Below are 124,763 nucleotides of genomic sequence, written 5' to 3'. Positions count from 1 at the left end.
TATCTATCTCAGTTTCCTCAGTCTTGCATCCTCTGTTAAGTGAGAGAGAGAGAGAGAGAGAGAGAGAGAGAGAGAGAGAGAGAGAGAGAGAGAGAGAGAGAGAAATCTGTTGATCGAGAGTATAGATAGACAGATAGGTAGGTTAAATAGATATATACGTAGATAGATAGGTGGGTAGGTAGGTAGGTTGAGAGAGAGAGAGAGAGAGAGAGAGAGAGAGAGAGACAGGTAGGTAGATGGGTAGTTAGGTAGGTATGTAGAGAGAGAGAGAGAGAGAGACAGGTAGGTAGATGGGTAGTTAGGTAGGTATGTAGAGAGAGAGAGAGAGACAGGTAGGTAGATGGGTAGTTAGGTAGGTAGGTAGGTATGTAAGTTGAGAGAGACAGGTAGGTAGATGGGTAGTTAGGTAGGTAGGTAGGTAGGTAAGTAGAGAGAGAGAGAGAGAGTAGGAAGCATGAGGCAACGTTTGGTGGTGTAAGCGACCTAAATTGAGAGTGAACGAAATTGCATATAATGATGTGTGGGGAAGGGATGTGTGTGGTGCTGCAGCCGACGTGTGTACGGTAGATAGATAGATAGATAGATAGTTAGATTGATGAGATAGATAGACATAAATAGATAGGACACGTAGACATAAGTAATTAGATAGAATTAGATAGACAGATAGACTCGACACAGTTAGATAGACACTAGATAGATAGATAGATAGATAGATAGATAGATGCATAGAAGGGACACTTAGGGACATAGGTAATTACCCTAAATCGATGGATAGATAGATAGATAGACAGATAGACAGGACACAGTTAGACAGAAAGGTAGGTAGACACTAGATAGATGGATGGATAGATAGACAGATAGATAGAATAGGTGATAGACAGATAGGTATATAGATAGATAGATGGATGGAGGCATGGATAGATGGATGGATGGATAGACAGATAAATAGAGAGAGAGAGAGAGATGAAGTAGATAGATGGATAGACAGATTGATAGATATATAGGCAGACACATATATGAGATAATGGAGGGAGAGAGAGAGAGAGAGAGAGAGAGAGAGAGAGAGCCATCCCCTCAGTGTGTTAGGGTAATACTCGTAATAGGCCATTATTATTGATTATAGCATCCACTAGGCCTCTCTCTCTCTCTCTCTCTCTCTCTCTCTCTCTCTCACACACACACACACACACACACACACACACACACACACACACACACACACACACACACACACACACACACACACACCGCTCGCTGGTGCAGTGGTAACGTTCTCGCTTGCCAACTGGTGGACGGGAGTTCGCGCCTCGCCCAGGTTGCGAAAAGTTTCACTGACGAAGTGGGTGGTTACTGTCCCCCTGGAGCAAGGGGACGGGTGTGTGGGTATGTGAAGGTCACAGCCTTGCCCTTAGATCGGACCATATGAGCTCTCAGCTCCCTTCCGGGAGGGTAAAAGCTGACGATCACGACCATCAAGTGATCCTGACCAACCCGGTGAATTACACACACATACACACACACACACACACACACACACACACACGAATGGAGAGAGGGAGGGAGGAAGTGAGTAATAAAAGAATGAAGGAAGGAAAGAATGGAGAGAGAGAGAGAGAGAGAGAGAGAGAGAGAAAGGAAGGAGGGAAGAATGGAGAGAAATAGGAAGGAAGGATGCATTGGAAAGTTTTGCTAGTCACGAAGAAGTGCCGTGGAAAGGATGTAGATTAATGTCATTGTCTTTCTCCCAGTGGTAATAATAATAATAATAATAATAATAATAATAATAATAGTCAGGTGTAGTCAGATTGGAGCGTTGATTCTGACTAGTAACCAAGGAGACTCATTCCTAAGGCTTGTCAAAATTCACACAAGAATGACGTAGTATTGAGAGAGAGAGAGAGAGAGAGAGAGAGAGAGAGAGAGAGACTTCAAATAAAAAGATCATCTGGTTGACTTGGTACACACGCACTGTCCCCATGTGTGTGTGTGTGTGTGTGTGTGTGTGTGTGTGTGTGTGTGTGTGTGTGTGTGTGTGAATATCAGTTTGTGTATGTTTTATGAGGGCAGTATGTGCATGTGCGTCCGCAGCTGTATGTGTGTGTGGGTATATGTGCGTAGAATGTGTGCGTGTGTTCGCTAACAAGAACCAATTAGTGGCGAACAAAGGGAGGGTGGGAGGCTAACACACACACACACACACACACACACACACACACACACAAGCGAGCGCGTTACTTAGTAGGGACATGCGTGCCTGGAAATATTTTAGTCAGCGTCTGTGGGAAGTGTGTGTGTGTGTGTGTGTGTGTGTGTGTGTGTGTGTGTGTGTGTGTGTGTGTGTGTGTGTGTGTGAGAGAGAGAGAGTAATTGAGGTGTGAAGATAAACGCTGGCACCAGTTAATTAGAGAGAGAGAGAGAGAGAGAGAGAGAGAGAGAGAGAGAGAGAGAGAGAGAGAGAGAGAGAGAGAGAGAGAGAGATTTATGCTGATGGTGATAATGGTGTTTTTTTATTTTTCTAGTTTAAATGCTTTCCTAGTCCTAGATCTGAACCCAGCTTATTTTACACATTTTTCTCACGCCCAGGTAAAGGTGAATGGAGATGTGAGTGATGAGTTTTGCGTGAATGTTAGTGTGCATCAGGGGTCAGTCTTGAGCCCCTCGTTGTTTATCGTGGTACTTGAAGCCCTCTCAGGTGACTTCAGAAATGGACTGCCGTGGGAGATGTTGTGTGCTGATGATGTGGTGTTGATTGCAGAGAATGAAAGGGAGGCGGAGGAAAGATTTAGGAAGTGGAGAGACAGATTGAGGCACAAGGGCTTGAGAGTAAATGCAGGTAAAACAAAAGTGATGGTATCTAGGGCTGGTGGTGGTACCGTCAAAGAGGGATTGTGGCCATGTACAGCCTGACACAAGGGAGTGGAAAGTAACTCCATCTTGTGCAGTGTTTGTGATAAGTGGGTGCACAAGAGATGTAGTGGTATTAGAGGTAGACTGCGAGATAATGCTGACTTTGTGTGTGCGGTGTGTCGGGGAGAGCAGGTGGAGATGGTCAGGCGTGAAAGGATTGATCTTGCTGGTTAGTCTCCTGAGTGTGTGGAAGAGTTTTGTTATTTAGGGACATGTTCTGTGCTGGAGGTGGGGCTGGAGTGAGGAGTGGTTGGAGGAAATTCAGGGAGCTGTTGCCTCTCCCTCCGTGCTAAGGGATCTTTGTATGTGGCATGTGTTAGGAGTGTAATGCTGTATGGTAGTGAGACCTGGGCAGTAAAGGAGGAGGATATTTGTAGGCTCAAACGTACAGAAATGGCAATGATTAGATGGATGTGCAGTGCGTCCTTGAATGTGAGGCCTGGGGTGGTTAGGTTTACGATGGAAGAGTTGGGAGGAAGGATGGGACTGGAGTGTATTGGTGTTGTGATGAGGAGGGGTAGATTGAGATGGTTTGGGAGGAAGGATGGGACTGGAGTGTATTGGTGTTGTGATGAGGAGGGGTAGATTGAGATGGTTTGGGAGGAAGGATGGGACTGGAGTTTATCGGTGTTGTGATGAGGAGGGGTAGATTGAGATGGTTTGGCTGGAAGGATGGGACTGGAGTGTATCGGTGTTGTGATGAGGAGGGGTAGATTGAGATGGTTTGGCAGGAAGGATGGGACTGGAGTGTATCGGTGTTGTGATGAGGAGGGGTAGATTGAGATGGTTTGGCAGGAAGGATGGGACTGGAGTGTATTGGTGTTATGATGAGGAGGGGTAGATTGAGATGGTCTGGGAGGAAGGATGGGACTGGAGTGCATCGGTGTTGTGATGAGGAAGGGTAGATTGAGATGGTTTGGGAGGAAGGATGGGACTGGAGTGTATTGGTGTTGTGATGAGGAGGGGTAGATTGAGATGGTTTGGGAGGAAGGATGGGACTGGAGTGTATTGGTGTTGTGATGAGGAGGGGTAGATTGAGATGGTTTGGGAGGAAGGATGGGACTGGAGTGTATTGGTGTTGTGATGAGGAGGGGTAGATTGAGATGGTTTGGCAGGAAGGCTGGGACTGGAGTGTATTGGTGTTGTGATGAGGAGGGGTAGATTGAGATGGTTTGGCAGGAAGGCTGGGACTGGAGTGTATTGGTGTTGTGATGAGGAGGGGTAGATTGAGATGGTTTGGAAGGATGGGACTGGAGTGTATTGGTGTTGTGATGAGGAGGGGTAGATTGAGATGGTTTGGGAGGAAGGATGGGACTGGAGTGTATTGGCGTTGTGATGAGGAGGGATAGACTGAGATGGTTTGGGCATGTAGAGAGGATGGAGGATGACAGGTGGGTGCAGAAGGTGAGAAGTGTGAACGTTGAGGGTAGGGTTGTGAGAGGCAGACCTGGGATGAGGTCTTAGAGTGTGACCTCAGGGATAAGGGACTGAATAGGGAGGCTGCCAGAGATCGAGCAGCATGGAGAGCCGCCATTAGGTGACCAAGGCCGACGCGTGCAAGCATGTTGGAGCCTTTAAAAACGATACGAAACGAACTAGGAAATAAGGTTGTGATGATGATGATGGTGATGATGATGATGATGATGATGATAGTGGTATTCGTGGTGGTGGTAGTAGTGGTATTGATAATAATAATAATAATAATAATAATAATAATAATAATAATGATGTACTTTCTCTTGCAGGTGTTGTGATGTGGTGAGGGCGGGCGTGGGTGTGGTGTGGCAGGATGAGGGGCGTGTGGTGGGCGGTGTGGTGGGCTGTGGTGGTGGTGGTGGTGCTGCTGCCGTCATCACATGCACTGGGCGGCCCGAACGTCTGTACCAAGCAAGAGACGTAAGTATTGCACCTCCCTAACACCATTTCTTAAGCGATTTATTTTGTTTATATTACATCTTACTGTTCTGTAATCTCGTCATTCCCTAATATCATTTCCAAAGCGATTTATTTTATTTGTTTTTACCTTACTGTCCTATATTCCCGTCAGAGAAGGAAGCTCCCTAACACCTTTTCGTAAGCGATTTATTTTCTCTAATACACCTTACCCTAACACTTTTTTTTTCCAAGCGAATTATTTTTTTTATTGCACTTTACTGTTCTATATTGTCGTCAGTTAAGGACGCTCTCCAACACCTCTTCCTAAGCGATTTGTTTTGCTTATTACATCTTACTAGCCTATTCTGTGTTACGTAAATCCTTCCAACATCACCATACTCTGCATAAATAACGTACAAAAGGATATTAACCAGCCATAGCCAAAAATAAATCGCTGAGGAAAAGGTGTTAGGGTGCTTCTCTATATGCACAAATATCCCTTAATCCAGGCACGTATGTGAATTATCCTGGATCATTCAACTTTACCCCCACCCCTCTCTCTCTCTCTGTCTATCTATCTCTCTCTCTCTCTCCCACCCCTCTCTCTCTCTCTCTATCTATCTATCTCTCTCTCTCTCAAAAAAGAAAAAAAGAAAAAAAAAAGTTCCCATTGCCATAATTTATCTATCTATCCATCTCATCCTTGGTCACCCCCTCCTCTCCCCTTCATTCTCCGTTTTCTCATATGTCTCTCCACTCCATCCCTCCACCTCATCCCTGGTCTTCCCCTCCTCTCCCCTCCTTTCTCCCTTTTCTCATATATCTCTCCACTCCATCCCTCCATCTCATCCTTGGTCTCCCCCTCCTCTCCACTCCAACTACCCCTACCACCCACTAATCTACCCTCCCTTCCAGATACACGAGCCTGGTGAACGTGTCGTATACAGAAGCATACAGAGTGAGGACATACACCTTCTGCTTCAGTATTCCCCCGAAGTGTTCAAGATACAAGATCAATTACAAGACATCTTATAAAAAACAGGTGAGAAGGGAGGTCTCTTGGCTGGCTGGAACTTCGGATTTGGTGTGTGGATTAATCTGTTTGTTTATGTTTGTCGTGGTTGTTGTGTGTGTAGTGTATTGGTGTTGTGATGAGGAGGGGTGGATTGAGATGGTTTGGGCATGTGCAGAGTGTGGAGGATGACAGTTGGGTGAGGAGGGTTAGATTGAGATGGTTTGGGAGGAAGGATGGGACTGGAGTGTATTGGTGTTGTGATGAGGAGGGGTAGATTGAGATGGTTTGGGAGGAAGGATGGGACTGGAGTGTATTGGTGTTGTGATGAGGAGGGGTAGATGGAGATGGTTTGGGAGGAAGGATGGGACTGGAGTGTATTGGTGTTGTGATGAGGAGGGGTAGATTGAGATGGTTTGGGAGGAAGGATGGGACTGGAGTGTATTGGTGTTGTGATGAGGAGGGGTAGATTGAGATGGTTTGGGAGGAAGGATGGGACTGGAGTGTATTGGTGTTGTGATGAGGAGGGGTAGATTGAGATGGTTTGGGCATGTAGAGAGGATGGAGGATGACAAGTGGATGCGGAAGGTGAAATGTGTGAGCGTCGGGGATAGGGTTGTGAGAGGCAGACCGAAAAAGACCTGGGATGAGGTCATAGAGTGTGACCTCAGGGATAAGGGCCTGGAATAGGGAGGCTGCCAGAGATCAAGCAGCATGGAGAGCCACCATTACGTAACCAAGACTGAGGGATGCAAGCACGTAGGAGCCTTTAAAAACAAACAGCCTATAAACAAGCCTCAGGTACCGTACGTATATATAACAGTGGAATTATGCGAACCAGTAGGCTATTCTGTATTTTGGTGATTACATGTGGGGGGATATTTGTATGGAAATGACTACAGATATAAATGGAAGAGGAAGTATTTAGTATGGCGTTATTCTGTGTGTGTGTGTGTGTGTGTGTGTGTGTGTGTGTGTGTGTGTGTGTGTGTGTGTGTGTGTGTGTGTTTGTCGGGAAATTATTGTTGTACAGTAGTGTGTGTTGTAGTTTGGTTAGTTGGAAGTCAGCTGTGTTTATTGGAGTGTGTGTGTGTGTGTTGTGGTTGTGTGTGTGTGTGTGTGTGTGTGTGTGTGTGTGTGTGTGTGTGTGTGTGTGTGTGTGTTTATATCCTAGGTTTTCTGTGGCCCTAAATGGATATGGATTGGTAGTTAGCTATTATTATTATCATTATTATTATGATGATGATGCCAGAGATCGAGCAGCATGGAGAGCCGCCAATGGATGGAAGCAGGTTTGTCTATACTGCCTCCAGATGACGTAGGAAAGGGTACTTAGGCTGAAGAGGTTGAGGAGGGCGAAATCAAAGCACTCCAGTTTGAAAAATGTCTCCAGAATTTATCACATCTCGTTAGTTTGAAAAAAGAAATACAAAAAAAAAGTGTCAGTTGGAGTGGAGGGATTGAATCATACGTACATAATATTCTTTCTGACGCACATGACTCCTCCCGTACACAGAGCCAGAGCAAAACGCGCACAGTGGACGTGTGTTGTTCCGGGTATACACGGGTGCCCGCGGGGGATCGGTGTAAACCCATCTGCTCCAGTGAATGTGTACACGGTATTTGTATCAAGCCAGACAAGTGTAGATGTGAGGCGGGCTACTCTGGACCCACGTGCAATATCAGTGAGTATTGTGATGATGATGATGATGATGAGGAGGAGGAGGAGGAGGATGTGGAGGAGGATGGTGATAATGATTAAGTTAGGGATGTTATTGGGAGTAAGGGTTTATGATGATGATGGTAATTCCAGGTGGTGATGTGCGTCATAAATAATTTGCCATATCCAGTTTCTAACCATCATTGTTGTGCAGGATAAAGACTATAATGTTACTCTGACCCTAACTACTGCAGCCTGGTACTGCGCACCTAATCCTTCGCTACACCTGATATGCCTGCAGTAGTTGTCATATTCACCATCTACTAAAGTGTTATTCAGTGCCATTAATGATGCCAGACAAAGAACTAAAAAGTATGGCTTTCTGCTTCAGCATTTTTTAACTCAGGCCGCCACAGTATGGTTCTCTCTGAAACAGTTGTTCCATGGCCACTCCCCCTGTATACTCTCGAGCAGCCCCAGTCTGTCTGGCTGAGCAGACATGTCAGCCACTGGCAAGCAGTGGTCCCTGCAGGGCCACACCATTCGGTAAACTGATGTTCCCTTGAGGTGGACAATGTCTCACCGCAGTGAGGCACAAGGAAGACTGTGGAGGTTTGGTTCCTGGGTGGACACCACATTTGTGTGTGTCGTCCCAGCTGACAGGGGCGCCATAGTATGCTCCACGTCACCCCATAATAGTTATATGGTTACCATTGTAAATGGTTTCTTGAGTTACAGGAAACCATTAGGCATGTCACTCAGTGTAGAGCCACCTGAATTGGAAAGATATGTAGTAAAAAGTGACAAGAAGGATTGGAGAAATCGAGAGAGAGGAAGACAGACACAGCAGTACAATGATAAAAGTGAAGGAAGTGGGTAGCATTACATCAGGTGAGTGGATGATGGTTAATGCTGTGAAAGTGAATCAAAGCTGTAGTGTTATATACAGCAGAAGTTGGCATAGCGTTGATGTAGTATATAACCTGTACTGTATAGGTATTGATGACTGCCTTGATGGATTTGAGGAACAGTACATGGTGTCTGGGTATTTATCTTCAAAATTAAAGTTATAATTCTAATATCTCTCATTAAAAAAATATATTATTCTGTGATATATAACACAATCTTTAAAAATAACATGTTTCCTCAGTTTATTCAGGATATATTACTGTTTTTAAACTATGATATGCAGCGTCCTCACTTAAAGTCCAGAGTGGGTGCTAAAAAAAAAAACTGTAATAATAATAATAATAATAATAATAATAACAACAACAGTAATAATAATAATAATAATGATGATGATAATTTTTGACATTTTAAATTTTTGAAATGAATTTTGAGCGACTGTAAGTGAAAAAGTGTTCCTTCAACAGCGTATCAGTGAATTGTCCAAAAAAAAAGGAAGAAACAAAGGACTGTAAGTGAGGACCATCAGAATATTGTGAGGCAGATGTGTGTGTGTGTGTTTTTTACCTGTTTTAATTTCAGCGTATTTGTATTAAACGTGTATTGGCTTGTACTGTAGGTGACACGTCCGGTTCTGACCTCATCACTGTTCAGAATGGTCTGGCTGCTTGTGTGGGGCCAGACTGTTACAATTGTGAGTACGGTAACGTGTGTGCGCGCGTGTGTGTGTGTGTGTGCGCCTCCACCACCACTCTGTGTTTGTGCGTAGTCAACTAACACGTCATGCTTTACTGGACTGTCTTTGGAGCCTAATGATTATCAGAGGATGGGAATGAAGAGTAATTACTGTACTGTATATACTAATCAGCTTCTAGATTTACAAAGGAGATGCCAGACTATAGATACGGTAGCAGTTACTACTAGAGGCGTTTACCATACCGTTACCCTACCCTACCATCGCGTCCAACAAACCTATAGTAACCTCTTGTATTCTTTATAAAGGCTTCACCGTGCTTACATAAACGATACAGACGATTCCTAGAGGCTTTGCAAGGGCTAGCTAAGGCAAAAACTCGGGTACATTCATTATACTGTTCGCGTTAGCCTGATTCTCTTGTGCCCCGCCCCCTTGGCCCCGCCCACTCACCCGTCGGCCCGAGTAGGAGTTCTGAGCCAGTCTTTTCAAACTGATTTTGATTCTGTTAGCAAATTTTAGTGCTTTCTTTGTCATCCAGAAACGAATTCAAAGTGAAAGTAAATAAAACAATACTATTTCGTGGTAAGGATCATTATTCTGTCAGTAAGAAGGATAATTATCTCAGCCAATCAGCAACGAGTAGAGTTGGAAGAGGGCGGGGCATCAGAAGGGGGCGGGGCACAAGAGAATCAGGCTAACGCGAACAGTATAGTAACAGACATTGCCGTGATATTGTAGGTACGAGGTGAGGGGTTAGTGTTGCAAGGTACGAGGCTGCCCGGGTCTAGATCTGGATGCGGAAAGTAAGAGGTGTGGACATCAGGGTTAGCGCTAGGAGGGGCAGGGGTGCGGAAAGTAAGAGGTGTGAACGTTGAGGGTAGCATTAAGTGGGGCAGACTGGGTGCGGAAAGTAAGAGGCGTGAACGTTGAGGGTAGCATTAAGTGGGGCAGACTGAAAAAGACCCGGGATGAGGTCTTAGAGTGTGACCTCAGGGGTAAGGGACTGAATAGGGAGGCTGCCAGAGATCGAGCACCGTGTAGAACCGCCATTAGTTGACCAGGGCTGATATACGCAAGCACTTAGAGCCTTTGTAGACGAAATGAAAGCGACCCATCCCCCTGCCATAGTCGCGGCGCACGACTCTGAGGATGTCAATATCGTACCCTGGCAACCTACTATTCAAAAGTGCGTCCGATTTCGTATCATACACGAATCATATTATTATGCACGAATATATTATACAAGAATATTATTATACACGAACATATCATACACGAATCACAAGCGTCTCATATAGGAAAGCAGACGCACGTTTGAATGGTACGTTGCCAGGGTACGATAAGGACAACCTCAGAGTAGTGCACCGCGACTTATAATATACCATAGTGTTTCCCAGCACAAGAAGTGAATATTTATGCGAATGTGATAGCGTTAGAAGCTCTGGCAAATTGACGTGGGGAGGTTTTATATTAGGCATCCACCATCCTTCTTATATCTGTATCAGGAGTCAGTTTTGTTGCTGTTTTTTATTCAGAGTGTATGAGAGTGAGGTGGAGAGGGAGGGGGAGGCCGAGGATGAGATGGAGGGATGGAGTGGAGAGGTATACGAGAGAGGGGGGGGTGAGTTGGGAGCAAGGCAGTGAAATTGGGGGGGACAGCGACGTGGAGGCGATTTGTTTGTGGCCACCCCGTACGGGATTAAGGCGTCTGGCAATAGATAAATAGATAGATAGTTATCAGTTTCTTATCCATAGTTCTTTATCTTTCTTATATCTGAAGTCTGTAATCTTTTTAAAATCCAGAGTCTGTTAATCTTTTTATATTCAAAGTCTGTTATCTTTTTAAAATCCAAATTCCGTTATCTTTCGTATATTCAAAGTCTGTTATCTTTTTAAATCCAAAGTCCGTTATCTTTCGTATATTCGAAGTCCGTTATCTTTTTAAAATCCAAAGTCTGTTCATATTTTTGGGTTATCTGAAGTGTGGTGTCTCCTTTATGAATCTAGGCACAGACGATGAAGCCCTTGAGTACGGAGGTGCCTGTTCTGCCTTACTCTTGCTACTTCTCTCCAGAGTTTCATTCAGCTTTGGAGAGACGTTGGAGGAATTGGAGGGGTTTGGGTGGAGGGACTGGAGGGCTTTGTATTCGTCTTCCAACCCCAGAAGCTGAATTTAAAAAAAAAACGTATGGAGTAGCAAGATTAAATTCAGAATGAGTCGCACGTAGGAAGGGGCTAAGTGTTGTGATGTCCGCCGTAGAATTTAACCCTCACTGCCACATTGGATCAGACACCGTAGAGTAGTTACAAATAATGCACTGAAAATTCGTCTTATTTTTAAAAGGAAATTGAAAGGTTACAGAGCATTGTGTTGTTGTGGTAAACGTTAACATATACTCAAGTTTTATTTATTGAGGTGAAGATGCTAATTGGCTGAATGCTGTCTATCTATCTATCTATCTGTAGCCCGACCCCCTAATCCTGCAAAGGGTGGCCACAGACAAAATGCCTCCAAGTCGCTCTGTCACCCACCATGCCCTCCCCCCAGCTCACTTCCCCCTCCCTCATATACCTCTCAACTCCATCCCTCCACTTCATCCTCGGTCTCCCCCTCCCTCTCCCTCCCTCCACTTCACCTACATACACCCTCTTAGTCAGTCTTTCATTCTCCCCCAATATCCCTGCTTGTCGTATGAGGTGACTAAAAGGGTTGGCGGAGGGTTAGTGCCCCTCCCCGTAAAAACAACTAACTATGCAAGCGAACAAAGCGCCTTGGCCGAATGCAGCGTGTCCGAATAACATCTTCTCTATCTATCTATCTATCTATTGCCAGACACCTTAATCCTGTAAGGGGTGGCCACAAACAAATTGCCTCCATGTCACCCTGTCCCTTGCCATTTCACCGCCCTGCTCCTAGCTCACTCCCCCCCCCCTCCCTCATATACCTCTCCAATCCATCCCTCCATATCATCTTTAGTCTCCCCTTCCCTCCACCTCACTTACATACACTCTCCTCGTCAGTCTCTCACTCTCCATCCTCTCCACGTGGCCAAACCACCCCAGTGTGTTTCTCCTAACGCTTCCTATCACATCCACATCCACACCACAACGCTCCTTCACATCCTCATTCGTCAGTTCATACCCCTCTCTCTTATACCTCTCCACTCCATCCCTCCATCTCATCTTTGGCCTCCCTCTCCCTCTCCCCCCCTCCACCTCACTCACATACACTCTCCTCGTCAGTCTCTCACTCTCCATCCTCTCCACATGGCCAAACCACCTCAGTGTGTTTCTCCTAACGCTTCCTATCACATCCACATCACAACCCTCCTTCACATCCTCATTTGTCAGTTCATACCCCTCTCTCATATACCTCTCCACTCCATCCCTCCAGCTCATCCTTGGCCTCCCCCTCCCTCTCCCCCCTTCCACCTCACTCACATACACCCTCCTCGTCAGTCTCTCACTCTCCACCCTCTCCACATGGCCAAACCACCAGTAATGTGAATCGCAACTTATTTACCAACCCAAATTCAAAGATGTTATTTGGACATGTTGCATTGAGCCAGCCACCGCCAGCCTCTCAAGTGCACCTTCGCCACAAAAATTAAAAAAACTAAATATAACTGACCATAGATAGTGATTATAAACGAGTGATTTTGTTATAATAGGGGATATGATACAGACAGTCCTATTGATGACTGTAAATGATGCGAATGATTGAGATAATGATTATGATTAAGTACAAATGATTCTGTTGATGATACGAAACGATATGATAGACAGAAGCGAATGATTGAGGTAATGATTAGGATTAGATATAAGTAATTCTGTTGATGATACGAAATTATATGATAGAGTTATATTAATGATTATAAACGAAATTAGAGATTATATTAGTGATTATAGATGATACGATTGATAGTTATAGTAATAATTATAAGCGAAATTGGCGATTATATTAGTGATTATAGATGATACGATTGATAATTATAGTAATGATTATAAACAATACAAACAATTCTTCCAATATTTATAAAGGATACGATATGAATTATTTTGGGCAGTTATAAAGTTATGATTTTTATCATTATATATACAGAGAATCAGTGTTACTTATTATTATTATTATTATTATTATTATTATTATTATTATTATGTGGATGTGGTTGAGAAGATTAGGAGAAATACACTGAGGTGGTTTGGACATGTGGAGAGAATGGAGAATGAAAGACTGACTGGTGAGGTGGAGGGAGGGAGACGGAGGGGTAGACCGAGGATGAGGTGGAGGGATGGAGTTGAGAGGTATATGAGGGAGGGGGGGAGTGAGTTGAGGGGAGGGCAGTCAAATAGAGGGTGACAGAGCGACTTGGAGGCGTTTTGTCTGCGGCCACCCTTTGCGGGATTAGGGCGTCGGGCTATAGATAGATAGATAGATAGATTGTTATTATTATTATTATTATTATTATTATTATTATCATATTTCATCTTCTGACAGCATTAGAGGTCCACTGATTTCTTTGTTTTTTCATCACACGCACGGGCTGTCATGTTGGTTTTGGCTGTGGTTGGTGGTGGTTGTGGTTGTGGTTGTGGTTGCTGCTGCTGGTGGTGGTAGGGATAAACAGGCACCATTGTTATGCGTTTTATTGTGCGTTTTGCTGCTTTACACTCGTTTGCTTACATGATTTGAGTTTTCCAGTGCCCCCCCCCTCTCTCTCTCTCTCTCTCTCTCTCTCTCTGTCACACACACACACACACACACACACACACACACACACACACACACACACAGTCTCTCTCTCTCTCTCTGTCACACACACACACACACACACACACACAGTCTCTCTCTCTCTCTCTCTCTCTGTCACACACACACACACACACACACACACAGTCTCTCTCTCTCTCTTTCTCACCATATTTGCCTATACGATTCCAAGCCTCAGGAAACACACAATAGCAATCAGATCAGACCAGACCACACAAAATTAGTTGAGTAGAGCAAGATATGTATTTTTTGTATTATGTATCTCTTCATTTTTCACATTTTAAAATATGTATGTGGCGAAGGACAGTCAGGTGCGGTGAGTGAGGTGTGAACATTGGGGGCTAGGGTTGCAAGAAACAGACCAAAAAAAGACCTCAGGGGTAAGGGACTGAATAAGGCTGCCAGAGATCGAGCAGCGTCAAGAGCCGCCATTAGGTGACCCAGACTGATGGATGCAAACGTGTTGGTCTTTTTAAACTATATGATATGAGGTGGGGAGAGGGAGAAGGAGGCCAAGGAAGAGATGGAGGGATGGAGTGGAGAGGTGTATGAGAGGGGGGGGGGTGAGCTGGGAGCAGGGCAACGAAATGGCAGGGGACAGGGTGACATGGAGGCGATTTGTTTGTGGCCACTCCTTATGGACTCATAACACTTACGGGATTAGGGCGTCTGGCGATGGATAGATAGATAGATATGACGTGTGTGATTTTTCCGCATCAAAGTGTCTGTACAAGGTTTGATTTTATACATAGGTCTTGGGGCTGGCAGAGTCCTGACTGCATCTCCACTGAACTTGTTAAAATATGTTCACTATCCATTCTCTTGTTATCAGTGTTCACTATTCATTCATGCATTATCCTTGTTCACTGTTTGTTCATTCGTTATTCAGTCGGTTTAGCAGCATAACCTGAACACATAACGATGGCTGCCTGTATCAAGAGAAGTTCATCTCCCCTAACTTGGCAGAGAAATTTGTTATGATTTTTCAGCTTATTTCCTTTAGCTCAGTGACAGAACGAGACATACTGTGCCTCTGGGAAGGATGTCAAGCCATAATATTGCCTCATTCTTCCCCTGAGCTATGGAAAAAAGACTGCAAAAGAATGAGAATCTTTGGCAATTTGAGGCAGTTGAGCTATAATCTTTCTGGCTTGGTGGCGGTGGTGGTGGTAAGGCTGTCTTTGTGGTGGTGGTGGTGGTAAGGCTGTCGATGTGGTGTGGTGGTGGTGGTAGGGCTGTCGATGTGGTGGTGGTGGTGGTAAGGCTGTCGATGTGGTGTGGTGGTGGTGGTAGGGCTGTCGATGTGGTGGTGGTGGTGGTATGGCTGTCTTTGTGGTGTGGTGGTGGTGGTAAGGCTGTCTTTGTGGTGTGGTGGTGGTGGTGGTAAAGCTGTCTTTGTGGTGTGGTGGTGGTGGTAAGGCTGTCTTTGTGGTGTGGTGGTGGTGGTAAGGCTGTCTTTGTGGTGTGGTGGTGGTGGTAAGGCTGTCTTTGTGGTGTGGTGGTGGTGGTAAGGCTGTCTTTGTGGTGTGGTGGTGGTGGCAGTGGTGGTGGTGGAAGTTAAGGGGTAGAATAGAACATGGTCTGGGAAGCACACTCAGCATACTCACATTTTCCGGAAGGTGATTGCGGGTAGAAGTCAGCTGAACAAATCATCCCAATCTTCCTCCTAATAAAGTCCCCATTTTGAGATCATCCACGGTACAGCGGGTGTTTTGAATGGACTAGAAGCAGAACCAAAAACCATTCTCACCTCACATTCCCAACAGAAAAAGAAATCCAATAGGCGTAGTAAGATTTGAAACTATTTGGGCGTGTCTGCGTGGATTTTTGTGTACTTGTGATTGACAGCTGGATTCTGTTGGGTATGGATTTCTGAAAATAGTTGAAGAATTTGCAGGCACAGTTTAGGATTATGGCAGTACCTCTCAGAATTGATGGTGGGGAAAATCTTATGGTAGTTGTTTAGTAGAAGTTAGGGTAGATGGGATGGACTTGAAGTAACATGTAACTGTGATGGCTGCTGTGCTATCATTTCTGTACTGTGATTGTGACCCAAAATGTACTGTACTCTAACTGGAACTCAAAATGTACTGTACTGTAATTACAACTCGAAAGAGTATCAGAGAGAGACTTAATGAGAGAGTTTTGAGCCAGTAAAAATATATAAGATGGCTTGTAAGATGCATATTGATGTTAGATTAAGGCAGCTGGCTCTAGATAGATAGATAGATAGATCAGGCCCATAGCAAGGGTGGGCGGTTGAGAGGGTCAGATGCCTCCCCTATCTGCCTAAAGGTTCACATTCTCACTGTCCGTTTCTTCATGTCAGTGCAGAAGGTCACTCTCCGTTGTTCAGAAGTTTTGTGCTGCTTCTCACTGCTCTTATGCATACACCCAGACCCCCATAGCAGGCATGCAGCACATCTTTGACCAGCCGAGTGCAATGCAAATCCAGTTTCTGCGGATAAGCCCCCCCCCCTCTTCAAAAAGCCTGGCAGTGGGTCTGTAGAAGGATAAATAGATTCAGTCGTAATCATTCTACAGTATGAGTTATTGAGATGTACGGAACGGTATTTGATTGATTTGCAGTGTGTATTTTGTGTGTCGTGTGTCTTTCATAAGTTACAGGGTACTTGTGAAATACACCTGTGTTCTCTGCCATGAAATACAGTGTTGTTCTTTGTTATGGAGTTAATTTTCACAGCATCACCATCTCAGCAGCAGAATAATCTCTCTCACCCAGACCCACATGCACCTCAGTACTCTCTCACTCACTTTGAATTTTCTCACACTTTGAATTCTCTCACGTTTTGAATTCTCTCTCTCACTTTGATTTTCCCGAATTGTTAAAACTGAGGTGGTGCAGGAGACAGCAAGCCCCAGTCATTACAGATACCACAACGATCGTCAAAATATCGGGTTCTTGCATGCACGTTCACTCTCTCGGTTTTAATGATCTCACTTGTCTTGTCCACCCACCTCATCTCACTAGTGTAGCTCAACTCACACTGTCTTGTCTGTTCCCTCTCCCTCCACACCTGCCACACAGAAATGAGGGGTAAGTCACCACCGCAGTTGTTAGCCTGTCCTTAATGCACCATTTTTGTTTTCGTTCTCCATTTTCATGTTGTTTTTAATTTGTGCCAAGTTTTCCCGCTTCCTCTGCAACCATATGTTAGAGACTGTTGGTTGTTGTTCGTAAATTGATCTATTAATGCTTTAAAATTGAAATAAATGGTCGTTTTCTGTTGTAAATTGATCTGTTAAAGGTACAAAATTTAATAAATGGTCGTTTTCTGTTGTAAATTGATCTGTTAATTCTTTAAAATTGAAATAACTGGTCATTTTCTTGTGTAAATTGATCTGTTAAAGCTTTAAATTGAAATACCTGGTCATTTTCTTGTGTAAATTGATCTGTTAAAGCTGCAAAATTTAAATTACTGGTCATCTGTTGTAAATTGATCTGTTAAAGCTGCAGAATTTAAATTACTGGTCATCATCTGTTGTGAATTGATCTGTTAAATCTATGCAGTTGAAACAAGTGGTCATTTTCAATTTTCAATTATTGAAAACTGTGCAGTTAAAATAAAAATTCTGTTGATTTAGTTTTTCAAATTAATCATGACTTGATGGATGTACATGATATCGGTGAGGTAAAAATTTAAAGCTATGGCTGTTATAAATCCCCATTGCTCTCACAGTCATAATTAAACACTATGCCAGTTTAATTTTCTCCAGTTTCTCTACCTATCATCCACCTTTTTGCCCCTTAGTGAGTGTAAGGGCTAGGTAACTTCATCCTTATTTAGCATGACAGTGACCAGTTATTCTTTACTGAGTAGCATAATATAAAAGATTACTCAGTCTTTGCTTCCTTCAATTTCTGTACCCATCACCCTCCTTTTTGCTCCTTAATAAGTGGTAGGGCAAGATAAATTCATCCTTATTTAGCCTGACAGTGACCAGTCGCTTTTTATTGAGTAGCATCAAAATATACCCAGTCTTTTAAGAATATGGTTGCATTTTTAGTTGATTATAAGGGGCTTTCTGTGTTGCTGTGGTTTAAAAAAACATGGAACAATGCTAACACAGCTCAAGAGGATAACATGGCTTCCTGTGATGCCCTCCATGCTTTTACGAGTGTAGTGTGTCCATAAGGAGGTGTAGATATAAGAGGTAGAAGAGTGTAGGGTGTAATATTTTTGACTTGCAGAGTAAATTTGCTATAAACGTAAAAGGTGAGCTGTTTTTATGCATGTCGATGTTTTAAAAAGATGATTTATAGTGTCTTTATTTGTGTTTGTTGTTTTTTTTTTATAAGAATATATAAACACAACACCATATACAAAAATACATTTAAGCAACAGCACATTACACAAACAACATCACACAAACAACAACAACACATATAAACAACACAACATCACACCAACAACATCACATAAACAACAACACATTACACAGACATCACACAAACAACAACACACACATAAACAACACATTTCACAGACATCACACAAACAACAACACACACATAAACAACACATTACACAGACATCACACAAACAACACATTACACAAACATCATCACATAGACAACAACAACACACATATAAAAAACACATTACACAGACAACATCACGCCAACAACATCACATAAACAACATATTACACAAACAACATCACACAAACAACATCACACAAACAACATCACAAACAACAACACACAAACAGTACACATAAACAAAGGCACTAAGTCCCCAGTATTTATATGTGTACTAAATACTAAATCTTGCTTGACAGCGAAATCAGTGTTGTATATAAATGCTAAATCACATAAAAAAATAACCAAGGAAATTATCAATAACTCACACACACAGAATATATGAATTTTTAGTTCCTATTCGTGGCATTTCAGCATGATAGAGTACAGTAATGCCATTTTCTATACCCTTTTCACTCTAACTTGGCCTAAAATTGACAACTCTGCATCTTGACTACTGAGTTTTAACAATATATTAATGCCAGATTATGATGCTAGTCACAAAGAAGTGCTATGGAAAGGTTGTAGTTTGTAGAATATGTTGCTAGTCATGAAGAAGTGCAATGGAAAGGCTGTAGTGCTTAGAATATGGTGCTAGTCATAAGAAGTGCCATGGAAAGGATGTAGTGCCCAGAATATGATGCTAGTCATGAAGAAGTGCCATGGAAAGGATGTAGTGCCTAGAATATGATGCTAGTCATGAAGAAGTGCCATGGAAAGGATGTAGTGCCTAGAATATGATGCTAGTCATGAAGAAGTGCCATGGAAAGGATGCAGTGCCTAGAATATGATGCTAGTCATGAAGAAGTGCCATGGAAAGGATGTAGTGCCTAGAATATGATGCCAGTCATGAAGAAGTGCTGTGGAAAGGATGTAGTGCCTAGAATATGATGCTAGTCATGAAGAAGTGCCATGGAAAGGTTGTAGTGTGTAGAATATGATGCCAGTCATGAAGAAGTGCTGTGGAAAGGATGTAGTGCCTAGAATATGTTGCTAGTCATGAAGAAGTGCCATGGAAAGGTTGTAGTGTGTAGAATATGATGCTAGTCATGAAGAAGTGATATGGAAAGGATGTAGTGCCTAGAATATGATGCCAGTCATGAAGAAGTGCCATGGAAAGGATGCAGTGCCTAGAATATGATGCCAGTCATGAAGAAGTGCCATGGAAAGGTTGTAGTGTGTAGAATATGATGCTAGTCATGAAGAAGTGATATGGAAAGGATGTAGTGCCTAGAATATGATGCTAGTCATGAAGAAGTGCCATGGAAAGGTTGTAGTGTGTAGAATATGATGCTAGTCATGAAGAAGTGATATGGAAAGGTTGTAGTGCCTAGAATATGATGCTAGTCATGAAGAAGTGCTGTGGAAAGGATGTAGTGCCTAGAATATGTTGCTAGTCATGAAGAAGTGCTGTGGAAAGTAGGTAGTGCCCTAGTAGCATCATTTTCTGAGTTACATGAAATAAGCTGCAAAGGGATGAAAATCTAGGCCAAGTTAGCATGAAAAGGGTATAGAATATCATTTAATATACTTTGATTTATTCCAGCTATGGCAGTTAATTTTTTGCTAGCTTTTTTTTTTTTTTTTTTTTAATCCCTCCATGAACAACTGCAGTAATGTTAATTCTTCTTTTTTATGTTTTTATTCGGCCATGAACGACTGTAGTATTGATGTCGCTCGTTTGTTTATTTTTCTCTATCCTGCCATGAACAACTACAATATTGATGTTGCTTGTTTATCTGTATTTTTATCCCACCATGAACAACTACAGTAATGGTGTTAATAGTAGTTAGAAAAAGTGATTAAAATAAAATTAGATTAGATAAAATAGACTTCATTTCTAGGGTATTTAAAATTTGAATTCCAATGTCTACATGCATGGTACAGCAGTTTTAAATTTTTGATTTTTTCACGGTTAAATATATCACTAAAAAACTGTTATAATTTTAAAGTTATTCATAAACTATCAGGCATAAAAACCAGTATTTCATTTTATAATTTTAAATGGATTTCTTTGTTCTTCATGGTCAGTTAAATTGGAGCAGAAATTCACCTAGTATTTCACTTCTTCTTCCCTCTTGGCTAATATTCCTAAGCTGAGAGAGGCTTGGTATGTTTCTCTGTCTATGTATTTCTCTTCTTTTATTAACCCAACCTCATCTAACCTATCCTAACCCAACTAAACCCAACCCAACCCATCCTATCCTATCCTAACCTAACCTAACCTAACCCAACCTAACCTAACCTAACTTAACCAAACCAAACCAAACAAAATCCATGTTTGATTATGTTGTCTGGTCTTTGTGTGTGTGTGTGTGTGTGTGTGTGTGTGTGTGTGTGTGTGTGTGTGTGTGTGTGTGTGTCTTACAGTATGTTCCTTCCCCATCCCATCTTTCCCTACCCAATCCTATCCCTACCCCTTCCAGTCCCTACCCAATCCTATCCCTACCCAATCCTATCCCTACCCAATCCAATCCCTACCCAGTCCAATCTCTACCCAATCCAGTCCCTACCCAATCCAGTCCCTACCCAATCCAGTCCCTACCCAATCCAATCCCTACCCCATCCTCTCCCTACCCCATCCTCTCCCTACCCAATCCTATCCCTACCCCATCCTATCCCTACCCAATCCTGTCCCTACCCAATCCTAGCCCAGTATATCCAATTTCTGCCCATATTATCCAGTATGTCAAATTCATCCTGGTTTAAGAATTATTTGTGTGTACATCCTAACTGGTTTCATTCCTGTGTAACCAAATTTCTCCTTTATTTACTAGGCCTAATTATTATTATTATTATTATTATTATTGTTATTATTATTATTATTATTATTATTATTATTATTATTATTATTATTATTATTTTTACTGTATTGCTAGTAGTAGTAGTAATAGTAGTAGTAGTAGTATTGTTATTATTACTAGTATTAGTATTAGTATTATTTATGTATTTATTTTTTTGTGTATGTATACGTTAAAGTTATGTGTATGTGCGTTACAGCGTGTCCCGAGGGTAAATGGGGCATGGGATGCGTACACGACTGCCCCTGCCTACACGAGGGCAAGTGTGACCCGCTGTACGGCAACTGCTCCTGTCACGCGGGCTGGATCGGACCATACTGTGAGGAGAAGTGCCAGGAAGGGTATTATGGCCTGGTAAGTGTGAATGGATGGATGGATGGATGAGTTAATAGGGCGTCGGGCTATAAATAAGATAGATAGATAGAAGTGCGAATGATGGATTTTTGCTACGTAGAGAGGGAGTGTGAGCTGGGGGGAGGCCAGCAAAATGGTAGGTGACAGGGCAACATGGGGGTGATTTGTTTGTGGCCACCCCTGATGGGATTAAGGTGTCTGACTATAGATAGATTGATTTTGGAGCATTTGGAGAGGTATATGAGAACTGAAATGAATAGGAGAGGGTGGAGAGTGAGAGACTAACTAGGAGAGTGAATGTGAGTGAGTTGGAGGGGGAAGAGGGAGGAGGAGACCAAGGATGGGATGGAGGAATGGATTGGAAAGCTATATATGAGATTTGGGGTAGAGGCAGCAAAGAGTGAGAGACTAACTAGGAGATTGTACAGTATATAGTGAGTTGGAGGGGGGAGAGGGAGGGGGAGAGAAGGATGAGATGGAGGGATGGAGTAGAGAGTTATATTAGAGAGGGAGGTGAAAGTTGGAGGAAGGGAAACAAGAGAGAGTGAGAGACTAAGTAGGAGAATGTATATGAGTAAGGTGGAGGGGGGAGAGTGAGGGGGAGACTGAGTATAAGGCAGAGGGATGGAGTGGAGAGGTATATGAAAGAGGAAGGTGTCAGTTGGAGGGAGGGCAAAGAAAAAAAGTGTAAGTGAGGTGGATAATGATGATAATGATGATGAAAGTGTTGATAGTGGTGATGGTGATGATGATAATAATTGATGATGATGGTTAATGATTGATAATTGATGACGACAGCAATTATTTACATCCCTCACCCCAGGACTGCAAGGTGCGTTGCCGATGTCAGAATGGGGGCACCTGCGACCACATCTCTGGAGCCTGCCAATGCCCCCCAGGCTGGACGGGGCCGCTGTGTGAAAAGTCCTGTCCTGAAGGCACCCACGGGACCGCCTGCAGCAACAAGTGTCAGTGCCAGAATGGTGGGATATGCGACCCCATCACCGGCAGGTGTAGGTGCCCCTCAGGATGGACGGTGAGTGGCGAGAAGTTTCGTAGTAAAAAAAATAAGGTTCCTGGGACAACATTGGTTTATTTCATTGTGTTCCGTTTTGTTTCATTTCATTTCATCTTGTTCTGTTTCTGTGACCCTCGTTTTGTTTTATTTCATTGTGTTCCATTCCGGTGACCTCATCATTTCATTTCATTTTGTTTTGTTCTGTTATGTTCCTGCAAGCCTGTCCACAAAGAATAAGGTTTCCATGACCCTATCCACGAAATTTCCCAAAATTAAGTTGTATTTAAGATTGCTTGTGTATACTTAAGATCACATGATGATGATGATGATGATGACGTTGATGATAATGATGATGACGATAATAATGATGGTGATGATGATGACGATGCTGAAACGTGTGCATTCATAGGGTGACGTGTGCGCCAACCCCTGCCCAGAGGGAACGTGGGGCCAGAACTGCTCATCGGTGTGTGACTGTTACAACTCAGGCCAGTGCGACCACATGACTGGACGATGCAAGTGTCCATCGGGATATATTGGCAACAAGGTACGCCATCCATCCATCTGTCCATCCATTCGTTCACTGATTCATTCATTCATCTGTCCATCCATTAATCCATCCATTCTTCCTTCCTTCCTTCCTTCCATCCTTCATTCATTCATTCATTCATTCATTCACTCACTCACTCACTCTCTCCATCCGTCCATCTATCCATCCATCCATCTGTCTATCCATCCATCCATCTATCCATACATCCATTACCAGGCCTCTTTTCAGCATATCAGCCAACCGACAAAAGCAAGGAGTGGAAGAGGTGAGGATTTAGTCAGTCTTTTTCTCCTGACTAACATACTTCAGGGGAGGTTAAGTGGAATCATCTGTCTGATTATCTGTCTATTTATTTAATTAATTAATTATTTATTTATTTATGTAGCTCTCTCCCTCTGTCCGTATTTCCTACTGCCTATGATCTCCACTGTTTCAAATGCAGTGTGTCCAGGCATCTCAAGATGAAATGAATGGGTCTTGAATTTGGCTCTCTGTTATCTGTGTTTTTTCTTGGAGGGAACAATCTTGCAGACTCGTGGCCTTTGTTTCCTTCTTCCTTACATTTAAAAAAAGCAAAAATCTGTCTTTCTTCCCCAGTGCCAGGAGGAGTGCCCCCTGGGAACATTTGGCGTCAACTGCACCGAGAAATGCACCTGCCTCAACGGGGCCACATGCTCACACGTCAGCGGCCGGTGCTTCTGTAAGGAGGGGTGGCTGGGACAGAACTGCTCCGATTCTGCCTGTCCCCCCAACCAGTACGGCCCGGGGTGCTCACATATATGCTCGTGTGAGAAGGATAACACGCTGAGGTGAGAGGGGTTGAGGGAGGATCAGTTTGTATCAATTAGTATTAGTATTAGTTAGGATCAGTATCAGGGTTTTGGTAGGTGTGGCCTGGGGTGTTCACATATCCGTTCGTTTGAGAAGGATAACACGCTGAGGTGAGAGAGGTTGAAGGAGTATCAGTTTGTATCAGTTTGTATCAGTTAGTATCAGGGTTGTGGTAGCAAATATAGCATCATAAACATCATATTCTGTTGCAGGTTATGATGATTTTATTTTTCACTGATGAGATCTTGATGATGATGACAGTGTTGATGATGATGATGACAGTGATGATGATGATGAGTGATAACGATAATGATAATGATGATGACGATGATGATGATGACAGTGATGATGATGTTGAGTGGTAACGATAATGATAATGATGTTGACAGTGAGAGTGATGATGATGATGATGACAATAACGATGATGACAGTGACGATGATGACAAAATTGATCACGATGATGATAGTGGCAACAATGATGATGATGACTGATGAAGATGACAATGATGATGATGATGACGATGACAGTGATGATGACAACAACAACAATAATAATGATGACGATTTTCTCTCTCTGCCCACCAGATGCCACCCATGGACGGGGGAGTGTGAGTGCAAGGCGGGGTGGGCGGGGGAGACCTGCACCCGGGCGTGTCCTTTCTACAAGTATGGTGAGAAGTGCGCCAAGACCTGCCAGTGCAAGAACGGCGCCTTCTGTGACCCTGTAAACGGCAACTGTATATGTGCACCAGGTGAGCATGTGCGGAAGGTGCTGTGTGCATCTGTAGGTTCTCTCTCTCTCTTTCTGTGTCTGTGTGTGTGTGTGCATGTGTGTGTGTGAGTGTTTTGTGTTCATGTTTGTGTATCTTTCCCTCCTGTGACCTTGTGAATGGCAACTGTATATGTGCACCAGGTGAGCATGTGCGGAAGGTGCTGTGTGCGTCTTTAGGTTCTCTCTCTCTCTCCTTTCTCTCTTTCTGTCTGTCTGTCTGTCTATCTGTGTGTGTCTCTCCCTTCTGTGACCTTGTGAGTGGCAGCTGTACATGTGCACCTGGTGAGCATGTGCAGAAATTGCTGTGTGTGTCTTTAGGCTTTCTTTCTTTTCTTAGCTTCTGAAAACTTCCTGTCTCCTAAAGATTTTTGTCTTGCAATCTCTCACTCTGTTTTTTTTTTTTTTGGGGGGGGAGGAGTTTCAGGAGGGGTGAGGAGGTTATTATTGATGATGATGATGGTGGTGAATGTGATGATGTGGATGAAAGTGTGGATTGATTATTTTTAATATTATATTCTCAGGTTACAGTGGTGATTGATTGATTGATTGGTTGATTGAGTGATTTTCTGATTGATTGATTGATTTCCCAGGCTACCATGGAGTGCAGTGCGGTGAGAAGTGCCCACACGGGAGGTACGGCCAGAACTGTGAGCTGAAGTGCCGCTGCAAGAATTCTATCGGATGTTCACACGAGACTGGCAAGTGTGTGTGTAAGCCAGGTGAGTCATTGGCCCATCTGTTTATCTATCTAGGAAGGTATTTATCTATCTATCTATCTGTCTCTGTCTGTCTGTCAGTCTGTCTATATCTAAACGCCTTAATCCCATAAGGGGTGGCCACAAACATATCACCTCAATGTCACCCTGTCCCCTGCCATTTCACTGCCCTCCCCCCCAACTTACACCCCCTTTCTCATATACCTCTCCACTCCATCCCTCCAACTCATCCTCGGTCTCCCTCCCCCCCACCCCCCCGCAGATACACTCTCCTAGTCACATAATTATGATGATAATGACAGTGACAATGATGATGATAATAAAATGGAATGATATAGAAAAACAGCATAATTATAGCAGCATAGTTTTAACAGCATAATTTTAACAGCCCAAGTTTAACAGCGTAAATTAAACAGCATAATTTAACATCATAGTGGTATGTGGTGGCGACCATCATCCACTCACTTGATGTAGTGCTGCCTACTTCTTCCTTAGCCTTTATCATTTTTTTTTTCTGTGCCTTCCCTCCTCTCTTCCAATTTCTCCCATCTTTCCTGTCACTTCTTATTGCTTTCCTTTCCTTTACAGGTGGCTTTACATTGAGTGACAAGCCAAATGGTTTCCTGTAAGCCAATAAACCATTTACAACACTGGGTGGTAACCATATAACCAAATCCTACGTGTCAACAAGTGGGTTGGTGGAGAGTTAGTGCCCCTCCCTGTAAAACAAATAACTCAAAGTCAATGGCCACCCCTTACGGGATTATGGCGTCTGGTAATAGATAGATAGATAGATAATTTTAAGTGCCTAATTTTAACAGCATGAATTTAACAGCATAATTCTAACAGCTTAAATTTAACAGCTTAATTTAAACTCTTCCCTGCATATTTTTCCAGGTTGGGAGGGCCAGCAGTGTCTCCTAACCTGCCCACTTGGTAAGTACGGCGAGAACTGCAGCCAGAAGTGCGACTGTGAGAACAACGGCTCCTGCGATCCCGTGACCGGCAATTGCACGTGCGGCCCGGGTCACTATGGGGTCAAGTGCGAGAGTACGTGCATGCAGGGTCACCACGGCATGGGGTGTGAATACCACTGTGCGTGTGTCGGGCCAAATGTGGAAGGATGTGACCCCGAAACAGGAAGATGTATTTGTAAACCTGGATATAAAGGTCAGTGGAGAATGTAGGTGTAACCGTTCATTCATGCTGCTTGATCTCTGGCAGCCTTCCTCTTCAGTCCTTCATCCCTGAGGTCACACACTGTGGCCTTATCCCAGGTCTTTTTTGGTCTGCCTTTCACAACCATATCTCCAACGTTCACACTTCTCACCTCCTGAACCCAACTGTCATCCTCCATCCTTTCCACATGCCCAAACCATCTTAATCCACCCCTCCTTATCACAACACCGATACACTCTCACTTCTCTCCTTCCACACCCAAGCAGGATATAAAGAATAGTTTGGGAGTGATGATGATGAAGATGATGATAATGACTAAAATAATGATGATGATAACAGTGACAGTGATGATAACAATAACATTGATAATAATAATAACAGGATGATGATAATGATGATGATGATGATAATAATGACTAAAATAACGATGATGATGACAGTAACAATAATAATAATGATAACAGTATGATGATGATGATGATGATGATAATGATAATGATGATGATGATGCTTGTAACAGGCGTGAGTTGTGAATCCTTCTGTCCTCGTGGTTCGTATGGTGAGTCATGCAACAAGGAGTGCGATTGCAAGAACAATGGCTCCTGTGACCCGCGTACCGGCAAGTGCATCTGCGAGAGGGGGTGGCACGGCGCCGATTGCAACACACCCTGCAGCCCGGGCAAATATGGCGTCAATTGCAACCAGATGTGTCCTACGTGTGTGCATGGTGAGGACCCTAATTTTGTCTGTGTCCGTCTGTCTATCTCTCTGTCTATCCGTATCTTCATCTGTCTATCTATCTGTCTGTGTCATTATCGTGCCTTAATTTTGTCTGTGTCTGTCTGTCTGTCTTTCTATGTGTGTCTCTCGGTCTGTCTTTCTTTCCATCTGTCTATCTATGCCTTTATGTCTATCTATCTGTCTCTGTCTTTATCTGTCTATCTCTTTGTATAAATCTCTTTATCTATTTGTTCATTGTGATGGTGATAGTGATGATAATGATGATGATGATGATAAGGTGAAGGAGGATAAGGATAATGACAACAATGACAACTAACACAACAGCAGCAATTAAAACAACAACAGTGACCATAACGACAACAATCAGAGCACCATTAATCACGTCCACCCTTTCTCTCAGGCAACGGCACATGCCACCCCCAGCGCGGTACGTGTATGTGTGCGGCGGGGTGGCAGGGACCGCGCTGTGACCGTACATGTGCGCCTGGGACCTGGGGCATCGGATGTACCAACGTGTGTAAATGTCGGAACGGCGCCAGCTGCAACCACGAAAACGGTAGGGCAGACCTGGTGTTTCTTTTCTCTATATTTTTTGTTTCGTATCATATATAATCGTATCATTTCATATAATTGTATCATTTTGTGTCATAATTATAGTGTTTCATATCATAATTGTATCAGTTCATGTCATAATCATATTGCTTTGTATCACTTATAATCATATTGTTTCGTATCATAGTTGTATCATTTCATGTCATAATCATATTCCTTTGTATCATAAATAATCGTATAGTTTTGTATCATAATTGCATCATTTCGTGTCATAATTACAGCATATCAATTAGTATTACATCGTATTGTGTATAAGGCAGTCTTGGTAGTGGCAGGAGAGAGAATGAATAGTAGAGAAGGAATGAGTTGTACAGTAAGTCATTTTTATTAGTCACCCATTTAAGCATTATTTTTTGCTGTTAAGACCTCAGTTACGTAAAAAAAAAAAAAATGGCCTGCTATTACTCCACTGATTTACCAATTTCTCTCATTAATTTGTAAAAAAGTTGTGATATTTTGAAAGATTGTGCATAATAGGGAAAGCTTTTATGATGGAATTTCTGTGTATTTCTTTGTTGTCATGATATTTCTGTGTACTGTATTTCTGTAGCGTCATGGTCTATCTATCTATTTATCTATTTCCAGACGCCGTAATCCAATAAAGGGGTGGCCACAAACAAATCGCCTTCATGTCACCCTGTCCCCCACCATTTCACTCCCCTGCTCCCAGCTCACACCCCCCCTCTCTCATATACTTCTCCACTCCATCTCTCCATCTCATCCTTGGCCTCCCCCTTCCTCTCCACCCCTCCATCCCACTCACATACACTGTCCTCATCAGTCTCTTGCTCTCCATCCTCTCCACATGGCCAAACCACCTCAGTGCGTTTCTCCTGACGATTCCCATCACATCTATATCCACACTACAATGCTCTTTCACTTCCATATTTGTCAGTCTGTCTCTCCACGTAACTGCACATGCTCCTCACAAATAACTCATTTCCACTGCTTTCATTCTTGACTTGTGTCCCTCCAACAACGTCCAAGCTTCACTTCCATACGTTAGAGTTGGTATTTCTGTTAATTTCCGTTTATTTCTCTGTTGTCTTGCTTTGTACAGGTAAATGCCAGTGTCTGCCGGGGTGGAAGGGCACTGACTGCTCCGAGCCCTGTCCAGCTGGTTCGTTCGGGTACAACTGCCTCCAAACCTGCCACTGCCGCAACCACGCCTCATGCCGGGGCAGTGATGGCTTCTGTGAGTGCAAGCCAGGGTGGATGGGGCCAGGCTGCATCCAAAGTAAGTACATTTCTCAAGATTCCAGGGGCTTGAGTGGTGAGTGGATGAGTGTGTGGCCCATTAAGGAGGGTTGATGTTTGGTTAGTTTCTCTTATCAGGGTTTTGATTGATCTTTTGGACCCTACCTCACTCTATCCTTTGCTGGGAAAGAGGTGTGGGTAATGGTGATGATGATGATGAGGAGGAGGAGAAAGAGGATGATAATGATGATGGGGGGAGGAGGAGGATGGTCAGGAGGAAGAGGATAATGCTGATGATGGGGAAGATCTAGGAAGATGATGATGATGATGATGATGATGATGATGATGATGATGATGATGATGATGATGATGAGGAGGAGGAGGAGGAAGAAGAGGAGGAGGAGGAGGAGTAGGAAGAAGAGGAAGAGGAGGAGGAGGAGGAGGAGGAAGAAGAGGAGGACGAGGAGGAGGAGTAGGAAGAAGAGGAAGAGGAGGAGGAGGATGGTGATGATGATGATAGGAGGAGGGGGATGATGATGACAAAAGTGATGACAGTAATGATGATGATGATGATGTATTTAAAATGTTGGGAGGGGAAGCAAGTCAACAAATATTTCGTGCCATTTTCAGCCTGTCCTGAAGGTTCGTTTGGTCGTCAGTGCTTCGACGTGTGTAACTGCAGCACAGAAAACTTCATCTGCCACCCCGTCAAAGGATGCCAGTGTCGGAATGGCTTTGAAGGTGGGTGTAGTGCGGCACTGTGTATAGTCCCTGTTATTCTATTTTTTCTTGGATAGTGGACTGCAGGAGAGGAGTAACTTCAGTCTGCAGTCCACTGGGATCACATTCAGATAAACCTGAGACAATAGGAAGTACTACCTTATGTGGGTATAATTCATGCAAGCCACCAGAAGCATAAGCCAGTCTCTTACCCATGTTCTGGACTACCAAAGGCTCAAATTCTTATGCACTGAAGGGGACAGTTTGCACATTGCAGTTACAGTTTACATTATTGCCCTTCACATCACAGTACTTAATGGCAAAGTGTACATAAGCTGTACTCTTGTGCCTTGTAGGTGAAAAAGTGTAACATAAACTGTCTCTTATGCCCCATTGGTGAAAAAATGTAATGAAAACTGTTTCTTGTGTCCCATATGTGAAAAAGTGTAATCTAAGGTGTCCTCTTGCATTCCATGGATGAAAAGAATGTACCGGTAACTTAAACTGTCGTCTTTCTCCCCCCAGGTGACATGTGTGACATCCCCATCACCAGCCCCATCGTCAAGAACCGCGAGGACATCCTGGCCAGCCGCCCCCCCTCCCACAACAACGCTGGCCTCATCGTGGGTGTCGTCTCCATCATCCTCATCACCATCGTCATCGCCATCGTCATTTACTACAAGTGAGATTGGACACTTTGATTTTAGTCCTATTTTGGTCCTTATATTCTCATCAATCAAGCTCCCTAACATCACTTCCTTAGTGTTTTATTTTTGGATACGGCTGGCTAGTTTCCTTTTTGGCGATGTGAAATTAGAGGTGCCTTAATTATCACCAATTGGTAGAGATAATCAGTCATTTAGTTCGTTCGTGGATTAGATGATGTTATTAGTCTATCCATTACAATTGTTAGTTAATATGTAGACAGTATTATTGAGCGTGTGTGACTTGTGGACGATCTGTATAGCATTGTGGCTTTTGTTGCAGACGGAGGTTGATGCGACTGAAGCGTGAGTTGGCTGTGGTGCAGTACAGAGCCGAGCCAACCACTACAGGTAAGGCTTGGGACTCAGGTCCTTATCCTCATCGTCTGTTTGAGAGTGGCCACCCGATTTTTGTATCATCTCGCCATTTTTCCTTGCTGTTCTGTGTTCTTCCTTCATGTCATTCCTTTTACATCTTTCCTTCCTGTTATTTTTACTCTCTGCCTTGTTATTAAATATTAGGATCTTCATTGTTTGAGTGGTTGCCCGATTATCATATCATCTCGCCATTTTTCCTTACGGTTCTGTGTTCTGCCTTCATGTCATTCCATTTCCCGCATTCCTTCCTGTTGTTTTTACTCTCTGCCTTGCTGTTCACTATTAGGGTCATCTACGTCATCGTCTGTTTGAGTGGTCACCCGATTATCTTGTCATCATGTTATTTTTCCTTGCTGTTCTTTGTTCTGCATTCTTGTCCTTTCTGTTTTTCTTCCTGTTTTTCTCTGTCTTGTTATTTTTTACCTTTCTTCTCCCCTTAACTTTCTCTACTCTCTTTCTCCCCTTGTCTTTCCTTGATACTCCTCTCACTTTTCTCTTACTCTGCTCTTCATCTCACTATGTCTTTCTCTCCTCCTCGTCTCTCCATATCTTTCTCTACTCTTCTTCTCACCATATCTTTCTCTCCTCTTGTTCTCTCCATATCTTTCTCCACTCTTCTCTCCATATCTTTCTTTCCATTTCCTCTCTCCTTGTCTTTCTCTTGATATTCCTCTCCCTTCTGTCTAACTCCACACTCTAATCATCCCTGCGTCACCCTTTTTTTCTATATTTAAACATTTTTTGGGGTGTGGAAGTTGGCTGTCATGCTTTATCATCCCTCAGCTTTATTTAGCCAGGAATTTATTGATGCCTCCTTTCCCCTAACACTACGGGCCTTCCTCTCTTGCCTTTTCCTTGGTTTGTATTTGGGTGCAGATTAATTTTAAGATTTTTGTGCTGTCCTTATACCAGACTGACATACAACAGTGTAGCCGATTAAACAGTGTTGGTTGGGGATGGATATAGACATGTACTGTACTGATGCAGGGTTGGATTCACAGTCTGCTTGCTTATGGCCGGATCTTACCAGTCCCCGGCATACTTGACACCTGCATATACCAAAATGATCATACTGGAAAAGGGTGCAGGATGGGCCAAAACTGTTGTGTCTTTCCATACAGGTACAGTGTCCACATGAGGGGTTGCATGATAGGGGTCACTCGCACTGCCCCAGCAAAACCGTTTTATTTACGTCAGTCACTTTCAGGACTTCCTCTGTGTGTGTATGTGTGTGTGTGTGTTTTAATGCAAGGAAGAAGGAACCAAAGGCCATACACCTGCAAGATTGTTTCCTTCCAAGAAAAAATAAGAACCAACAGAGAGCCAAATTCAGTATCCATTCATTTCAAGATGCGTGGACACACTGCGTTTCAAAAAGTCTGGAGATCATAGGCAGTAGGAAACACTGGCAGGGGAAGACAGTTTCAGTAATTTGGTAACCACAGAGGGAAGGAAAGGGCAGCGACTGTGAACCCAACCCATAGTGACCTGTTTCAACCTAGCTTTACCTAGATAATTTAACATGTGATCTTTCTGCCTTGCTTTCACTAACCCCAGCTGTCATTCTCAGACTAATCCATTAATCTCCTTTCCAGCAATCAGTAAATTATGCTTTTTAATCACTCACAGTATCCTGGCTTTGGTATCACACTCAAAATGCACTCAATATCACACTCCCATCCTTCTCACACTTCCACAATGCTCTCAATCACACTCCCATCCTTCTCACACTTCCACAATGCTCTCAATCACACTCCCATCCTTCTCACACTTCCACAATGCTCTCAATCACACTCCCATCCTTCTCACACTTCCACAATGCTCTCAATCACACTCCCATCCTTCTCACACTTCCACAATGCTCTCAATCACACTCCCATCCTTCTCACACACCCACAATGCACTTAGTCACACTCCCATCCTTGTCACACTTCCACAATGCACTCGATGCTATACTTCCCATCCTTTTTACCCCTCACAATGCACTCAGTCACATGTCCTTGCACCTTTACACCTCACAGTGCACTCAATCACACTCCTGTCTTTTTGACACTTCCACAATGCACTGGATCCCATATTTCCACTCCTTTCACACTCCCATAGTGCACTCAGTCACATCTCCTTGCACCTTCACACAGTCACGCTGCACTCACCCGCACACTCTCATCCTCTTCACACTCTCACAGTGCACTCAGTCCCACATCGTCACTCCTGCCACTCACAGTGCACTCACTCGCACATTCCCACACCTTTCACACTCACAACGCACTGACTCCCACACTCCCACACCTTTCACACTTCCACAATGCACTCAATCCCACGTCTCCACTCCTTCAAACTCAAAATGCACTTAATCCCACAAACTCCCTCCTACACACTCAAAACGCACTCACCCACACTCCTGCAGCTTGTCACACACCCAATACTTACCACTTCTGCCCGAGGATGTTATTAATATTGTGTTCTTGCTGTCTGCTTATAATTTGACTTAGAGAATTTTGGAAGAGAGAGAATTTTAGAAGAGAGAGAATTTTAGGAGAGAGGGAATTTTAGGAGAGAGAGAATTTTGGATGAGAGAGAATTTTGGATGAGAGAGAATTTTAGAAGAGAGGGAATTTTAGAAGAGAGAGAATTTTGGAAGAGAGAGAGAATATTAGAAGAGAGGGAATTTTAGAAGAGAGAGAATTGTAGAAGAGAGAGAATTTTGAAAGGGAGAGAATTTAAATGTTATACGAGGTTTGCATGGTCTTCGTTAGAGAGATTTTTTTTATTTTTGAAGGCTATATGGAGCCCTTATTTTGGTTTTCGTTTTTTCCTATGCAGTACTAAGAGAGAGAGAGAGAGAATCATACCTAGGCAACAGGAACAAAATAAATAATGCATCCTCAGGCCATAGATATTAACCAAGCCATCCACTGTACTCCTTTCACCTTAACTTGGCTCATTTATAACAGTAGAGTACCTCAAGAATACAACGCTAGTCATGAAGAAGTGCTATCGAAAGGATGTGGAGACATAGTATTGTCTTTTTCCATTATTATGTGGGGAAAAAAAAAATGAATTGGCCAAGTTAAGGTGAAAGAATTTGACTTACGCACGTAGTGTATGATACTCACCAGCTTCTTACCCCCCCCCTCTCTCCCCCCCTCACCCCTCCTCGTATCTTCCCCTCACCCACATTCCCTCATACCCCTCCCCCGTCTCTTCCCCTCCACATTCCCTCCCACCCCTCCCCTCATACCCCTCCCCTGTCCCTCCCCCTCTCTCCCCTCCCTCCCACGCATCCCTCACCCCTCCCTCTCTCATACCCTTCCCCATCTCCCCCCTCCCCTTCTCCCCCTCTCCCCTTCCCCTCACACCCCTCCCCCACTCACCCCCTCCCCTTGCACCCCTCCAAACTCTAGAACGCCCTAAGACAATAGAGCGGAGGGATAGCACAAAGCCACGTTCCTCCATGAAGCTTTCGCAGAAGACTGGTGAGGCCCTTCCTGTCTGATTATAGATGTTTTGAAAAGTTGATGGCCGTGCGGGAACCTGAAAAGATGGACCAGAGGCATTGTGGATAAAAATAAAGTGAATCTGATTCCTTTTTAACGATTCTGATTCCTCCACAACCTGCTTAATGCATTCTGGGTGAAATAAAATTGACTCCAATACCTTTCAGTTCAAATAAATAGGTTCCAGTCCCCTCCAGTTCAAATAAATAGATTCCAGTCCCTTCCTGTTCAGATAAATAGATTCCAGTCCCTTCCAGTTCAAATAAATAGATTCCAGTCCCTTCCAGTTCAGATAAAAAGAGACACCAATCCTTTATCAGCAGCCAAATGCATTCCAGATAAAAATAAAAAGCATTCAGTCTCTTATCACCTTCCAAGTGCATTCTGAGTTAATAGAAAAAAGCCAGAAATGCTTTATGACCATCCCATTTTCTGGCATGAAAAAAAAAATGAGCATCAAATTTTACTCCAATTTATCGTATTAAAAGTATAGCATACTTGCCTTGTATCGTGGAAAAAAAAAAAAAAAAAAATAGTGTACATCCAGCTGTTTTGTGGCATTAAAGGAAGGAAAAAAAGAAAAAAAAAAATGCACATTTGCTTCCATTTTTGGGGATAGAAAAAATTATTGTTCAGTTGGCTTTGTTTTGTGGCATAAAATGTATTGCACACTTGGCCTTATTTTGTGGCATAAAAAAAAAAAAAAAGAAATACTGTATACAGAAATATCTATATAAAAAGTGCACAGTTTGATCCATTGAATTTTTTATTTTCTGTGATTGGCTTTTTGTTGTGGTTTTAAAAGTTTTGTACAAGTACCCATGTTTTGTAGCATAAAAATGAAAAGGTCGATAAATATATAAGAACTGGGCTGCATTTTGTGTCATAAAAAAAAGAATGCAGATAAATATATAAGAATTGGGATGCATTTTGTGGCATTTAAAACCAAGAAACAGAGAAAAATATATAAAAACATTCCACTCTGCTCCATTTAATTCTGGTTTCCCGTGGCCCATCACTGACTTAATATTCACTTGCATTTCTTGTGGTTAGTCTGCAGGCTCTATCGATGTTGCCTTTGGCTTGTATTATTGTCGGATAAGGAAGCTCCCTAACACCTTTTCCCTAGTGATTTATTCCTGGATATGGCTGGTTAATAGCCTTTTGTACATCATTTATGCAGTGTATGGTGATATTGGAGGGATTTATATAACACAGAATAGGACAGTAAAGTGTAATAAACAAACTCAATCTCTCAGGAAAGTGATGGGTGTAATAAGCAAATTAAATCTCTCAGGAAAAGGTGTTAGGGAGTGTCCTGAGTCTACCAGAATACGAGCATTTCTCACTCTGCCTAAAACATGATAGTTCTCTGTGGTGGTGTATTTTTGCCTATGCATTTCTCTTCTTGATGGGCTTGTGAGCTGTGGAATAGTTTTTGCCTAGAAGACTTATGGTTTATATTAATTGAGAAAAACGTAATTAGCTCGACTAGAGTTACAAAAAAACATTAATTAGCTTGCCACGAATTATGGTTTATATTAATTGAAAAAAATGTAATTAGCTTGCCTAGAATTACAAAAAACATTAATTAGCCTGCCCAGATTTCCAAAAAAACATTAATAAGCTTACTAAGGATTATGGTTTATATTTATCTTTGTCATTGCTTACTTTGCCTAGATGTATCCTTTATATTAAATGAGAAAATGTAATTAGCTTGCCTAGAAATACAAAAAACTCATTAATTAGTTTACCTAGAGATATGGTTTATCTTTAACAATGTCATTAATTACTTTGCCTAGAATTATGGTTTATATTTAACGAGACGACGTCACTAATTAAGCCAAAGAGCTGTTAATTAAAGGACATTTTTTAGCCAGCTTAATTATGCCTAATGACTACTAATACACTCACCTGGATTCTCTTTTTGGTTTGGTAATGATCAGGACTTTTAACCCTGTGAGCTTGGGTCTGTGTTTTTATTTTATTCGTATCTCACATTTTTTTAATGATTTTCAGATGGATTTTTCAAACTGGAGGGGTTAGATACAGACTTTGATAATAATAATAATCATCATCTAATCATCATCATCATCATCATTATCATCATCATCATCATCATATAAAAATAATAAAGCCTCATTATGAGAGGCCTTATGTAAGTTTAAAAAAGAAGGAAAGTAAAGAAAAATACGAAAAAAGAAAGTTGGCAGATAGTAGCAAAAATAATATTTAAAATACATTATCCAAATCCATGGGGCTAATTTCCTTGAATTTGGTGCCATATATATTTTTTAAAATTTATTTGCTCATTTCACACAATTTTATTCAATTTTTTGGGAGATCTGTTGCAATGATGGGGTCAGTGAAAGTCATTTCTAACCTCTCCAATTTGAAAAAGTCTCTCTGGATTTGAATAAACGAATGTGATCAAGAATAGGGTGAAAAATAGGCTTAGAATCACAGGGTTATTAATAATTGGTAGGAGTGAGGCAAGGGGCGGTATTCTGGTGTGGTTAGGAGGCTTATCAACACCTCTTCCTTAGTGGTTTATTCCTGATTCTGCTTTGTTACTATATTCTTGTGTGTTATCCAGTCTGATTTAAAAGATAGAAGAAATAAAAATGAGGATATAGAATTTTATAAGAAGCAAGAATGAGGATATTAAATTTTATAAGATGCAAGAGGGAAGATATGAATGGCTAGTTTGCAAAATAAATCACTAAGAAAGAGGTGTTTGGGAGCTTCCTTACCTGACAAGAATACCGGCCAAGCGTTCATATTCTCGGCAGGTACAGAAGCTCCCCAACACCTCTTCCCCACTGATTCATTTGTGGGTACAGGTGGCTAGTACTGTTTTATATGTTATGAATGGAGGGTATAGTGATATTAGAATGATTTACGTAACATGGATCAAGACTTGGAAGGTAATAAGCAGAATAAATCACTTAGGAAGAGGTGTCAGGGGGCCTTCTCACCCGAATACCCTCCAGTTTTTCCATCCACTAACGTCATGCATCATCTCTACCCTTAAGGCCAACCCGTAGCCAAAAGGTGGAGTTCTATAGCAGGTACTGACCGCACCTCACTCAGTATTAACTCTCCCTTGGTTTATACGGCTGTGTTTACGCTTGGCTGTGTAGATTTTGTAATGTTCTCCGCGGTTTATTTGTAATGCCCCTTCCTCCACAGTTCATCTGTTTTGTAACGTGCGTCTCTGCGATTTATCCATTTTGTAATGCCCCTATCCATGATTTTTATATTTTTGTAATGCCCCCTCCTCAGCGACTTATTTGTAATGCCCAACGATATATCAAGTTTGTAATGCCCCTTTCTCCGCGAGTTATTTATTTTGTAATGCCCCTTCCTCCACAATTTATCTATTTTGTAATGCCTCTTTCTGTGATTTTTAGATTTTTGTAATGACATCTTCGTTTCACTTTTTCCCTGCGATTTATTTTGTAATGGCTCTCTCCGCAATGTATAGTTATTTTTGTTTTTTGGTTTTTCATAATGGCTGTCTCCAAGATTTATAAATTTTGTAATGCCTCTTTCTCCATGATTTATATATATAGATTTTTTTGTGATGCATCGTTCTCAGCGATTTATAGTTTTTTCTTAATTATTGTAATGCTCTTTTTCTGCAATGTATAGATTTTTTTTTATGGCTCTGCAATATGTGGATTTTTTTTTTTTAATGGCTTCCCTTGGTGATTTATTTTTATATATATATTTTTTGTATTGGTATATTTTTTGTGTGTCTTTTGTTGCTGATTTATAGATTTTTTTTAATGTCTCTCTGCAATTTGGATTTTGTAATGCATCTTTTGTCAAGTGGGGTTGGTGGAGGATTAGTGCCCCTCCCTGTAAAAAACAATTAACTCTAAGCCCTTGGCCACCCCGTCTGGGATACATGGCGTCTGGCAATGAATGAATGAGGATGATCTTTTTTTGGTGATTTATTTTATTTAATTCTGTATACATTTTTTTCGTGTCCCGCTCAAGGCCCGAGTCCCAGAAATTCCCATGTGTTTCACACCATTTCATGTCACCAGTTTGGCTCTAATACCCACCATCTGTGTGGAATACATGCCAGGGCTGGTTTATCAAGGACCGGTGTAGTGGTAACAATCCTGTATAACGTAATCAATGCATCAGACTGTCCCTGCCCGTGCCTGGGACTGATCTTGCATCTCTTTAGATAGCAGATTACTTTTCCTAGGGTGAGACAGGGGGATGGAGTGGAGAGAGACTGACTAGAAGAGTGTATGTCGTGGAGAACAGTAAGGGGTGAAAAATACAGGAAATTGCCAAGGAAAGGGATGGAGTGTAGTGAGAGACTGACTAGAAGAGCGTATGTTCTGGGTATACTGTAGGGCAAGAAATACAGTAAATTGCTAAGGAATGGGATGGCGTGGAGAGAGAGACTAACTAGAAGAGTGTATGTCATGGAGAGAGTACCGTATGGGGCAGGAAATACTGTATAGAAAATCACTGAGGAAAGGGATGAAGTGGAGCAAGAGACTGACTAGAAGAGCGTGTCAGTATGGGATGGCGTGGATAGAGAGACTAACTAGAAGAGTGTATGTCGTGGAGAAAATACAGTATGGGGCAGGAAATACTTGTAGGAAATCGCTGAGGAAAGGGATGGAGTGGAGCAAGAGACTGACTAGAAGAGCGTGTCCTAGAGAAAATACAGCATGGGGCAAATAATACAGTAAATCGCTGAGGAAAGGGAACTACAAAATCTCGTCTGCCGGCAAGAATACAGCCGATCATTTTGCTGTAATCGGGTAGAGCTGCTTTAGACTCGGCACATTGTTTAGTCTCGCTCATTGTTTATATGGAGCACTTACTGAGGTTGTGTTGATGCCAGTGCACTTAAAAGTATTAGGCTGTGACTGTGTGTATTATTATTATTATTATTATTATTATTATTATTATTATTATTGTTTTTATTATTATTATTGATAGTATTATTGTTATTTTTATTTTTGCTGTTATTATGATTATTATGATTATTGATATTATTATTATTGCCACCACTATATTATTACCATGAGTAGTAGTGTCATTGTATCATTATTATTATTATTATTATTATTATTATTACCATTATCATTATCATTATTATCATTATTACTATTATTACAGTATGCACAGTTCTATTTATTTCTCACGTATATTCTTTGTACTGACGAGAGCATGTTTTTGTCGCCAAGCCTCATGCCCGAGAATAACACCAGATCTAGGTAACTCTTTAGCCTCTCTGTGCTGTCTCATGCTTGTATTTACGCATCACTGCATGCTGGTCGGTGTGCCGCTAGTGGACGACCGTGTAAACAATGGGAAGACTGACCCGAGCTTTCAGTTCTACAAGGCCTGCCAAAAATAGTGTGCAGATTTCAGTGTGAGTGACAAAGTATATTAAAGCTCAGATCATTTATAATATTTATCTGTCTATCTGTCTATCTATCTGTCTATAGCCAGATGCCATAATCTGGTAAGGGGTGGCCGTTTGTCTTTAGTTGTTTTACGGGGAGGGGCACTAACCCTCCGCCAACCCACTTGCTGACATGTAAGGAACACGTATGGGTTGGTTATATGGTTACCACCTAGTGTTGTAAATGGTTTGATAGATAGAAAAATACTGCATACCTTAGTCATACTTAAATCTAGTCTGTCTCTTAGTGATATAAGTACATCTCTCACACAAAATTGTAAGCAGAATTGAAATCACTGCACTACTTTTGGCAGAGTTCAAATTAATTAAAACTGGTGTGAGATTTTAAAAACTGCTCAATATAAGGCTGTTTTGAATTTGATTTTTGCCATACAGACGATTTTGAAAAGCTTGGAGATTTATTTTTGAACTGTGAAATTTAAATAAACATTTTAATTTGCTCATTTGGTACAAGAAATTTTCCCCAAACTTATAGAATTGTCTGTTTGGTAGCTGGAATAAAATTGGGGACATTGCCGGCACGTGAATGGTTGGAGATTGTAGCGTGTATTATTTTTTTGCCTCACTGCTTCAGTTGTTAATATGAATCAGATGTAATGGAGATGATGAGTATAATGATCCCCTCTTCTTTCATTATTATTATTATTATTATTATTGGTATTATTATTTTTTTAAACTTATATTTTGCTGTAGTGATGTTTCCTGGTCCACTACAGCGTCACACTATGCTTTATGTATCGCATGTGCTGCTGCCTGTTTATGTTCTGCATTCTGTATTGCTCTGTGTCACTCTATGGTATTATGTTACGGTGTTCTGTGTCACTCGGTGTTATGGTGTCGTGTGATGTGCTGTGTTATGTTGTCATGTGATGTGCTGTGTTATGTTGTCATGTGATGTGCTGTACTGTATTGTGCTGCTGCCTTTTGCTTTGAGTTGTGTATAGCTCTGTGTTATGCTATTCTGTGTTATGCTGTGTTGCTTTCTGTTGCTGTCTGCCCATGCTATCACACAACAAATTCTGCCCGTTTCCCTCCTTTCACTTATATGGGACTTAGTTGAGCTGATGAGTCATTATTTAAGTCATTAGTTAAGCAGTTACAAAACTAGTACTCTAACACTAATACGAAATTTTGTATAAACGAATAAAGTGTTTAAAAATGAATGCCATATCCCCACAAGACTGTTACAAGGACCAGATGAATTTAAAAAAGATAGGTTGAAATTTAAAAGTTTGATTATATTGTATCATATCAGACTTTCGATACAGTATTTAAATTCTACCTCACATACAGCTAAATTAACTGTTTTTTTTATTGTTTCATTTATTTATTTTTGCTACTTTCTCGGTTTTTTATGTAGCTTGGGAGAGACTTTGGACTGAAGGGGTTTCATTTGGTTGTCGTTAACCTGTTCAGAGTGAGAGGCTTTACTTGAATTGAATATAGTAGTGGTGGTGATGGTGGTGGTGGTGGTAGTAGTAGTAGTAGTAGTGATGGTAGAGCAGTGGTAGTGGTAGTGGTGGGAGTAGTAGTGGTAATGTTAGTAGTGGTACAGATAGTGGTTGTAATAGTACAGTACTGTAGTAGTAGTAGTAGTAGTGGTAGTAATAATTGTACTTGGTAGTAGTAGTAGTAGTTGTAGATGTAGCCCCAGGTTCACTAGAAATGTAAACCCAGTGGACTGCAGGCTGAAGTTATCCTCTTCCTGCAGTGCACCATCCTCCTTATGACAGGATAGGGAGGGCGTTCAGGGACGTTTGTATAGCCAGGCCGTGGAGCCACCCGGTCATATCCGTGCCACCACAGGAAGGGATCCCTCTCCACCATCATTAATCTGGAAGTAGCAAAAATAACTTATAAAAAAAAAAAAAAAGGATCCAAGAATTTAAACCTGCCCTCCTCCCTTTTTTTTATTTTGGGGGAAGATGAAAAAGACTCGTATCTTCCTCATCTTTTTTTATTATTATTATTTTTTATGTCTTTAGCACTGCATCTTGGAAACTGAATAGATTTTTTGCATTTATTTTGTGTTCTTGTTCTGTCCTGTATCTCTTTTGAATTTAAACTTTCGTAAATTCAAATTGCATATACGACGCAGCATAAGCAAAGATGGAGTAGCAAAGTGATATATTCTTAGTAGATAACTCAGCTTTAGGCAGTTATAAAGTACTGTCATTTATTTAGGTTATTTCATTCACTTGTTTATATAATGGAGGTTTTTTGGCCAGTCTTATAGTGTTTTGAATCTTGTGATAAAGTTTGAAAATAGGTATGGACAGTTTGGTGTGTACTTGAAAAATGTCACAGTAAATCTTAGTTATATGTGACCTTTTTTAATGTTCTTTTTTGCTGATATTTCCCCGATAAATTCACAGAAATATAGATTCAAAGTTCCACAGATAATCTACCTATGAAGTTGATTTGCCGATTTGCCCCAAGTGATGGTCAAAGTAGTGTAGAGAAAGGTGTGATATTTCTAACCTACCCTTAATGTCTCTTTTTGATGTTCTTTTTTGCTTTTATTTTCCCAATAGATTTACAGAGGCATAGATTAAAAGTTCCGTTGATAATCCGCGTATGAAGTCGATATGAAGTTTATTTGCCAAGTTCCCCCAAATGACGATAATATTAGTATGGAAAAAGCTGTTATATTTGTGACCTAACTTTGATTTTTTTTGTTTTTGCTGTTATTTCCCCTGATGAATTTACAGAGAAATAGATTAAAAGTTCCCATAATATCTACCTATGAAATTGATTTGCCAAGTTCCCCAAAATGACGATAATATTAGTATGGCAAAAGCTGTGATATTTGAACTCATCCCTGGTGCACAATGAGGGGCAGTATTTAGTAGAAGCCACAACTGGAAATTAAATATTGTGAAGTGTTCTGTTTTTGTCCTCATTTACTAACAGTTTTTGGTATATTTGCATTTTTGGATAGTCATAGTTATTCTGATCAAACCTGACTACCCCATCAGATAACCTAACTAACCTAAACTAACTAGCCAGAGGGAAAGATGTGACTGTCCAGAACTGCAATAATACTCACTTTTCTATCAACTTTGAGTCAACTTTGTAGGCATCACAGACCAATATCCAGATCACCACAGTTTCCACTCCTAGATATTACTCCTTGTTACTCATATTACCTTCCAGTCCCTCCAAGAAAAGTGGCTAGACTCATGTTATCTTCCTACCCTCCCCTACCTCAAAAAAATAAAAATAATAATAATAAAAAAAGGGTAGCCTGATCCCTGAGATGAGTTTGCACCAGGATTTGAACCCTGGTGTTAATGGGCAGGTGGATTTGTAACTTCCACTGCCAAACACTCACCCACACACCAACATACAGTAAAAAAGAATGTCCATAAAGGCAGTATGTATAACTACGAGATACTGTGACTTACTGTTTACATGTATACCTCGAGATGATTTGTAAATACGTCCTCTGATTTGTAAATATATCCATCTGTGAGTTAGGGCAGCCTCAGATTAAGGTCACAAAGGTTCGGTAATGTGAGTTAAGACAGTCAATTTAAGGTCAAAGGGGCTCGGTAAATATTCGTAAACGCCCCCTGTTGCTGACTAACCCTGCCCCCCATGGTCCGATCCCCAGACCAGCACCATTTCGACAACCCCGTGTACGCATATCAGTCAGTCAGCAAGTCCCAGCCCAACCTGCTAGAGAACGGCGGCCTCAACAACGGCTGCACCATCAAGAACAACCTCTCACTCAAGGACGACAAGAACCGCGAGTGGGAGAAACTGGGTACCTTCACCTTCCACGATGACTCCTGTAGCCTAGGTCAGTCGCAAGATCGGTAGGTAGGGTGTTGACAGCCGAACGGACTAACCCGCGCTTTTGATAGCCCGTTGCGACAAGTGGAAATGTTGGGTGGGAGAGAGAGACAGGTTTGAGCGTCAATTCTGTCTTCCCCTGTCTGTATTTCCCTTCCTTCCCCAGTCTGTATTTCCTTCTGTGTCTTCCTCTGTCAGTACTTCCCTCAGCCTGTGTCTCCCTCTGTTTGTATTTTCCCTGTCTTCCTCTGTCTGTATTTCCCTCTGCCTATGTCTTCCTCTGTCTGTATTTCCCTCTGCCTATGTCTTCCTCTCTCTGTATTTTCCTCTGCCTATGTCTTCCTCTGTCTGCATTTCCCTCCCTTCCTCTGTATTCCCTTTGCCAGTGTCTTCCTCTGTGTGTATTTCCCTCTGCCTATGCCTTCCTTTGTCTGTATTTCCCTGTCTTCCTCTGTCTGTATTTCCCTCACTTATGTCGTCCTCTGTCTGTATCTTACTGCCTATAATCTCCAGTCTTTTAAATGCAGTGTGTCCAGGCATCTTGAAATGAATGGCTCTTGAATTTGGCTCACTGCTACCTTGTTTTCATTTTTTCTAGGGAAGGAACAATCTTGTGGGCTTCTCTTCCTTGCATTAAAAAAAAAAAGAAAAAAAAAAAGCCCAGAACATTGGTGAAAGTAAAGAATTCATGCTTTACCCTGTGTCTCTCTCCCACCCACCATTACCCCACTCTGTTGCCACCTATCACCATCATCAGACAGTTAATATGACACACTGTTTTTTGACCATGACAGAGACCTCAAATATAACCCTTGCAAAACCCAGGAAATGTCCTTTAAATTTCCCCAGGCAGTTTTAAACCTCCATGTCTCCTCTCCTAATCTGTTTAAAATTATCTCATTAACCAAAATAAATTAAAAAAAATGTCCTTGGGCTGGTGAGGTTAAAATTCAGGTGCAGTACCTGAGTCCACATAGGTTTTTTGGTAGGTGATTTCTTTTTGATAAGGAAATATTTTGAAAGCTGCAATGCCTCTCAAAAATTTGGGAGTGTAGCCAATGTTGTGATGGTCAGAGGGACAGTAAATGGATGGATGAAACTGGAAATTTATTAGCAGTGAGGTCATTTTGATTTCTCTCCCATACTGGTGAGGGGGGCGCGATAGCACAGTGGTAGCGCGCTGGACTTGTGATCGGGGGATTGCAAGTTCGAGCCTCGCCCGGGCTGCCATGCCGGGAGGGGTAGCTCCCTCCTGTAACCCTAGCGGGGCTATATAGTCCAATTCAGGGCTTAGCTCGGGGGAACTCCATTTCTCCCATTTCTCCCATACTGGTGTTTTTAGGAGAGAGTGTGTGTGTATTTTTTTTGACATGGTAGGGCTCAGATGATGTTTTTTAAAATTTGAAAGTGGTTATAGAATTTATTTTGGATCTCTTTGTATGTATATTGTCTGTGGTAATTGAGATAAAGTTTACAGTTCACCAATGAAGATTTTTAAAAGAGTTTGTATATACCGTCCATGAACTGAGAGCCACTTCTTCACTGTGCCTTTCACCTTGGTCACTGTCCTGTCTCACTGGCTTGTATTCTCCCCAACACCTTTTCCCAGGTGATTTATTTGGCTTATTACACCTTGCCGTCCTCTTCTGTCTCACTGTCCCATATTCTTATTGGTTGAGGAAGCTCCCCAACACCTTTTCATAAGTAATTTATTTAGTTACACTTTGCCATCCTCTTCTTTGTTACTGAAATAATTTTAGTATCTCCATACTCTCCAGTAACATACAAAAAGATGTTAGCCAGCCATATCCAGAACTAAACCAGCAAGGAAGAGGTGATAGGGAACATCTTAATAACATGCAAAAGGTTATTAGCCAGCTGTATCCAAAAATAAATCAGTAAAGAAGAGGTGATAGGGAGCTTCCTAACCGCATGAAAATACTGCCCATTGCCCCCAGCACAAGCACATACACAGTAGTACAGTAGTGATGTTGGCTTTCCCTTGGCTTGTATTTATTATTATTATTATTATTATTATTATTATTATTATTAGTGTTATTATTTATTTATTTATCTTTTTTTAGTAGGTATTGGGAAGGATGGATGAGTTTCGTTGCATTTTTATTATTATTATTTGTATTGTGTTATTTATTTATTTATTTGCTTGCTTTGAGCAGATGTTAGAGAGGGATGGTTGAGATTTCATGCATTATTCCATCCATCCATCCATCATGCAATCCTACATTGCCCCATGAGGAGCGTAGGAGCCCGTGGCTAGGCAGTTGGTCCCAGCATTTCAGATGAGAGTGAATTAAAGTATTAATGATAATTATTATTAATATTATTTGTATTAGTATTATCATCATCATTTTTATAGTTTATTTGTTAATATATTTGTTTACTTTGACTAAGCAGATGTTGAGAGGGAAGGTTGAATTTCCTTGTATTTTTATTATTGTTATTATTATTAGTGTTTATTTTGTAGCAGGTGTTGTAAGTGGGAGAGTTGAATATTTTATATTTATATATTTATTTTTTCAGTTGGTGTTGAAATTTTTCATTTGTCTACACCCTGTTTACATAAATAGGTGTAAAATAGGTGTTACTTTGTAAATACTGAGCCGTAACAAGAGATTAATACCAGAATATGATACTAGTCATGAAGAAGTGCTATGGAAACGATGTAGAACCATAGCATTGTCTCATTCACCCATATAGGTTCAGGAAAAACACAGCAAAAGGACAGAAACATCTGCATACTTAAAATGAGTTATAATTAAGTTAAAATATGCTGTATATGTTAGTAGTGTGAGGTGGGGGGAGCGTAGTGATATGGCGGGGGACAGGGTAACATGGAGGTGATTTGTTTGTGGCCACCCCGTACGGGAGTAAGGCATCTGGCTATAGGTAGATTTACAGAATGGTAGTTGATTAGCACATAGACTAATAATTAGATGGATGTGTAGTGCGTCCATGAATGCGAGGCCTGTGTGGGCTACGATTGTCATTGAATAGTTGAGAGGAAGGATGGGACTGGAGTGTATTGGTGTTGTGATGAGGAGGGGTAGACTGAGATTATTTGGGCATGTGGAGAAGATGGAGGATGGCAGTAGGGTGTGCAAGGTGAGAAGTGTGAAGGTTTGCGAGAAGCAGACCAAAAAAGTCTTGGGATGAGGCCATAGAGTGTGGCCTCAAAGATAAGGGACTGAATCAAAAAGCTGCCAGAGATCAAGCAGCATGGAGAGCTGCCATTAGGTGACCAAGGCTGACGCAAGCGAGCATGTTAGAGCCTTTGTAAATAACACGATTCGATACAGTGGATGTAATTTTTTGTTATTTTTGTTAATGTTAGACCTTTGTTCAGTTTAGGAGAGGGATTTTGGACTAAGGTTAAATTCAACTTTCTATTTCTAACTTGAGGGATTAGGTGTGGCTTTGTGTGTATTGTGAGACCTTTCCTTCCATTCATTCATCCTCTGTCCATCTTTCATTCCTTCCTTCCTTCCTGCCATCCATCCATCTGTCTGTCCCACTTTCCCTCCCTATGTCCATCCCTCCCAGTCACCCTCTGTCTATTTCACCTTCGCTCCCTCCCTCCCTCCCTCTATCCATCCCTCCCACTCTCCCTCTGTCCATCTCACCTTCTGTCCCTCCCTCCTCCCCTCCATCCGTAATTGCATGGGGCTCCTGGACTTCGACTGCTGACCAACTTGACCAGTCACTATTCCCTGAGTGGCATCACATAAACAGTGAATTTCAACCACCCCTACTGTACTTCATAACCATTGTGTACGTCATATCATAACATTGTGTACTTCAAAACATAACTATTGTGCGCTTCACAAACATCACCTACTTCACAGCATAACCATTACATACTTCACAGCATAACCATTACATACTTCACAGCATAACCATTACATACTTCACAGCATAACCATGACATACTTCACAGCAAAACCATCACATACTTCACAGCATAACCATGACATACTTCATAGCATAACCATCACATACTTCACAGCATAACCATTACATACTTCACAGCATAACCATCACGTATTTCACAGCATAACCATTACATACTTCACAGCATAACCATTACATACTTCACAGCATAACCATCACATACTTCACAGCATAACCATTACATACTTCACAGCATAACCATCACATACTTCACAGCATAACCATTACATACTTCACAGCATAACCATTACATACTTCACAGCATAACCATTACGTACTTCACAGCATAACCCTCGCATGTTCTTCCCCTCCCCCCCAGCAGGTGCGGTTGGCGGCCACTATGACATCCCCACAACGCTACAACGTCAGGCGCGCGTCAAGGCCCTGGAGGCCGACGCGACCAACCCCAACCTCAACATATACCACTCCATCGACAGCCTCAAGGACAACAGGCTGGTTGAGCACGTGTACGACGAAATCAAACAGCGCCCTCCGCCACCCAAGGACCCAGGTGTGTGTGGGCATGGTATGGGGTCGGCAGATTGGGCGTAGGTGGGGGGTAAGTGGATGGGTGTGGTGTAGGTGGGTTGTGTGTACGAGGAAGTCAAACCGCCCCCCTGCCACCCAAGGACTCAGGTGTGTGTGGGCGTGGTATGGGGTCAGCAGATTGGGTGTAGGTGCGTAGGTGGGGGGTAAGTGGATGGGTGTGGTGTAGGTGGGTTGTGTGTACGAGGAAGTAACCCCCCCCCTGCCACCCAAGGACCCATGTGTGTGTGGGGCTGGTATGGGGTCGGCAGATTGGGTGTGAGTGGGTTGGGTTGTGTGTCAGTGAGTGGGTTGTGTTTGGATGTAGGTGGGTTGTGGGTGGGTGTAAGTGGGTGGGGTATGTGTGTATGTGGGTGTAGGTGGATTGTGAGTGAGTTTTAAGTGGGTGTGGGTGGGTTGTGTTTGAATGTAAGTGGGTGTTGGTGGGTTGTGTTTGAATGTATGTGGGTGTTGGTGGGTGTGTTCATGTTAAGTGGGTGTTGGTAGGTTGTGTTTGGATGTAGGTGGGTGTGTTTGGATGTAGGTGGGTGTGTTTGGGTGTAGGTGGGTGTGTTTGGGTGTAGCTTATGAAGCCCTGCATAGTTTCTTGTTTATTTGGATGCTGGTAGGGAGTGGCAGGCTGTCATCTCCATCTTCTTCTCTCTCTCTATCAGACAAACCTTCCTCACTCTGCTGTAGTTGGTTTATTTCCACCTGACAAGACCCCCAGGCCTGTTTTCATGTTGGTTAAGGAAGCTCCCTAACACCTCTTCCTCAGTGATTTATTTTTGGATATGGCTGGCTAATATCCCTTTCCCTATTATTCGTGCAGAGTATGGTGATACTGGAAGGATTTATTGAACATTGAAGGGGACAGTAAGGTGTAATAAACAAAATAAATCACTTAGGAAAAGATGTTAGGGAGCTTCCTTACTGACTCTAGTGCAGCCTAACCTTTCTTAACTCATATTGATGGCCACAAGTAGTTAGAATGGAGGGCTGATTTGACTAGTAACCAAGGAGACTCATGCCTGCCTCAAAATTAAGACCTGGCAGATTTAATGCAGGCACAGGTTAGTATTCAAGTGAGATTAGACCAGTTCCATTGGATGAAAACAGACCAACTAAAGTGTCTGCTTACAAATCCTTTCTTCAGCCTTAAGCTTGTCACTCAACACAAGCGAATCTAATCAGTTTGGCTCGTGTTTTTTGTAAATTACAGGCGGGTCCCATTATACGAGTGGGATATGTTAATGGTGGATTGTTGAAATAGTCCAAAGTCACATAATGGCTCAAAAAGAAGTATTGCAGAGTTCATATACTGGAGTATGTAAGTGGGATATGTTAATGGAGGACTGCAGAAATAATGGAAAGTCATACACTGCAAATGGATCGAAATAAAGTAAAGCAAATCTCATATACCAGATTATATGAGTGGGATATGTTAATGGTAGACTGCTGAGATAGTGGAAAGTCATATAATGAATCAAAAAAAGGTATTGCAAAGCTCAAATAGCGGATTACACATACTGTATATGAGTGTGATATGTTAATGGTGGACTGCAGGGATACTTGAAAGCCATATACTGATAATGGATCGAAAAAAAAAGAAAGCAAAACTCATATACCGGATTATACGAGTGAGATATGTTAGTGGTGGACTGCTGAGATAGTGGAAAGTCACATAATGGATCAAAAAAAGCATCACAAAGCTCATATAGCGGACTACTGTATATGAGTGAGATATGTTAATGGTGGACTGCTGAGATAACGGAAACTCATATAATAGATAGATATAAAGGATTGCGAAACTCACGCACAAGAGTTAACCATTACTCCCAGTCCATTTATGCAACAGGTCAACTCTGGAACTGTCTCCCTCTGTCTGTATTTCCTATTTCCTGTGATCTCCAGTCTTTCAATCGCAGTGTGTCCAGACATCTCAAAATGGACAGATCTTGACTTTGGCTCTGTTTTGTATTTTTTTTTTGGGGGGGGGCTCCTTCTTGCAAAAAAAGAAAGATAAATAAATAACAGAATACATAACTTATGGGAAAAATAGGGTACGTTAACTGGCCCTGCTGGCATCACTGGTTTTGGATCAAAATTGTCCTTTCTCGTATCATCAGTCTCTCGTAAAGTGGTTGCTCGTATAAAGGGACCCACCTCTACTTCTATTTCCCCTATCCAGCTGCATCTCTATTAGTTTTAATGCGAATACATGATGTCCACACATTATCTTGACATCCTTATGGCAGATATTAACATGTGGGAAATCATAATCTTGACACTAGTGGTGGATGAGGGTGCCCCTCATCCACTCACATGATGTAAAGCTACTCCAGGGTGAACCTTGTAGGGCAGGAAATAATTTAATGTGCTGGGTGGTAGCCATACAACCAACCCATATGTGTTCCCTACGTGTCAACAAGTGGGTTGGCGGTGGGTCAGTGCCCCTCCTCGTAAAACAGCTAACGCTGAGACATGTTGGCCACCCCTTATGGGATTATGGCATCTAGCAGTTGATTGATTGATTGTATTTATGATAATAAATACAATCAAGCTATATATAACTACCCCTGGGGGTAGGGGGGTTTTCAAGAATACTCCCCCAGTATCCCTGCTTGTCGTAAAAGGCGACTAAAAGGGTTGGCGGAGGGTTAGTGCCCCTCCCCGGAAAACAACTAACTAAAAAAACAAACAAGAAGCCTCGGACAAGGACTGACCAAACGTTGACGACCCAGGACCGGACAAAGGACTTGGTAATGTGTACATGGAATGTAAGAGGAGCGAATGATGAGGTGAAAGAGAGAGAGATTGTCCAGGTGCTTGAGGATGCGAAAGTGGATGTATGTGGAATAACTGAAACAAAATGGAGAGGAGAAAGTGTGAGAGAATGGGAGTATGGATGGGGTATATGTGCAGGAGTAGATGAGAATGAGAGGGCAAAGGAAGGAGTGTGTATAGTTGTGAGTAAAAGATGGAAGAAGAGCATAAGACAGTATGGATCAGTTGGGTCAAGGATTGTGTGGGTAAAGTTGAAAGTTGGAATACAAATGTGGGCGATTGTGTGTGTGTATGCGCCAACGCAAGATCGTGCTAGAAGAGTGAGAGAAGAGTTCTGGACAAATGTGGAAGTGTGCATGGAAAAGTTTGGAAGGAGTGAGAGAGTGTTTTTGATTGGTGATATGAATGGTAAAGTTGGTAATGTGAAGGTGGATGGAATAGTTGGTGAGTGGGGTGTGCCTGCTGAGATAGATGAGAATGGGAGTGCGCTAGTGGACATTTGTGCTGGGAGGGGGTTGGTAATAGCCAATACCCTCTTCAGGCATAAAATGATCCACAGGTATACATGGCGAGTGATGAGAAGGGTGGGTGGTGAACTGAATGAAAGGAAGGCAATGATTGATTATGTGTGTGTGGATGAAAGGATGCGAAGATGTGTAAAGGATGCAAGAGTGTATAGAGGTTGGGGGAGTGGACTTTCTGACCACTACTTGGTGGTGGCCAGAATTAGGTTGCAAGTAAGATGGAGGAATAGAAGAAGGGAAAGACGAGAGGAAGGAGTAGTTGCAAGGAGAGTGGAAAGGTTACAAGAGGATGAGAAAAAGGCAGAGTATAAGAGAGAAGTGGAGGAACGATTGGGCAAATATGAATTGGAGCAGATGGGAGACGTGGAAGGTGTGTGTAAGATATTTACAGAAGAAATATGTGCAGCATGTGATGTGGTGTGTGGAAGGAAGAGAAGACGGAGGGGGGTGCAAGGAACAGCGTGGTGGACTGAAGAGGTGAAACAGGCTGTGGCACAAAAGAAGAAAGCATACAATGAATGGATGAGAAATAGGGGCGTGGAAGAAGTTGAGAGGTGGAAGAGAGAGTTATATGTGGAAAGGAAGAGAGAGGTGAAAAGATTAGTAAGAGAGAGTAAGAAGAGAGTGGATGAGGAATTTGGAAGGAATTTGAGTGTAAAGTGGAGGGACTGTAAGAAAATGTTCTGGAGAGAAGTGAAAAGAGTAAGACAGGGTGGAAGTGAAGTTAGCAGGGGAGTGAAAGATAAAAATGGTAGATTACTAGTGGAGAAGGGAGAAAAAGTGAGCAGATGGAGAGAACACTTTAAGGAATTGTTGAACGTGGAGGATGGAAGTAATGCGAGTATAAGTGGCTGGGGAATGGATGGGAGAAGGAGGGAGGTGAGAAGACAGGAAGAAATCAGTAGGATGGAAGTTGTGGAAGCAATGAAGAAAGTTAAATCGGGGAAAGCCCCAGGAATTGATGGAGTGTGTGGTGAAATGCTGAAGCATGGGGGAGAGACAGTAGTAGAATGGATGTGGAAGATGTGCAGATTGGCCTGGGAGGAAGGTAGAGTCCCGGAGGATTGGAAGTCAGGTATAATTATTCCCTTGTACAAAGGAAAAGGGGAAAAAGAAGTGTGTGGTAATCATAGGGGCATTTGTCTTCTTAGTATAATAGGAAAAGTGTATGGTAGGTTACTTATAGACAGAGTTAGAGAAAGAACAGAGAAATTAGTTGGAGAAGAACAGGGAGGCTTTAGGAAGGGAAGAGGTTGTGTAGATCAGTTATTCATTCTTAGATCTTTAGTGGAAAAGTTTCTAGAGAAGGGAAAGAAGTTGTATGCGGCTTTCATGGATTTGGAGAAAGCATATGACAGGGTGGATAGACAAGGATTGTGGAAAGTGTTAAGAATATATGGAGTAGATGGGAAGTTGTTGAATGCTGTGAAGAGTATGTACGATGATGCGAAGGCTGCAGTGCGTGTGGATGGTGAACTAAGTGAATTTTTCTCTGTGAAAGTTGGTTTGAAACAGGGATGTGTCATGTCTCCATGGTTGTTCAATCTGTACATGGATGGGGTAATAAAAGAGGTACAAGGTAGGGTAGTGGATGTTGGAGTGGCCCTGGTGAGAGAGGATAGTGTTTGGAAACTCCCTGTACTGTTGTTTGCAGATGATACTGTGTTGTTGAGTGAAGACGAAGGGGAGCTGCAAGGCTTGGTGGATGAGTTTGAGAGAGTGTGTAAGAAACGGAACCTAAAGGTGAATGTAGGGAAGAGTAAAGTGATGGTCTTTGAGAGAGGTGAAGTCAGTGAATGTACAGCGAGGTTGGATGGTGAGGAATTGGAAAATGTGAGTACGTTTAAGTATTTGGGTAGTGTGATGAGTAAGGATGGAGGTTTGGAGGATGAAGTGCTTGAAAGGGTACAGCAGGGAAGAAAGGTTGCTGGTTCCTTAAAAGCAGTGATAAGAAACAGGGAAGTGAGCATGGAAGTAAAAAAGTTACTACATGACAGTATTGTGATACCAACTCTAACGTACGGAAGTGAAGCTTGGACATTGTTGGAAGGACACAAGTCAAGAGTGAGAGCAGTGGAAATGAGTTATTTAAGAGGAGCCTGTGGAGTCACGTGGAGAGACAGGCTGACGAATGAGGATATAAAGGAGCGTTGTGGTGTGGATGTGGATGTGATAGGAAGCGTTGTGAGGAACACACTGAGGTGGTTTGGCCATGTGGAGAGGATGGAGGGTGAAAGATTGACGAAGAGAGTGTATGTGAGTGAGGTGGAGGGTGGAAGAGGGAGGGGGAGACCGAGGATGAGATGGAGGGATGGGGTGGAGAGGTATATGAGAGAGGGGGGTGTGAGTTGGGAGCAGGGCAGTGAAATGGCGGGGGACAGGGCGACTTGGAGGCGATTTGTTTGTGGCCACCCCAAACGGGATTGAGGCGTCTGGCAATAGATAGATAGATAGATAGATAGTCTGAGACTGTACAGATAATTTGTGGACACCTTGTAAAATTAGACAGATAATTCTCATTTATGATTCTTGGTTATAATTATCTCTTAAGACAGGATACAGTTTTTATTCATATTTATTCTCACACATTTATTTGAAGATATAACTAGGCATTAATTTATTTCATTTATAGCTATATATAACTAGGCATTATTTATCCCATTTACAGCTAGGTGAACATAACGATTCCTTCATATACCTTAACTACATCTTTTCCTTTATCACTGCATTTTGCTTTTGCAGATTAAATTTTTAATATTCATAGTAATAATAATGTACACATATTTCCATTTTTGTATATTATAATTTATACTATCACATTCTTTAATAATACTAGACTACTAACGTCCAAATTTGTTCTTGCATTAGTTATTTTGACAGTTACAAATGAAGTTAATGTATGATGCTGTAAATGAGTAAATGGGTCATTGTTTTCAATATATTAATAAACTATGCATACATTTCAGCTTCTAGGATGATGAATATGTTCTTACTAAGATTATCGACGTTTAAATATTTGAAAGCATTTGAAAATGTGATATGTTTGTTCCTTGTAATTTAGCTATAGTAGAAGACCCCTCTGGGGAGAGGGGGAAAGAATACTTCCCCAGTATCCCTGCTTGTTGTAAGGGGTGACTAAAAGGGCCCTTTTTGTCCCCCAATCTTTCTCTCCTTGCTGTGCCTTCCTGTCCTGCCTCTGTCCTCAATATTTCTGTCTCGTCTGGCCTTTATTATCCCTCTACTCCTACAATGCCACATAGCCATATTATGGCATGCTGCTAAATCTTCATTGTTCCTTCCTATTCCTATAGAAAAAGAGGCAGTGAGCTGTCACTAGAAAAAAGAGTAAATAGCTTGAAATAAAAGAGAAAAGAGAAAAACATAGATATAATTATAAATCATTGAGCAGAAAGAATAATATAAAAAGAAGTTGACTTAGGATGGAGGAGAAAAAAATAATAGTGACCCAGTAATTTCTATTTGCACTCATAATGTCCAGCATCTCACCTTTTCAGTTCAATGTCCCACATTTTTAAAAGTTGTTCTTCCTATTTCCAAAAAGTTTTATTCAACATATTAAATTATCTTTGAGCAGGGAACAAGAGTAATTTAAAAGTGACCCAGTAATTTCTGTCCGCAGTCTTAATGTCCACCATCTTACATTTCCACTTCACTGCCCCACAGATTTCAGCCGAACATCAGTAACAGGGAATCTCTACTACTTATAGGTATACGTCACCTATATAACCTCTTGATGTATAGAGAGAATGTTAGTGTACATCTGTTGCCCGCGTGTCCCTTTATGTATGCCCACGATTTATTTATTTTTTTCTACACTGAAGAGTTTTTGTGTTTAAATGTTTCTCTCTCTCTCTCTCTCTCTCTCTCTCTGTTGCCTTCGTGTCACTTTGCATATGCCCACAATTATTATTATTATTATTATTATTATTTTTTTTTTTTTACAACACCAAAGAGTTTTCATTTTTTTAATTGTTTTCTCCTTATCTTTTTTTTCCTGTCTTCGTGTCCTTTGCATATGCCCACAAGTTTTATTTTTGTTTATTTTTGTTTTTTTTTTATGCCACACTGGATGTTTTCGTGTTCAGGCATTTTAAAATTTTGAATACCACACTGGATGTTTTCGTGTCCAAGCATTTTTAAATTCTTGACCAGCACATTAGACTCTCAGTAAACACATGCAAATCAGTGTAGAGGCGATGTTTTGTTGCCGTATGTATAAATTGACGAGCTGTGCATGTGGCTGTTGTGTTGATGCAGTATTGATGTAGCTTATGTGTTGTTGAGACATTTATAGATGGTTCAGGAAGTTCCCTAACACCTCTTCCTTAGTGATTTATTTTTGGATATGGCTGGATAATGTCCTTTTCTTCCTTAGCGATTTATTTTTGGATATGGCTGGTTAATATCTGTTTGTATATTATCTGTGCTGAGTATGGTGTTATTTGAATGATTTAAGTGACACAGAAGAAGTGAGTATTGTGTAATAAGTAAAATAAGTCACATAAGAAAAGGTGTTAGGGAACTTCCATAACAGATGGAAATGCGAACCTATGGGTGGTATTGTGGTGTATTTAGGAGAGCTTACTTAACACCTCTTCTTTACCAGTTTATTTCTGATTCTGCTCCATTACTTTATTCTTGTGTTATTCATGCAATCCATGTTGATATTGAAAAGAGAAACAAAACAGAGGATAGTAATGAGGAGGTTGGAAATTAAATTGCTTAGGAAGCGGTGTTAGGGAGCTTCCTCAGTCAATGAGAATACGAGCTGATGTCTCACTGAGCCAGAATTTATATGTACAGCTTACCCACCAAATATATGCCCAATATAATCCTCATTTACCCCTAGCCTGCCTTTCTTATAGGACTTTGGCTGGGGAGCTTTGGCCAAAAAATTTATATGGAATTGCTTGTTTATCTATCTGTCTTTCTTTGTATACCCAGACCCCTTAATCCTGTAAGGGTTGGTCACAAACAAATCACCTCCATGTTGCCCTGTCCCCTGCCATTACACTGCCCCCCCCCCCACCCACTCCCAACTCACACTCCCCTCTTTCATACACCTCTCGACTCCATCCCTCCATCTCATTCATTAATAGGAACATTAAAACCCAAGCAAGGATGTTGGAGCATTTATAAACGATATGATACGATGTTGATTATAAACGATACGATATGGTGATTCCCAATTAAATCATTCTTGCCCTCCAATGAAACAGTCTGGAATACTGTAAGTCGTTGATGTCAGCATTGAAGGTAGCTGTTGTTGTCACTGTTGGCAGACTTGTTGGCAGACTTCCACCCTTAAGCATGGTGTGTCTGTGCTTTGTGTTGTCACTGGTGCTCCATCCTCATCTCAAATAATTTTCTTTTCGCCTCGATGTCTTTGGATGATTTTACACAGATGGATGGGAACATTTCAGATTGGAGGGAGTAGAAATAGCCATCATTATCTCATGGTGGTATGTGGTGGTGACCATCATCCACTCACTTGATGTAGTGCTGCCTACTTCTTCTTTCACCTTTATCATTCTTTTTCTGTGCCTGCCCTCCTCTCTTCCTATTTCTCCCATCTTTCCTGTCACTTTTTATTCTTCTTCTTTCCTTTTCAGGTGGCTTTACATTGAGTGACAAGCCTAATGGTTTCCTGTAAGCCAGGAAACCATTTACAACGCTGGGTGGTAACCATATAACCAAACCATACGTGCTCCCTACGTGTCAACATGTGGGTTGGTGGAGGGTTAGTGCCCCTCCCTGTAAAACAACTAACTCAGAGACAAACAGCCACCCCTTACGGGATTATGGCGTCTGGCTAGAGATAGATAGATGGATAAATTAATAAGGGTTACATTGAAGCCAGTCTGATACCTCCATCATATGCTAAATATGAATGACATTCCTTTGTTGAATAAAATTTTATGGTGGCAGCCAGAATAAAACAAAAAAATGAAAAAAAAATATATATATATTATCATTCAAAAGGATAAAGGAGGGGAGAGGGAGGCTGAGGATGAGATGGACGGATGGAGTGGAGAGGTGCATGAGAGAAGGGGATGTGAGCTGGGAGCACGGCAGTGAAATGGCAGGCGACAGGGTGACATGGAGACAGTTTGTTTATGGCCACCCCTTACAGGATTAAGGCATGTAGCAGTAGATAGATAAATAGATAGATAGAAAAAATAAAAGAGACCCCTCATACTGGAGAGGTCAAAGCCATCCATAGTCCTGTATGTCATTGTGTGTATGTCTGATTCTGTGTGCACCTCGTTAATTCCATGTGTACATCATTAATTCTATGTGCACCTTGTTAATTCTTTGTGTAGTTAGTGATTGTGTGTGTAATATAATCTCTTTGTCTCTCCATCAGCTTAGTATATTCCTTTTACCTTAACTTGGCCCAAATTTTCATCCTTTTGTAGCTTATTTCACATAGCTCACTGGTGGAATAAAGCAATACCATCACCCCAAATCCTTCTACAGCACTTCTTTGTGACTAGCATCATATTCTAGTATTATTCTCTACAACTCAGCATTCAAGATGGAGAGATGGCAGTTTTAGGCCAAGGTAAGAGTGAGAAGAGTTTAAATAGATTCTTGCAAGCACTTCTTTGTGACTAGCATGATGTTCTACTGTACGATTAATCCATTACAACTCAGAATTCATGGTGGAGGAATGACAATTTTGGGCCAAGTTAAGAGTAAAAAGAATTATAGATTCTTGTTATTAAAATGCCACATTCATAAGTATAATATTATGCTGTTGTGTTTGCTCAGCTTGCTGCAGGAAAAGTGCTCAGAGTGTGTCAGTGAGGTAAGCATTGTTTACAAATGTGTGAGTTTTGTTAATACTTGGAGGAATGATTGGTTTTAGCTCTGTCATTTATTTCAGCTGTTATTATTATTGTTATTGTTAGGTGGTAGGTAGAGGCAACCATCATCCACTCACTTGATGCAGTGCTGCCTACTTCTTCCTTCACCTTTATCATTCTTTTTGTGTCTGCCCTCCTCTCTTCCTATTTCTCCCATCTTTCCTGTCACTTTTTATTACTCTTCTTTCCTTTTCAGGTGGCTTTACATTGAGTGACAAGCCTAATGGTTTCCTGTAAGCCAGGAAACCATTTACAACGCTGGGTGGTAACCATATAACCAATCCATACGTGATCCCTACGTGACAGCAAGTGGGTTGGTGGAGGGTTAGTGCCCCTCCCAGTAAAACAACTAACTCAAAGACAAACGGCCACCCCTTATGGGATTGTGGCATCTGGATATAGATAGATAGATAAATACAATAGATACTTTTTTTTAATTGCATTTGTGGTGTTGGTGTACTAATGCTCCATCTCTCACAACCTCAAGGATGGATAAATGAATGTTTTATGTGGATTTCAATTTAAGGTTAAAATCAAACTTCTTTTTCCTGTGTCTGCAATAACTACTAAAAATCCTGCATTCTATGGTGAAGTTCAGCTGTGCAAGACCTAACCTAACTGCAAAAGCCATGTACTTCACTCTCCCTTCCTTTCCAGAGTTGGGGGCAAAGGATGCTGAAGTTAGGGCTGAAGTACGTGGCTTTCACAGTTAGGTTAGGGTTGGTTTATGCAGTGATGTGCCTGTAGGGGTGGCTGGGGTGGCACTGGCTCTGTAAAATTATATTGTATCATTTATAAAGCCTCAAACATGCATGGGTCTTGTTTATAAAGGCCCCAATCTGCTAGCGATGGCCTTGATTACCTATTGGCAGCTCTCCACGCTGCTTGATCTCTGGCAGCCCATGTGTCCTTTTGAAATATACAAAGTTTTTTTTTCTGCGAGACACCTCATAGCCACCCCATTTTTAAAGTCCCATGTACACCCCTGAATGTGTGTTATATATATGAATAACTCTGTAGAACTGGACTTTATGAATTTTAACATTATTCCTTGTCATATTGAATTGCTCGATGCTCAGACCAACTCACATTCACCCAGCCTGGCTCTATAATGCCCCCTCTCTTTCTCCTCCCCTGCTGCTCTCGGCCGCAAGCAGTGTTTACGATATTCCGGAGAAGTGGGTCGTGTAAGTTTGGTGCGTACTAGACAAGGGATCCAGTGTTGCCCGGACTAATGCTCTTTGCAACGGGGATCACTGGTAACTCTCTTTTTCTCTCCCTCTCTCTCTCTCTCTCTCTCTCTTTTTTCCCCTCCCTCTCTCTCTTTTTTTTACCTTCCCCCTTTTTTCTCCCATTAACTCTCTTTGTCCCTCCCTTCCTCCCTCCTTCTCTTTCTTTTCCCTTCTCCTTTTCTCACCCATTTCTTCCCTCTTTTTTTTTTTATCTCCCTTTCTCTCTTTTCCTGATATTTTCCTCTCTTTTTCTCTCTCTTTCCCTCCCTCTTTTTTTCTCTTTTTCATCCTCTTTTTAATCTTTCCCTCTCTCTCATTTCTCTCTATCTTTTCCCCACCTTTTCTCTCTCTCTCTCTCTCTCTCTCTCTCTCTCTCTTCTCTTTTTCCCCTCCCCTCCCCCCCTTTTTTTTCCTCTCATTTTTTCTCCTGGATCTCTCTCCATTTTTCTCTCTTTCCCTCCCCCTTTTTCCTCTTTGTTTCTCTTTTCCCTCCCTCTCTTTTTTCTCCCTTTTTTCCCTCCCTCTCTTTTTTTTCTTTTCCTCTCCCTCTCTTTTTTTCTCTTTTTTCCCTTCCCTCTCTTTTTTCCTCTCTTTTTCCTCTCCCTCTCTTTTTTTCTCTTTCCTCTCCCTCTCTTTTTTTCCTCTCTTTTTCCTCTCCCTCTCTTTTTTTCTCTTTCCTCTCCCTCTCTTTTTTTCTCTTTCCTCTCCCTCTCTTTTTTTCTCTTTTTCCTCTCCCTCTCTTTTTTTCTCTTTTTTTCCCTCCCTCTCTTTTTTTCTCTTTTTTCCCTCTCTTTTTTCTCTCTTATCCCCTCCCTCTCTTTTTTTCTCTTTCCTCTCTCTCTCTTTTTTCTCTCTTATCCCCTCCCTCTCTTTTTTTCTCTTTCCTCTCTCTCTCTTTTTTCTCTCTTATCCCCTCCCTCTCTATTTTTCTCTTTTTTCCCCTCCCTCTTTTTTTTCTCTTATCCCCCTCCCTCTTTTTTTTCTCTTATTCCCATCCCTCTTTTTTCTCTCTTTTTCTTCTCCCTCTCTTTTCTCTCCTTTTTTCCCTCTCTCTTTTTCTTTCACTTTTTTTTTTTTTTTTTTTTTTTTATAGAGTCCATGCTAGCTTTTTAAAATTGGCGCCATATTTTGTACTCCTATGAATTCTTTAAGGTAGAATGCTGTACATATTTTGCTCGCTGATTCGTCCCAGGTAGTGCTTAACACTTTTTGCTCTGTGATTCATCCAAGGTAGTGCTTAACATTTTTTGCTCTGTGATTCATCCAGGGTAGTGCTTTACATTTTTTCCTCGATGATTCGTCCAAGATAGAGTGCTTTATATTTTTTGCTCGTTGATTCATCCAAGGTAGAGTGCTTTACATATTTTGCTCTTTGATTCATCCAAGAGATTTTTTTTTGTTTTTCTGTTATCTCTGTCTTTTGTTTGTACCTGAGGCTCTATTTTCATCAGTTAAGGAAGCTCCCTAACACCTGTTTCAATGTGATTTAGTTTGCTTATTACACCTTACTGTCCTCTTTGGTGTTAAATAAATCCTTCCAGTATCACCGCCCTCTGCATAAATAACATACAAGGGGATACTAACCAGCCATATCTTAAAATAAATCACAAAGAAAGAGGTGTTAGGGAGAAGACTGCACTGCACTCCACAAAGCAGTGTCTTGTGTTTTGTGGGGGTACCTTGGTCTAACTTTATTATCTTTTGTCTCTCTCTTCTCTAAAATGAGTAGCAGATGGAAATGCGTCGGGAACATTTATTTATTCATTTATTTTATTTTTTATTGAGTTACTGTTGCTTCTAAATGGATGTTTGTTATTGTCACTTGGTTATCAAAATGAGTAGCAGATGGAAATGTGTCAGGAACATTTATTTAGCTGTCTGTTCAATTATTTATAGACTTGTTGTTGCATTTCAGTGTTTGCTGTTGTCACTTGGCCATCCAAATGAGTAGCAGGTGGAAAAGTGTAAAGAGCATTTATTTATTTATTTGTATGATATTTCTCTGTAATGTACCGCACCGTCTTTTAAACCACCGTAGTTGCCTGTATTTTGTATTTATTTTGTTCTGTTTTATGCCTGATCTATGTTAAATTGTAGACAGCTGGTTGTCAGAATTATCACTCTGTCTCCTAGCTATTAAAAAAAAAAAAACAAAAAAAAAAAAAATTATGTAACCGAGCCTAAAATGAAATACAGCTTTACCTCCATGAAATACAAACTGCCAGAGGGTTACAGTGCATGATCGTAGACCCTTTGTAATATAAGTTTCAGATTTCAGATGTTTAGGTATTTTTGTGTGTTGGTGAGAAAGAGTGCTGCCTGTATAGATGGTCCACTGTGACAGGTGCAGATGTTAGGTGGGAGAGAGATGCAGGTTAGAGTTTCAGTTCTTTCTTTCTTCTAACATTTTGGCTTATGCAGACTCCATGAAGGTGAGAATGAATAAGAAGTGAAAGATCAGAGACATACCCCTGCATATTCACTTCACATTCCATATTTCTATCTATCTATCTATCAATCAACCTATTGCCAGATGCTGTAATCCCATAAGGAGTGGCCACAAGCTAATCGCCTCCATGTCGCCCTGTCCCCCACTATTTCACTGCCCTGCTCCCAGCTCACACACCCCTCGCTCATATACCTTCCTACTCCATCCCTCCATCTCATCCTTGGCCTGCCCCTCCCTGTCCACACTCCACCCCACTCACATACACCCTCCTTGTCAGTCTTTCACTCTCCATCTATATTTCCTAAATGCCTCCATGTCGCCCTGTCCCCCACCATTTCACTGTCCTGCTCCCAGCTGACACCCCCCTTTCTTATGTACGTTCCTACTCCATCCCTCCATCTCATCCTTGGCCTCCCCCTCCCTCTGCACCCCCCCACCTCACCCACATACACTCTCCTCGTCAGTCTCTCGCTCTTCATCTGTATTTGCATGGGTAGAAATGTCTCGACTTTACAACTTCCTGTTCATTCTCTTTGAAAAATGGGTTCTGTGCAGCCAGAAATGGTAAAGAAATTAAAGAAACTATCCTGTCTCTCTTTCCCAGATTCAAACACTAACCTGTCTCACTCCTACTCAAGAATGCTGTGTCTTTGTATGTTATAGGAGAAATAAATGGGATGGGGGCTTAGGATGGCACTCCAACTCCCTTTACTGGTGCGTGGAATGTGCTAACCCCACTTCGTAACTCTTATACTTTTCAGCCAGCCTCATAGCTCCTTCTTGTGAGCTTAGAAAGATACTGAGCATTCTTTCACTTGTATCATTATCAATTCAGTGCTGTATGTATGAAGTTTTATGAAGTGTTTTACGTATTTATTATTCTACAGTAATGGTACAGTGTTAATGTTGTGTTAATGTTTGTTTTTTGAATGCCAGAGTATAAGGATGGTGGGTGGAAGTATACCTAAGATTTTAAAAACAGGGTTGGCCAAGGGAGGGTTAAGTTTGATGTAGAGATGGCCCAAGAAGAGTTTTTCGAGGGTTCCAGGGCTGTCCTTAAGAAATCAGGGGTGGCCAGGTATATTTCAGGGATGGCCATGTATTTTAAGTGTTTTTCAGGCATGACTAGGTATATTTCAGGGATAGCCATGTTTTTCAGGTGTGGCCGGGTATATTTAAGGGATGGCCATTGCTAATCTGGCCACCACTCTCCCTACGGCCACTGACGATGAGAGTAATTCAATTTTGGCCCAACAGAGTCTGAGTATGACCACCTGACGTACGCACGGCCGGTGGGTGAGGTAAAGCCACACTACTACACAATGGCCTCACAGCTACGACGCTCAGCAGACAAACTCCAGGCTGAGGGGGCTACCGGGGCTACTGGGGGGGGTCCTGGGGCTGCTGGAGGGGGTCTGAAGGCTGCTCCTTCTTCCGTCATGCCCCGTCACTCACCCCAGGCCTCTTCCTCCTCGTCCTCCTCCAACGAGATGAATATTTCCTGTCCTGAGGTGGTGATGAATGGAGAGCGCGAGGCTAAGGAGGGCAGCTTTAGGGCCGGAGATGACGAGTACACCAAGCTACGCCTCAACAACAACAACAACAACCTGGACGAGCCGACCCCAAACTCTGAAAAGCGAGGGTACGCCAAGTTTGACGATGATTTCAACGTGACCGCCACCTCCATCCTCAGTGACTCGGACGGCAGCCATGTAACCGCATCTGACATTTAAAAGTATCCACGGCAACCTCATCTCCATGGCAACACAACCTCATTTGAAATTTAAAAGTATCCATGGCAACACAACCACATCTGAAATTTAAAAATATCCATGGCAACCTCATCTCCATGGCAACACAACCTTTTCTGAAATTTTAAAGTATCCATGGCAACCTCATCTCCATGGCAACACAACACCATCTGAAATTTAAAAGTATCCATGGCAACACAGTCTCATCTCCATGGCAATACAACCTCATCTTAAATTTAAAACTGTCCATAGCAAAACTTTAAAAATTTAAACTACAACACATGAAAAAATTATCCTAGAAATGTGAAAGCCTTATGTGTCATACTCTTTCCACTCTAACTTGGCCTGAAATCACCATCTCTCCATCTTCAATACTGACAGGCACATCAGAAATTGAAACTACCTTTGTCTCACATCCTGATAAGTAATTCAGTCGTTATTCCAGAAGGGAGGAAGGATTTTCATTTGAACACCTGGTTTGGAAGTCAAAAATATTGACACCCATATTTGGTTTATTAAATTTACTTCGATGCCAAAAATGAGAAAATATATCTATGTCGTTGAGTTGAACTTGGCACCTTATTCGAAATTTCAACCATCCGAAATTTCAGCCATCGAGAAAGCACCCTCCGATCATTAATTTTATCACAGTCCTAGAAGTGAGAATTATAATGTGTTAACTCTGCCACAGTCCCTCAAAGGATAGAGTGTGTGATGATGATGATGATGATGATTTTGATGACAGCAAGGACAAGGATGATGATGACAACAATGACGAAGATGATGGTGCTGATGTACAGTAGGTGATGATGGTGACAATGATGACAAAGACAGTTATGATGACGAGGATGAGGACGATGATGACAATGATGATGCTGATGATGCTGATGTAGGTGGTGATGATGATGATAATGAAGGCAATGATAGTGATGATGATGATGACAATGATGGTGATGATGTGTTAATTGGGCCTGTGTTATGGTGAGATTGTGAAGCATGTTTCCAAGTGTCTGTGCTTGCCATGTGAGTTTAGCCATATTGCTGAGTTCACTGCCTGGACAGTATTCAAAGTTCCAACGGTTTTTCACAGTTTAAAATTTGAAGATTGTGCAGCACATGAATCGGAAAAAGGAAGGTGAAAATCCTGTTGCATAAAAGTTGAAAATCATGTTGCATAAAAGGTGAAAATCATGTTGCATAAAAGTTGAAAATCATGTTGCATAAAAGGTGAAAATCATGTTGCGTAAAAGTTGAAAATCGTGTTGCAAGTTGGAAATATGTTACATAAAACGTCACATTGCATAGGAGTCTTGGTAAGAGGCCATGACAGTTGAAAATCCCATTGCATTCAAATTTGCAGATAGCCCATAGTGTCATAAATTGGTGTCCATAATTTGTGTTAGTGAAAGACTCTATGCACTTCACTTGAAAATCGCATGTAGAAGTAACTGAAACCCATGGAAGGTGAAAATCCTGTTGCATATGTGTTGTTGAAAGCCAAGGTGAAAGCCATGTTGCATACTAGTTGCCGCAAGGTCATGAAAGTTGAAAATCACGTTGCATAAAGTCTATTTAGTTTGAAATTTGAAAATAGTGAGTCCTGCAGAGAGGCCATATTAACTGTTGCAAATTGCTAGCCACAAGATGAGGACAGTCACGTTGTGTATGAGTCACTGGAAGGCTGTGAAGGTTGCAGATCACGTTGCATACAAGGCTGTGGTGCAAATCCATTGTTATGCAGTGTGATGGTTGCAGAATATTTTGAGCATTTGAAAGTGGTGTTGAATAGAGTAGCTGAAAGGCCTTTGCAATATTAAAATCATGCTGCATACAAGGATGTGTTGCAAATCAGTTGTTATGCAGTGTGATGGTTGCGGAATATATGAGCGTTTGAAAATCATGTTGCATACGGTAGCTGTAAGGCCCATGAGAGTTGCAGATCATGTTGCACTCAAGGCTGTGTTGCAAATCAATGGCCATGCAGTGTAGTAGTGATGAATTCTGGGGCTACATCTCACCCTCGGTTTCCCCACCTCACTTTTTTACCAAACAGAGAGAGAGAGAAAAAAAAGATACATTTTGTACTAGTATTGCCACCGACGTTATACCCTGTTCGCTTTAACTTGGCCTAAAATTGCCGTCTCCCCATCTTGAATCCCAAGCTGTAGCAAGAGATTAACACTAGAATATGGTGCTAGTCACGAAGAAGTGCTATGGAAAGGAGAGCTGAGAAAAAGTGTTATGGAAAGGATGTAGAGTCATGAACAAGTGTTATAGAAAGGATCTACTGTAGTCACAAAGAAGTGCTGTAGAAAGATTATAGTCACAAAGAAGTGCTATGGAAAGATTATAGTCACGAAGAAGTGCTATGGAGAGGATAATAGTCACAAAGACGTGCTACGGAAAGGATAATAGTCACAAAGAAGTGCTATGAGAAGGATGTAGAGCCATAGTATTATCATATTCAGAGGTATATGAACTAAGGACAAAAATCTCCACAAACTCTAAGGTGAAGGAATGATAGTCATGAAGAAGTGCTATGGAAAGAAAGTAGAGTCATAGTAGAAGTGCTATGGACAGTATAGTCACAAAGAAATGCCATGGATAGGATGATAGTCACAAAGAAGTGCGATGGAAAGGAGAGTTGTCAAAAAGAAGTGCTATGGAGAGCAATAGTCACAAAGAAGTGCTATGGAAAGGAAGTAGCCATAGTAGAAATGCTATGGGGAGAATGATAGTCACAAAGAAGTGCTATGGAACAGATATAGTCACAAAGAAGTGCTGTGGCAAGAGATGTAGAGCCATAGCATCATCATTTTCGGAGCCAATTTCGCCAAGTTGACGTGGACGAACAGTGTGTGCGTATAACAGTGATAAATAAAAAAATAAATCAATTAATAATGTAGTCTAAAGATGTAGTGGTCCATCCATAGTGATAATTGGTTGTGTGTAAAGGCAAATTTTTTCTATAAGGGAAACGAACTCCAAAAAAACAATAGACGAAACCAAAAAATGAAAAAAAAAAAAAAAATCGCCCCTTTCAATGGCCTTCTATCATTATACTGGGTGTTTTAATGATGACATATCCAGTGACAGGACGTTGTTTGTTTGTTTTCTTGTTTGTTGTGGCCTACGCGCTGCTTTGTTGACGAGAGGTTTATATATAGAGAGATACTGTTTGTTGTTCGCCCCTTCTGCCTGAGGACTTCGGATTTTTGGTGTGTTGTGGCTGTGTTTGATTTTGTTTACATTCGGGAAGATACGTTGTAGTGGAGTAGAAGTAGGAGTAGTAGTAGTAGTAGTGGTGGTGGTGGTTGTGGTGGTGGTGGTGGGAATAGTAATGGTAGTAGTAGTAGTAATTGTAGTAGCAGCAGTACTTTTACCATCACTGTCACTGTAACTTCTGTTACGATTATTTTACTATCGCTACTACTACTATTATTATTATTTTTTCTACTAATACTACTACTGCTACTACTACTGCTACTACTACTGTTACTATTACTATTACCACCACCACCACCACATCCCTTAAAACAAAATCAAGAGACCAAGTATTTCACCACAGAGACATAGCTGAGCTGAAGGGGTAAAAACAAAAACAATAAAGATAATAATAATTTTAAAAAGAATATATGACCCACAGTGTAAGGAAATGAGTCATGGCTGTTATGCATGTATTTTGTAACAGAGTATTTGTAGCCATTTTGAAATTTCTCTCCGTTCGTTTTTTTGTAAGCTGCTCTTTCGGTTTTTTATTCATTTTCAAATTGTGTGTAGACGGTGCTGTATACATTATTCATTTTGTATCTCCACTGAAATTCCTCCTCTTTATTCATTTTGTATCCGTTCAAACTCCTCTTCAATCGGTTATTCATTTTGTACCCATTTAAACTCCTCCCCTGTCAGTTATTCATTTTGTATCTCCTCTGAAATTCCTCCTTTGTTGGTTATTAATTTTGTATCCATTCAAATTCCTCTTCTATTGGTTATTCATTTTGTATCTCCATTCAAACTCCTCCTCTGTTGGTTATTCATTCTCAATTTTAAATTTTATGATTTTTCTGTAATTTTCACTTCGTTTGTGTTCATGTATTTTTAGCACAAAGTTATAGTTATGTCATATATTTTCGTTTGTGTATTCTGCAAGTTTTTTTATTATTATTATTTTTGAGACTTGGAGAGATTATATATATCATCCACTTTTTTTTTTTTTTTAAATCACAAAAGTCACTCAGATTAATTTAAAATGACGTATATACTCTTTTCACTATAACTTGGCCTAAAATTGCCATCTCTCCATCTTGAATGCTCAGCTGTGAAGATTAGCACTAGAATATGGCACTAGTCATGAAGAAGTGCAGTGGAAAGGATGAAGAGTTGAAAAATTAGCACTAGAGTATGGCGCTAGTCATCAAGAAGTGCAATGGGGAGGATGTAGAGCTGAAGCATCGTCTTTTTCAGCCTCCAGACAGTGTAAAATAAATCACCAAAAAGATGAAACTAAGGGACAGGTTAAGGTGAAAGGAGTATAGGGTGAGAATGAAATTTAAACTGCCTGTCTGTATTTAAATTTGTGTTGCTGACAGTTATGATTTCTCTGGGTCACTGTAGGTGGCCGTGCAGACTCTTAACACCTGATCTCTAGTGATTTATTTTTGTGCATTACATCTTTGTTATGTGATATTTCTCTTGTATGATCAGTAAGAATTTTGGCTTTTTTCGTGTTTATCTCTCTCTCTCTCTCTCTCTTGCTTTTCAGTCGTAAAAACATTATTATTGTTATTATTTTTATTATTATTATTATTATTATTATTATTATTATTATTATTATCATTATCTTTTTTTTTTATTTTCCTGTTACACGTCTCTTCTTCTATGTTATTGATTTAAATTTTTTGATGTTAAAAGCAAAATAAATCACAAAGGAGAAAATGCTAAGGTGCAATATACAAAATAAATAGAAAATGATATATATAACATGCAAAAAAAAAAACAAAAAAAAAAAACACTAATATCCAATTTGCCAAAAAATAAATCACTAAAGGACAACTGCCAAGAGCCTCCAATGTCACCTAGTATACAAGCCTTATTCCTGTATTATTCCTGTATTATTTTGAGCTGGGCTTTGTATTATTGCTGCATTATTTATCCAACCATTGTAGTTACTTGACGCCTGTATGTTGCTGACTCGTTTATATTCATCTTGTGTTGTAATTCTGCGTGGCTTTTGGAATGCCTTAAAACCTCTTCTTTAGCTATTTGTCCTGCATATTACACCTAACTATCCTCCTAACTATATCAATAAGTGATAAAAAGAGCACACAAGAGGCCGTAATGGTGTCATATGCAAAATAAGATAAATCACTATGGAAGAGGTGTTTGGGAGTGTTCTGTGCCACAGGAAATATTTGTGTTATAACTGTTCTGTTTAACACCTTCCATCTGGGGATTTATTTTGTAGTTTGTTCCTGTTGCCTCTTGCTCTTGAATTTGGCTCTCTCCTATCTTGTTTTAATTTTTTCTTGGAGGGAACAATTTGTGGGCTTCTGGCCTTGGGTTCCTTTTTTCCTTGCATTAAAAAAAATAAAAATGAGAGTAGTATGGAGTAGGAGTCAGTGGAAAGCTGAATAAAATCAATTGGTGGCCGGAAGAAATTCAAAAAATCAAATCCTCGGGCAGAAGGTGTCCATGTAAATTTATTCTGTACCATAAAGGCTTCATATGTATGTTTTTTAGCCATAATGATAAAAAAAAGAGTTGTAACCTATTTTGAATAATGACAGTTTTTTTTTTAACCCCATTCAGTCCAGTGACCTATTTTTGGTATTGATTTTTGCCACAGCCATACGATTATTTATAGCTAAACCGAAATCCCTATTATTATTATTAATATTATTATTAGACTGAGGATGAGGTGGTGGGATGTGGTGGAGAGGGTTCAGTGATCCTGCTTGTATCCAGACTTCTTTGGGCAAGGGCATTCTGGGTACACAAATAACCTGGTTGTGTGAAAATTAATCCAAAATTTAACCAAAGAAAAAAAAAATGCAAACAATCGCAAACATATTTTCCTTTGAGTACAGTACATACTATAGATACAAGAAACCAGCAAAGTACAGCAATTAATAAAATACACAATACAGCAGCCCCTTATTTTACAGTGAAATGGTATGCAGTGAACTGCATACAGTATTTAGTACTATAACAGAACAGTTAGAACCTTTTTCCAATATATAATAACATTTTTGCTAATACAAAGCCTCACTGGTCAATGTATGATCACTCCTTTTGCTTATATGATTGCTGATGCACTAGCTTACAGTCGTATGTTTGTTCAAAGATGGTCTTTGAACTCATTGCTGTCAGGTGTTTGTGTCAGTGATGGAACAGAAGTGTAGAGTTGAAGTTGAAGCAGCAAGTAAAATGTAGTGAAGTGAAATAACTATCAGTTAAATGAGTTGGAAACTTGATTTGCAGACTCTTGGGTGAATCATGTTATATATAAAGAACTCGATATACAGTAAATCGTTATGTAACAGATTTTTTCAGATGCATCCTTGTCATAAAACAAGGGTACATAACGGCCATACCACATTGAGTACACCGCTTCCTGTCTGATCAGCGAAGTTAAGCAACGTTGGGTCTGGTTAGTACTTGGATGGGTGACCGCCTGGGAACACCAGATGCTGTTGGCATCCCTACGTGTCAAGTGGGGTTGGTGGAGGATTAGTGCCCCTTCCTGTAAAACAATTAACTCTAAGCCCTTGGCCACCCCGTTTGGGATACATGGCGTCTGGCAATGAATGAATGAATGATTACTGTTATTGTTATTATTATTGCTACTCCTCACCCTGCCCTAGGATGGGAAAGGAGGTTTGGATGATGATGATTATTATTATTATTATTATTATTATTATTGTTATTATTATTATTTATATTTTAGTCTATTTACCCTTCAGTACATGAGAGCAAAAAGGTGCAGTGACACATAGGGGGCAGAAAATATATCAGTTAAACCCCCCTACTCAAAAAATAATGATAATAATAAATAATAAATTTTTTGGAAACGGCAAAAAACAATGAAAAATAAGGCACTGGATTGAAAAGGGTCAATAATATAAATTTTTAAAAGCCTAATAAGCTTCAGAAATGTATATATGTTAAAGAATTACTCGGGAAATTCACCCATTGTTGTTGTTACAGAGAGAGAGAGAGAAAGAGAGAGAGAGAGTTCAGGCAGGGAAGGTTGTGCTAGGAATGGATGGAACTGGTTTAATTAGAGATATATGCTTGTCATACCCCCCCCCCCCAGGAGAGAGAGAGAGAGAGGAAGGTATGGATAGGGTTGATTAGGCTGACTCTTGTTCACGTTTATCTGTCCTCGGCAACTCATGAACTGTTAGTGTCGTGTGTGTGTGTGTGTGTGTGTGTGTGTGTGTGTGTGTGTGTGTGTGTGTGTGTTTATTTTATCAATATTTTTACTGAATATCCTCATGGCTGTCACCCCTCTCTTCACTATCAGTTCATTTATAATCCCCAAATAGTCTGTAACCCAGGAAGCCATTTTTAACGCTGGGTAGTAACCATATCACCAAATAATGGGGTGATGTGGACCCTACTATGGTGTCCCTGTTAACTAGGTGGAGAGACACAAATGCATTGTCCATCCAGGAACCAAATCACATTCTTCCCTGCGCTTCACACTGGTGAGGCGCTGTCCACCAGGATTAGTCTCACAGGGTCGATTGCTTGCCTGTGTTTGATAGATCTGCTCATTCAGAAAGACTGGTTACAATACTACCACCACTACAGACAGTTTCACACATACCCATTATCCTAGGTGTAACTACAATACATCAGTGTCATTTAAACAACACATCACAAACATTAAATTAACACTAAGACTCAATGCCCTAAGGTCACTTGCCCATACAACATTTGGACACAACAAAGAAACCACCACCACAGTATACAAACAATATATACGTTCAGTGATGAATTATGCAAGCCCTGCCTGGGCTCCTAACCTCACTAAAACACACTACAACACTCTACAGACCATACAGAACAAGGCCCTAAAAATAATCACAGGCTGCACAGCTACCACACCCACAGACCACCTACATCAAGAAACCAATGTCCTCAAAGTCAAGGATCACCTAGACGTGAGAGGGACTCAGATTCTTGCCGCAACCTCCACAAACCCACAACATCCACTACACTACATGGCAGCACATCCACCCACACCAGGGAACATCAAAACAACACCCAGCACACGATACCATACACAAATACTGTCATCTCTCCCCCCTCACCCGCCACAAACCAGCTCCCAGAAGCATATCCATACTCAGATCACTCGCCACTCCATTCAGGCACTCAAACAACACACAGCTGCATGCACGGCCTCACTGATATCCACCCTTTTGAATCCTATCTCCCTCATGAGGACAGAGTCCACCTGGCCAGGCTGAGATGTGGGCATCATCCAGCCCTCTTAAGCTACCAGAAGAGGCTGGATGACTCCGTCGCTGATGCCTGTCCAGGATGCAACACAGCACCCCATACTACTAAGCACATTATGGAAGACTGCATTCCACACAATCACCTACGCCAACAACACAACATACACTCCTTGAGAGCTCTGTGGGAAAACCCGGTCTCGGCCATGGCCTTCCTTAGGGACTCGGGGCTATTCGGCCAGACTGCCTAGGGAACAACTACTACTACTACTACAACTTCATGTACAATACAGGTACAGTACTTTCATTTTGTTCTCTCTCTCAGTTTCATGTACAATACAGGTACAGTACTTTCATTTTGCTGTCTCTCTCTCTCTCTCTCTCTCTCTCTCTCTCTCAACACAGACAAACCTTCCACACAACAAGAAACTTCTCTGGGGATGCAAGGCTGAAGTGACCATTGATCCTGCAGTCCACTAGGCTTACATCGAGACAAATTCGACCCCACAGCAACAACAACAGCAGCAACAACAACAACAGCAACACAATCCGATAGGCCAGGTAGCTCCCATAGCCTCACGATTCCTGTCTCTTGTCGTTTGTTTATGCCATTTCCGTATTTCTTTGCCCTGCCTAGATGGAGGTGTTTGTCAGAAATCTTAGCTCATTTGAATATCTTGAAAATTGACCTTACACTTTGATAACCCAGCCTTTTTATTGTTTTAGCTTAGTGTTCAGTCTTGTATCTGTTTATCTATCTATCTATCTGTCTGTCTGTCTGTCTCTTCTGTTTGCCTATTATTTCATCCTTTCAGTATTCAGCCTCCTTTATTTATCTGTTTATCTTTTATCTAGTCCTCAGTCTGTCTATCTATTTGTCTTTGTTTCTGCATCTAATTCTCTATCTATCTATCTATATCTGCATCTATTTCACTGTCTGTCTATCTATTTATCTATTTACTTTATTATGTCAGCCTTCAGTTGTTCCAGATTTTCTCTTTTCCAGTCTTTCGGTATTTCAGTTATCAGTTATTCCAACATCCATAGATGATTTGTCCCTCAGTCTATCTATCTGTCTATGTATCTATCTGTCTTTCTGCCTGCCTATATATCTACATTTACAACGCTGGGTGGTAACCATATAACCAAATCATACGTGCTCCCTACATGTCAGCAAGTGGGTTGGTGGAGGGTTAGTGCCCCTCCCCGTAAAACAAATAACTCAAAGTCAAATGGCCACTCCTTGCGGGATTATGGCGTCTGGCAATAGATAGATAGATATATGTGAGAAAAGAAAATTGTGTGTATGTGTGTGTGTGTGTGTGTGTTATTTATGCATTTTGAATTAGCGATGACGTTAGCCATGGCATTATAAAAATCGTAAACACAGACACAAAAGTTGCCGAGATGAATTTAAGTGCGTCAGGAGTCTGCCTTAACCCTCTGGCCGGCATTCTGGTGCGGGTAGGAAGCTCACTAACACCTCTTCCTTAGTGGTTTATTCCTGATTCTGCTTCGTTACCGTGTTTTTGTGTTTCCATTACTATATTCTTGTGTGTTATTCTTGCAATCTATTTAAGGTGAAATTGGATTGATCTATCAGGGGATGTCAGGAAATTGGGTTTATCTATCGGGATGTCAGGAAATTGGGTTTATCTATTAGAGGATGTCAGGAAATTGGGTTTATCTATCAGAGGATGTCAGGAAATTGGGTTTATCTATCGGGATGTCAGGAAATTGGGTTTATCTATTAGAGGAAGTCAGGAAATTGGCCTTATCTCTCAGAGGACATCAGGACATAGGTTTTTATCTACTTAAAAGCTCTTGTTAAGCCTTTATGTCCATGTAAATTAAGGAAAAATTCATCCCTTTCAAATAATGTCTTTCTCATTTTAAATCATGCAAACACAGACAGTTTTCTTCCACCTTGTAAGTATTTCCATACCCTTTCCATTTACACTTGGCCTAAAATTCCCACCTCTCCATCTTGAATACTGAGCTGTAGGCAGGAGATTAACATAAGAACATAGCGCTAGTCATGAAGAAGTGCCATGGAGAGGATGTGGGGCCGGGGTAGTGTCTAATTCTTCTGATAAACTATAGGAGATAAGCTGCAAAGGGACAAAAATCTTGGCCAAATTAAATAAAGAATGATAATTTGGACAGGGAGAGAGAGAGAGAGAGAGAGGAAGAATGGAGAGAAGGTGCAAAAGAGAGAGAGAAAAAAAAAGGCCATAAACAGATTGAAAGAGGTACTGTAATATATCAGACAATTCCAAAATTATTGTTATAGTTTATTCACCTTAACTTGACCCAGATTTTCGTCCTTTTGCAGCTTATTTCACATTGCTCAGTGGCAAAAAAAGTCAGTGTTATGGTTCTACATCCTTTCCACAGCACTTCTTCATGACTAGCATCATATTCTAGTGTTTATGTCCTAGCTCAGCATTCAAGATGGAGAGATGGCAATTTTGGGCCAAGTAAAGGTGAACTGATTATATCTTTATTCTTGATCAAAATAACTCTTCATTCCAGTGATATATTTTTAAGCTTAATTTTAATGTCTCAGTCATTTTTAAAAGACTTTGAGGACTTATGGGTTAGATATTGCCTTCATTAACCCCTTTACTGGCAGATATGTTTTTTACAGTTTTAAAATCATTTGAAAATAATTAAAAATAAATGTTGTTTTGGTTTGTGGGTGTTTAGATTCAAATATTTTCAGTTTTTCATAATGTTGACTTTTTGAAAACTATTTGGTTATTTAGCTTGAAGGTTCCCATGATTATCTATCCGTCTGTCTGTCTGTTGCCAGACACCTGAATCCTGTAAGGGGTGGCCACAAACAAATGGCCTCCATGTCGCCCTGTCCCCTGTCATTTCACTGCCTTCCCCCCAGCTCACACCCCCCTCTCTCTCTCTCTCCCATGACTCAAGTGATTAAAATTGTCTGTTGTTTTCTGAAATAGAATACCGTACTAGACTTCTTCTGACCATGAGAGGGTTACTGGTGTCGGTTTTAGCTCGCTGGCTCCTTCAGCTCTCTCTCGGCTAAATAAAATCATATATTAGGTGGAATAGAGAATGCTAGACTTGTTCCAACCATGAGGGAGTTAGTGGTGCGCACTTGAGGATTTCGGAAACGGCCGTTGTGTGAGTTAAGTCAGCCATGAGCAGACATTCGCCCACATTGCCCCTCCTGCCCTGACAATGCGAGGTGTTATGTGAATTATTTTTATGTGATAGCAATATTAAACACAGGAAAAGGGTTTGTGAAGGATGGGTACTGTCATCTGGGGAGGAATGAGCAATATGGAAGGCAGGATAAATGAGAAGGATGGATACTGTGTCATGTGGGGAGGAATGAGGAATATGGAAGGCAGGATGTAGTGAGAAGGATGGATAGAGTGTCATTTAGAGAGAAAAGAGCAATATGGAAGGCAGGATGTAGTGAGAAGGATGGATACTATGTCATTTAGGGAGGAATGAGCAGTATGGAAAGCAGTATGAAGCACAAAAAAGAGTATGAGTAGGATGGATACGCTCTATCACCTGGGGAGGATTGGGAGGTATGGAAGGTGTTACATGAGAGGTATGGAAGGTGTTACATGAAGTACATTAATATGATATGAAGTACATAGCAAAAGAATATGCAAAGGAAGGATTCTCTCTGTCATTTGAGTAGGAATGGAAAATGCGGAAGACAGGGCACAAGGCTGGAGGGGGGATTGTGGGTGTACTTTTGCTCTTGGCTGTACAGTTTTGCCCGTGGATGTGCTGAAATTGTACTACGTGTGTGTACATAGGAACTTTAAGGGATTTAGATGAATAATTTTTGTACAGGAGCATCACTTGTAGCTGCTAGAGTTATACAGTACTGTAATGTTATCGATAGTGACCAAAGAATATCAGATCCCTTTTCTCGTCACTTATGGAGGCACCTTAACACCTGTTCCTTATTGATTTAGTCTCTGTTATGCCTTGGTACTCTCTTGTATTTATGCCTCTGATTTTGACATAGATGGTGGTTGAGAGAGGTGCCTTCATGTGGTGGCACTGATATAACCGGAATTCCACTGCCTGGTTAAACAAATGTCTCTCAACTCCCGCCCTATCTCCCAAAAGGAAGATGGTAGACTGTGGAAGAAGGCTGCATCTAATATCACTTTAATGTGCATAAGAATAAAAAGCTTGAACCCAGTGGACTGCAGGCTGAATTTACCCTTCTGCAGTCCACCATCATCCTTCTGGGGGATAGGGAGGGAATAGAGGGATGTTTATATAACCAGGCAGTGGATCCACCCAGCTATATCAGTGCCACAACATGAAGTTATCTGTCTCCACCTCCCTAAGTAAAATACATGAGATTATCAAAAGTCTATCTCTCTCTCTATCCATCAGAAGTGCTAGTAAGGAAGAAGTGCTAGGGGGGCCTCCATAATTGCAAAGAAAATTGGCCTCAGTCACTTCATTTATCACTACGGCATTTTCTCATACTTTTTAGGCGTTTAAGTGATCATGATAATTTTACAGGGAATAGGCCTGACCCAACGAGCCAGAGTGATGTCGTTTTGTTTATTATTACATTTTTCTGATGGTTTTATTTAGTTTAGGATGATTTTACTACTACTACTGCTACTACTACTACTACTACTACTACTACTACTACTACTACTGCTACTGCCACCACAACTGCTGCTACTACCACTACTACTATTATTAGTACTACTGTCACCACCATTTATACCATCAGCCATTACTACTACCACTACCTCTGCAGTACTACCACCACTACTAACCACCACTACCACCACCACTACTTCTACCATTACCTCTGCAGTGCTACCACCACCACCACCACCACTACAACTACTACCATTATACTACTACTATTTCTACTACTACTACTACTACTACCACTACTACCACTACCTTCCTAACCTGGGTAAATAATCAGTTGGTAGCGTTAATAATAAATAAAAACCGACATCGCTAGGGTTCGGTAAGGTCCAATATTCCAGGAGCGTCACAAGTCATGGAGCCGTGGCCTTGCTGGGGTAGGTATCTCAGCAACTCCTCCTAAGTGATTTGTTTTGCATGTTACACCTTCGTATTCCTGTGTGTTGTTCATATCAGCACCCCATCTGTAGGTGTGAAGAGAGGTGTGGATGATGATGATGGTGATGAAGATGATAAGGATGAGGCTGATGATGATGGTTGTGTTGGTGATGATGATGATGATGATGATAAGGAGGACGATGAAAGTGAAATATCTTTTTAAAATTCACGTGTATCTTTTAAATATCCAGTTAATATCGACATTTTATGTGTTATACTCTTCTCACTAACTTGGCCTAAAATTGTCATCTCTCCTTGAATACTGCATTGTAACAGTAGATAAACAGTCAGCTATTGAGGAGAAATAGGTAACATTAGAATGACAGTTGAATATTAAGGTGAAATGTGTAAAATAAATCAGTGAGGTGGATTTGTTGAGAGTCTTCCAAGGCAGCGAGGGTCGGCGCCATAATCGGTGTGAGAGCATTGCATTGGTATCAGTGTCTGTGTGGCCGTGTGTGTGAGAGGTCCATCCCATTGTGCATTCCACTTCTAATTACTTTTATATACTTGGTTTAGATGTCAGGTGGAATCTTCTTTTAGGACAGAGGGTAACAATTTGTATCTTTAATAAAGAATAAAGGCATTGTATAGCTGGTTGTTTTATTGCCACTCCCCCATCTTTATTCCGTTATTGCTGTGGTAGGTGGGGGCACCCACCATCCACTCACTTGATGTAGTGCTGCCTTCAGGTGACTACACTGAGTGACAAGCCAAATAGTTTCCTGTAAGCCAGAAAACTATTTACAGTGCTGGGTGGTAACCATATAACCAACACATACATGTTCCCTGCTTGTCAACAAGTGGGTTGGTGGAGGGTTAGTGCCCCTCCCTGTAAAACAACTAACTCAGAGACAAACAGCTACCCCTTATGGGATTATGGCGTCTAGCAATAGGTAGACAGAAAACAGTAACATTCACACATCTGTCTATCTATCTATTGCCAGACGCCTCAATCCTGTTTGGGGTGGCCACAAACAAATCGCCTCCACGTCACCCTGTCCCTTGCCATTTCACTGCCCTGCTCTGAACTCACACCCCCCTCTCTCATATACCTCTCCACCCCATCCCTCCATCTCATCCTCGGCCTCCCCCTCCCTCTTCCCCCCTCCACCTCACTCACATACACTCTCTTCGTCAGTCTCTCACCCTCCATCCTCTCCACATGGCCAAACCACCTCAGTGTGTTCCTCATAACGCTTCCTATTGCATCCACATCCACACCACAACGCTCCTTTATATCCTCATTTGTCAGCCTGTTTCTCCACGTAACTCCACATCCACATCCACACCACAACACTCCTTTATATCCTCATTTGTCAGCCCGTCTCTCCATGTGACTCCACAGGCTCCTCTTAAATAACTCATTTCCACTCTCACTCTTGACTTGTGTCCTTCCAACAACGTCCAAGCTTCACTTCCATACGTTAGAGTTGGTATCACAATACTGTCATGTAGTAACTTTTTCACTTCCATGCTCACTTCCCTGTTTCTTATCACTGGTTTCAAGGAACCAGCAACCTTTCTTCCCTGCTGTACCCTTTCAAGCACTTCACCCTCCAAACCTCCATCCTTGCTCATCACACTACCCAAGTACTTAAATGTATTCACATTTTCCAATTCCTCACCATCCAACCTCGCTGTACATTCACTGACTTCACTTCTCTCAAAGACCATCACTTTACTCTTCCCTACATTCACCTTTAGATTCTGATTCTTACACACTCTCCCAAACTCATCCACCAAGCCTTGCAGCTCCCCTACGTCTTCACTCAACAACACAGTATCATCTGCAAACAACAGTACAGGAAATTTCCAAACACTGTCCTCTCTCACCAGGGCCACTCCAACATCCACTGCCCTACCTTGTACCTCTTTTATTACCCCATCCATGTACAGATTGAACAACATTCACACATAAGTTTTTATTTTTACTGTCAGATTGTTTCCCACATTACATTTTCATATACAACAACATTTATGCTCATTCAGCATCATTTTCCCAATTGTGGTCCATATGGGGCTTGTGCTTCTGTTTTTTTTTAAGTTACCAAGGCCTCATTCTCAAACACACCTGGCTCAGTGGAATGATAGGCTTGTATTCTCGTACAGTAAGGATGCTCCCAAAAACCCCTTCCATAGCTATTTTGGATATTTTAGGTCAATATAACTCCATATGTTATTTATGAAGACCAGGGTGATAGTAAAATGATTTGCATAACACAGAAAAGGCTAGCAAGACATAATAAACAAAATAAATTGGTCAGGAAGAGATGTTAGGGAGCTTCCTTAACCTACAAAAATACAAGCCATAGTTACCTTACACAAAATAGTTCAGTTTTTTTCAGGATGTCTTACAGGAAACCCCAAGAGCCCATTTTGATGCCCTATGGAAGTAACGAAGATAAGAAAAGGTGGTTTAGTGGGTTCAGGCTCTCCAGACATTAAACTGGTAAGGATTTATGTCCAAAAGTTAGTTGTTTGTTCATATAATTAGGGGTAGTGGGGCTGGTTCATCCTCATCTTTTTGTTAGGATTCAGTACCGTAGCAACCAGTACTCCTGGTGGGACAAAAAAGATTGGATGATAGATATTAGTAGTGGTCATAGTTGGTGGTAGGTGGTGTTGACCATCAACCTCTCACTTGTTGTAGTGCTGCCTGCTTCTTCCATCATCTTTATCATTCTTTTTCTGTGTCTGCCCTCCTCTCTTCCTATTTCTCCCATTTTTCTGTCACTTTTTATTATCATACTTTCCTCTTCAGGTGGCTTTACAGTGAGTGACATACCTAATGGTTTCCTGTAAACTGGGAAACCATTTATAATGCTGGGTGGTAACCATACAACCAACCTATACGTTTTCCCTACTTGTCAACAAGTGGGTTGGTGGAGGGTTAGTGCCCCTCCCTGTAAAATAAGTAACTCAAAGACAAACAGCCACCCCTTAAGGGATTATGGCATCTGGCTATAGGTAGATGATAGAGATAGTAGTAACAGTTGCAGTATACCCCTTCATACATGTGTACTCTCCCCTTTATGGAACAATTCTCTACAAGGAAATGAGTGATGGGTCTTTCAGCTCTGTACTAATGTGCACTAGCACCATTGTCTTCAAATTATTTTTAGATGCCAAGAGGTGGTTGGGTTTTATTGCTCATGGAATGCTGCTTGCTTAGGAATGAGTAACTGGTCAGAATGAGAGAGAAATATGTACTGTACCATGACGTTTGTACCATAGCCTGTATGGTGTGTATAGTCACAGAGAATTATGTACCATGACAGTGTCTTGCACTATTGCCTATGATGTGTATAGTAGCAGAGAGAGAGAGAGAGAGAGAGAGAGAGAGAGAGAGAGAGAGAGAGAGAGAGGGAGTGGCTTTCAAATCTCGCGGTTCAACTCTTCTATTGTCAACCTCGGTGGTGGTTGCGTGAAATACATTTCTATTTTGCATTTATGAAACAGGCGTGTGTGATTTGAATACAGCGATAATTATGGAATATCAAAATACTTATGTAAATGTTAACTATATTGAAAATCGGTAAAAATTATGAGTTTCTCCCGAAGGTGAGATTCTGCAATCAGCAGGTGTTTTGCTGTCGTGGATGTGGCGGTTGTGTTGAAATGTGAAGTGCATTCTGTATGATTATTGTTACATTTACGAATGAATGGCGAAATATAATGTGTGCATTCGCCACCTAACCTGCCCTGGCATCTTCGCCCACCAAAACGCTGCAGGTGGGTATATATGGGCGTTTAAAGGTGTAAGTGAGGCTGTGGGTGAGCATGTGTGGGGAAGGGCGAGTGAGGGCATTGTTTCCGTGTGACATGTGGGCCACCATATCAGGAACCAGGCTACTCATATAGGCTAAATATAAAGTCTTGATTGCATTTCATAGGACCAGGCATATTTTGGAGGTACAACTGAGTCTCCTTGGTTACTAGTCAAATCTGCCCTCCAGTCTGACTCCTCCGTAAACTGCCCCATTAGGGTAACGTAATCAGAAAAGGGATTAGGTATTTTAAATAGACTTACTAGAGAGTTGGAGGGGGAGGGGGAGACCAAGGAATAATTATTTTGTATTTTAATTCTTGATGCCCTCTATATTATCATGTTTTTTTTGTTTTTTGTTTTTTTTTTTATATTGTCATATTTTACTCAGATTTTAACTTTTTTCTGATGGTTTTCCATTTGGTTTGAATTTTTTTGAGGCTTGTCTTTATCCAAACTGTCAGCTTTTGCCTGTTTCTCTCCCCTCAGCACCACAGCAGGGGATTTACAACAACAACGAGGGTGGTAGTTATCGAGGCAGGCCACAGCAGGGGATTTACAACAACAACGAGGGTGGTAGTTATCGAGGCAGGCCACAGCAGGGGATTTACAACAACAACGAGGGTGGTAGTTATCGAGGCAGCGCACTGTTTTGTTTTGCAGTGTTCTCCAGATTTGTTTTCTTTACCCCAAGCCCTTCCGGAATTTATTTTGTGATATTTTTGGTGTGGTTTAAAGTTTTGATGTGTGATGTAATTAGTGGCTAGCGTTTAAAAAGCAGCCATTGTTTATGACCACAACTCCGCCAGTTGACACCAAAAGCAGATGGTCATCATTTTGTAACCTCCAGCTGGCCACTAACCGAACATCGTGTAATACAGTAAACCCTCGCTAATTCCAACCCTAATAAACAGGAAATGGGTTTATTTGGCTGTTTTTTTGACCACCAGACAAATAATTTTAATTCAGATAGAAATTCAAATTGAGAAGTCCATAAAGGGTTCCAGTGATAAGTGGATGTGAACAGTTTTGGTAGTGGTAAATGGAGTAATATGTGTAATTTTTAAGAACTGTACAGTACCTTCAGTACAGTTAAGGGTACTGTACTCTACTACTGTGTTGCAAGACTTCATTATCAAGGCTTGACACTATTTGTTTTATTGTCTTGTGCACTCTTTCAGTATAAAGTAATAATATACTGTAGCTACTGTTCAATGTTTTTGTCAAAGAGCCATGTTTTAGTGAACGTGGATGTGATTTGGGGATAGGGACAAGCATGAGCCTCAGTAATTCGGATTTTTGGATATTTTGACATAGGGTTCCCCCCAGTTAATCTGAATTATAGAGGGTTTACTGTAATTGATCCTAACCCAGCCTGATGTAATGTAATACATCCTAAGCCATTTTAAGCGTACCCTCATGACGGCTATCTTGGAACACCATCTTGTCACCTCCTGTACATAACTTCATCTGTGTTGATTTATCCTGATGTAATTTATCAAAACCTAACTTAATTTCCTTTATTCTAACTTAATTGCATATATTCTAACTTAAACCTCATTTATAATAATCTTCTCTTTTTTCACGTGTCCTGACCTCACCTAATATCTTGTAACCTCACCTAATTTCTCCTATCCTAATATTTTTTTTCATTCATTCATTGCCAGACGCCATATATCCCAGACGGGGTGGCCAATGGCTTAGAGTTAATTGTTTTACAGGGAGGGGCACTAATCCTCCACCAACCCCACTTGACACGTAGGGATGCCAACAGCATCTGGTGTTCCCATGCGGTCACCCATCCAAGTACTAACCAGACCCAACGTTGCTTAACTTTGCTGATCGGACGGGAAGCGGTGTACTCAACGTGGTATGGCCGTTGGCTAATATAATTTCTCATAACCTAATATCTCGTAACTTTACCTGACCTTAATGCTGCTAACCCAGCCTGCCCAGATATATTTCATTACTACAGTACAGTTGGCTACAGAGAATACCGGTATCTTAAAACATCATGATTTGTAACAGCAGCCTTGGCAGACTCCAATTCTCACATTTCAAAACTACCACTGATGCTTTTGTAAAAATGAAATGAAAAGGACTTGTAGAAATGTCAAGAAAAGCATTTAAAAACAAAAAAAGGATTAGAAAGGTCAAGAAAAGCATTTAAAAACAAAAAAAGGATTAGAAAGGTCAAGAAAAGCATTTAAAAACAAAAAGATTATTAGAAAGGTCAAGAAAAGAATTTAAAAACAAAAAGATTATTAGAAGGGTCAAGAAAAGAATTTAAAAACAAAAAAAGGATTAGAAAGGTCAAGAAAAGCAATTAAAAACAAAGAGTACAGGTATACCTCAATATACGATACCTCTAGATGTAATACCGTGTTTTAATGATGAGAGTAGCAATATCACCATACCCTGCTTAACAATGGCCAATCCCCGGTATAATGATTTTCTTTTTTATTTTTATATACTGATTTTGATGATATTTTAGACTAAAATTGTATGTTTAGGTTGATTTATAAACTGTTTTTAGACTTAGTGTGTTTTAGCCATAGGTGTGGTGGCGACCATCATCCACTCACTTGATGTAGTGCTGCCTACTTCTTCCGTAGCCTGTATCATTCTTTTTCTGTGCCTGTCCTCCTCTCTTCCTATTTCTCCCATCTTTCCTGTCACTTCTTATTGCTTTTCTTTCCTTTACAGGTGGCTTTACATTGAGTGACAAACCTAATGGTTTCCTGTAAGCCAAGAAACTATTTACAACGCTGGGTGGTAACCATATAACCAAACCATACGTGCTCCCTACGTGTCAACAAGTGGGTTGGTGGAGGGTTAGTGTCCCTCCTCGTAAAACAACTAACTCAAAGTCAAATGGCCACCCCTTACGGGATTATGGCGTCTGGCAGTAGGTAGATAGATAGATAGTTTACTAGGATTGATTTTGTCCAGACTTATATTTGACGATGTTCAGATACTTTTTGTTGGGTTTTGTGAGTTATTTACAGATGCTAAGGTTAGGTTAGCTTCTTTTACAGCTGTTGGGCCATTTAGATTGGCTTTACACTTGTTTTTGGGACTCATTTGGGTGGGTTTAGGACTTGGTTGGGGGGAAACCCTGGGCTCAAAAACGCATTCCTATACAGTACTTTACACGTTAAATAGACACTGAAATACGATACCCCACGTAACAATGGTTTTTTTCTTAACCAGTTGCATTGTTACATTGGGGTAGGCTATACCTGTATTTGAGAGAGGGGTGTGTGAGCTGGGAGCAGGGCAGTGAAATGACATTGGACAGGGTGACATGGAGGTAATTTGTTTGTGGCCACCCCTTATGGGATTGATGCATCTGGCAGTAGATAGATAGATAGATAGATATTTCCATTTTATATAAGAGATGGTCATTTGCCTTGTTAATTTGTGTCATTTTCTCTTATATAAGCTTCTTTCTCGTCTCATTTCCCTTCAGAATACAGTACTTGTAATTGTTTATACTCCATGAAGAAATATATAAGGTTTCATCTGTTATTTATGTATCAATTGTAAAACATTGTGAAATATGTGAATGGAGGACTGTCCTAAAAATACATTTGATATATATTATGTGTTTATGGTATTCATTTCTTTATATATTGTGAATATTGGAGTGGCTATCCCATGTCTTTGTAAACTTAAATTGATGGGCATATTATTTCCTCCCTACGTGTCAAGTGGGGTTGGTGGAGGATTAGTGCCCCTCCCTGTAAAACAATTAACTCTAAGCCCTTGGCCACCCTGTTTGGGATACATGGCATCTGGCAATGAATGAATGATGAATGAATATTATTTCCTTTTTTTTTCTCTCCCCCTTCCCCCCCTTTTTGTTCTTTCTTTCTTTTTCAAACTTTTATTCAGGTTGAGGGGAATGTTTCAGATGGCGTTAGGGTGACTTGGAGGCGATTTGTTTGTGGCCACCCCTTATGGGATTGAGGCATCTGGCAATAGATAGATAGACAGACAACTACAGATCATTGTTAAGGAGAGTAAAACAAACTGGTAGACGCAGGAATAAACAGTATATTTGACGAATTGCTTTTACCTTCACAGATGGAGCTGGCCCGACCTGCCTGCCATTACCCCAACCTTCCTACCATCAAAATGCAGCAGGAAATCAGCAAGCAGTCAGCAGGAAATTGCCAAGGAGTCAGGAGGAGGTCAGCAGTGTGAGCAGGGCCAGGAAGTCAGCAGAGAATCAGGTATATATAATTCTTTCACCTTAACTTGGCAAAGATTTTCGTTCTTTTGCAGTTTATTCCCCCAAGCTCAGTGGCGAAGAAAGTACTAGTGCCCTACATCCTTTCCATAGCACTTCTTTGTGACTAGCATTGTATCCTTGCATTACTCTGTTTTTTACAACTCAGAATTTTAGATGGAGAGATGGTAATTTTGGGCCAAGTTCAAGTTAAAAGGGTGTAGTGTTTCTGGCATCCCCAAGGTCTCATATTCTTGTCATTTAACTCTGGGGGAGGCGGTGGCTCAATCGGTAGAGAGTTGGCCTGCAGTCCTAACGGACCCGGGTTCAAATCCCGCTGGGGCAGGGAACAGTTTAAGGATTTGAATTTCAGAAAAATCAGACTTTGCTGGTCTACCAGATGACCCGCCGACATGTCGTAAAAATACCCCCGCTAATACCAATACACCAGTCCTGTATGAGACTGCCCTAGCATGTATTCAATATGGACGGTGGGTGTTAGTGCCGAAGTGGTGACATGTAGAGGTGTGCAGTACATAGGAGGACTACTGGGCCTTGAAAGCAGGCTCTGCAGCCTATGCCCAGAGTCGGTCACATTAAAAAAAAAAAAAAAAAAAAAACAGTGACATTTCATTTATTAATTAATTTATTAATTGTTTTACCTCATGTTCTTGTGCCTTTACAGATGGACGTGACGGACCTGGCTGGTTTTGTGTGAAGAAGTCCTGATGTGCCTGCCATCATGAATTAATTAGGAAGTCAAGAGTCAGGAGGGAGAGCAGGAGGAAGGCTAGAGAGTCATCAGGGAGTCAGCAGGGGGTCAGCAGAGGATCACCAAGGAGTCAGGAGAGTCAGCAAGCATGGGAGGCTGCAGAGTTACCAGGGAGTATATTCTGTAACTCATACGAAGGCTTGAAGTCAGTTTGCCTTTACGAGTATTTGTAATTTATATACAGTAGTGTGCATAGCTGTTCGTTAAATTTTGAGCCATTGCACACACCCCTCCTTCCCAACACTGCTCACTCCTTTTTCCCTCTCTCCTCCTTACTCCTGTTTCCCATTTCCCTTCCTTCCCTCCTCTCTCTCCATTCTCTCCCCACTGCTCACTTCTTCATTCTCCCTCCCTCCTCCTGACATCTCTTTCCCATTTCCCTCCCTTCTCTCTCTCTTGTTTCTTTCCCCCCTCCTCCTACTTTTTTCTTTCTTTCCCCACTCCTCCCATCTTTTCTTTCCTCACTCCTCCCTCTTCCCTCCTCCTTTCTCCCTCCCTCCTTCCTCTCACAAGTACAATGTCTGTTTGTGTCCATGGGTTTATCAGTGTGTGGTTAGGCTTTTTGAGTATTGTGTCATTGCAAAGCCAGTTCAGGGAAGGTTAGGGCAGGCTTTGGAGAGTGAGTGAGGTGGCTTTGGGTAGAATGACGATGATATTATTTTTACCCCATTGGCTCGGTGTCTTCCGTAGCATTTTAATTGTTGTGGCTCCACCCTGGTCTGTGTGGCTGAGCAGACCCATCAGCCACAAGGAAGCAGCTGCATTTGTGTGTCAGAGAGCACCTTGCTAGGGTTGAGACAGTCCTTCCATATGACAAGGTGAGGGGAAGTGGAGGAAGCATAAACCCTAGGAGAATGATCTGTGTATAGGAGATATGTGGTAGTCTCAGCCTGGCCTCTGACTACTTAATCCCAACCATTTTTTGATTTTCGGAATTGGACCATATTTTGAACTTGAAGGGTTACGGCCTTAATTCACAGTACCCCTCCTGAGTTGAATAATATTGATAGCAGCAACCATAAAGTAGAAGTTCTTGGATGTTGCCCTGATCTGAGATGTTAAGTAAAAATAAGATTACGATTGAAGAGTTGGAAGGAAGCCCTGGGGGGGCTAGGTTTACGATGGAAGAGTTGGGAGGAAGGATGGGACTGGAGTGTATTGGTGTTGTGATGAGGAGGGGTAGATTGAGATGGTTTTGGCATGTGCAGGGGATGGAGGAGGACAGTTGGGTGTGGCAGGTGAGAACTGTGAATGTCAGGGGTAGGGTAGTAAGGGGCAGACTGAAAAAGACCTGGGATGAGGCCTTAGAGTGTGACCTGAGGGATAAGGGACTGAATAGGGAGGCTGCCAGAGATTGAGTAGCATGGAGAGCTGCCATTAGGTGACCAAGGCCGATGCATGCAAGCAAGTTGGAGCCTTTATAAACGATACGAACATTAAGGAGAAAACTTGGGTGTACCGTAATAGGCAAAGTATGACGAGATGGAGTATTATTATTATTATTATTATTATTATTATTATTATCTTCTCCAGTACTAATTTTTTCCCCCATATCAGAACACTGGCCGGTGAGAGGTGTTGAAGAATGATGGAGAGAGAGCTGTGAGTGAAGATGAATGGAGGGTGAGCAGAGGGAAGATTGACACAGAGGAAGTGGTTGGAGGATGGGCAGCCTGTTAGCGGAGGGACGGGTGACACAGAGGGAGTGTCATCGAGGCCACTGCTAAAGCACGTGGCCAAAGACAAATAGATACAGTGACATAAAGTGAGTAGATAGAAGAAAAATTGTTATAGTCTATTTGTATATATGATGTTAATTTGCTGCTTATGGTAAATTTATAGTACTGGTTATATGTAAAGTGATAATTTGTGTTTAGTCATTATTATTATTATTATTAGTTATTATTATTATTATTGAGGCGTCTGGCAATAGATAGATAGATAGATTATTATTATTGTTATTATTATTATTATTATTATCATTACTGTTATTATTGTTATTTTTATTATTATTACTGTTATTATTATTATTATTATTACTGTTATTATTATTATTATTATTACTGTTATTATTATTATTATTATTATTCATCTTCATCATCTTATAATTCTTTTTTCCTTCCCCGCAGGTGAAGTGAAGTAAGACTAGAAAACAAGGAAAAAGAAAGACAAAAGTGATAAGTGAGAAGTAATCAAGAACATACCTAGTGAAATGGGCAGGACACTCATCCGCTTACCAACCCAGCCTCAGGAATCACGAACTTGCAAAAACATTACCTGCCCCCTTGTGTACATATGTGCTTTGTACTACCTATCAGACTGCTGCTGTTAGCCTAGTACTGTACTGTTAGTGAGAAAGATAGTGTGTTTAGTGCAGTGAATTAGTTTATCACGACTACTATGGTACTACTACTACTACAAATGAAGATGTGATTGGTGTTACTCTTGGTTTGACTACTACTACTGATGTGATCCTTACCTCTACTACTACTGCTGCAGAAAGTGTGAGTACCCCCCTCGTGATGAGGACAATTTTTTAGTCAGTCCACTTTAACTTGGCCAATTTTCATCCTTTATCTTGCCCATGTTACTTAGTTCAGTGGCAGAAGAAGACAGTGTTATGGCACTACATCCTGTCCATAGCACTCACACAATATGGCACTACATCCTGTCCATAGCACCATCCATCCATCCACCATCTAATCCTACGTTGCCCTGTGAGGAGCGTAGGAGTCCGGGGCTAAGCAGTTGGTCCTGACATTTAAGATGAGAGTGACCAGCCTTACTTATCCCTGAGTGGCATTACATGAGCAATCAACCCCAACCACCCCTTGGATATAAACCTTCACCGGCTCAATCTGATTGGAGTGCAATAATTACCCACTAAACCACCAGGCACCAAAATTTGGTTATATGGTTACTATCCAGTGTAGTAAATGGTTTCCTGGTGTACAGGAAACCATTTGGCTTGTCACTTAGTGTAGAGTCACCCACAGGCAGAAGGACGAGGAAAGAATGAAGGAAAGAAAGATGGAAGAGGATGGAAATGAAAGAAGGATGGAGGAGAGGAAAGGGCAGACACCTAAGAGCAGCAATAGGGTGCATCGAGTGAGTGGATGGTGAGCGCCCCTACTTACCACACTATCTACAACTCAGTATCCAAGATAGAAGGATGATAATGTTAGGCTAAGTTATTGTGAGCTTCATCTAGTTGAACCTCCTTGATTGCTGGTTTGGTTATTGCGTTACCTTGGTCCGATAAGAAATGCAATACCATCAGTACAGTTGTAAAATCATAAGTGCAGTTAGGCTGTGAGAAATATTGAGGAAGATCAGAGGGGTTTCATTCTTGTGTTATTTTTTAAATCATAGTCTTTATTTAGCCAGACGCCATAATCCCGTAAGGGGTGGCCATTTGTCTTTGAGTTAGTTGTTTTATGGGGAGGGGCACTAACCCTCCGCCAACCCACTTTGTGACACGTAGGGAACACACATGGTTTGGTTATATGGTTACCACCCAGCGTTGTAAATGGTTTCCTGGCTTACAGGAAACCATTAGGCTTGTCAATCAATGTAAAGCCACGTGAAAAGGAAAGAAGAGTAATAAAAAGTGACAGGAAAGATGGGAGAAATAGGAGGAGAGGAGGACAGACACAAAAAATGAATTATAAAGGTGAAGGAAGAAGTAGGCAGCACTACAAGTAAGTGGATGATGGTTACCACCGCCTACCACATTGATCTTAGTTTTATAAGAAATTCAGTACCTTCAGTAGAGTGGTAAAATAATTGTATTTTTTTTTTTTTTTTTTATGTGCTCGACTCTGGGCATAGGCTTCTCAGCCTGCTTCCAAGGCCCAGCAGTCCTCCTACATATCGTACACCTCTACATGTCACCACTTCGGCGCTAACACCCACCGTCCATATTGAATACATGCTAGGGCTGTCTCATACAGGACTGGTGTATTGGTATTAGCGGGGGTATTTTTACGACATGTCGGCGGGTCTTCTGGTAGATCGGTAAACTTTGCCGTAATGAAATTCAAATCCTTAAACTGTTCCCTGCACCAGCGGGGATTTGAACCTGGGTCCGGTAGGACCGCAAGCCACCTCTCTACCGATTGAGCCACCACTATGGGGAAAATCAATACAACAGCAACTATGGGACAAGATACGGTAAAATACTGTACAAATGCCACGTAGGTGTCCACCACCCCCTTGAGGGTAGCCAGTGCCTCATCAGGGTCAGATCAGAGACCTTCCCACAGTGAGGCATAGGGAGAGATGGCACTCAGATAAACACAACAGCAGTTCAATCAAGACACTACCATGATTTTAAGCTCCTCATTAGTGCCGTATTGCTGTCATTTAGTGGACCAGTTAACCATGATCAGAAAGGTTAGGGCAAGAGCTTAGTGGACCAAGTAACCATGATAAAAGATATGAACCAGTTAACTGTGGTCAAGGAGGTTTGACTGTAGGTGCTGTTTGATTTATTGTACCCCATGTGATAGGATATTTGTGTTTTATTTTCATATGTTTGTAAATTAGGTAGCTAGGTGTGTTATCGAGATGAGGGACCACCTTTCTCGTATACTTTGTACCAAAAATATTATCCCTTGCCTTTGGACTAATTCAGAAACATTATAAAGATGTAATAAAGTGTATTTTTTAGTATGGAGTCAAAAAAAATACTGTTAATGTAGTTGAAGTTCAGTTAATGCCTAGATGGAGGTCCAGGATAGTGCCTGTGTGAATTTAAATACAGTACATAACAGTCTTCTTATGTCTAAACAAATGTCAGCTTCAGTGAATTTGAAATATTTGAAATCTGAGCAACACACTTCAGTAAATAAAAGAAAATGTAAAAATAAAGTTGAGAATGCACGCAGTTCAAACAAGTTCAAGTAGAAATGTTGAGAGTAGACTTGAAAGAATTGGCTAATGAGGTAATCCCCATTCTCGGTAATTGATGCCGTGTTTAGATAGGATTTATTGACGTTATTTGTGTGTCTGTGTTTATTTGGTCTGTTTTTATGAAGGTTTGGGCTTTGTTGTGTTGCTCTTTCGTCCTTTTGTTGTTCTTTTTCTCCGTCGTTCCTATTTCTCTCTTTCCATCCTTTTCCTTCCCCACCTCCTTCACCCTTCCTTACCCTACTCCCCCACACCTCCCCCTTCACCTCCTCCTCCCCCACACCTCCCCCTTCACCTCCTCCTCCATACCACAATCACCATACCAACATATCACCACTATACTATCATACACCATCACATCACCACCACTCCAGTCTTTCATATGTGATGTGAGTTCTCCCCCCCATATATTTAGATGATGGGTTGCCTCAGGAGTGTTTTAAGTGTAGTGTTCCCTCATCTTACTTGGGTTGTACATGTAAAGCAGGTTAAGTCTTCCTGCCTGAAGGTTTTTTACTTTTTCAAGGTTATGGCCCATAGTACTGTAGATGTGGTGCTAACCTGTGTACCCTTCTGCTGCTCCATCAAGCTGTGGTGTTATCCAAGGTGGAGTTATTGCTTTATCTCCTTCTGTCAGTCCAAGCAGACCTGACAGTCACAGGGAAGCAACGACTTCTGTTGGGCCGTCTTACAGATACAATGCTGTGTAGGGATCTGGGTTCCCTATGTGATAGACAGCACCTCACCAGGGTTGGTCCAAACTGTAATATGGTTATGAGGTTTATTCCACAGCCACCCTTGCCCTGTCACGTACCCTGGACTTGTACTGTGCAAGCCTTCGTTTGGCCACAGGAGCATATCACACCTCCTAAGACCCAAACCTGCTTGTGGATGTGAGGGTAATGAGGTTGATGCTATAGTGTCAGTCTCACATTATGAGCTGCTGGTGCCACTACAGAAGCCAGAAGCTTCATGGGACTCTCTAACAAATGACTTTTAGTCTTGCCTGAGACCCATTTTGTGACTGACTGATTTCCATATCCCTTTTGTTATAGGGCAAAAGAATTCTTGACTGACCTGTCTCCTGTATTGTTGTCGAGTAACCCAAGTTTGTCTGGCCAAGCAGACTCATCAGCTGCAGGCAATCAGTCACCTCTGCTGGGCCATCCCATGCCGTGAACTGATGTTCCTGTTTGGTTGACAGTGGCATACCACAGCAAGGTACAGGGAAAAGTGTGGATGTTTGGTTCCTGGATGGATGCTGCATTAATGTCTCCGCCCATTCAACTGGGGCACCATAGTAGGCTCTCCATCACCTATTTTTGTTTTATGGTTACCACCCAGCATAGCAAATGGTTTCCTGGGTTACAGGAAACCATAAGGCTCACCACTTAGTGTAGAGCCACCTGAATTGGAAAGAAGAGTTTTAAGTGACAAGAAGGGAAAGGAGAAATAGGAAGAGAGGAGGGCAGACACAGAAAAAGAATGATAAAGGTGAAGGAAGCAGTAGGCCGCATTACATTAAGTGGATGATGGTCACCACCACTTACCGTACCACAAGTTGTGTGTGTACTCCAGCCCTGTGCATGGGGGGGGGGGACACTTGGTTCCACCCTGGGTGTTACCTGAGGCCAGTTATTGCCGTTATGTCATGGCCTTTCAGGCAGTGGCATCAGATATGGTGATTCACAAACAGTTTTTAGCTCATACTGCCCTACATACTGGGTCTGTCTCAGTTTTTACCTGTGATGTTGTCATTGGTCATTGCTGATTTTAGCTGGAGTAGCAGCTAACCCTTCTTAGTTTCTGTTTTTACTACTGAGCTGTCAGTCAGTAATTCTGATGGCTCTCCACCTTATCCATACCCCTAAGGATAAGAATTCCAGGAGAGTCATGCCTGCCTTTGAGCATTTCAATTCTCCCCACCCCTTGGTATGGGAAATTATGTACCATAAAAGCTCCTCCTGCAGGGCCGTCCAAAGGGAAATGAATATGCAGGTGAGATGACGAGGGCAGTGGATACCATTGCTGCCTGTCACACCTCTTCCCTTTAATGATTACGGTACTTTCCAGTGAAGTGAGTAGCTGTGTGGGCCTCTTGGCAGTGTGCTTAGGATTCGCTTCCTCGTCCCAACAAGGTGTGGGAAGCGACAGTGGTTGTTTGTTCGTTGCCATCTTCACCCATGCCCCTGATGTCACCCCCCCCTACAAATAGGTCATATGCATCACTGTCACCATACGACTGCCATACTACCACTGGCACCACAGTATACCACCATTGCAGTAGGCTATCATTGTACTGCCTTCACCATACCACCTCCATTAATGTATCACCTTTTACACAGTCATAACTGCACCACCACTGTACCACAGACCTACAGTGCTCGTCAGAAGTATGGAGCGCCCTGCGTCCCTCCTGAGAAACAAACCTTTCAACATTGAAAAAACATATAAATAATGCATTTTATTTACCTTTAGTGCTTCGTAGGGTAGCCTTTACGTTTCTTCACGGACCTGAGACGTCTTGGAAGTGAAAGGGCGAGGCTCCTGAGGTGCTGGAGGGGTATTTTGTCCCAGGAGTCACGAATGGCGGCTTCCAACTTAGGCAGAGAGCTCAAGTCTTTCCCTTGGAGACTCTTCTTTACGAGGTACCAGAGGTTTTCAATGGGGTTGAGGTCTGGGCTATTTCCTGGCCAGTCTGTCATGAATGATACCTCGCAGTCACGAAGCCAATTGGTGACCGATTTGGCCTTGTGAGCAGGTGCACCGTCCTGCTGAAACACTCGTGCACCTGTTAGCTCGAAGGAGTCTGGTAAATGATCACACAGAAGCTCCAGGTAAACATCCTGATTCACTCTGATGTTCTTGGGAAGTACAACAAGCTTCCCCAAACCCTTCCCTGAGAAACAACCCCATACCATGAGTGAATCAGGATGTTTAACTGTGCTTTCTACATACCGTGGGTCAAGTGGGTCACTACCTTTGCGTCGATACACACGTGCTCCTCTGTTACAGGTAACACTAAACGTTGCCTCATCAGACCACAACACTGACAACCATTGCTCCTCACCCCAGGTTAGATATTTATTAGCAAAGGAAAGCCTACGAATTCTCTGGCTCTTGGTGAGAAGAGGCTTTTTCACAGGCCTGTGACTTGTGTAACCAAGCTCATGCACCCTACGAGACACTGTTCTCACTGACACCTCACCAAACACTTCCGGGTTGCTCTCCTTAATTTTCCTTGCACTCACACGAGGATTAAACTCCACTGCACGTTTTAAAACATTAACAGACCTTGGGGAAGTTTTCCTAGGCCTACCAGACCGCGGTTTCTTTGTGGGAACTGCACCACTGTTTTCCTCCCGAAACCGTGCACACCAACGACGCACTGTCGATCGTGCCACACCAACCAATTCACTAATTTCCTTTGTCTGGTGGCCTGCCTCCTTTAGAGCAATGATCTGGGATATGATTTCACTCGATAGTTCACGGGTAGGTGCCATAACAAAGTTGTGAAGGCCAGAACACTGCGGGACACTCGGTAAAAAATGGCGCAATTTGAGAGGGACACTCGGCGGAGTTCCTCTCTCTCAGGCAGCCCGTGGGCGACTGAGGCGGGAACCAACCAGCGCGTCGGAAGGCCCCAGGCTACCGTGACGTCATGCTCGGAGCTCAAACTTGTGGCTCAATTCTTACCCCCCAGAATGGGTGATTCTTTTTGGGCCATAAGTATTGCGCGCCTGGCGGACAACGCTGAATACTTCTGACGAGCACTGTACAAACCTGTACTTTTTTTTTTTTTTAACATACCAGTATTTTTTTACATTCATTGATATGATTGTACATATACAGATGAAACTGGTGATTTCAGAGAGTTATTGTTTGTTATTATTAAAATACACTTCTGTTAAAAGGTACAAAAGTTTATCAGAAAAGCCAACGGCAGCCTGCTGTGAAGTGCAACAATAGTCTGGTTGTGTTAATGTGACATCAGCTGTTTGAGCTCAGTTGATGGCCATGTGACTTTAGATTCGAGGATTGTTTTGATTAATGGTACTGTATAAGTTAATCAACCCTGGGATCTGGCTGAGCAGACACAGGCAAGCAATCGCGTGTGCAGGTCCATCCTGTGCAGTAAACCAATGTTCCCTTGCAGTGGACAGCAACTTGCTGTGTGTGGAAGTTTAGTTCCTGGATGGACGCCACATTTGTATAGATCTCACCAGGCAGTTAATAGGGGCATCATAGTAGGCTCCACATCACCCTGGTACTTGGTTATATGGTTACCACCCAGCATTGTCAATGGTTTCCTGGGTTACATGCTTGTCACTCAGCATAGAGTCAACCTAAGGTGGAAGTAGGCAGCACAACGTCAAGTGGATGATTTGATCAGTAGCTAAGGAGACTTATGCCGTATAACTAAGGCTTATTCAGTGTCATGCAGTCATGGCTTCATATTCAGCTTGTATGAGTGGACCAGTTCTGTCAGATGAAAACAAACTACACAATAACGAATGCGTGTCTTGCCAGAGAGAAATAATGTAAAACAGAGAAGTAACGTAGGGATGTAACATTAATGATACAACAACAACCACCATAACACCACCACCACCACCACAACAACCACAACCACCATAACACCACCACCACCACCACAACAACAACCACTAACATTATCAGCATCATAATACTACTGCACTGCGTCCATCACCATACCAACATGCCTCCACCCTGCCACCCCCCCCTCACCCTGCCTTACCTGCCACCCCCCCTCTCACCGTGCCTTACCTGCCACCCCCACCCTCACCGTGCCTTATCTGCCACCCCCCCCACTGTGCTTTACCTGCCAACCCCCCCCCTCACTGTGCCTTACCTGCCACCCCCACCCTCACCCTGCCTTACCTGCCACCCCCCCCCTCACTGTGCTTTACCTGCCACCCCCCCCTCACTGTGCTTTACCTGCCACCCCCCCTCACTGTGCTTTACCTGCCACCCCCCCCCACTGTGCCTTACCTGCCACCCCCACCCTCACCGTGCCTTACCTACCCCCCTTCACCGTGCCTCGCCTGGCACCCCCCCTTCACCCTGCCTCGCCTGGCACCCCCCCCTTCACCCTGCCTCACCTACCACCCCCTCTCACCCTGCCTCACCTACCACCCCCCCTCACCCTGCCTCACTTACCTCCCCTCACCCAGCCTCACCTACCCCCCCTCACCCAGCCTCACCTACCCCCCCCTCACCCAGCCTCACCTACTGCCCCCTCACCCAGCCTCACCTACTCCCCCCCCTCACCCCGCCTCACCTACCCCCCCCCTCACCCAGCCTCACCTACTCCCCCCCCTCACCCAGCCTCACCTACTCCCCCCCCCTCACATACTCCCCCCCCCCTCACCCAGCCTCACCTACTCCCCCCTCACCCAGCCTCACCTACTTCCCCCTCACTCAGCCTCACCTACTCCCTCACCCAGCCTCACCTACTCCCCCCTCACCCAGCCTCACCTACTCCCCCCTCACCCACTCCCCCTCACCCAGCCTCACCTACCCCCCCCCTCACCCAGCCTCACCTACTCCCCCCCCTCATCCAGCCTCACCTACTCCCCCCCCTCATCCAGCCTCACCTACACCCCCCTCATCCCGCCTCACCTACTCCCCCCCCTCACCCAGCCTCACCTACTCCCCCCCCTCACCCAGCCTCACCTACTCCCCCCCCCTCACCCACTCCCCCCCTCACCCAGCCTCACCTACTCCCCCCCCTCACCCAGCCTCACCTACTCCCCCCCCTCACCCAGCCTCACCTACTCCCCCCCTCACCCAGCCTCACCTACTCACCCAGCCTCACCTACTCACCCAGCCTCACCTACTCCCCCCCCTCACCCAGCCTCACCTACTCCCCCCCCTCACCCAGCCTCACCTACTACCCCCCTTCACCCAGCCTCACCTACACCCCCCCTTCACCCAGCCTCACCTACACCCCCCCTTCACCCAGCCTCACCTACACCCCCCCTTCACCCAGCCTCACCTACACCCCCCTTCACCCAGCCTCACCTACACCCCCTCACCCAGCCTCTCCTACTCCCCCCCTCACCCAGCCTCACCTACCCCCCCCCTCACCCAGCCTCACCTACTCCCCCCCCTCCCCCCGCCTCACCTACTCCCCCCCCCCCCCCCCCCACCCCTACTCCCCCCCCTCACCCAGCCTCACCTACTCCCCCCCCTCACCCAGCCTCACCTACTCCCCCCCCTCACCCAGCCTCACCTACTCCCCCCCCACCTACCCTCACCTACTCCCCCCCACCTACCCTCACCTACTCCCCCCCCACCTACCCTCACCTACTCCCCCCCCACCTACCCTCACCTACTCCCCCCCACCTACCCTCACCTACTCCCCCCCCACCTACCCTCACCTACTCCCCCCCACCTACCCTCACCTACTCGCACCCCATCTACGGTCACATTCTCCCCCCCCACCTCCCCTCACCTACTCCCCCCCACCTACCCCCCCCCACCTACCCTCACCTACTCCCCCCCACCTACCCTCACCTACTCCCCCCCACCTACCCCCCCCCACCTACCCCCCCACCTACCCCCCCCACCTACCCCCCCCACCTACCCCCCCCCACCTACCCTCTCCTCTTGTCCTATACTGTACATGGTACATCTCAGGGTTGCAAGTCAGACACACTTACTGCTTTCCTTCCTTTGGTTTGCGTTGAGCTTCCAGAAACAAAGTTTCAGAGAAGCATCCTGTCATCTCACTTGATACTTTTTGCCGTTTTTGGTTTGAATTGAGCTTCCAAAAACAAAGTTTTAAGGAAGCAGACTTTCATCTCATTTATGATGCTCATTGCCTTGCTTATCTCATTTATTGTTTTGTCATGTTTATCTCATTTATTGTTTTGTCATGTTTATCTCATTTATTGTTTTGTCATGTTTTGCCATGTTTATCACATTTATTTTGTCATGTTTATCTCATTTATGATGTTCTTTGCTTTGCTTTGCTTGTCTTCTATATGATGTCCTTTGAGATTCAGAAAAATTACTAAGTTTTAGAGAAGCATCAATTCATCTCACTGATGATGCTCTTTGTCTTGCCTTGCTTGTGTCCTGTATGTTGTCCTTTGAGATTGAGAAAAAAATACGAAGTTTTAGAGAAGCATCGATTCATCTCGCTGATGATGCTATGTCTTCCCGTTCTTTATGATGCCTGTCGTCTTCCCGTTTTTTATGATGCCTGTCGTCTTCCCGTTTTTTATGATGCCTGTCGTCTTCCCGTTTTTTATGATGCCTGTCGTCTTCCCGTTTTTTATGATGCCTGTCGTCTTCCCGTTTTTTATGATGCCTTACCTTCAGTGCTGTGGGCGTCCATGACTAAGTTTTAGAGAAGCATCCTTTCATCTCATGTATGATGCTCTTACCCTTGTGTACCTCCTGTGATGCGTTCCATTGTTATATCATGCTTTGCTTTTCTTCCTTTGTTTTACCTAAGCATCCGTTCTATATAAGTTGTTTTGTAATGGCCTTCCAAAGTGTCCTCTTAGTGCTATGTCAATAAGAGGACACTTTGGAAGGCCAATTAATTATAAGACATTTTCTTTTGTAATGGCCTTCTAAAGTGTCCTCTTAGTGCTGTCACTAAGAGGACACTTTGGAAGGCCAATTAATTGTAAGACATTTTGTAAAGACATCATGCATAGTAAACGCAGTGTTCAATCAAGTCCTTTTATTACCACAAGCATCGTATACAGACAGAGCTGAGGCCATAAGGGTGGAAATGGCACACCATCGAGATTGGTCCGGCCCGGGTCCCAGATACCTCTGGGCGGGCCCGGAGCCCGATCATCCATTATTCCCTGCCTATGTCTTCCAATACCCCTTACTGCTCAGAGACCAAATGAGACCCGACCAGTAATGGAGTACCAAGACATAAGCAGGAACTAGGAGATGAACAGGGCTCCATACAAATTATGCATTGCTAATACCAACACCAGCAATGCATAAAACATCAACCAAAAATGACTGCCATATATAAGACCTTCATTATGAGGAACTAAGTAAATTTGGGTTATGTAACTGATCTTTTAATGCAGTCATTTTTGTTCACAACTATAAACACCTAGATAAGACTACCTGTGTTAACCCATGATAGCAAGACTCATGTCTGTACTAAATGCTTTAATATAATGGTAACATGGGGCAAGGCATTCTTTCAGCAAATGCTTAATATTCAACTGTCTTCTAATAAAACTATTTTGTATTCATCGATTTCAATCATTTGTTATCTCAGAGTTCTCTTGCACTTTAATAAAACTTTCATCAAACCCAGAACTTTATATGTGCAAATTCTAACATCCAAGACCGTATTCTTATTTTCAAGTACGTCCTGCTTACTGTTATTTTTTTTACAATACCATGATCTTATATCCATTCTCCTCTCACTTGTTATAAATTACTGTTAGCCTTTAAACTGCAGCATTAAAGTTTATATCATGTAATTACAGAGTATATATGCCAATTTTTAGGTAGATCTGCAATAATGAATAGGAGTCAAAGGGGACTGCACCAATAATTATGTCAGGTGGGGAGGGGGAAGATCTCCAGTACGAGCAGTATTTACAAAAAAAAAAAAAACGAATGTAGGCTAAATACTTGTCACTCAATAGCAAAGGAATGAAGACTGATCTTGTTTGTTTATGTTCCCAGGTTAACAGTTCTTACTATACACTTAGTTCACTTCAAAACTTTATTTTCCGTTAATCCTTAACATCCAAGCATTTCGGATTTTGCATTGTAGGAAGTAGTTTATCGGGAATTTATTTATGTATTTATAGAGTTACTCTAAGTTTTCTGTTAATTCTTAAGATTCAACCATTTTCAATTATGCAAGTACTAGACAAAATAATGTGGCACCTGGCTGATGGTGCTGCTTAATTATGGTGGGAAAAGAATGGTGTTCTTCGGGGCAGACGTAAAAGCAAGGAGTATATGGCGACTACGTGACATCACTGCAGCCTGTAGGAGTACAGAGTGATGACAGACTGCTGCCTCAGTTGCCTGTGGGCTGAGTGAACGTGTGTTGCACCTTGCGCCACAATTTTTTTTTTTTTTTTTTTTTTTTTTTTTCGTGGTAGCAGGTAGTCTTTGCTGCTTTGACACCTTACTATGGCCCCTACCAAGGAATTAAGCAGTGAAACCAGCTCATTGCTTTCAAGGATGCAAGCCACCAAACAAGGGAATTATGTGAGTTGGTGGATGTGGCAAGATACAGTTTGTAAGTGGTGTGCACAGTTCAAGGAGGAAAACTGATGAGCTGCCATCAGAACCAAGGTCTGGTTATCCCAGGAAAACCTCTCCAAGGTCTGTTAACAAAGTGTGCTGTAACACGAGGGTTAGACTCCACTGCATGTTTACAACATTGACAGACCTTGGAGAAGACCAGATCTGTTTCTGTAATGGCATCTCACCACTTTTTTCCTTCCTGAACTGCACACACTTCTAAACTGTTGACCTTGCCACACCCACCAACTCACTTATTTGTTTGGTGGTGTGGATTCTTTAAAGCAATTATTTGAGCATTGGTATCACTGATTAACTCCTTGGTAGGGGCCATAGTAAGGTACCAAAGCCACAAACACCATCTGTTTTTACGAAAAAGCAACCCAATCGAAGAGCAAGGTGCAACATATCTGCTCTGACAGCCCACAGGCAACTGAGGCAGCTGCCATTAAGCACTCTGTACTTGCACAGCCCGAAGTGATGTCATGTAGTCACCACACACTTGATTTCTTTTTTTTTAAATTCACCCCCAGGAACACCATCCTTTCATCACCATAAGTATTCAACGCCATGAGTCAGGTGCCACATACTTTTTTCTAGTATTGCAGTTTGCACAGTAAAAAGTAATTTATCAATTTACTATTACATGTATGTACTTATCAAGTTAACCAACGTACATTTGAATGCCTTTGTAAAAACACCTTGCCTCATGCAATTAAATTCTTGAAAAAATGCTAATGGTCATATTGGTAGAACTGAGACGGCAGTGATGGGCAAGCACCAAATTCAATACAATCAGAGAAGCCATATGTGATGTATTACCATTGATTCATTGTTCTGACATGTACCAATATCAAAATATTTTCAATTAACTGACCATCTTCACTCAGTTCTATTAATCCAGCCATTAGCAGGTTACAGGTACGAACATATTTCTCACCTTCAAGACTTTCCATTAAACATCTTGCAAGTCTTTGAAAACCACATAACAGAGCTGGGGTTACCTCCAGCTCTTAAGAAATCCCTTTACCAAGATAATTTCATTTAACAAATCCATTTATTCAATTTAAGCAATAAAAATTACCAATGGCATTAGAAAAGGAAAGAAAAAAAAAAATGACCAGTATTTATTTTCCAATCACAGTGCTTTCTAAACAAACACTGAGATAACTCAAGACAGTCTTTTCCAAACTGTTCATTCCATAAAAAAGTTTTATTAACAATCATTTAAAAACAATCATTTAACTAATGTGCAGAGTATTTTTTTAAGGGATCTCTAACATTAGCTACTGCCTTTTTAAAATCAAATTCTTCCACAATACACAATCTTATACTCCATTGCCATGATATCTCAAAAATCAATTTCGACAAGTTAATAGTTAAGTTATAACTCAAACTGACTTTCCAAATTTCAAGCCAACTTCCACATTGTAGTCTTGTAAAGGCGAAAAATATAGTACCATTCGGCACCTAACCTAACCAATGCATTTAAATACATTACTACAATAAAAGTATTTACTGGAAACAGTTCTTAAGCTCAGCATATGTAGAAGAGATTTAAATGTATATACACACATCCTCAGTTCTAAAAGCTATACTGTCCTACATCCTTTAATAAAATTACATGAATAACATCAAATTTTATTAATATTATTAGAGCTGAGCGTTCAAGACTGAGGTCTGGTTATTTTACCTTAAGTCACAGTGAAAATGTATATCAAATATTCTTGAGATTTAACTTGTTCTGGCCGACAAATGTTGAATCTTGAACCAAACAATAGGCCACTCACCTGTAAAAATAGAAAAAAAAAAAATGTTAGTCTCTGGGGAGGCAGGCTACAGTAAATAGTGTCTATGGGTGGGAGGGTTACAGATTTAAAAGTTGTGGAAGGAGGTTACTGTTAAATGTATGCTGTGGGGTGGGATGGTGACGATATATGAACCCCATTGATTACCTAGAAATCTTGTTTATTGTTGCTGCCTCCATACTCATTTCATTCAGCTCTGGAAATTATGTACTGGAAGAGTTTTTTACATACAGTAAACTCATTATCGGGCACGTAACAGCCGAGGGGGTGCTGGTGTCTGAAGGAGACGTACTAATGGGTTGTGATGTAGTTCCCCACAAAAGGGGATCTAACCCCCTAAAACAACCTGTATCTGTACTGTGTAACTTAATACTGTAATAAGCATAATCCTACTGTACAGCTGCCAGGAAATTGTTTTGGTGGGGACAAATAGTACAGATATAAGTATGGGAAAATTCAGCCATTTTTCATGTCTGATAATTACTTAAGCCAGAAGGTGCAGAGATAACCGAATTTACTGTATCCTAAAACTCATTCCACACAAGTAGAATAAAACTGAAGGTAGCAAGAATGAAACCCGAGTCACTGGTCTTAACGGATCTGAAGGGGTTAACTTCACTACAACAGACAGCAAGCAATGACTTCCAGAAACCAGTTATGCAGTCTGAATTAAACCTGGAGGTAGGGTTGGTGGAGCACCATGGCCTATGCACTACAGTTCAACAGTTTACAGGAAGCTGCATCAACACTTACAAGCAAACATTTCTACCCATACATGTTCTGTTCTAGCCTTAGGCCCTATGTTCCAAAAGGGAGCAAAATAGGAAAAAATATACTGATTTCCAGTGTGGCTATAGAACCAGGTATTTATGAAAATCTATGTATTCACCTATATCCAGACACCATCCTGCAAGGAGTGGCTGCAAAACTGTGGAAATGAACATGAAACATCCACTCTAACCAACACTTACTCCCAGTTTATAAGCTTTCCTTGCAAGATCATTAGACTACCCTAATACTCAAAATTGTTGCAACACTGCTAACATCACCCCATTACAACAATCAACAAAACACCTATTACAACAGACCAAAACTACATTTACAAAGGGCAAAACACATTTACGAAAGGCAAGGCAAAACATTTATGAAGAACGGAGATGCTCCTGCTGACAAAGGCTCTCCCTACTGTCCTAAGAGATCTCTATGTAGCATGTGTTAGAGTGTAAGGCTGTATACTAGTGAGACCTGGGCAGTGAAGGAAGATATTCGTAGGCTCAAGCACAAACGACAATGATTAGATGGATGTGTATTGCATCCTCCAACAAGAGGCCTGGGAAGTCAAGGATTGTGAATGAAGAGCTGAGAGGACGGACGGGACTTTAATGTATTGGTGTTGTGACAAGGCGGGGAAGATTGAGATTGTTTGGGAATACTGAAAGGACAGAGACTTACAACTGGGTGTGTGTGAGAGGTGTAAACGTGTGGGGTAGGGCCGGAAGAGGCACACCAAAAGAACCTAGGACAAGGTCATAAGAGTGATTTCAGTGATAAGGGACAATAGGGAGGCTGCCAGAGATTTAGCAACATGGCAAGACACCATTTGGTGCCCACGGCCGATGCATGCAAGCATGTTGGAGCCGTCATAAACGATATGATACAAGGGCAGTACCATCTGAAACAGTAGCAGGAATGTGTTTTTCAGCAAATTTTGGCAGTTGTAAATTTTCTTCAGACAACTGGACAGTATATACTTGACTACCTTATACAACCACAGCAAACCTTCAGAGCAAAATTTACCTTTCACAAACAGACCAAAGTTTAAGATGAAAACAAGCCTTCAGACATCAAACTAGCCTTAACAGTAATATTTACCCCCATGTGGGAAACTAAAGTGTTTAAGCCATACTTTAATGAACATAGTAAAACTATCCTCAAAACTGTAAAACTGACCTTTACGAACACCAAAAATGACCTCTGGGAACACTTTACTAACAAGGCAGAATTTATCTCGGTGAACAAAGCAGAATTAACTTTACGAACACGCCAAAATTTACCTCTATGATTACAGATATTTCCAGAATTCCTTACAAAGCAGCTAACAGACCAACCTTTAACACTGACAAGCCAAACATCCCCCATAAAGAAGGATCAAAACTATAAATTACCATACACCAGATTTAAAAAAAAATTAAAAAATCTATAAAATAAAAAAAATAAAATCAGGACATACTACAGCCCCAAACCTACAAATACCAATAAATACCCTACACCAGATAAAAATAGATTACCAGGTCATACCACACCCCCAAACTAAAGATGTGCCGATGCCAAGATGTTGACCGATACCAATACTGATACCCACTTTTCAGCCGATACTGACACTCCGATACTAAAAAATGGCCAATACTTTGCCAATACCGATATCGTTATATTTTATTTTGATTTTTAATTGATTTTATTTTGACTTATTTGATGCCGGTAACGTGAGTGTTAATGTAGGAGGAATATAGTAATCAATATATAATAATAAATGATAATGTTACATCGTACATGTAATTATAATGTTATATATCACAACCATCTGTATGTCATTCCTTGAATCACATAATAAACCAGAAAAGTTTCGGAGTATCAGCCATATTTTTACCTTACTGATACTGATACTACAAGGGGGGGGGAATTGTGCCGATACTGATACACTCGGCACATCCCTACCCCAAACCGACACTAAAATACCATGAAATACCTGACACACACACACAAAAACATACCACACCCCCAAACCTACACAAAAATACCATGAAGTACTCTACACCAGATAAAAATAAAAAAATACCAGGACATACCACACCCCCAAATCTACACTAAAATACCATCAAAGACCCTACACCAGTTAATATATAATACCAGGACATACCACACCCCCAAACCTAGAAATACCATGAGAAGCCTTCCCCCCAAAAAATAAAATAAAATACCAGGATATACCACATGCCCAAACCTACACTAAAATACAGTACTGTAGCATGAAATACCACACAGCACAGCACCATACCTACACAATGCCATGACACCACACCATTCCACCTAACAAAATACCAGCCTACACCACACCTGTACACCACAACCCCATACCATTTGAAGTAACAACACTTTCAATGTTTTTTTTAAGTATTCTGCATCATTAGCCTTGCCTCAAACACCTAAGGTCGTATTCTCGTCAGGTAATGAAGCTCCCTAACACCTTTTCCTTAGCGATTTATTTTCGAGTAGGGCTGGTTAATATCCTTCTGTATATTAACTGTGCAGAACATGGCAATACAGTACTTGATTTATGTAACAGACGGACAGTAAGGTATAATACGCAATGTAATGAAGTATGGATGTAAGTAATATAGGAAGTGAATATTGAGATGCAGTTTGGATTTATGCTAGGCAAAGGGACCACTGATGCCATATTCACTGACAGCTTCAGGAAAAATATATAGGAAAGAGGGATCTGTACTTTTTGTTAATTTGGAGAAGGAAAAAGTCCCAAAGAGGTAACAGAGTGGGTAATAAGATAGCTTGGGATTGAGGAGTAGCTGGTTACAGTGGTTATAGCTATGTAAGGGTGCTCTCACCCAGGTGTGAATGAAGATTTGAGTGATGAGTTTTTCCCTGAATGTTGCCATGAATCAGGTCAGTCTCAAGCCCCTTATTGTTTGCCATGATGCTTGAAACTTTCTACTTCAGAAATGGACTCCCATGGGGTGGGAATTGTATGCCTAATTGATTGCAGATTATTGAAAGGGAGGTGAAAAGGTTTACGAAGTGGAGAGATGAAATGGGGGACAAAGATTCATGACGATTAGATGGATGTGCAGTGAGTCCTTGAATGAGAGGCCTGGTGGCTAGGTTCACAATTAAAGAGTTCAGATGATGGATGAGGCTGAAATGTAATGTGATGAAGTGGTAGACAGATGGTTTGGGCATGTTGAGGATGGAGGTTGACTACTGGGTGTGGAAAGTGCTAAGTGTGAACATCATGGGTAGGGCTGGGAGAGGCAGTAGAATCAGGGGGGTGGGGTTGGGAGATCAGGTTGGTGTGACCTTAGGAGTAAGGGACTGAAAGAGGCTGCCAGAGATCAAGCAGTGTAGAAAATCACATTAGGTAACCAAGGCACAATAGCACACTGGAGCCTTTATAAACACGATACGAGGAAAAGGTGTTTGGGAGCTTCCTTGAAAGACGAGAATACATTCCCTAGTTTTGAAGGGGGAAATATGGGTTGTGGTGGACTACAGTAGCCTAATCTTAAGCAGTCAGTCTCACAGGGGGAAGAAAGGGTTATGCCAAGTTATATTTCAAGCTGGAAATATAACAATTCTGGGTTTTGGAAGTCACGCTCACTTTATTCCTAATGGGGATACCCTAGTAATATTGTTACAGCTTAGCAATGAAGAATTTAAGGCCAAGTTACAGTGAAAAAGTATGGTACAATAATCATGACCACTGCAGGCGAACCTCCCCCTCACCGTCAAACTGGCATATTAATGATAGTCTAAGGTTACTAACAAAATATTAATGTAAATATACTTCAAAAATAAAAATACCATCAGAAATCCCACTGCTTGTACAAAATCTCAACACAACCATGATTTAGAAGCAGAGAAACATATCTAGGGAAATAATTTTGACTATTCTTTTTAACCAATGGAATCAAAGCAATCCAAAAATCAGGGTCTTCTATGGTTTGCTTTAACATCTTTCGAGGCACGTTTGGGCAGCAAGGAGGAGGGCCTATCAGTGGAGAGAACCTTAAATGTCCTCACCTTATTAGTAGCGAGATGACAGCCCCCCTGGGACGAAGACAGCAGCTATGGTAGTGGTGGTGGTCTTGGCTGGTGGTTGTGGTCTTGACGTTGTAGTCTTGGGAAGCTGGAATACAGTAATCACTCTTAGTCACCTATTTTTATGCTACACACACACAATTACTAACCTTACTATACATTTTATACTAAATGCAATTGGCCTAACTAGTAAATATCTAAATTCAAAATGAAAACTGCTAAAATTTAGTGCTACCTACTTCCTTCCCCTTTCACTGTCTTCTACTTCCCCCCCTATCCTTCCTGGCACATTTCTCTTTCCACTTCAGGTGCCTCTACACTACGCATAGAAGCCCTATATCTTACCAATCCCCAAAACTGTTTACAATGCTGAGTGGTAACCAACTGAATTACAAGGTTGAGTGTAGCCTCGTATAGTGCCAGTTAAATGGGTGGAGCCCAATGTGGCATACACCCAGGAACCAAACCACACTTTTCCCTGTGCCTCAAGAATCCAAGTTGGTGTAGGGGAAACCATACTCCCACTATTAACTCATAGGTAAGTTAGCAGGTATGCATATTACACTAAATGACATGATTCCTATTATGCAGTCCCTAGCCTGAAACTGGACAATGCATTCTACAAACAGGAGGTAAACTGTGTCAAAACTACAGTCAGGTAAACGAGCAGCCGCTGTACGAGACACCGATGATACAACAATGGGCAATTCTGACAAATTCTGTGATGCCAGCAGGGTCAATGAATCTAACTTTTTCCCACAAGTTATATACTGTACTCTACCATACTGTACTCTACCATACGTTCGCCTATCCAAGCACTCCATTACCTTCCCAATCGTATAACAAACCCACCCACCTGTATAGTACTTATAATGTTGCTAAAACTCTGAAAATCCCTAAACATATGATTTCTAACTTTGATATAGTCTATGCACCTATAATATTGACACTTCCCTATTCAAGGTTGCAGATTAATGTAACCTGGTAGTCTCCAGTTAACGAAGCTCCAACATCTTTCCCTTAGCAATTTATTTTTCATGCAGCTGGTTAATATCATTTGGAAGTTATTTATGCTGAGTATGGCAATATAGGAAGCATTTACAAAACAGGATGGTAGGTAATACAACAAATGACTTACGAACAGGGATCAGGGAGCCGATTAATAAACTCTTGCATGTTACTTACACAGATGACAATATGAAAGTAGTTATAAGGTATGGAGAGTAATAATAAACCAAACTACTCAGGAAAAGGTGTCAGGGAGCTTCAACTACCAATACAAGCCTTGGTAGTGAAGATTAATTTACACAGCTATTTCTTGAGGTGAAGGATTAAAACTAACCTATCTAGTTTAAGCCAAATAAAACATGTTAAAAGTTCCATACATGTCAAGTGGGTTGGCAGAGGGTTAGTGCCCCTCCTCGTGAAACTTGAATGGCCACCTCTTATGGGATTATGGCGTCTGGCTATAGATAATTTAATGGCAGGGGGAAAAATCATGGGGAAGAAATTCATTGTGAGGGCATTAACACAATCAGAGTTATCAGTAAAACCAATTTAAAGTACAGTACCTCTATTCCGGAAATCCAATTTATGACACTACGAACCACTGGACTTAGGATATTACGAAAAATGCCAAATGGGTGTAATACATCTGTTTTACGAAATGCAATGACAAGGACGTGAAACAGACTGCAAAAGGGGAAAGTTTTGGGCTAAGTTTGTTTAAAATGGGCATAGTTTTCATTTTTAGGGGCAGAATATGTCAAATGACGCACAATACACGTTTCATGAAGTGCAATAAGGATGTGAAAACTGCAAAAGGGCAAAAATCTAGTCAAAGCTTGTGTGAAGTGCATATAGTTTTGTATTTTAAAACTAATATACTGTCAAATGGGGTGCAATACACGTTTTTCACATACAATGGCAAGGACATGAAATTTAATGCAAAAGGACAAAGTATCTGGCCAAGTTTGTCTGAAAAGGGTATAGTTTTTGCTTTTAGAATTACACTGGGCTGTCAAATGGGGCAGTACATGCTTTTCAGGTGCTATGGCAAGGATGGGAAACTGCAAAAAGGGAGAATTATAGGCCAAGTTTGGGTGAAATAGTACTGCTTTCATTTTTAGAACTAGAATATGTTAAACTCCTTTTCAAACACTTAATCTGACCTTGGGAGGGCAGAGGGGGACAGGATGGCTATAACTACTTTTCAATCTTTAGATATAATGGATTTTCGACTACCTATATAAATGATTTTTTTAATACTGGATGAGGCTGACCACCAATTACAGTGGTTTACAATTCCCTTACCTCATTACTTAACCTGAAAAATAATTGGTTACCTACAGCACAGTATATGAAAAACTTAACCTTTTTCCATTTCAGAGTGAACCCAGTGGACTGCAGGCTGTCCTCCCTCCACTATCCACCTTTCAGGGGGATAGGGAGCACAACATAAAATTATTCAACCACTAATTGTTTTTATCTATCCATACTATTCACTGTGACAAGTAAATTACATTTTTTTTATGATCATGAAACGGGAGCCTTAAATGGTGCCAGTCTCCTTGGTTACTATTACAAATTCATACTATACCATTAATACTGTCATGGTAAGAGGAAATTTAATGTAATATAGGAACTGGTCTCCTTGGTTACTAGTCTAAACCACCAGTCTGAAAATAAAGGTTAAGAAATTGCATGAAAAGGCGTCCTTGGTTGCTAGTCAAAACCCTGCAGTCTGTAAACAATGGTTATGAAATTTAGTCTCAGTTACCAGTCAACACCCCCAGTCTACAAACAACTTAGAAAATTTAACGTAGAGTCCTAGCTTACTAGTCATAACCCCCAGACTGCAAATAATGGTTACAGAAAATTTAATGTAGAAGTCTCCTTGGTTACTAGTCAAATCGTCTCCAAACTGCCGAGCTGAAAGGGTTAAGGAAAAAAAATACCTGAAATTCCAGTGAATCCAACCCCCGTCTTCTTGGTCGCTTGAATTCAAATGCCCGTCGTCTTGGTCACATTCAAACGGCCGTCTTCTTGGTCGCTTGAATTCAAATGCCCGTCGTCTTGGTCACATTCAAACGGCCGTCTTCTTGGTCACATTCAAACGGCCGTCTTCTTGGTCACATTCAAACGGCCGTCTTCTTGGTCGCTTGAATTCAAATGCCCGTTGTCTTGGTCACATTCAAACGGCCGTCTTCTTGGTCGCTTGAATTCAAATGCCCGTCGTCTTGGTCACATTCAAACGACCGTCTTCTTGGTCGCTTGAATTCAAATGCCCGTCGGCTTGGTCACATTCAAACGACCGTCTTCTTGGTCGCTTGAATTCAAATGCCCGTCGTCTTGGTGACATTCAAACGACCGTCTTCTTGGTCGCTTGAATTCAAATGCCCGTCGTCTTGGTCACATTCAAACGACCGTCGTCTTGGTCGCTTGAATTCAACCCCCGTCTCCCTGGTCTCTTGAATTCAACCCCCCGTCTTCTTGATCGTTTGAACTCAAACCTTCTTGGTCGCCCAAACTCAAACCATCTTCCTGGCCGCTCGAATTCAAACTGTTTTGGTTGCTTGAATTCCAACCGTCTTCTTGGTCGCTTGAATTCCGTCTTGGTTGCCTGAATTCCAATCGTCTTGGTCGCTTGAATTCAACCCACCGTCTTGATCATGACTCCAAACCCGTCTTGGTTGCTTGGACAAACTTCATCGGTTGAAATTAGGCACTGAAAGGAGGAAAAAAAAAAAAAGTTGCCTTAATCATTTCTAAGTTAACCCACGAAAATCCAAATTAACGGATACAAACCTAAAATTCCTTCAACTATGCTTTCCATTACCATACTATAAACAATTTTGGCGAAGTTTAACTCGAAATCATGTTCTGCATATCAAAATTTGGCGAAAAAACATTAAATGAAAACAGGCATAATTTAAACAACTGCCAAACTACGCTTCCCCAAGTTTGCCTGCTACTGCCGCCACCGTCGCCATCTTGAATGCCCTTAACACCAGATTAACACGAAATATGCTGCTAATCACGAAAAAGTGCAATGGAAAGTACGAAGGACAATGCTAGTATCCTATTCTGGCTTTGTGGCATGGAAACTAAAAGCTGCAGAAGGCGGAAAACCAAAGTGAAGCCAAAGGACTTTTAAAAAACCAAAACACCCGCCTGTTAAATCTCCAAGAAAATCCAGTTTAACAGACTTTCATTAACTTTACAAGGAATCAAAAGTCTAAAAGTGTTCAACAGTATCAATGGAAGTCAAAATCGACTGTATGAGAAATAAATATAGCGGAAACGGAAATAATGCCAACCCAAAGATGCAGACGCTCCCTCAGCAGCTCGTCCCAACTCGAAATAAGCCGGCGACCACGGGAGATCAGCCTCCCTCCATACCCCCCCCCAACTCCCTTTCTCTCCATTCCTCCAGTCCCCCCCACCCTCCCCTTCGTCCCTTGCACTCCAATATGCATCTTTCGTATTTGTGTATATATATTCATTTATATGGATGTATATACGGTATATGTTCATGTACACGATCAAAAAAGTATCGGTGCACATTTGGGCCGAAACAATTTGACGCCACGGAACGATGGATTCTGGAAATGATTGATTATTGTCCCCCAAGTTGTCAAACATACTTACATAGGTATGCCAGACAGGTTTCATAATTTATGACATTTTACGGTTGATACTGTTGCTGAAGGCATATTCAGATAATTATTGTCCAGGGACCACACATGCTATATTGATCATTTCGCCTATCATCGTACACCTCCTGCGCGATACTTTTTTGACCGTATGTACATTTCCATTATTTTCTCTTCATTAGCGTCCAATAAGGTTATGGCTGTCTATACCATGTCACTTTTTGCGAGACATGAATACGTACACATTTATGGGTAAGAGATGTGTGCAAATATAGGGAGGGAAAAAAAAAATTGTACTAATTTCCTCCAACCCCCCTCCTCCTCTCTGTCCCCCCACTTTTCTTCCCTTCTCCGTCTCTCCGACCCCCCACCTTTCCTCCATCCCATTTGTCCTTCCCCCTCCACCCCCCCCCATCCTTCCTTCCTCTCCCTTCTCCCTGCCCCCTCTTTCCTCCACAAAAAGCCGGCAGAAATTCCTTTACCCCCTTTCCTCCACTCCTCCCCCCCAACCACCCACCCCTCCACTTCATGGGCCAGGAACATTCGAAAGCATATTTTTTCATTTTTCACTTGACCCCCCTCCCTCCTTTTTCCCTTCTACCAAACTATTATATTCAGGATGGATTTATTTGATCTATTGAGCTGATTCATTTAGGGTATTTGTTTACGGGACTTATTTAGGGTATTTGTTAAAGCAAGAATTATAGATATCAAATGTCCTAGCCAGTGAACAGGGTGGCTGAGTGCCAGAGGATGTGTGGATCAAATATTTGCAATGAGACAGATAGTGGAAAAGGCTTGTGAGAAGGACTAGGTGCTTATGGCATTCATGGATCAGGAAAAAGCATTCGACAAAGTAGACAGAGAAGGATTGTGGAAGGTTTTGCGCATGTACGGTGTAGATGGTAAGCTGGTACGTGCCGTCGAGTTTTTATGATGTTAGTGAAGCATCTGTAAGGGTAAATGGGCATCTATGGTAAGTGAATGTTCACAATCGGTGTGGACGTGCGACAAGGTTGTAATGCCCCCATGGCTGTTCAATATATACATGGATGGGGTGATGACAGAGGTAAAAACACGAGTACTGGAGAGGGGGATGGCATTGGTAAAGAATGGTGATGGATGGAATATCTCAAATTTGTTGTATGCTGATGATGCAGTGCTACTTGCAAATACCGGACAAGAACTTGGTAGAGTTTTGCTTATGTCTGTGAGCGTCGTGCATCGAGCGTAAATGTAGAAACAAGTAAAGTGATGGTTAATGAGAAAGGCGACTCCCAGTGCGATGTTTGTGAATGGAGACTGGAATTGGTAAGGGCTCTTGAATGGCGAGCGAATGGAAGCGTGGCCCCTTGGACAGGGCAAATCTGGACATTGTTACTCCTTACCCTGCCCTAGGGTTTAAAAAAAAAAAAAAAAAAAAAAAAAAAAAAAAAAAAAAAAAGTCCAGATTTGTTAAGGCTTCTATTCTTTGCATGTTACAAAATTAAATAAAATATGGAGTTTATTCGAATAGCGCGGAATTACCCCACCATCCCAGCCAGAACCCCACAATTACCTCATTACACCCCACCCAACCCCAGTACCCACTACACCCACCCACCCAAACCAAAACCTCACTAGACCCCACCATTACCCCCATCCAATCCAACCAGAACCCCAGTACGCCTCACCCAACCCCAAAAATACATCACTCAGCACTTCCATTACCCCACTCAACCCACCCAGAACCCAACTAAACCTCATCCATCCCCGCAAGAATCCCACTACACTTACCCACCCCCAGCTTCACCCTATCAAGCCCCACTATTACCCCATCCACCCCCACCATTAAACCCGACCCGACCCAGCCAAAACCACACTGTACCCCACCCAACCTTACCATTCCCCTACCCACCCCCACCATTCCCCTGCTGTACCCTACCCACTCCCACCATTCCCCTACCGTATCCTACCCACCCCCACCATTCCCCTACTGTACCCTACCCACCCCCACCAATCCCCTGCTGTACCCTACCCACCCCCACCAATCCCCTGCTGTACCCTACCCACCCCCCACCATTCCCTTGCTGTACCTTACCCACCCCCACCATTCCCCTGCTGTACCCTACCCATCCCCACCAAACCCCTGCTGTACCCTACCCATCCCCACCAAACCCCTGCTATACCCTACCCACCCCTACCATTCCCCTGCTGTACCGTAAATAAGTACGGAGGGAAGTAGGGAATTAGATAAGTTTGAAAGAAGAAAAGGAAGAAAGTCAAGGAATATGGTAGCACGGAAGAGAAAAAATTGCGAAAGTAGGTAAACAAGCAAGGAAATAAGGAATGAAGGAAGGAAGTAGAGACAGAACGAAGGTTGGAAGGTTCGGAATGAAAATAAAGGAAGGAAAAACGTAAGAAATAAGGAAGGTAAGGTGGAGAAAAAAAAAATGGACTAAGGAAAGTTGAAAGGAAGGTAGATGGAGAGGAAGGAAGGTGGTCAGGAGGGAAAGTGGAGAGGAATGAAAGTAAAAAGGAAGGTAGATGGAGGAGGAAAAGTGGATAGGAAGGAAAGTGGTCAGCAAGGTGGATAGGAAGGAAAGAATGACGAAATGTAGGTAGGTAGGTTACGAAGAAAGGAAGGAATGCAGGTAGGCAAGTAAGGAAGGAAGTACGGAAGAAGAGGAAGGAAACGAAGGAAGGAGTTAGAGAAAGGGATGAAGGAAGCAGGCAAGGAAAGAAGGATTAGAGGAAAAGGATGGAAGGATAATAAGGAAAGACGAAGCATAGACGGATAACAGGGAGGGAAGGAAGGAAGAGGGTACGTCGGGAAGTCAAAAGAAAGAGCTTAAAAAGGGAGGAAGGGAGGGCGGAAGAGGAATGAATGTCAGGAAGCGAGTAAGGAAGGACAGACGGACGGAAAGAACGAGAAAGGAAAAGGTCAGGATGGAAAGGAAGGAAGAATGGTGGGAGAAATGAAACCTCAAGAAAGAAGGAAAAGCTAGGTTAAACACGGTGGTGAGGAAAGGAAAGAAAAAAGGTGGTTAAGTAGGCGGGTAAGTGGATGGGTTCGATAAGTAGGTAGCTACATCACTACTAGAAATTCATCTTTTGGTAGAAAAACAATAAAAAAAAATATATATAGGAATTGCGGAAATCAAGGGCTGCATGGTCGCCGCCTCGTTCATACCTCGTGCCCCTTTCAAACCCTAATAACTCTCAACTTACCTTTCTTCCCGCCATTTCGCTGCCCTCCACTCCTTCCAGGATCGTTAGGGGGCGCCAATTACGCCCGTAGATAGTTGGGAAGTTGTTAAATGACTGCAGAAATCATGGCAGTAGAACACACCCTCAAAATCACTAGCGACGCATAAGGGACGGGGAGTGCAGGCCGCGAGACACGTTGGACAATGGTCCCATATCTCGTATTTTGCGCATCTTTAATTATATTACGATGCTGAGTTACCTACTTGACTAATTAGGACCCAGTGCTAAAAATTTTGCATGTATAATTAGACATTCAATGCTATTTAGGTTATTACGAGTGTATTACATGATATTGGCTCGGTACATTTGACACCAGCGTAATGTCGGGGTAAGCTTGTTTGTTCCACTTGATTTCTTCTATCAATACTTTAACGCAGCCTGAAAGCTCATTTCCTGGTTAGCATTACTTACATCATATCGCAATTAATGACGCTTCACGGCATTCGAGTTGTTGCAAGCATGTTACATGTCTGTTTTGATCTATATGATACGTACGCCACGTCATCTCCCGAGTGAAGGCAAAACGATGCCAGATGTTTCCTTATAATTTACACTAACGGCTTTTTCAATATTATCGCTACCTTCACGCGATTTCTCCCCCCCCCAACCATGGATTACGTATTTTTAACTTTTCCGAGATACTGACTACGAGTGACATGTAGCAGGAGGAGGAAGAAATGGAGTTCCCCCCCGAGCTAAGCCCTGTATTGGACTATATAGCCCCGCTAGGGTTACAGGAGGGAGCTACCCCTCCCGGCACGGCAGCCCGGGCGAGGCTCGAACTTGCAATCCCCCGATCAGGGAGAAGGAAGAGGACCGCCCATTAATTGAAGCAATGGAGCCTTTTTGTCTGGCTCCCGTCGCTGAAGTTTCCTAATACTTTTTCCTAAGCGACCTGCTTTGCGTAATACACCTCACTATCCCCCCGTTACATAATCGTTCCAATGTCCTCTTACTCAACAGGAAAAACGTACAAAAAGATCTTAACCAACCATGTCCACACAAATCGCTAGAGGTTTAGGGACCAGAGGGCGATCTCGTACGGTAAACGTAGCTTCCTAACAACCCTTCCTTACCTATTCATCTCCGATTCTGCTCCGTTACTATAGTCTTGTTATTCATGCAATCCATATCGATACTGAAAGGAGGCAAACCATGGGATATGAACGAGTTGTTCGTAGAATTAATCGTTAATGGTGTTAGGCAGAGAAGGAACGATGTATTTTCCGAAATACGCATCTCTCTCCCACTTAGCACAGGAAATCAACTTGGAGACGGACAGTTCTCCACGCTGCCTGATCTCTGGCAGCCTCCCTGTTCAGTCTCTTATCCCTCAGGTCGCACTCTGACATTGTTCCAGGTGTTTTTCGGTCTACCTCTCGCAACCTTACCCCCGACGTTCACTTCTCACCCTCCACACCTAGGTGCCACCCTCAATCTACCCCTCCTTATCACAGCACCAAAACACTCCAGTCCCATCCTTCTTCCCAAACCATCTCAATCTACCCCTCCTCATCACAACACCAATACACTCCAGTCCCATCCTTCCTGCCAAACCATCTCAATCTACCCCTCCTCATCACACCACCAATACACTCCAGTCCCATCCTTCCTGCCAAACCATCTCAATCTACCCCTCCTCATCACAACACCAATACACTCCAGTCCCATCCTTCCTCCCAAACCATCTCAATCTACCCTTCCTCATCACAACACCAATACACTCCAGTCCCATCCTTCCTGCCAAACCATCTCAATCTACCCCTCCTCATCACACCACCAATACACTCCAGTCCCATCCTTCCTCCCAAACCATCTCAATCTACCCGTCCTCATCACAGCACCAAAACACTCTTCCCATCCTTCCTCCCAAACCATCTCAATCTACCCCTCCTCATCACACCAAAAACACTCGTCCCATCCTTCCTCTCAAACCATCTCAATCTACCCCTCACCACACCAATGCACTCGTCCCATCCTTACCCCCAAACCATCTCAAGCTACCCCTCCCCATCACAACACCAATAAAGTCCAGTCCAATCCTTCCTCTGAACTCTTCATTCACATCTCTCACCCTCTACACCGTTATCATCCTCCACATGCCCAAACTATCTCGATCTACACCACCTCATCACAACACCAATACACCCCAATTACTTTGTGATGTTTACGATGCAGCTTTTCATACCTGGGCGATGTCAAGTAATTACGTTGCGGATGTAGCTATTATTTGTATCACCGGAGCTATAGAAGACAGTACCAAGTGGTCCGTGGAGGAGGAGGAAGATTTCATTGCTCACTTCAACCGGTTCCATGAAATCATAAAGATATGGGAACTTCACACGATGAAAAATTCACACGATATTTTCGACTCCCACTCGGTTTGATAATGAAGGCTTATGTATGACTGAACGAGACATAAACAAGATACAAACCTACATGAAATCCATTTGTGTGGACAGGCTGGCCACTACCTTATAAAAAATTAGAACAAAACTACATTCCAGGAAAAGTTTATGTAAGATGGAATTAGTGACTGTTTTTGTCCATATGGGAAGGGGGTGCAAGATAAGATGCTGGGAAGGGGGTGTAAGATAAGATGCTGGGAGGGTAAGATAAGATGCTGGGAGGGTAAGATAAGATGCTGTGGAGGGTGTGTAAGATAAGATGCTGGGAAGGGTGTGTAAGATAAGATGCAGGGAAGGGTGTGTAAGATAAGATGCTGGGAAGCGTGTGTAAGATAAGATGCTGGGAAGCGTGTGTAAGATAAGATGCTGGGAAGCGTGTGTAAGATAAGATGCTGGGAAGCGTGTGTAAGATAAGATGCTGGAAAGGGTGTGTAAGATAAGATGCTGGGAAGGGTGTGTAAGAAGGTGTGTAAAATACTGGGAAGGGTGTGTAAGATGCTGGGGTGTGTAAAATGCTGGGAAGGGTGCGTAAGATGCTGGGAAGGGTGTGTAAGATGGTGGGAAGGATGTGTAAGGCCTGGCAGACTAGCAACATGTCTCAGACTTTGCTTTGGAAAAACTGTTTATAATGATCCACATACCTGAGGGAGTAAAATGCCTATACCGAAGTTCTCCACACACTGACTGGAAAAATCTACAGTTCAACACTGACCATAACTTACCGTAATTTTGCAAAACTAAGTACAGTATCTTCGCCTCCTCAATATAAAACATTTCATTTAATAAAATGGATAGATGTACACAATTCACTTTAACATATATAAAGTACTGTACATATTAATACACAGTAAATGCAGGCACAAACATCCACGACACAGTGGACACAAAATCACCTCATCTCTCCTTGCAGCCAACCATCATCTATTTTATTAAAGCAAATGACAATAATTACATTTAAAAAAAAAAACACACGCACACTTTCCTCCATCTTTCTTTCCTTCCATACTCTTGTCTTCCTTTCCTTCGTTCTTTCCTTGTCCAACTGCCTACCGGTAACTTTACGCTCCCTCTTCTGTCATTTCCTTCATTCTTTCCTCTTCCTTCTGCCTGTGGGTGACTACACCAGGAAACCATTTACTACGCTGGATGGTAACCATATAACCAAATTTGGGCACCTGGTGGTTTAGTGGGTAATTATTGTGCTCCAATCCGATTGAGCCGGTGAAGGTTTATATCCAAGGGATGGTTGGGATTGATTGCTCACGTAATGCCACTCAGGGATGAGTGAGGCTGGTCACTCATCTTAAATGTCGGGACCAACTGCCTAGCCCCGGGGCTCCTACGCTCCTCATGGGGCAATGTAGGATTGGATGATGATGATGAAAAAAACATTTGACTACTGCAATCAGCAAATTCCAAACACCATCATCAACTTTTAGAAGCTAGTCGCACTTATATGGTCATACTTAAATTATACTAATAGTTACCCTGTAGAACAATCATTATTAACACACCCCACTCAAACTGATTGTCCCTTGTCACCTTATTCATGCTATTACACTATACTGTATAACTCAAGTACAAGAGCCACAGGGTCTGAATAGGTTACAATTCCTTCAATGAGCCCCATCAAGACCCACTTATACCTTAAAAAGAAAGTTAGACAATACCTTTCTGATGACCTAAGTCAGAGATTAACTTTCACCTACAACAAATCCCTTAAGCCCGAATGATATGGCTATACATACCGGTACACATATATCATTTTCAAAATACACATTCATCTGAACAAATATTTTAGCTAGCAAGAGACAGGTCCAACAGACTTTTCAACGATCACCTCACTGGTAAATCATGTCAAATAATATCTGGCTAAGAACCAGTCAACTAACAGCACAGAAAATACTACTCTTGAATAAATCTTTAGCCAACGAAGCCAAATATGACAAATATTAAATTCCGTATTACTGTCTACCTTACCATTACCAAAGCATTATACTGCGAGTGCATCAAGTACAAATGTTAGACGATTATATCACTGAAGAATCCTCTGCACTTACACATCAATAATTAAAACAGATAACACAAAAGGCTTCAGATATCGTTTATGGCAATTACATTTCCTAAAGCATTATACCATTTTACAGAAATCAAATCTCATTCTCCAGTACCAAATTATTCATTCCCAGCCCAAATCAACTTTTTTTTTTTTTTTTTTTTTACATTAACTTGGTCTGAAACTGCCATTAATCCATCCTGAATGCAGTTCTGATAATTTATTAATACTACAGTGGAATACTGTGCTAGTCATCAAGGAGTGCAATGGTCATGAAGGAAAGTGGACAGGTAGGAAATTGGTCAGGAAGGAAGGAAAGTGGACAGGAAGGAAGGAAGGGTAGGTAGGAAGGTAAGACGGAAAGAAAATAGGGTGGTTGGTAGGTATGGCGAAATGGAAGGAAGGTAAGTAGGTAGGGTTATGAAGCAAGGATGAAAGGTAAAAAGGAGGGAAGAATGGAAAGTCAGGAAAGAAGGAATGAAGGAGGGAAGAGAGGAAGGTCAGGAAGTAAGGAAGGAGTGCAGGAAAAAGGAAGAAATTGAAGGAGGGTGGGGAAGGATGAGAGGAAAATGATGGAAGGAAAGAAAAGATGAGGGTACGCCGGGAAGTAAGAAGAAAGGGAGAGCTGAAGGAAGAGCTCAAGAAGGAAGGGAGGGCGGAAGAAAGGAAGGAATGTCAGAAAGGAGCGAAGGAGAGAAAAGGAAAGAAGGAAGGAAAGAGGGAGGGAGGGAACGAAGGAAGAAAGGAGGAAAAAGGAATGTCAGGAAGAGTTCAAAAAGGGCGGGAGGGCGGAAGAAAGGAAGGAATGATGTCCGGAAGGAAGGGTGTCAGGCAGGAGCGAAGGGAAGAAAAAAGGAAAGAAGGAGGTCAGGATGAAAAAGGAGGGAGGGATGGAGGGAGAGAAGGAAGGAAGGAAGGCAGGAAGGGAGGGAGGGAAGGAAGGAGGGAGGAGGGAAGGAATGGAGGGAGGAGGGAGGGAGGGAAGGAAGGAGGGAGGGAGGGAGGAGTGACAAAAGAAGGAAGAAGGGAAAGAAGTCAAGCAGGAATGAAAATGGTGAGGAAAGAAAAAAGGAAGGTAGGCAGGTAATTATATGGAGAGGTACGGTAAGTAGATAGGTTTGTAGGTAACCAGGTAAATGCGTTGGTAGTTAGGCAGAAAGGAAAGAAGTCAGGTAGAAAGGAGGGCCAGTAAAGAGGGAAGGTAAGTGGGCAGAAAGGTGGACAAGGAGGTAGGTAAGAAGGTGGGTAGGTAGGAATGATTTTAAGAAACAGCCACTAATAAAAAATCTCTACTACAGTGAAAATCATATTTTGGGAAAATAATCAGAATAAATAAATCAATAAACAGATGTTGCGGAACTGATACAATTCAAATTGCATGGTCGCCGCCTTGTTCAAACTCTGTGGCCATTTCAAACCCAAATAACCTCACAGTAACTCTCTAATCTTTCTTTTCGTCATTTCACCGCCCTCCACTCCTACGATCGTTAGGGACGCCAATTACGCCTGCAGGTAGCTGGGAAGTTGTTACATGAAAGCAGAAATCACGCTAGTTGATCAAAACACCCGGTCAAAATTACTAGCGACGCATAAAACGGAGTACGGAGCCGCAAAAGACAAGTTGGACAATGGTGTAATATCTTATCCCTCGCATCTTTAATCTCTAAAACGCTGCTCAATTACCTACTCGATTGATATACGAGTATTGCGTGATATTGGCTCGGTACATTTGGCACCAGCGCAGTGATGTGACCAGTGTTTAGGTAAGCTTCATTTGTTTGTCCACTTCATCTACAAATACTCTAAGGCGCTGCCTAAAACGCTCAATCCCTGGTCAACATTACGTGAATTTTTAATATATCGTAATTAATGACGCTTCAAGGCATTATTGTTGCAAAAATGAGTTATGTCAATTTTGATCTCTATGGTAAGCCACGTCTTCACCACAGGCGACAAAAAGATGCCAGATGTTTCCTTATTTATGCAATCATTTTTTACGGTAAAGCCTTTCTAAAAATTATCTTCGCTACCATCACGCCATTTTATTCCCCCCCCCCCCTGTAACCATGAATGACGTATTCTTATATTTGACTGAGTGCGATGGAGGGAGAGAGGAGGAAGGGGAGATAGGCGATGAGACGGACGAATGGAGCCCTTTGTCTGGCCTCCGTCGGTTAAGGAAGTTCTCCAATACACTTTTCTAAGCGATTTACTTTTAGTACACCTTACTATCTTTTTGTTATATAAAAATCGTTCCAATATCCTCATACTCCGCATAAATCACGTACAAAATATTAACCACCTCTATCCAAAAACAGATCGCAAAAGGTGTCAGGAAGCATTACAGATCGACGGGAATATGGACCAATCAGTGGGCGGCAATCTCGTATGGTAGAGCTCCCTAACCTCTTCCTTACCGATTTATTTCAGATTCTGCTGTTACTATATTTCTGTAATACTGAAAAGACATAAGCCAACCAAGGGATATTGATGAGGTTAGAGTTGTTAGGAAGCGAGGAGAAATGATGCGGTGCTAAGAAACATACAGTACATACTATACGCGCAATGAGACTCCCTAACATCTCTTCCTTAATGACTTATCTTCCGAACTACTGGTCACCACCATAACATGGGAAAACATAAACTTGGAGACGGTCAGTTCTTAATGGTGGTTCTCCACGCTGATCTCTGACAGCCTCCTTATTCAGTCCCTTATCTATGAGGTCGCGCTCTGTGTTTCCGAACTGGGCGGTGCGTTTGAGATTGCTAAGGGGGGCGTGGGATAATGAAAGTTCAACATCTGGCCATGCCATTCAAATGCATACGGGATATTCCCAAAGACATGTATGAATAAGAAACTTTGATAAGAAAACTTCACTACGGTCTTCTCGAGCAACCCCATGTAGATCTAGCATCTTAAGCAGTCACATGGAACAGATAAAAAATATCGTTGTTTAGCCGTCATGAGTGGGGGGGGGGGGACCACCATGAATAGTCCTGATGGGGGGGGGGGGCTGAAATACTTAAAAGGTTGGGAACCTCTGCTCTATAACCATGTCCCAGGTCTTTGCCTCTCGCAACCCGACCTCGACGTTCACACCTCTCATCCTCCACACGCAATCCTCTATCCTTTCCATAGGCCCAAACCATCTCAATCTACCCCTCCTCGTCACAACACCAATTCACTCGTCCCATCCTTCCTCTCAACTATTCATTCACACTTCTCGCCCTCCACACCCAGTTGTCGTCCTCCATCCTCTCCACATGCCCAGATCATCGCACAACACCAATACACTCAAGACCTATACTACCTCAGCTCTTCATTAGCACCTCGCCCTCCACGCCCTTGTCATTCTCCATACTCTCCACATGCCCAACCATCTCAATCTACCCCTCCTCGTCACAACAATGCACCCAAATTAGTTCGCGGTGTTTACGACGCGGCTTTTCATACCGGAGCGATGTCGGCGAATTACGTTGCGGGTATAGCGATTAGTTATATCACCGGAGGTATGGAAGACAATACCAAGTGGTCCTGTGAGGAGTAAAAGGAGGATAAGGATGAGGGATTTCATTGCTCAGTAATTTCCACGAAATTTAAAAAGAAATAGGGACGAGATAAATGTGGACAGACCAAGAACATTCGGGAGATGAGAAAAACTTCAGACGATACTGTAGACTGTCTGCCACTCAGTTTGATAACGAAGGCTTATGAATACTGGGTAGGGTGTGTAAGATGCCGAGATGTGTAAGATGCTGGGAAGGGTGTGTAAGATGCTGGGGAGGGTGTGTAAGATGCTGGGGAGGGTATGTAAGATGCTGGGGAGGGTATGTAAGATGCTGGGGAGGGTATATAAGATGCTGGGGAGGGTATATAAGATGCTGGGGAGGGTATATAAGATGCTGGGAAAGGTGTGTAAGATGCTGGGAAAGGTGTGTAAGATGCTGGGGAGGGTATGTAAGATGCTGGGGAGGGTATGTAAGATGCTGGGGAGGGTATGTAAGATGCTGGGGAGGGTATGTAAGATGCTGGGAAAGGTGTGTAAGATGCTGGGGAGGGTATGTAAGATGCTGGGAAGGGTGTGTTCGAGTAAGATGCTGGGGAGTGTGTGTAAGATGCTGGGAAGGGTGTGTCAGATGCTGGGAAGGGTGTGTAAGGCCTGGCACACTAGCAACATGTCTCAGACTTTGCTTTGGAAAAACTGTTTATAATTATTCACTTACATGAGGGAGTAAAATGTTTATACCGAAGTTCTCCACACACTGACTGGAAAAATCTACAGTTCAACACCGACCATAACTTACCGTAATTTTGCAAAACTAACTACAGTATCCTCGCCTCCTCAGTATAAAATATTTCAATTAATAAAATGGATAGATGTACTCAATTCACTTTAACATATATAAAGTACTGTACATATTAATACACAGTAAATGTAGGCACAAACATCCACGACACAGTGGACACAAAACCACCTCATCTCTCCTTCCAGCCAACCATCATTTATTCCAATAAAGCAAATGAAAATAATTACATGAAAAAATATTTGATAGTATTGCAATCAGTACTTTCCAAACACCATCACGTTTTAGAATCTAATCGTATTGATATGGTCTTTCTTATGCTAATAGCTACCCTGTAGAACAATTATTATTAACACATCCCACTCAAACTGATTGTTCCTTGTCACCTTATTCAGGCTATTACACTATTTCATTCAAATACAGGAGCCACCGGGTCTGAATGGGTTACAATTCCCTCAATGTACCCCATCAAGACCCATTTTGATCTTACAATGACTCAAGTTAGACATTACCTTTCTGATGAACGAAGTCACATATTATCTTTCACCTACAAGAAATCCCTTAGGCCTGAATGATATGGTTTACACATACATATATATCATTATTTACAAAACACAAATTAATCTGAACAAATATTTTAGCTAGCAAGAAAGAGGTCCATCCGACTTTTCAACAATCACTTTAGTAAATGGTGTCATATAGTATCTTGCTGAGCCAGTCAACTAACAGCACAGAAAATGCTACTCATAAATTTTTAGCCAACGAAGCCAAATGTAAGACGTAAATCTTAAGTTCCGTATTATTGTCTACCTTACCATTACCAAAGCATTGTACTGCATGTGCTTCAGGTACAAATGTTAGGTCATATTGTCACCGGAGAATTTTCTGCACTTGCACATCAATAAAATAATTAAAACTGATAACACAAAATAAGGCTTCGAATATCACTTATAGCAATTACATTTCCTAAAGCATTACACCATTTTACAGCAATCAAATCTCACTTTCTGCAGTTCCAAATTTTCCATTCCCAACCCAAATCAGCTACAATCCTTCCCACTTTTTGCACATTAACTT

General features: G+C 42.0%; 1 protein-coding gene, 1 long non-coding RNA gene and 2 other non-coding genes across 4 annotated transcripts; 3 read left to right on the top strand and 1 right to left on the bottom strand.

Moving 5' to 3' along the window:
• The first annotated feature begins 4,696 nt into the window (after positions 1–4,696).
• Positions 4,697–63,861, top strand: LOC145417135 (uncharacterized). The gene is made up of 20 exons (XM_080285914.1): positions 4,697–4,803; positions 5,698–5,824; positions 7,311–7,479; positions 21,372–21,526; positions 22,350–22,562; positions 22,954–23,091; positions 23,692–23,903; positions 24,511–24,677; positions 25,288–25,416; positions 26,311–26,583; positions 27,113–27,319; positions 27,734–27,889; positions 29,006–29,182; positions 29,773–29,883; positions 30,388–30,544; positions 30,850–30,917; positions 34,349–34,420; positions 43,522–43,710; positions 47,995–48,183; positions 63,337–63,861. The coding sequence occupies exons 1-20, from the start codon at positions 4,697–4,699 to the stop codon at positions 63,810–63,812; spliced, it is 3,492 nt and encodes a 1,163-aa protein (XP_080142040.1). The 3' UTR covers positions 63,813–63,861.
• A 6,548-nt stretch (positions 63,862–70,409) lies between these two features.
• Positions 70,410–70,528, top strand: LOC145417277 (5S ribosomal RNA). Its single transcript, XR_013900487.1, has one exon. It is a non-coding gene; the product is annotated as a 5S ribosomal RNA (ribosomal RNA).
• A 9,290-nt stretch (positions 70,529–79,818) lies between these two features.
• LOC145417203 (uncharacterized) lies at positions 79,819–85,340 on the top strand. The gene is made up of 3 exons (XR_013900437.1): positions 79,819–79,865; positions 81,672–81,809; positions 85,272–85,340. It is a non-coding gene; the product is annotated as an uncharacterized LOC145417203 (long non-coding RNA).
• LOC145417217 (5S ribosomal RNA) lies at positions 82,948–83,066 on the bottom strand. Its single transcript, XR_013900442.1, has one exon. It is a non-coding gene; the product is annotated as a 5S ribosomal RNA (ribosomal RNA).
• Positions 85,341–124,763: the final 39,423 nt, after the last annotated feature.

Source organism: Coenobita brevimanus, chromosome 109, assembly GCF_032717465.1.
Source record: "Coenobita brevimanus isolate Jiangsu-jjx chromosome 109, ASM3271746v2, whole genome shotgun sequence".
Taxonomy (NCBI): Eukaryota; Metazoa; Arthropoda; class Malacostraca; order Decapoda; family Coenobitidae; genus Coenobita; species Coenobita brevimanus.
The sequence above is the reverse complement of the archived record's forward strand: the minus strand, read 5'-3'. Positions and strand labels throughout refer to the sequence as shown.

What these genes read in the sequence shown, in the direction of transcription:
- LOC145417135 (XM_080285914.1), top strand. Translation starts at nt 4,697, where the DNA reads ATGAGGGGCGTGTGGTGGGCGGTGTGGTGGGCTGTGGTGGTGGTGGTG. An exon ending in AGACATCTTATAAAAAACAG is followed by an intron (nt 5,825 to 7,310) that starts GTGAGAAGGGAG and finishes TCCCGTACACAG; the next exon opens with AGCCAGAGCAAAACGCGCAC. An exon ending in CGATGACTCCTGTAGCCTAG is followed by an intron (nt 43,711 to 47,994) that starts GTCAGTCGCAAG and finishes CCCCCCCAGCAG; the next exon opens with GTGCGGTTGGCGGCCACTAT.